Raw genomic sequence first — 121,527 nt, 5'->3', positions numbered from 1 at the left:
ACCGGCCTACGCCAGAGCCACAGCAACTCGGGATCCGAGCCGCGTCTGCAACCTACACCACAGCTCACAGCAACGCCAGATCCTTAACCCACTGAGCAAGGGCAGGGACCGAACCCGCAACCTCATGGTTCCTAGTCGGATTCATTAACCACTGCGCCATGACGGGAACTCCCCAGAAGGATTTTCTAATATCTGATTCCAACCAGTTACTGCCCTGTCTGAAATCTTCCCAAGTCTTCCCAGTCTGGGTGAGGCAGGTGCATAAAATCTGAGTGTGATGTGTGTGTCTCTGGATTTTCCAGTATTTCTACATGAGAATGTCTTCACAATTTTCTTCCTTCCTCCCTTCCTTTCTTCCTCCCTCCTCATTCTTTATTTCCTTTCTTTCTTCTCTTCATCATTTGCTTTATACAGCTGCACCTGCAGCATATGGAGGTTCCCAGGCTATGGGTCAAATCAGAGCTACAGCTGCCAGCCTACACCACAGCCACAGCAATGCCAGATCTGAGCTGCATCTGTTTTGATTCTATACCACAACTCACAGCAACACTGGGTCCCCAACCCACTGAGCGATGCCAGGGATTGAACCCTCATCCTCATGGATACTAGTCAGGTTTGTAACTCACTGAGCCACAATGGGAACTCCTACAGGTTTCCTTTTTTTCTTTTTGTCTTTTTAGGGCCACACCCACAGCATATGGAAGTTCCCAGGCTAGGGGTCCAATGGGAGCTACAGCTTCCATCCTACAGCTACAGCAACATGGGAGCTGAGCTGCATCTTCGACCTATACCACAGCTCACGGCCAATGCTGGATCCTTAACCCATTAAGTGAGGCCAAGGATCAAAACTGTGTCCTTATGGATGCTAGTTGGGTCCATCACCACTGGGCCATGACGAGAATTCCCCTACAGTTTTCTTTTTAGGTAAAGGGAAAAAATTATTCGTTGGCTTCTGGAACTTCCAAGCTGGTACCCTAGCTTACAGTGTAGAACCTGGCCTCTGCTTTTCTGATTCCTTCCTCCTGCCACCCACCAGCCATCTCCTTGTCCTCCCATGCCTCTCATGCTGGCTCCTGTCTGGAGAACCGTGGTCCACACTGGTTCACACAGCAAGCCCCTACTTGATCTTCAATGCTCAGCTCAAATGTCATCTCCATCGAAGCCCTCCTGACCCCCAGGGAGGTCCTCTGCTGTCCTCACCCTGCCTATCCCTAGATTAAAGCTCTCAGCATTTGAACATCATCATAAGTATGTGTGTCTGTTTCCCTCTAGAAGGCCGGCCTCTTAGCAGGGGCCGTACCCTTCCTCATGCCCAACACACAGGTTCAATCCATGTTAGTTAAAAAAAGCCATTTCCCACTGCCATGGTTTGTTCACAAGCAAAGGAAGGATCCAGGCAGGATCTCACAAACACCTCTGACTCTAAAATTCTGACTTGATAACGATGAGCAGGCAGTCATCAAACAGCTGATTTTGAGCTGTGATCACCTGGAGAAGTGGCTACTTCCTGTCAATAGGTTCTTCTCCATGGGGTTCTCACCCTCTCCCAGCCTGGGGAGGGGAACCTGAGCCATGCTCTCCCTCCTTAGCAGATGCCCCATTAAGGGCCCAGGGCAGCCCTCAGCAGCACTGTGCTCACCTGAGTGACAAGAGACCACCTGCAGATCCTGGTGATGAACAGGAGGGCTTACCTACCCAGGGTCATTGTCCAGAGCTGCATTAAGGGTGAGAGGAGAAGGAGCTGAGCCCCTTCCTGCAATGTTCATCTTTGAAGGGCAATAAAACATGTTTGGAGTAAATCAGAAACCCGAGAAAGCCAGGTTTCCCTACACATGTGTCTCTGCATGCTGTGCAACCACCTAATTCAACCAGTCCTGCTTCCATTAAAGTCAAATGGGCCTTTGAAGGAAAAGAGCTTTGCAGGCTTAGGTATTCTCTGTGGAGCCTTCTCAACAGAGCCAATGCCAAGTTTTCCTCTGCACTTCATATTCTGAAACCAAATTAATACATGGCATAATCTCCTACCAAGAAGGATTTTTTTATCTAAACCAGATCTAAATACTTTATTACACCTTCTAGTAATTTGTCCAGTTTGGAAATTCTTTTTTTTTTTCTTTTACTTTTTAGGGCCACACCCCCAGCACATGGAGGTTCCCAGGCTAGGGGTCGAATCGGAGCTATAGCTGCTAGCCTACGCCATAGCCACAGCAACGCCAGATCCTTAACCTACTGAGCAAGGCCAGGGATGGAACCTGCAACCTCATGGTTCTTAGTTGGATTCGTTTTTGCTGCACCATGACAGGAACTCTGGTCTTTTTGTCTTTTTAGAGCCGCACCTGTGGCTAAGAGGTTCCCAGACTAGGGGTGGAATCTAGAGCTGTAGCCTAGCCACTGGCCTACACCACAGCGACAACCACGGGATCCGAGCCACGACTGCGACCTACACCACAGCTCATGGCTACGCCGGATCCTTAACCCACTGAGCAAGGCCAGGGATTGAACCTGCGTCCTCATGGATACTAGTCAGATTCATCTCCGCTACGCCACAACAGGAACTCCCAGATCTCTGTCTTTAACAGGCTGTTGCTGCCATGAGTCCACACTCTCTACCCAAGGGATGTGGAACCTAGTTGGCATCTTCACCACAAAGTCACACATGTAAGTTTCACCACAGGCAAAATGCACTTCCCACACACAAGGGTCTAGTATGCAAGATACACCCATTCGATCTAAACCCTGGCTGAAATCTTCTCTTCTAGGAGTCCTCAACTCCAGCTGCCTTTCACTCCTGTGCCTCCTGAGTATAGGTCAAATGCAGGCAGCTATGACCAGAAGGTGGTGGTCACACCCAAGACAAGGGCCCCAAAGCCGTCTGTCAGGCCTGTGGCTTTTTTCTCCTTTTTTCTTTCTATGTTAAGCTCCAGGACCAGGGATCAAACCTGTGCCACAGCAGTGACAATCTCCAGGGTCCTTAATCCACTAGGCCACCGGGGAACTCTACCAGCTGTGTCCTGACAAAGGGCAGCAGGCACCTCTTAACCCACTTTGCTGGATGAGGCTGCAGTCCGGGGACTGGAATCTCTCATTAGAATCTCCACATTCATCAGGGGCATCATCATTTGTGGTAATAAAATGGGGACAGAGCATCACAAGCCTGACAGCTGTACCTCTGACAAGTACTTCCTAATGGCAGAGCTGATGGCGATTGAACCACAGACTACACCCAAATGACAAAAGTTACATTTAATTTACAATGTAATAAAGGTTACAGGTAAAAAGCTACACATAAAGCGTGAAAAGGCCTATTACACAAATGTACAAATCTCTGTACAAAGCTCATACCAATGTTTCCTATCTCCGTCTGCTATGGTTGTTAGCCAGGTCTAGTCTGGGAGCTCTGACAATGAGAGCTCTCGGTCCAGGGGGGGAAAGAGCCTCCAAACCAACATCTAAAAACGTCCTCTTAGAGACACCCGTTACTTCAAAGTAAAATATTTTCCTTTGTAATTGGAATTGCTCTAACTGGTCATATCCTTTAGAAATTGCCTTCATAACACACTCGAAAAGGAAAGTAATGCCTTAGAGAGTAGAGAAGAGTACTCTAGAATCAAATGAGAAACTTGGGCAAGAAGAGTACTCAGGTTTAATAAGAAAAACAAGTTCAAACAATATTGTAAGTTTAAAACTATCAACCTGTGTCTATGGCACTGGTCACAAATGAAGGAAAATAAAATGTTCTCATTCCAATGAAAAGGACAAAAGAGAAAAGGCTAACTAGTGGACCTCAAAACCACTGACCCAGGAGAACACTTCTGAGTTTAAATTAGCTTAAGTGAAGAATTCTAACCCTCTTGTTAATCAGCCTGGACTCCGTGGCAACCCTCCTGCTACCTGCGACTTGGAGAAATAGTAAATGTAAGTTAGGCTGCTGGACCCACAAGGCTGGTGATGCTGTTGTCACCTCCACAACTCTGGATTCAACCTGAGGGCCTGGAATCTCTCCCTGGGACATGTGACTTTAAATAAAAATGATCCTAGAAAGAGGGAGAAAAGAAAAAGGAGGTAATGGAAGACCTGGGAAAGAGCCAGGGAAGTCTACTGAAAAGAACGTACAAAAATTTCTCTACGATGAAAGTGTTCTGAAGACAGGTCTTTCTGGGATAGTCCAACCTCCCCCCCCAGTTTTAATATTACTTGGTTAGGAGCCCAGGAGACATTCTGAAAGACGATACTGCACACATGGAAAGTTTTTCTCCCCTAGTTCATTAGCTCCCCCATCACCCTTCCACCCCATTCCCACCCAATCCCACCCTCCTCCATGACCAAAAATATCAAATCAGTAAGGAAGGTGTGGGCTTCTTGCCCGGCCAAGCCTCTTTTGCATATTTCTTCTTCTTGGGTTCGTTGACAGCTTCAGGGTTATAGACGGCAGGGTTTGGAGCAGGGTTCATGTTCACTGCTGACGGCACGACGGGAGTCAAGTCCACGTCAGGAGCGAGGTTTGGATATGGCATAGGCAAGCCACCGATGAGTGCTGTCCCGTGGATGCCGTGTGGCTGGGAGCCGGCTTCACTGTGCGTGGGGGGCAGGCCCCCATAGAGTCCTCCACTGAAAGCAAAGTTTTGCATGCGCCTGCTCCCTGTTTCTTCCAGGCCCAGGGAGCCAGGGCCCTCCACCCGCTTCTTCTGTGGTTTACAAGAAGCAAAGGAGACAAGAAGTGAGGCGTGAGAATGCTCTTACCTCCTCTATTGCAGTATAAGAAGAACTGAGGAAGGCCCCTAAACCTCTAACTTGTTTTGTTTCCCAAACTGCCCAGCTCACTGTCCTGAGTTCTCAGGGTCTGAAGAGACCTTATAGCTGTCATCTAACATGATGGCTCCCAAACACTGCTCCACACACAAGTGTTTACCATCCTATGTCAAATGGAGAAAAATGAGGCCAGTGTGTGAGCTTTCATAAAGTAAAACTTACCCAGTTTAACTGACTATTCTTACTCTAAGGTCATGCTCCTCCCTCTCTTTTTTCTGATGTTAAAATGCCCTTTCAGGAAACAGAGGTGATAACAGGTAGTAGTAGGTACTTCAATTTTTCTTTTTTGAGGGAAAATACAAAGTATCTTCATGTTCGGCACCTAATTTTTAAACATTAATCTGAGAGCAAAACAAATTTGTAATGACTGAAGCAGTTTACTGGTTGCCTGGGACTGGGCGTGGGAGGGAACTGACAGCAAAGGGATATAGGGAAACTTTCTGGGGTGATCTTCTATATCTTGATTATGGTGGTGGTCACCCAGGGGTATGTATATCTGCCAAAATTCACATAAGGAGTCCCCGCTGTGGCACAATGGGATGGTGGTATCTCTGTAATGCCAAGATGCAGGTTCAACCCCTGGCCTGGCACAGTGGGTTACAGGATCCAGTGTAGCTGCAACTGCAGCTTGGATCTGATCCCTGGCCTGGGATCTCTGTATGCCACAGGGCAGCCAAAAAAGAAAAAAAAAATTCAAATTATACTTTAAAGACAACAGGAAATTCCAAAGGAAGAAGAAAAGAGAAAAGAGCTCAAGGGGAAATGTGACATGAATACTATGGAGTTGTACAGAAAAATGTCATCTTGTATTTTTTTCCCACTGGACTGAAGTTCAGCGGAAGATCTTTCCTCATCTCCCTACTCCTTTGGATGAAATAAAGACTAACCAGGAACTTGGCACATCTTATCAATCTAAAGATTTTGTTTTTATTTTTTATTTTTTTTTGCTTTTTAGAGCCGCACCCGTATATGGAGGTTCCCAGGCCAGGGGTCGAACTGGAGCTACAGCTGCTGGCCTACACCACGGCCACAGCAATGCCAGATCCTTAATCCACTGAGCAAACCAGGGATTGAACCCACATCCTTATGAATCCTAGTCAGGTTCATTAACTGCTCAGCCACGAAGGGAACTCCTCTAAAGATTCTTTAAAAAATAAAACTCTCTATACTATCTCTGACCAGCATCTTTGAATCACTTTATTTTTTGGCCATACCCACAGCATGTGGAAGTTCTGGGCCAGGGATCAAACTCAAGCCACAGCAGTGACAAAGCCGGATCCTCAACTGCTAGGCCACCAGGGAACACCTTCAGATCATTTCTTTTCCCCCCTTTCTTTTTTCTTTTTATGGCTGCACTTGGGGCATATGGAAGTTTCAGGTCAAGGACTGAGTCAGAGCCACAGCTGCCAGCCCATGCCATAGCCACAGCAACACTGGATCCTTGACCCACTGAGCCAGGCCAAGGATCCAGCCCAAATTCTCACAGGGACAACATCAGGTCCTCAACCTGCTGAGCCACAATGCCTAATCACTTTTGGAATACCTCTATTACTAGGGATCCACTTCCAGGGGCCATGTGTTCCTTTTGCACAGCCCTGTCAGGTGGTTCTTCCACATGTTGAGCAATTGTAACACTGTATAACTTCCACCACTTGGTTCTTCAACAGAGCTAATCTTAAAATCTAACCTAGATGTGGGCTGGCTTTTCTATCTGTGCCATTCCCATTCACAAAATAAAGGCATGGCAAAAGCCAGAGGTGCCATGCAGAAATGTAACAATGCCTCCTCCTTGCCTCATAGCTTATTTCAAGTCAAGTAGGGAAGGCTAAAGAAAGGTGGATCTTGGCTTTCCTGTCGTGGCTCAGTGGTTAAAGAACTCGACTAGTATCTATGAAGACACGGGTTTGATTCCTGGCCTTGCTCAGTGGGTTAAGAATCTGGCATTGCCGTGAGCTGTGACATAGGTTGCAGACTCGGCTCAGATCTCATGTTGCTGTGGCGTAGGCCAGAGGCTATAGCTCTGATTCAACCCCTAGCGTAGGAACCTCCATATGCCACAGGTGTGGCCCTAAAAAGATGAAAGAAAGAAAGAAAAGAAAGAAAGGGAAGAAAGAAAGGGAAGAAAGAAAGAAAGAAAGAAAGAAAGAAAGAAAGGAAGAAAGAAAGAAAAAGAAAGAAAGAAAGAAAGAAAAGAAAGGGAAGAAAGAAAGGAAGAAAGGGAAGAAAGAAAGAAAGAAAAAAGAAAGAAAGAAAGAAGAAAAAGAAAGAAAGAAAAAGAAAGAAAGAAAGAAAGAAAGAAAGAAAGAAAGAAAGAAAGGGAAGAAAGGAAGGAAGAAAGGGAAGAAAGGAAGGAAGGGAAGGAAGGGAAGGAAGAAAGGTGAGTCTCTCTGCACCCTGATGGAAATAAATTTACAGACTCATACCACACCATAATTTATACGTAGCATCAAGCTGCTGGTTACCTGCAGCCTCTCTATGTACTCCAGGATCGTCAGATATAGATGGGTAAAAGTATTTCCATAGGATGAAAAATAGGAAAGGGACCAAAAATGCGTTTTAAAATTAAGCACACACTGGCGTTCCAGTTGTGGCTCAGCCAGTTTAGAATGTGACTAGTATCCATGAGGATGCTGGTTCAATCGCTGGCCTCACATAGTGGGTTAAGGATCTGGTGTTGCTGCAAGCTGCAGTATAGGTTGCAGATGCAGCTCAAACCCTGTGTTGCTGTGGCTGTGGCACAAGCTGGCAGCTGCAGCTCTGATTAGACCCCTAGCCCAAGAACTTCTACATGCCATAGGTGCAGCCCTGAAAACAAAAAAACAAACAAACAAAAAATTAAGCACACACTTAATTAACACTTACCTACAACTTGAAAGAATGGGTTTTCAAACCAGACTGTAAGACATTTTTTTTTTTTTGTCTTTTTGCCATTTCTTGGGCCGCTCCCCCAGCATATGGAGATTCTCAGGCTAGGTGTCAAATTGGAGCTGTAGCTGCCGACCTACGTCACAGCAACACGGGATCCAAGCTGTGTCTGCAACCTACACCACAGCTCACGGCAACGCAGGATCCTTAACCCACTGAGCAAGGCTAGGGATCGAACCCACAACCTCATGGTTCCTAGTTGGATTCATTAACCACTGTGCCACGATGGGAACTCCATGTAAGACATTTCAAACACTGTCACAATGAGCTTCCTACCTTGACTGGAACCACAGCAGTCTGGACCATGTTTCGGAAGCGACCAACTGAGGGATCCACATCCTCTGCAAACAGACATGAAAGGATGGGTTAGTTCAGTACGCTATTGTAAGGATTAAGGTTGTAGGGCTCACTGTGAACAAAGCAATCACAAATCTTTGTAAAACACAGCTACCACTTCAGGTGTTTACTGAAGTTAAATTCCTCACAACAACCCTATGAGGTGAGTACCACTAAATCAAACATTTAATAGATGAGACAACAATCTCAGGCTTGGAAGGGTAAAGTGACTGGCCCAGTCGCCTTTCTGGAGTGGAGCCAGGACATAAATCTAAGCAGCCAGAAACAGGCCTGTGCTCTGGACCACTGTGCTATGCTACCTTCCCCAAATTCTTCCCCATTTCATATACTTCCCTTTTTATTTTATTTTATTTATTTATTTGTCTTTTCAGGGCTGCACCCGCGGCATAGGGAGGTTCCCAGGCTAGGGGTCGAATCGAGCTGTTGCTTCTGGCCTATGCCACAGACACAGCAATTCGAGATCCGAGCCGCGTCCACGACCTACACCACAGCTCACGGGAATGCCAGATCCTTAACCCACTGAGCAAGGCCAGGGATCAAATCCACCACCTCATGGTTCCTAGTTGGATTTGTTTCCACTGCGCCACAAAGGGAACTCCGTATACTTCCCTTTTTAAGGGGGAGGAAAAAAAAAAGAGGAGACATTACCAATCCCATGCTATTGATAAACAGTGACATACCAAGAGGTCACACATCACATCCCTTGCTAACACACACTCATTAGCAAATAACAGAATTAGAATTCAGACCCAGGGCTTCTAGCTTAACTTTGCCTTTTGACCTGAACAACTATATATAGGTATACCTTGTTTTATTGTGTTTAACTTTATTGTGCTTTGCAGATACTGTGTGTTTTTTTGTTTCTGCTTTTTTTTTTTTTTTTTCAATTAGACTGAAGGTTGTGGCAACCCTGCATTGTCAGATGATGGTTAGCACTTTTTTAGCAACAAAGTATTTTTCCTCCTTTTCTTTCTCTCTCTTTTTTCTGATTCATTGTTCGCTTGTAAAAAATTCTTTTTGGCTGTATCTGTTGCATGCAGAGGTTCCCTGGGCCAGGGATCAAACCTGAGCCACAGCAGTGACCTGAGCCGCTGGAGTTTCAACACTGGATCCTTAACCTGCTGAGCCACATGGGAACTCCAGCAACAAAGCATTTTTTAACTAAAGCACTGTAAAAAAAAAAAACAAAAACAAAAACAAAAAACCCAAGTACTTTGTTTTTTAAGACATAATGCTATTGCACACTTAATAGTCTATAGAAGAAACATAATTTTTACATGCACTGGGGAACCAAACAAATCTGTGTGACTTGCTTGGATCTTCACTTTACTGAAGGGTCTGGAACCAAACCCACATCATCTCCAAGGTATACCTGTATAACTAAGACTCACTAAAGGATCCAAAGCCCCTGTCCAGGCTGGGTGGGAAGTCAGCTCCCTTTTCACAATTTCACACCCACATCATTGTACCCTACAGTAACATGAAGCTTCTAGCTTCATTCATTCACTCTTCAGGGACAAAGCGCTAAGACCAAGGGATGTGTTTGCAGTCAGTCAGTCTCTCAGACTCATTTTCTGGACCTCAGGCATGGACATAAAGAGCAAGACACTAACTATCCTGCCTTTAAGGAGTACACAGTTGTAAAACCAGATAGTCTAAGACACAATGGAGGTGTTTCAAGAGGTGCAAAAACAGTACTCCTTCAGCACAGAGGGGAGATTGGACTGGATTACTTAAATGAATAGGAGCTTTCTCACTGAAGGCGGAGTGGGTAGAAATAGGCAAGTACAGACTTATTACATTCCCTAATAGATATTATACACTTACTTTAAATGCACTGAGGGTGTATTCACTCCCGTGAATCCCACTGGAATACAAAGATCTCTTATTTGAACAATTAGTCCCTGGTTTGTTTAAGTCTGGCATTTCACTTATTAGTATGCTGCTAAAGAATACATCCTAGCAGTACGTTCACAAATAATTGTCATTCAATGGATGAACAAATCAATAGCTTCTACATGGAAGCAGAAACAGGAAAAGATATCCAGGCTCATCAGGAGAACAAGGTCTCTAAAAAAGGGACTCTTATTTTCTCTTTCATCACCATAGGAGTCCTGTTCCTATCATCCCTTCAGAAAAGTTAAATGAAATGGAACAATTGGAGCCCAAGAGGCATGGCTAACAGGGGATATGCCCCACAACAAGCCTGTGGAGGTGGGGAATAAGCCATCCAGGGGGATCTTGTCCTGTGCTGGCTGAATGGTGCTCAAGTCTCTCACCCTCTCCTTGTTGTCTACACATTTGACTCCTAGAGCTGGGATCCGCAGGCAGGGTAGCTCTGTTCCTGGAAGATCTACCTAGAAGTTTTTTGCTTAGTCTACTTCTGGTATAGGAAGTCTACACAGGTTAAGGCAAAAGGGGTGGCAGATGATGGTGGTGATAATGGCTAACATTTATCAAGGGCATTGGTATTTTCAAGTAATCATTTAATCTCCACACCAATCCAGTGAGGTCAGCACTCTGATAAGTCACTTGGCCAGGGTCACAAAGCCACTAAGTGGAGAGAGTGGATTTCATACCTAGGGTCTCTGATTTCAGAACACACGCTCTGAAACACTATGGCACACTCTGCCTGAAGGTACTGCCTTAATAAAGTTCCATAGGAGTTCACATGTGACTTGGTGGGACAAAGATCTGGCATTGTCACTGCAGTGGCTTGGGTTGCTGTCACAGAACAGGTTTGATTCCTGGCCTGGGAACTTCCCGCATGCTACAGGTGTGGCCTAAAACAAAAAATAAAAATAAAGTTCCATGGCGATAATTTTCTCTGTCTCTCTCTCTCTTTTTTTTTTGGTCTTTTCTAGGGCCACACCCGTGGCATATGGAGGTTCCCAAGCTAGGGGTCAAACTAGAGCTGTAGCCACTGGCCTACGCCACAGCCACAGCAGCGCAGGATCCAAGCCACATCTTCGACCTACACCAGAGCTCAGAGCAACGCCAGATCCTTAACCCACTGAGCGAGGCCAGGGATCGAACCTGCAACCTCATCGTTCCTAGTAGGATTCGTTAACCACTAAGCCACAACAGGAACTCCGGGCAATACTTTTCAAGGAGAAAAACAGAACATATCAGACCCTGAGTCCTGAAAGAGACTTAAAAAATTATCCAGTCCAGTGATCCTCGAATTGGTGGCTGTCCATCAGTACAAACAAGAGCTTATTCAAAACTAATTTTTGGAGTTCCCATTGTGGCTCAGCAGGTTAAGAACCCGACACAGTGTCCATGAGGATTCGGGTTCAATCCCTGGCCTCACTCAGTGAGTTAAGGATCCGGGATTGCTGTGGCTGTGGTGTAGACCAGCAGCTGCAGCTCTGATTTGACCCCTAGCCTGGGACCTTCCATAAGCTGCAGGTGCAGCTACATAAAGAAAAAATTTTTAAAATAAAACAAAACAAAAAACCCTACAAATTTCTAGGTCCAATCCCTAGAAACTTTTATCTGGCACCCAGAAATAAACTTCACAGATTAGTCATCCAGCTCCCACCTGAACATTCCCTTGGGCATCCTCTATTTTGAGGGATAAATCATTCTTCTTCACACATCATCAGAAAGTGAACTAAAGTCAGTAGAATGAATGCCCCAAACTCCTTCTGAGGAATTCTTTTAATTCTTCCCTTAAATATAGAGATGTGTTGTTGCTTTTTATGCTGAGCCAAAACTTGCTACTCAGGCTCTGGTTTCGCCCACTCCTTCCTCCCAAAGGTCAGCCTTGCAAACATCCACCATCATGGACTGTGCCTCCTCCAATCTGTTCTCCCTCATGCATTGTTCCCAGCATTCAGGGACCACTTCGGCTTTTTGTTTGTTTTTTTCTGCTTTTTAAGGCTGCACCCAACGGCATATTGGACCCAGGCTAGGGGTCGAATCCGAGCTCCAGCTGCCAGCCTAACCACAGCCCCACAGCAACGCTGGATCCGAGCCATGTCTGTGACCTACACCACAGCTCACAGCAATGCCGGATCCTTAACCTACTGATTGAGGTCAGGGATCGAACCTGCATCCTCATGGATCCTAGCTGGGTTTGTAACTGCGGAGCCGCAACAGCCTCGTGGATCCTAGTTGGGTTTGTTACTGCTGTGCTCCTCAGGGACCACTTTGTAGAGCTGGGAGTCTCCTCCTCCCTCAATACTATATGACACATTTGGTGCTTAAGGCCATGCTTGCATTTTGCATGCTTGCATTGTGTTCTGCTCAGAACACAGCCATAGGGTACTGCCCTCTATGATTCCATTAATGCAATCTTAAACCAAACTTGATTAGTTTCCACATCCCAGATGACTCAGACTGCATTTTCAATTAGATCTTTTTTTCCCACAAGCTGTCACTGGAACAGATTTTCTTTATTTAAATAATAAATTAATATTAAATAATTGATATTTTGAAACTAAACACATAATTTGAAAGTTATTCTTACTGCATTTCAATTTGGAAAATAAAAGCAATTTGTCTGGGATCCTTGTTTCCACCCATTAAGATTTATTTCCAAACAGAATTTTTGGAATCTCAATTCCATCTTCACTGTATAAACTACACCTCCCCAGTCTATGCCATCTACTTCCCAGAGCTCTTGAGATAGAATATGAGCCCAATAAATGAATGTTGAATGATGGAAGAAATGGGTAAACTCATCGGCCTTCCATAAACTGATGCTCTCTTCTTGCTGATGTTTCCACACAAACTACCTGAAAGTTATGGCCTTTAATGTGGTTAAAAGTGGCAGAAAGGAGTTCCTGCCGTGGCGCAGTGGTTAACGAATCCGACTAGGAACCATGAGGTTGCGGGTTCGATCCCTGGCCTTGCTCAGTGGGTTAAGGATCTGGCGTTGCCGTGAGCTGTGGTGTAGGTTGTGGACACGGCTTGGATACCGTGTTGCTGTGGCATAGAATGGTGGCTATAACTCCGATTTGATCCCTGGCCTGGGAACCTCCATACGCCATGGGAGCGGCTCAAGAAAACACAAAAAGACAAAAAAAAAAAAAAAAAAAAAAAAAAAAAAAAAGTGGCAGAAAGCTCTCCAATCTTAGGGTTACAAATCATATTTGGAAGCCCATGAAGACTCCTTTGAGGTAAAGACAGCACAGAGCTATACTTTACTCAACCTCCACTATGACAGACATATTGGATCAGCAAAGGAGAAGTGCAGCCTTGCTCTGTACACTGCATTATATGGACCCTTCCTTTAGGTATTTCTTTCACATCGCAGCTGGATAATGCTTGAGTGATCGGGGTATTCCATCCACGTACAGGCATACCTTGTTTTACTGCACTTCACAGACACTGGGATTTTATAAATTGGAGGTTAGTGGCAACTCTGTGTCAAGCAAGTCTGTAAGTGCCATTTTCCCAACAGCATTCACTCACTTTGTGTCTTTGTGTTACATTTTGGTAGTTCTCACAATATTTCAAACTTTTCCATACTATTATATTTGTTATAGTCATCTGTGATCAGTGATCTTTGTCGTTACTACCGCAAAAAGATTACGACTCCCTGAAGGCGCAAATGATGGCTAGCATTTTTTTAGCAATAAAGCATTTTTTAATGAAGACATATACATTGTCTTTTTAGATAGAATGATATTTTACACTTTGCAATACTCACTTTACTGTGGTGGTCTTAAACCAAACTCATATCTCCAAGGTATGTTTACACTGTACAAAAATATCTCCCCTCAACATAGCACCTGCAATCCTAAACCTTGTTGTGAAACATTACAACTGACCTACAAGTTATGTGCACTGCTGAGATCATAGCTTTCTTTCTTCCTCTTTTTTTGGACATCCCGTGGCATATGGAGTTCCTGGGCCAGGGAGCAGATCTGAGCCACAGCTGTGGTGATGCTGGATCCTTTAACCCACTGTGCTGGGCCAGGGATCAAACATGTGTCCTGGTGCTGCAGAGATACAGCCAATCCCGCTGTGCCATGCGGCAACTCCAAGATCACAGCATTTTTTTTTTTTTTTTTTTAGATCACAGCTTTTGCATCAGAAAAAACTATGAAGATTCCTCACCTGGGTTGATGATCTCATCATCCTCACTGAAGGTCACCCGTGAGTTCTTCCTTTTCCTCTTTGGTCTCTGAATGTCCAGATTCCCCTCCTCAATGGTGAGAGTGGAAATACGCTTGTTGTGGGCAGTATTGAACTCTGTCAGGTTCTGGGCCAGGGTTCACAGGGGAAAAACAGGAATAAGTACAAGGGAATCTGAAGGAGACTGTTACCAAACAAAGAGCGGGAAGGTCTCAGGAGCTAACCTGGACCTTTCCATGCAGTTGAAATTCTCTTCAGCACTCAGAAAAGACTCATCCCTGTCCCTAGACTCTGATACCAACAAGCCTCACTTGACAGAATGTGGAACATCTGCAATGACTAGTGGGATAGTGATATTCAAAAGGAGGTGAAGGGCCTTGAGCTAAAAATAGGACATCTGTGCAAAAACCCTGGAACTGAAGTTTTGGGTTTTTTTGAAGAAAGGTTATCATATCTTCATGCTGAGAATTAAAGGAATGCAACTGAGAAGAAATCCCTGAATTGTTTTTAAGTGAAAAAACAGAGATGAGAAGGGACAACTGATAGCTTCTTTCCCAGTAGTTCTCTCCTTTAAAACTTGTAAGGACATTGCCAGGGCACTGAATATTTGGCATTAATATCTTGTCACTTCCCATCACTGCATCTGGCCCCATTTCTATTCATAACTATCCATCCATCTCAATGATTAACTTGGCCTCAGCACTGCTGCCTGCCTCTTCCCAATCCCCTGGACTTAATCCAATCTGCACTGCAGTTTGAGATTTTCCAAATGTCTTGAGAACAAGGACCCAGAGATGACCTAATATACTGAACTAAAAGAGGAGAAAGAACAAGAGTGATTGCTAACAAGGTCCCTGGCTATGAGGCAACTCCCTTAGAACAAAATAACTTTTAAGTTGTAAGATTTCTATTGTGCTTTTCTCCCAAAGGGCTGTGAAACTGCCTCGGTGTACAAGGATAGTAAATGCATATGGGCAGTTAAAGAAAGGCTGACATTTGATCTACCTGGATACAACCAGTCACATCAATACAGTGACAGATATGTGAAGACAACAGCTACATCACCAACTCCTAGGATCTGCCCTAGAAGAGGAAAACCTTAGCACATTAAATTTAAATCTTGTAAAATTCATGGCCTTCATGGCAGCCAGGCCCAGAGCAAAAGTAGTCTAGTTTTATTCAGGAGATTCTTGGGCTGACAATTTAAAAAAGAGCTACATAAATGAATGAAAGTTTCAATCTCTGTAAGCGAGTGCTGTCCAATCAAATTTTCTGGATGATGGAAAGGTTTTACTGTTAGTGCTATTCAATATGGTTAGTCACTAGCTACAAGTGACTACTGAGTACTTAAAATGTGGTTAATGGCTACTGCACTGGCCAGTGCAATTCTGTAAAGACGTAACTCCCAGCCTTGGCTTCTAACATCCGATAGACAACCATGAGGGTCTACTGGCAGGAAATCCAGTCTCCTAGTTAGCCCTGGTAATGCACAGCCAAACCCACACAATGCAGCTCTCCAAGAGCCACACCACACTGCCAAAGTGGCAAAGGCCTGTTACTGGGCTCAAGAAAATCTCCAGCTGCTAACTCACTGGCATTTCAAGCTACACACCACAGCTAAAAACTGCAAAAATCAGAGTCCCAAAAGACATGACAATGACATAGAAAGAGAATTACATCAAGCTCTGTTTCCTCCTCTGGAAGCCCCAGTAAGCCCTTGAGTTCATCATCCTCTCCACCCATCTTCTCATCTCCTTTCACAGCCGATGGCAATGTCTGAGGCTTCTCTCGTAGAGTGTATGCCCTTGTGGATGCACCAAATGAGACCGTGGAATCGATGGGAATTTGCTGAGGCTTGTGAGGTTCCAACCGAATGTGACCCAAGAAAGTGCCGTGTGCTGGGAATAACCAAATCAGAAATGTAAGAGAGGGAAAAAATAAAAAACTAACCTGAGTTGTAGAAGAGAGAGCAGCTCCTCCCAGCACATCAGTTTTGCTTTTTAAAATGGAAATGGCACTGGGTCCACTTTGCATCCCTTGTCATGGGTCACAATGAAAAGGAAACTCCTTCACTGAATCTTGAATCTCTTCAGCAGATTTCTTACACATCTTCACACCTGCTGTTACCCCACATAACAAATACCACTGCTTGCGCTCTGCTGCCAGACAGGCTTGGATCCATTCTGGGTCCAGAAGGAATGGCTCCAACCCAGCAAGAGCCATGCCCCCAAGGCAGGAGAGAGGAATTGCTATGGTCTGACCTCTCTAGCCCAAAGTCTAAGGAACATAGGAACTGCTGGCCTGGCGGCCATTATGTTTGGGTTTTCCCCAGGATAAGAAAGCAAGCTGGCAGAAACAGGTGCAATGTCAATGGCAAGGGAAGCCAAAATCCCACCGGAGAGTCTGAATATTTGTCCATGTCTGCATTCTGCATATTATGAAATGGAGAGAAAAGATGAGATAAATTTGCAAGTAAGTACTTCTGAGACAAGGCTCTCGAAAACCATTATTATAAGCAGACTGGGGTGATGTGTAATGTGTGTATGTGTGTGTGTTGGAGATGGGAGGAAGAAGTAAAATATGATCAACCCAGGAAGCAGATCCTTTATATTTTATGCTATAATTATATGCAGGCAAAATGAACACACTTCAAGGCCCCATGCAGTAAGTCTCAGTTGCATTTTTGGGACTACCTTTGACAAACCTGAAAATCTTATTAGTTGGTGTTCACAGAAAAATTTTTTTAAATATATTTATTTATTTATTTGTCTTTTTAGGGCCACACCCGCAGCATATGGAGGTTCCCAGGCTAGGGGTCCAACTGGAGCTACAGCTGCCAGCCTACACTACAGCCATAGCAACACAGGATCTGAGCCGCACCTGCGACCTACACCTCAGCTCATGGCAACGCCGGGTCCTTAACCCACTGAACGAGGCCAGGGATAGAACCCGCAACCTCAGGGTTCCTAGTCGGGTTCGTTAACCACTGAGCCACGACGGGAACTCCAGAAAATTTATGTTATTAGTAGTCAAAGCAAAATGTAGCTGGGGTAAAGAACCCATTATAAAAAATTAACCTTTGCTCAAAACAAGCATTTTTTTTTTTTTTTCCTTTTTGGCTGCACTCGTGGCATATGGAGTTCCCGGGCCAGAGATCAGATTCGAGCCACTGCTGCAACCTAAGCCACAGCTGAAGCAATGCTAGATCCTTAACCCACTGTGCTAGGTCAGGGAGTAACCCTGCATCCCAGTGCTCCTAAGATGCTGCCAATCGGGTTGTGCCACAGCAAGAACTCCCAAAACAAGTATTTTTTTAATGTCCTGTATCACAACTCGACTACATTAATAGAGCTACTCACAGCTTCTACTTAAATTGGACCACAGTCTATGATGGGCCCATAAACACTTGAACACCCACAGTTCCTGATTCCTGGGTGCTTTTTTTGGTTCTCTCTAAATACAGTGCTTCCTCCAGGAAAGTGCTCTCCCAAAACCTCTTCTCTCTCCAATCAATTATTTTAGGAAAATAGGAGATTTCACAGGAATGGAGGTTGATTTAAAAACCAAACATCAAACTTCCTCAGTGAGCAATAAAACACGACTTTAAAACTTAAGAACCCAAAAGAGCATTTTCACATTGCCCAAAAGGGAATGTGTGAAATCGGATGGTATATAAGTTACTTACTACTGTTGAGATCTATTAGGAAAACTCTCTTCAGATGCTTGTGGTAGACCAAGGCAGCGTGGACCCGAGAGCAAGACTGGTGGTCAATGGTAAAGTCACACAAATCAGGGTTTCTCCCAAATAAGTAATACTTCTTCTCATCAATAATCAGTTTCTAAATAAATATTAAATTAAATATTACTTAAAGCTTGTTTCAACAAGGTTTAGCAAAAATTCTTCCAATCAAGTAGAGCATCTTGAGAAGACAAAATTCCTTGTGAAGGTTAAAAAAAAAAAAAAAAAAGTATGTGTGTGTGTATATTTCCTATCATTCTTCAAAATAAAGAGCTCAGAATAATTTACTAACACTTTTAGGAAATGGATGGCAACTAATCTCCACAAAATAATGATTAAATGTCTAGTGTTGATATGAAAAGAACTTTTTCTAATTCTTTTTTTGCTTTTTAGGGCTGCAGGTGCGGCATACGCAAGCTCCCAGGCTAGGGGTCGAATTGAAGCTACAGCTGCCAGCCTATGCCAGAGCCACAGCAATGCGAGATGTGAGCTACATCTTCAGCCTACACCACAGCTCACAGCAACGCCAGATCCTTAACCCACTGAGCAAGGCCAGGGATTGAACCTGCATCCTCAGGTTTGTTACCACTGAGCCACGAAGGCAACTCCGAACTTTTCTTAATTCTGTTAGATGTAAATGGCCTGCAAGAGTTGTTATCTTCTGTCCATTGGAAATTTAAGATTTCACTGACTCTTAATTCTAGGTCAAGCAGGAAACAAAAACACAAAGCATGCCTATAAAACAGTAACATTATGAAGTAATATTTTCTGCTTTTCAGAAAACATACGTTTGAATGCAAATTATCAATTGATTAGGAAAGAAAGAGGGTATAAATGCCTATCTATATTCTAATCATGCTTCCAGAGCCCCAAAGTACTCTGGAACCCCTTTTAGGAAGTGGAATTACATTAGACATCATTATATGAGCCTCTAAATCTAACTTCACTGTCCCATTTCATTTGGCCACAGAAAAAGCATTACTCAAAGTTAACTCTAAATGAGTATTTGTTGTGTCTAAATGTGGAAAAAACTTCACAGGGCAAAGATTGTTCAGGCTTGGGGGAAGGGATATAGGGATTCACATTTGTTGAAGGACTATTATTGCTAGTCATTTTAAATATTATCTCATCTAGGAGTTCCTGTCGTGGCTCCATGGTTAATGAATCTGACTAGGAACCATGAGGTTGAGGGTTCGATCCCTGGCCTCGACCAGTGAGTTAAGGATCTGGCGTTGCCGTGAGCTGTGGTGTAGGTCACAAACTTGGCTCGGATGCTGCTGTGGCTCTGGTGTAGGCTGGTGCCTACCGCTCTGATTAGACCCCTAGCCTGGGAACCTCCATATGCCTTGGGAGCGGCCCTAGAAAAGGAAAAAAAAACAAAAAACAAAAAAAAACCTATCTCATCTAATCCTCGAAACAATTCTGTGAACTAAGTATCACCTTTATTTTTAAAGTTAAGGCAAAAGATTCAGAGTCATTCATCCAAGGCAGTCCAGCTGGTTGAGTGGCAGAGCTGGGATTTACCTTAGGTGTGAATGACCTGCGATGATAATATTCTAAAGAGTGCCATGGGTCTCAAACAATTCTAAGAGCTCCAAAATGTTTCTAGTTGCTACTTTGCACTGGAAAAAAATAAAACTATATAATACCCCAATATAATAGCAGAAAAGGGAATTTCACAGACCAGCAAACTGTTATTTTAAAAATCGTGGGGAATTCTCTTGTGGCACAACAGGCTAAGGATTCACTGTTGTCACTGCAGCTTGGGTCACTGCTGTGGCGCAGCTTCAGTCCCTAGCCCAGGAACTTTTACATGCTGTGGGTGTGGCTCCCCCAAAATATTCTAGTAATTAATTTAATTAATTAATTGTGGGAGTTCCCTGGTGGCCCGGTAGTTGAGGATCCAGCATTGTCACTGCTGTAGCACAGGTTTAATCCCCGGCCCAGGAAATTCTGCCCGGCACAGGCGAGGCCAAATATAAATAAAATTTTTTAATAAATTAAAAATTGTGGGAAAAAATTGTGGGGACTAAAACAGCCCCCACATTTACCAAATGAGAACTTTTCCCCCCCTTTTTATGGGGACACCTGTGGCATATGGAAGTTCCCAGACCAGGGGTCAAATCGGAACTGCAACTATGCCCTACACCACAGCAACACCCAATCCAAGCCACATCTGCCACCTACACTGCAGCTTCCAGCAACATTGGATCCTTGAACAACTGAGCCAGGCCATGGACCGAACCTCACGTCCTTAACCTACTGAGCAACAACAAGAATTCCTGAAAACATTTTTTCCTCCCTTTTTGGCTGTCCCAGGGCATATGGACTGCCTGGGCCAGGGATCAAATCTGCGCTGAAGCTTTGACCTACGGTGGGGCTATGGCAACATGGGATCCTTAACCCACTATACCAGGCCAGGAATGGAACCTGCATCCCTTCCACTGCAGATACCATCCATCCAGCTGTGCCATGGTGGGAACACCTGACAACTTTTTTTTAAATTGTCACCAATTGGTATCATCATAATCATTTTATAAAAGAAAGGTCATTTTAACCACAAATAAGTATAAGGATAAAGGATCACTCTTTAAGCTGAACTTGGCTTTATGAAAAACTCAGTAGGCTATCTTTATTTTTCTTTCAATCCTAGATCCGTAAAGTCTTTTGCCACAGATTGGTTGTAGACTAGGCTGTGACAGGTGAAGGACTCTAGATTTAAAAAAAATTTTTTTTAGGTCTTTTTAGGGCCGCTCCTGTGGCCTATGGAAGTTCCCAGGCTAGGGGTCAAATCAGAGCTGTAGCTGCTGGCACAGGCCATAGCCACAGAGACGCCAGATCCAAGCCACATCTGCAAGCTATACCACAGCTCACGGCAACACGGGACCCTTAACTCACTGAGTGAGGCCAAGGATCAAATCTGCATCCTCATGGATACTAGTCAGGTTTGTTACTGCTGAGCCACAAAGGGAACTCCTAGATAAATTTTTGCTAACACTTCTTTCAGTTCCTTAAGCCTACAATATGAGCACTTTGAAGAATAACCTTCATTCATATATATTATGTTCTTTCTTTAAACACAAGGTCTCGGAGTTCCCGTCGTGGCTCAGTGGTTAACGAATCCAACTAGGAACCATGAGGTTGCGGGTTCGGTCCCTGGCCTCGCTCAGTGGGTTTAAGGGATCAGGCGTTGCCATGAGCTGTGGTGTGGGTCGCAGACATGGCTCAGAACCCGCATTGCTGTGGCGTAGGCCCTCAGCTGCAGCTCCGATTAAACCCCTAGCCTGGGAACATCCATATGCCACAGGTACGGCTCTAGAAAAGACAAAATAAAAAAAAATAAAAAAAAATAAAAAAAATTAAATAAACACAAGGTCTCATTAAGCTCGGTTCATGTTTCACACTATGCTCCTTCTATAATCCCTAAGCAAAGACAGCACGAAGCTGAGTAGAGAAGTACAGTCAAGTTAAGATGGTACCAAGCTAGAAATCAAGAGGCTTATATTTTGTTCCTGGTTATGTCACTGAACTCACAGTGGGTTACTATTCTCCCCCATGCTTTAGTGTTCTCCTTACAAAGCCAGAAATATATTTCACATACTGATAACAGTTAACAACTGCTGAGCACTTAACGTGCCACATATTGTGCTATGACTCTTATGCTGTGTCACTTCATTCTCACAATCACTCTATAAGGTAAGTAGGTACTGTTATTCCTATTTTTATAGATAAGAAAAGTGAGGCATAAGGAAATTAATATATGCAAATTCACACAGCTAGATATTTATAAACTGGATTAGAAATTTAGGTCTTTCTGACTTCAAAGTCTAAGCTTTTTTAACCACTACACTATGTATTTCTTCATTCTTCCTACATCAAAAAATGCACCATATGGCACAAAACATTTTAAGGAGTGAACATGTCACACTTTAATTATGGGTGACACTCTTGATTTTTTTCTAAATAATCACTTAACCACTTTTTTTCCAGCTTATCCTATAAAGCTTAAAATAGGTATGTGGGTCACCTCTGGGAAACCCTGTCCAGCAGTCCTACTTGCTGCTCACAGAGCTTGTCCCAGGCCACTAGTACTAGGGAGGACTAAGATTTAGCAACAGCTTGACAGCTCAAGCACACAATGACCCCCATGTCTGCACAGATTTAAGTATTAATACTTGGGTTAAAAATAAGCCATTGCTGGGAGTTCCCATCGTGGCTCAGTGGTTAACGAATCAGACTAGGAGCCATGAGGTTGCGGGTTCGGTCCCTGCCCTTGCTCAGTGGGTTAAGGATCCGGCGTTGCCGTGAGCTGTGGTGTAGGTTGCAGACTCGGCTCGGATGCTGCTGTGGCTCTGGTGTAGGCCGGTGCCTACTGCTCCGATTAGACCCCTAGCCTGGGAACCTCCATATGCAGCAGGAGCGGCCCAAGAAATGACAAAAAGACAAAAATAAATAAATAAATAAATAAGCAAGCCATTGCTTTGGAATTGAAAGAGCCCTGAAATTTCAACATCTTATTCTCTCTAGGTAATATCCCAGGTTGAGTATCATTGCATTTTCCATTCATATTTATATGCACAGAAATCATAAACTTAAACTTACTAACCACAGTGCAAACAGTATATAAGACCACCAGCTCTTGGGTTCTAATATAAAACTGACATTTCTATGATTCTAAAGTGCCAAAGACATACCAGAGATTTAGATGTTTAGAGCGGGGAAGAAAAACAGAAAGGGCCGCCATATTAAATATATACATTCACTATTAAAGGCACCTCAATTACAGACATATAAAAATGTAGGGAGAAAATAACATGTCTCAGAAAGAAGAAAATGTATGAATTCTTGAACAATATGCTTCCTCTGTCCAAGTGAATGAAATAATGCATTAGTTTTCAAATAATCACTAAAGCCACAATCTCTTAACTAGTTATGGCTAGGACCATTATCCAGTTGTGCCTTTGAGTTATAACTCAGAGTGTACCTTTACACAATGGGCTTAACCGACTCATGGCTTTTGTTTTAATATTGCACTTCTTAAACCCAGCTACCACAACACATCACAAGCCTCTGACACAAGGCTAGGACAGATAGCTCGGTTAGTATCAAGTGCTGCCTAAATCCTTAAAAAATAAGCATATTTCAGGTCTATCCCTCTCAGAAACAATACAGTAATGTCTAAGGATTTTAACATGACAATTTTATGACAACTCAGCACACCTAATAGTACTGAAAGAGGTTATCAGTTAATAGAAACCAGTAACAGAGGGATGTTTGACATATTAGAGTGCTTTGAAATATAAATTATTTCCCAAAGGAATATCGTCATTAAAGCTAGGCCTCCCTGCCTGTCTCTTCCTGTTGCACACTAAAGATTTACTGAACTGGTTAAAAAAAAACAAAACACGGATTCTTGGAGTGCCCATCGTGGCTCAGTGGAAACGAATCTGACTAGTATATATGAGGAGGCAGGTTCGATCCCTAGCCTTGCTCAGTGGGTCAAGGCTCTGGCATTGCCGTGAGCTGTGGTGCAGGTCGCAGGTGTGGCTCATATCTGGCGATTTTGTGGCTGTGGCATAGGCCAGTGGCTACAGCTCAGATTCGACCCATAGCCTGGAAATTTCCATATGCCACGGGTGAGGCCCTAAAAAGACAAACAAACAAACAAACAAACAAAACACACACACAAAACATACAGATTCCTATATATCTTCTTTTTTTTTTTAATTTCTTTTTTTAAGAGCCACACCTGCAGCGTATGAAAGTTCCCAGGTTAGGAGTCAAAATAAAGCCACACAACATGGGATCTGAGCCACATCTGCGACCTACACCACAGTTCATAGCAACCCTGGATTCCCCGATCCACTGGGCAAGGCCAGGGATCAAATCTGAATCCTCATGGATACTAGCCAGATTTGTTTCTGCTGTGCCACATGGGAACATCCCCTATATGTCTATTTAGCAATGATATTTTATATGTGTGGAACAGTCCTTAGGAAAAAACAGACATTTTAGCTAAATCATTCCCTTGAATAATTCCGATGTTTTGTAATCTTTATGATAGAAGAACCATAGCAAAGGGTCTCTAAGTGACTAGCTAAGAGCTTGATGAATTAATAACAGAATTCATCACAACTCATGCCTTAATACTTTGTAAAATACATGGGTATCTCTACAACATCCTAAAAATGAAAACAATGTATTTACAAAACATCCTTCAGGAGATCTCCCAGACAGTTTTCATTATGGAGTGCAATGTTTTTACTATATGCATCAGAGGAAAATAACTGCACTCACTATCAGGGCCCTGAACTTAAATGGGTCAAAAACATGGAGACTCACAACTCTACAGTCACAGTGAGCTTAATTTCCATTTCTTGGAAATAACATAAAGATTTAAAAAAAAGTTATACAACATAATAGCTAATCAAAATTGATATTCTCTTAAAGTTCTATATTGTTTTCATTCTAGAGACTTGTAGAAAAACTGGAATTCTGCTAAACTTGTCCCTTAGAGTATTTATTTCAATTATAGTCATGTAATTTTTTGTGTGATTTTGTCTTTCCCACCAGATGATTTCTTTGAGGACAGGGCCATGCTTGTCATGTTCACTGCTGAAGTCCCTATATCCAGCGCAATGACTGGCACCTAGAACGCATTCAGTAAATTTCTGAATGAATAAAAGAATTTCATCACCATTCCATTCTCCTTTTTGAGCAAAAAATCTTAGTTTACTATCTTCTTTGAAGGACTTGGGTTTGAATCTCATAAAAGCAACTTAAAAGTTAAATTCAATCTATATCAATCAAGTTTCTTCTTCAGTTACTGCAGATCTTGCATCTTCTACATAACTCCATATACTCAGAGAGAAGGAATTCACCAAGTTATAGGGCATCCAGTTTGACAGAGGCCTATAGGCCTAGGATCTATTAAAGCCCCTCATTTGGAAGGTGAGAGAAGTCACAAAAAACTGAGTGTCTATGGGAGATACAAAGTTTGAATGTGTTATATCACCATGTGCTTTTAATAGAAAAAAAAATCAGGATGAACGAAAACAGCACTGCTGGAAAACAAAGCACAGGAGAGGGGGTGGAAAAGTGAGTCACTAGCAAAAATCTTCAGTGTGGTGGGACAAAAGGGAAGACATGTATTTCCATACCTCAATTAGCTTGTCTCCTTTGACTACATCCAGATGTAAACCAGGAGGGGGTTTACCTGCCCTGGAAAATAAGAATGAAAAAAGCATTTTCAGGATGAGTTTGTAAATACTATTTACAGTTATTATCCCATTCAATACTGTGGCTCTCCTACCAGTCTATAATTAGTTCATGTTCAAGCAGAAATGTCATCTACTTCACTGTTATTACAGCTCCTTCCTACATTCGACACTTACTTCCCCAGTGATTCAACTGCTCTAGAACAAGATTTTAGTGGATCTGTATTTAGAGCAGCACCAAAGAAACCTATATTTTAACACTGGATTATCTACCTTGGAGAGAAAGCAGCACAGAGAGTGCAAGTACTAGAGCTGGGGCTGTGTGGTCACTTGGAGTCTGAATCTAAGATTTGCTACTATCACTAATACCATATAAAGGTAGAATAAATCAGTTGATGTTTGGGGCTGATCAAGATTTGTCTCATCACAGAATAAGCAGAGGATATTGTTCTGATCTCTGAGACCAAATCAGAATCACATAATTAAGGGAGGCAGGGCAATTCAAAACTATGCCTATGAAACCAGGTACCAATAAATACATGAGGCAGTTGTTACTCTTGAATAGGTCTTTCTACAATGGCATGTTTAAGGGAACTTTTCTCTATACTCCTATAACCACACCATTCAAGGGAGATACATATGTGTTAAAGCACCTAACATGGTGCCTGGTGTATATACCACAGGCTGAGGAAATGGTACGTCATCTCATACAGTCTAACTATAAGTTTACTGTTCTAGTCCAATTTCTAAAATCAATGCAGCAAGGAACCAAAATGGACCGAGAATTTGCAGACTGACGCCAACTGGATGGTACAAAAGTGCAAAGGGACCCAGACATTGCCACCTATGCACTTGCTTCCTGTGTTTGCTCCTTTGAAGTCTGAACAATCTTGCCAGAGGCCCTATTTGCACACACAAAAATGCACCCATCCATCCAAATGAAGATGCAACACAGGCATCTCACAATCCTGACCCAAACTCCTCTATGGAGGTTGCTGGAAGGACAGTGCATCGGACAAATGCCCATTTTGTCTGAAATACGGGGAGAGCCAAGTTACATCCAAAACATGCTTTCTGAAATCCTACTACATGCCTGGCTCAGGCCTAAGAGCTGGGAACATAACGATGTATCAGACGGCCCTTGCCCTTGAAAAATCTCAATACAACAGGAGCCAGGGAGTAACAAACAAACAATACACTGTGATGAGCTAGTGCAAAAATAGCTCTAACTCGGATGAGTCTTCCTGAAAGGCAATTTAAATGTATTCATCTTGTATCCTCCTCAAAAACTAAATTAAAATTTTTCCTTAGTCCCAAGAACCTATGGAGGGAGGAAAAGGGTTCATCCTAACAATCACTGATGCCCTCTGGTGCCCGGCTTCGCGCTGGTCGCTCAGAGAAGTAGGTCTGAGCCGTTCCTGCCCTCAGGGAGCTCCCAGTCTGCGAGAGACCGGCAAGTACCGCACCCAGGCTGCAGCAACAACCGCGGGACGCGGGACTCTAAGGGGGTGGGGGTGGGGGCGGGAAGCTAGCTCGTGCGCGCTCGGGACAGAGGGCTGGGGGGCAGGAATGGTGCTCCACCAGAGCCCCAGGCACACGGTGAGGAGTTGGGTAAGTTTGGGGCCAAGGCCCCAAAGCGCACGGGCAACCGGGGGATCGTCGAGGGGTTGCCTAAGCGAGCGCCTCAGAGTCTCCAACTCTAGGTTTCCTCAGTTCCTGGGCCCGGGCTCCGGATTCCTGGTTCCTCCACACGCCGCCCGGCCCGACGGGCAGTTCTCCCTCAGTCAATCCCAGAGCGTCTGGGCCGTTCGGCTCGCTGCGAGAAATGAGCCGGCCGGCCAGCCCAGGCCAGCGCAGACCAGGCCACTCCAACGCTGGTCGCCCCGCCACTCACCAGGTCGGGCAGTCGAACAGCGGGAGGCTGGAGCCGGAGTTCGCGGCTGCCGCCATCTTGCGTCTCCCCCTCCCATTTGGCGGGCCCGAAGCACGCCGGGAAACTGGAAGACCCAGAGTGGCGAGGCAGCTTCCCAGCAGCCTGTGCGTATGCGCGTGCGCGCGCACACTCACTCACGGGCGCACAGACGTAGTGGGCGCATCTGGCAGCGATGGAGACTGGTATCGGGTTTTGAGTGCCTTTACAGTATTTTAGAGCGTTGGCCTTCTCCGAAGGGCAGGGCTTTTCTTGGCCAGGAGTTGTCTGAGGAAAAGGGGCTTGTGTGGGAGGGTTCGGTTTCCCTCTGTGTCCTGTGGACGCATTCCCAGGCGCTAAAATGTTGCCACCCCATCCTTGTTCCGGGCTTGCACCGTCAGCCTTTCGACCCCAGCCTGAAGAGAGGCTGGAGGGTAGATCTCAGAGATTGCAGTGATCTCTCATTTTGTTTCTGCTTTTCCCGCCCTTCTGCATACAGCTACCCGCATCTGGACTCACTTCCCCATCCTAATCCAAATCTGGCCTTGAAGGCTTCTGTAGAGATCTGAGAAGATACCTTTGGGCGTCATCCAAACTCTGGACATACTGGAGCCAGGGATGGATCCAACCAGATGGCAGGCTTCCACATCTTCACTGTGCATGAATGAAGTGGTTAATCAAGTTGAGGCCCCTTTGAATTTTAAAATTTTGACCATAGTTACTAGATTGTGTAAGGAGGCATTAGGATTCAGGCGTGCCTTAGGCCTACAGCTGGCTGAAAGACCATCAGCAGGGCCTCTGGTTGTAATGGCTTTGTCTATTGAGTGCTTAATTATCTGGGCAAGTATTGTATGGATCGTCTCATTTAATTCTCACAACTCTCTTGAAATACTGTGATCTCCGAGGGGAGGCTCAGAGAGATTGAGTTGCCCAGCTTCACCCTAGAACAAGTAGTAAGTGGGATTCAAACCTAAATCAGTAATGCCAAAAGCCACGGTCTTTAGTCACCACTGTCTCTCACACTTTGATATTAGTACGATCATATTTATCATATTTCGCATGCAAATGAAACCCAAAACTTTTTTTTTTTTTTTTAACGGCTGTACTTGCAGCATATAAAAATTTCCCAGGCTAGGAGTCAAATTGGAGCTGCAGGTACAGGCCTACACCACAGCCACACATTGTCAGATCTGAGCCACATCTGCAACCTACAACACATCTTGCCGCAATGCCAGATCCTTAACCCACTGAGCGAGGCCAGGGAGCCAACCCTAATCCTCACAGATACTATGTTGGGTTCTTAACACACTGAGCCATAGTAGGAATTCCCCAACAGCTTTTCAGTTTTGTAGAAAATATGGGAGGATTATCTGACCTGTTTTTTTTTTTTTTTTCTCTTTTAAAAGAAGTCAAATGCAAATTTATTGTTCACCCAGAAAGAGGCACTGAACAGCAACTTATCCCTTTCTATGATGGAGTTATTTTTGTTCTTGATTCCATACTACTGGTCCTGTTTTTCTTTCTTTGTTGTTTTGGCTGTGCCTGTGGCATGGGAAAGCTCCCAGGCCAAGGATTAAATCTGCACCACAGCAGCCACCCAAGCTGCTGCAGTAACAATACCAGATCCTTAACCCGCTGCACCACAAGAGAACTCCATTTTTTTTAATTTTAATTTTTTTGGTCCTCTAGATTTTATTTGTTTATTTTTGGCTTTTTGCCATTTCTTGGGCCGCTCCCGCGGATATGGAGGTTCCCAGGCTAGGGGTTGAATCGGAGCTGTAGCCACCGGCCTACGCCAGAACCACAGCAACGCGGGATCTGAGCCGCGTCTGCAACATACACCACAGCTCACGTCAACGCCGGATCGTTAACCCACTGAGCAAGGGCAGGGAGCTAACCCGCAACCTCATGGTTCCTAGTCAGATTCGTTAACCACTGCGCCACGACGGGAACTCCTTTTTTTTTTTTTTTTTTGAAGATACTTTTTTTGTTTGTTTTGCTTTTTAGGGCTGCACCTGCAGCATATGGAGGTTCCCAGGCTAGGGATCTAATCGGAGTTACAGCTCCTGGCCACAGCCACAGCCACATCAGATCCAAGCCAAGTCTGCAGCCTACACCAAAGCTCATGGTAAGGACGGATCCTTAACCCACTGAGTGAGGCCAGGGATTGAACCTGCAGCCTCATGGTTCCTAGTCGCATTCGTTTCCACTGTGCCACAACAGAACGCCCAAGTAAGATACTTTTATCTGCAGAGATTGTGTGGGTCTTTGAGGCTCTATTATTCCCTTTTCAGTCATGAGGTAGTGTTGAAGCCATTTCTAGCTGTTAGTGAACAAATAACATGTAGGCTTTGCTATTCAGTCTCTCAGCTTCTGTGGGTGGTCCATTATTTAATCCCTTATAATGCTGAGTATACATCCAAGAAACCTAAAGCTGTACTCTTACCCTTGTAATTCTTTACTCCTTGGTCATGTTCCCTGTTGCCAGCACAGCTGATATTCACACTGGCCTCTGATGTAATGGCACCTTACCCTTAGCCAGGCCTTATAAAGCAAAATGCTCTTTGTTTGGGCACCAATGATGTCAGTGTAGATCAGCAAACTGGAGGACAGCAGTCTGGGACATGAACCTTTTGAAATGTAAAGACTGATGGGCTAGCTGACTTTGGACTTTGAGGCTTCCTCAGGATAGCATGTGAAGACATCAGGAGCATATTGATATAGAAAAACTTCCTTACAACATCATAGATATATGATCAAGTGGAAAGAGTGAAAAAATTGTGTTTATATATAGATGGTACAAATCAGGAGACTTCACTTAGCAGGGTGGTGAATGAAAAATTTACAAGGTGCTAACAAAAGAAAAGATGTTCATGAAAACTGAATAGAAATTGCCACTACTCCAGACTTTTAAGGAATGCTTCACGAAAGAGGTGGTGGGCAGGATAGTTTATATCAGTGATGAACGGAGACAGGGTATAATGTCCAAAGGTGTGGTTTTGAAGTCAGAGTGTTCTTGAGGTCATATCCTGGCTCCATTGCTCCTAAACTGTGATCAAATCACTTACCTACTATGCCTCAGTTTCCTAATCCATAAAAAGAGGACAAGAAAAATACATCTCCTTGATGGTTTTGTTGGTAGAATAAATGTGAAAAGTAAAAGTTAGCATAGTAAATTGCTTGCAAAGGGGTCAACTATTACCCCACAAATAACCATTCACATGCAGAGCACTTCCTCAAGCCTTGAAATACTTTTTTTTTTTTTTTTGCTTTTTAGGGCCACACCTGCGGCATATGGAGGTCCCAGCTAGGGAAATTGGACCTGTAGCTGCTGGCCTATGACCTACACCACAGCTCATGGCAATGCCGGATCCTTAACCCACTGAGCAAGGCCAGGGATTGAACCTGCGTCCTCATGGATGCTAGTCAGGTTAATTAACTGCTGAGCCACGACAGGAACTCTGAGCCTTGAAATTCTTATAGTAGATTACCATTCCTTCTTCAGTTTTAAAGTGATGGGGCTAGTCTAGATGAATGGTCCAGATATTAGAGATATTATAGACCGGGGGAATAAAAGCAATATAGAGTGTCAACTTTTATGTTGCCAACTAAAGAGATTTTTTTTTTTTTTTTTGCCACGCCTGCAGCACATGGAAGTTCCTGGGCCAGGGATCAAACCCATGCCACCCCAGTGACCTGAGCTGCTGCAGTGACAACAGATCCTTAACCCACTGTACCACAAGGGAACACTTGTGTTGATTTTTTAAATGAAGATTGTCATTTAACATCACCACTTTTTCATTTTTATCCTCTTAAAAAGTGAGAAGGCCATTAGCTCAGATTCAAAGATGGTACTTTAAAAAGCCCACTACATTATTTTTTCATTTCTTCATGGACTATAAAAATTTGGTCCTTGGAGTTCCCATCATGGCTCAGTGGAAACGAACCTCATTAGCATCCATGAGGACAAAAGTTCAATCCCCGGCCTCGATCAGTGGGTTAAGGATCTGGCGTTGCCATGAGCTGTGGTGTAGGTCACAAAGTGGCTCGGATCTGGTGTTGCTGTGGCTGTGGCGTAGGCCGGTGGCGGTGGCTACAGCTCTGATTCAACCTCTAGCTGGGAACCTTCATATGCCGTGGGCACAGCCCTAAAAAAGACAAAAACAAAAACAACGTGGTCCTTAATCAGAGTCTGACATTAAAAATTCTATTATTTCAAATTTATCTTTCAAAAATTAAGTACTGGAGTTCCCTGGTGGGCTAGCAGTTAAGGATCTGGTATTGCATTGTTATTCCTGTGGCTTGGGTCCCTGAATCGGTAGAGGTTTCATCCCTGGCTTGGAACATCTGCATGCTAAGGATACAGCCAAAAAATTAAAATTAAGTACTAAATTGTCAAATTCCATTTTGGGTAAATATTAAAGTGAACTACTCAGTTGGCCTAAAAGCAGGGTCAAGGGTTGGAATCAAAACTGATTCAAGCTAATTTCCTGGCTAAATGGAAGTTCTAAAGTAGCTGTATTTCATACCACTGGAAATACAAAACCTAGGAATATGGTAAACACGCCTAAAAAAGCTGGGAGGAAGCAGGTGATTTCTAGCTGTAAGAAACAGTTTAGAATGAAAGCTGGAGTTCCCGTTGTGGCACAGTGGAAACGAATCTGACTAGGAACCATGAGGTTGCAGGTTTGATTCCTGGCCTCGCTCAGAAGATTAAGGATCTGGCATTGCCATGAGCTGTGGTGTAGGTCACAGACATGGCTCGGATCTACTGTTGCTGTGGTTGTGGTGTAGGCTGCCAGCTGTAGCTCCAATTCGACCCCTAGCCTGGGAACCTCCATATGCCGCAGGAGCGGCCCAAGAAATGCCAAAAAAATAAAATAAAATAAATAATAATAATTAAGAAAACTGAATGGAGGAGGCTCAGGGTGTTTTTTTACTTTCCACTAAAATGTAATTTCACTTTGATATTTTTGCCCAATGGTACAAGGCAGTGTTTTACCACCAACCCTTAGCAAAACCAAACCAAAACAAAACCTGCCCAAGAAACATCAGTATAGCAGCTAGCGAGTTCTTGTTCTAGGACATTCACAGAGGAAGTGGCCAGCATAACATTTCTACTTTACCCTATATGATAGTACTACTATTTTAATTCACTTGACGAGAGAACGCTCCATAAAGGAAGGAGAAAGGGAGAAAGAGAAAAGGAAAGGAATTCAGAGACAAGCATGGAACTTGTATGTTCAGACCAAACCCCTGTTTTATGGCTATACCAGAGCTACCAAGGAAACTCAGGGCCTATGGGTTAAATAACTTGTTTAAATACCTACAGCACGTTAATGACCAAGCTAAGATTCTCTAGGCCTTCTGTACCCCAGTCTCATTTTTGACCTCCAAACCAATGGTTTTCAACTATGGTTACACATTAGAATTATCTGGAGTTGGAGTTCCCATCGTGGTGTAGCAGAAACGAATCTGACTAGAAACCATGAGGTTGCAGGTTCAATCGCTGGCCTCACTCAGTGGGTTAAGGATCCGGCATTGCCATGAGCTGTGATGTAGGTCGCAGATGCAGCTTGGATCTGGCGTTGTTGTGGCTGTGGCATAGATTAGACTACTAGCCTGGGAACCTCCGTATGCTGCGGGTGCGGCCCTGGAAAACAAACAAACAAACAAAGAATTATCTGGAGCTTTTAAAGTCCCTATACCAGACTACAACCCAAAGTAACTAAATTAGAATATTGTGGCAGGGGTACCTAGGTATCAGTATTTTTGTATTTCTAAGATGAAGCCATGGTAAGAACCACTACCCTAAACCATGGTGCCCCCAAAGGTGAACAAAGCACAGATAAGGAGGATTCTTTTTTTTTTTTTTTTGTCCTTTTGCCTTTTCTAGGGCTGTTCCCTCGGCATATGGAGGTTCCCAGGATAGGGGTCGAATCGGAGCTGTAGCCACCGGCCTACACCACAGCCACAGCAATGCAGGATCCAAGCCACGTCTGCAACCAACACCACAGCTCACGGCAATGCCAGATCCTTAACTCACTGAGCAAGGCCAGGGATCAACCCGCAACCTCATGGTTCCTAGTCGGATTCGTTAACCACTGCACCACGACGGAACTCCAAGGAGGATTCTTGAACAAGTTTATTAGGACCAATTAGCAGAATCTCTTGGTAACTACTACAAATTCCAGCCCATTCAAATTCTAGGTCAAGGTCATACTTGCTACTACTATCACCACCACCACTGGATTACATAGTATTATAGAACAGAACTATGGTGGCTTCATTTTACCCAGGCTGAAAGTTTTTTCACAATCAAGACTTTTCTTCCTGGAATTACAGATGATGTATTCAAGTCCAGCTATAATCTAGACTGAAGGGGCAGTGACTACAGAACCAAGGAATTAGCTCTGAAGCTGCTGCTTGGGCCACTGTGACACCCCAATAGCTCTATCCTGTTCTTCAAGGAAAGGACTCCTGAGCACCTATCCCACCCCAAGCCAGTCCTCACCTGCCCTCCAGTCTTCTTGCAGGTCTCAGTTTTTCTCCAGATAGCACATTACCCAATAGCTACTGCATCAGGATGTTAACTCATAAAAACTTACTACAAAAGCTTTTGAAATGTTTATTTGTATTTGTGGTGGGATGGTGCAGGAGTGCAAAGAAACTTACGTATTTAGCCCTTGTTTCCCTGCTGTTCACATTAGTAAATATTAAGTAACATTACTGGAAGTGGAAGAAATAAATACAAATATATCCAGGGTAGCAAATCCTCTAATTCACTAATGGAGGAACTGAAATTGTTAACCCGATTCACATTTTTTTGAGAGCCTAAAGAAATTACATTCCCTTTAATGTACCTAGACCTGAGAAAAATGGGAGAGGACAACATCTATATTACAAGACAGCAATATTTTATTGAAACGTTTTTTTGTCTAAAACTATGCAGGGAGAGATTAATCTCTTAGTCATAAATTAGGATAAGTCTAACATCACTATTCTAAACCAATATTATTTACAAAAAAGAACCTTTTCTTTGCTTTATCGCCAGATTCACAGGACTAAATTTTAAACCAACTTCAGTCTAGCTTTTAAAATCTTCCTGCCATCAAATGCCCAGCAACCATTATGAGGGCATGGGCAGCCTTTTGATGGCAACCTTCATCATTCACCAGGAATGTATAACCACAACTTAGCAATGAAACAAAAAGACTAAATCATTCCAAACAATTCCTATTTGCTTTCCAAAGCATGCTTTGTCAAATACTCCCCTTCTATACAGACAGGTGGGAGAGGGATCCCACAGAGTATAGTAACGTTAATTAAATTAACCTCTTCAAAAAGTGAACAAGATGGTTTAGTGTATATATGGATGAACTGCAATAGATGACACTAGCAGATAAGAAACTTAAAACCCAGATTAACATGTTTCCCAACAACTGGCCAGCTCAAATAGTTACTTTCTCATGTAATCTGGATCACATGTGCAATTGTTCGTTTTCTAGTTAAATGCATTGCCAAAATCTTTCAAAGCAAATAGGGAACAGGCTTCTTAGTAATTCAAATTAAAATGTTAAATTATAAAAATTGCTGGCTTATTATACAGTTTCTGATGAACTCTAGTAGGTTTGGTGCCAGAAAGTAATTCTATCTCAGTTGCTAGTCAAAATGTAAATCTTCTATACACATAAAAAGACAATATTACAAGACTGTAGTGTCACCTGCCAAAACAAGAATATCTAGAATGGAATTTTCGATAAACACTTGGGATGAAGGGCAATCAGAATACAAGAGAAAACAAAATCCACATAAATTAATTCTTAATTTGAGAAATGAATAGAATGCATACATAAGTTGATAAATACTGTCTCCATAGGTCACTAATTCCAAGGACTAGTTAGTAGTTAGTTTCTAACTAAATTATTACAGGACGTTCTGGTGTATTCTCTCTTCTTGTGATCAGTTTGTTCTGGCAAGATTCCAACAAGCACTTGCCCTTGAAAACAGTCAGCGGAAGAAGGCTTGGAGGCAATCACTTCATTTATTACCTAGAATTATCCACAAAATAATTCCCAAGACTACAATAATCACTGACAGGACAAGGATCAGGATACAGATCTTCTTGCGAGATTTTTTCTGAGGAGAGAAATATGTAAAGAAGATACTCATGAGACAGGTGAAAAATATTTATATCTAAGACTCCAAGAGTGCTTCATCAATCTGCCTCCTGGTAATTCAAAATTAACTCTATCTGTGCATGATTATGCATAGACCTTCTCAAAAATCTCAAGTTACCAGTGCTAGACAGCAGTGATAATTCCAGGCTCACTAATACAGTTTTGCAAAGGAGCCATTTATACCTATGTTGCTAGGCATTATTTGCAATAAAATAAGGTATTTGTACATGTGAATTTTAATAAAGGTCTTATGCCTATTATAAAATTTTATATTCATTGTAAAAAATACAGACAAGCAGAAGAGAAAATAGTCACCCACAGATAAAACACTTGGAGTTCCCATTGTGGCTCAGCAGTTAATGAATCTGACTAGCATCCCTGAGGACACAGGTTCGATCCCTGGCCTGGCTCAGTGGGTTAAGGATCCAGAGTTGCCATAAGCTATGGTTCAGGTTGAAGACATGGGTCGGATCCTGCGTTTCTGTGGCTGTGGTGTAGGCCAGTGGCTACAGCTCTACTCGACCCCTAGCCTGGAAACCTCCATATGCTGCAGGTGTAGCCCTAAAAAGACAAAAAACAAAAAAAAAAAAAAACAAAAAAACCCATGGATAAAACAGTTGATTTTTTTTTTTTTTTTTTGGCTTTGCTCACAGCATGCAGAAGTTCCCAGGCCAGAAATCAAACCCAAGCCACAAGGGTGACCTGAGCCACAGCAGTGACAATGGTGGATCAACCCACTGAGCCACACAGGAACTCCAACAGTTGACATTTTGATTGTATTTCCTTCTGATATTTTACCCAAGCATATGGTTATCTGACATAATTGGGACCATATTGTATGATGTTTGATGTTTTTCTCATAACATTTTAGCATTAAAAATTTTGATATTACAAATTCTTTATAAACATCTGTTTTAATTCCCACATAACAACATTGAGTGGATATATATAATTTACTTAATTGTTTCTTTACTGTTGGATATTAAAGTCATCACTCAGTTTTTAAAAAGAAACACTAATATTAAATACAAATTTCTTTAAGAACAGTCCCAGGTGAAATACAGCTATCTTAAGAACATGGTAAATGAGTGAAAGCTATTTATTTCTAAAAAGCCAAGCAACACCAAACTGAGATGGAATGAGAAGAACCTCATTTACAATATTTGTACACTGAGGTAAAGACCCAGATAAAAAGTCTTAAAACTAGAGTTTCAACCAATATATAGAAGAATATCATTTTATCAAAAGTAGAATGATTCATCCCTATTTATAACAATATAACCACAAAAATGATAAGTTCCTATTATTTCATAGGTAAATAAGCAATCAGAGTTGATTCTATGTCCATCCTTTGTAGCAAAATTCAACAGAAAATATCTGCAAAGTTCTACTTTGTACATTTATTATCCTAATGGAAACAAATGTCAGCTGTTTAGGTTATAAAATCAGCCTTACACCAGATTAGTATCATGCTAGTTGACAGGGTTAGCTTTTTTTTTTTTTTTTTTTTTTGCTTTTAAGGGCCACACCTGCAGAATATGGACGTTCTCAGGGTAGGGGTCGAATTGGAGCTACAGCTGCCAGCCTATACCACAGCCACAGCCACGCCAGATCTGAGCCGCATCTGTGACCTCCATCACAGCTCACAGCAACGCTGGATCCTTAACTCACTGCTCGAGGCCAGGGACTGAACCCACAACCTCATGGTTCCTAGTTGGATTCGTTTCCGCTGTGCCGTGCTGGGAACTCCTAGAGGGTTGGCTTTGTAGCTAAGAGGCTTCTATACCAGTTTATTCAAAGTTTGATGCCTTTTTGTAGATCACTCTGCAAGGGAAAATACTAAAAATGGAACTGGGACTGCAATCATGACTACTTGCCTCCAGCTGAAGCCTAAGCAAAAGGTTGGAGCTGTTCTCAGTGTGTCCCTGTACTCCGATGGCCCTCAACGTCTACAGCACAAAATGACTTTCCTTGGTACCTGCTTTTACCTGATAGTAAGCAGCTCGCTGTAACTGATCAGTAGCTCTTTCTACATGCACCTCTGAGCTTTCCACATTGGCTTCTATGCTGTCTGCAAAAAAGAAGGGCAGTAGATATTTTAACACACTCAGATGTTTCAAGACTGCAAACTGAACAAAATTCTGATGCCTGGTTTCAGCACCCTCACTCCAACTATCCAGCCATGAAATCAAAAGTTACTAACTCCCTAAGAGAATAGCCCTATTCTTTGGAAACAAACACTTTAGTATTTATGAGTAGAGGGTTATGAAGTATGAAACTCACCCACAAATGGCTCAGACAACATCAGGTATATACACAGAGAGAGAGAGAGTGAGCGCAAATAAAAAGCAAATGGGGTAAAATGGTAACAAGAGGTATATCTAGGGAAAGGTTATAAAGGAGTTCTGAGTTATTTTAATTTTGGCAACTTTTTATAAATTTAAAATTATTTCCAAAGAAAAAGTTTGTTTTTTCTTTTTATGGCTGCACCTGTGTGCAGGAAGTTCCCAGGCCAGGGGTCAAATCAGAGCTGCAGCTGGGGCCTACACCACAGCCATGGCAACATTGGATCTGAGCCACATCTGTGACCTACACTGCAGCTTATGGCAATGCTGGATCCTTGAGCACTGAGCAAGGCCAGGGATGGAACCCACATCCTTACAGAGAAAATGTCAGGTCCTTAACCCACTGAGCCACAATAGGAACTCCTCCAAATAAAAAGTTTTTCTTTTTTTGCTTTTTAGGGCCACACCCGAGGCATATGGAGGTTCCCAGGCTAGGGGTCAAGTCAGAGCTGTAGCTGCCAGCCTACACCACAGCCACAGCCATGCAGGATTTGAGCCACGTCTGTGACCTACACCACAGCTCACAGCAACACCAGATCCTTAACCCACTGAGCAAGGCCAGGGATTAAACCTGTGTCCTCATGGATGCTAGTCAGATTCATTAACCACTGAGCCATGATGGGAACTCCCTAAAAAAAAAAATCTATATATATATATATCTATAGATATATATATATATATATATATATATAGGTCTCTATTTTTTAGGGCCGCACTTGCAGCATACAGAGGTTACCAGGCTAGGGGTCAAATTGGAGCTGTAGCCACTGGCCTACACCACAGCTCATGGCAACACCAGATCCTTGACCCGCTGAGCGAGGCCAGAGATCAAACCCGCAACCTCATGGTTCCCAGTTGGATTTGTTTCCATGATGGGAACTCCCTTAAAAAGTTTTTAAAAAGGGTTTCTAAACCCACAATTGTGCAAGTTTCTGAAGATAAAAACTGGGTAACTGACAGCTATTTCCCTAAATAGCCAAAGACTTAGCAAGAGGCTATGGCAAGCAAATGGAGCCAACTATTCATGGAAGCCTCATTTTAACATCACATTTGACAACATAAGGAAATTGCTTAGAAAATGAACTTAATAATTTTTAAATGGTATTCCGAAATTCCTAAGACACATCTTCCTGACCTCTCTGTACATAAATACCATCAACTCGCCTTTATATTAAAGGTATCAATAATACATACCAATTAGATCACCCTGGTCATGGATCATCATGGCCAAATCTTTAAATATCTGATTGACATCCAAAATGTCAGCCTAAGAAACACAAAATAAAAATCAACTAACATCAAGCGACATGTTAGAAAATTCGTTTCTCTACTTACCTAAAGTTTTGGCTATTAATGTTAACACATTTGTTTTTATTTTATTTTATTTTTAGCTTTTTAGGGCCGTACCAGCAGCATATGAAGTTCCCACAGGCTAGGGGTTGAATCAGAGCTACAGCTGTTAGCCTACACCACAGCCATAGCAATGCAGGATCTGAGCCTCAACTGTGACCTACACTACACCACAGCTCACGGCAATGCTGGATCCTTAAACCGCTGAGCAAGTCCAGAGATTGAACCCATGTTCTCATGGATACTAGTCAGGTTCATTACTCCTGAGCCACGACAGTAACTCCCACATGTGTTTTTAAAGTTTATAAATCATGCTTTCTCCATAAAGAGCAAATGAAAGTTAATCATTAACATTTACTAAGTGACAACTATTTGCCAAGTACCATATACCAGGAAGGTAATTCCAAGCACAGACTTTAGCTTCAGAGGATTGTTGATCCTCCACAGTCTTGTTGTACAACTTTAAATTAAGAATTTCTCTGTACCTCTTCTCTAAAATGTGGACAATGACAGTACCTATCTCACAGGCTTTTCAGGAATACTCAATAAAGTTCTTAGAACTGTGCAATAAGCACTTCATAAGTGTTAGCTCTTAATAACTATCACCTAACTGGTCCTCATGACAACCCAATGAGACATGTATTATTCCCATTCTACAGAAGAGAAAATCAAGACTCAAAGAGGTTAAACGACTTATCCCAAAGTAGCTCAGCTAACAAGTGGCAAAACTGAGAATTAAAAAGTTCATAATGTTTTGTTACTATGCCTCCTCAATACTTGAATTAACCATTCAGTTACTCTATGAAGTAAGTATCTTTGAGGATAATGAGGTTCAGGGAGGTTATGTAACTTGTCTAGTCACATAGCCGATCAGTGAGGAAACTAAGCATTGCAGCCAGGATTATATCCCTGAGGTCCATGGTCTTTCAATTGCAATGCACTACCTCTCAGAATGTACAGTACGAAATGATGCTTTCAAAGCAATGACTTCCTAATCATAACTCAGCAAGAATAGTTCTTGCCAGCATCTCAGTAACTTGCGAAGAGTCTGCTATAGTTAGGACAGACTGCTAGTTGCTGTGAATATAAAAGGGCTTAATGGAGTGGAGTAATCAGTACACAGTAAGATAAATAAGAATAAAGAGTATTACATGGGAAATGACTCATGAATGGTATAGAAAGTCAAAAAAGGAGGGACTATGGCAAAAGAGATAGGAATTAAGTTGTGACAGAGCAAAAGAAGTCATATTAGCTAGATTAAAGAGCAAACAGCCCAATTTGGCTATAATATAGATGTGATATTATGATTCATAGTAAGAAATATATATTTGGTTTTATCCCATTGTCAGCCCAGAGCTCATAAAACCCTTAAAATTTTCTAAGTGATAAATGAGATAAAGATGTCTGTTGTTATTCATGACAGCCTCTTTCAACCATTCCTGAGTTTGTTATTAGCTTGACTTTTGGAAAACCCCTAAGGATGGGGGCTGGTTGCCAGGGAACCAACCAGGTGATTAGATGGTTGGAACTTTCTGCCCCAATCTTGACCTCTGGGGAGAGAAGGGAGGGCTTGAAGTTAAATCAATTACCAAGTGCCAATTATTTATTTATTTATTTATTTTTGTCTTTTTTCCTTTTCTAGGGCCGCTCCCACGGCATGTGGAGGTTCCCAGGCTAGGGGTCTAATCGGAGCTGTAGCCACCGGCCTACACCAAAGCCACAGCAACGCAGGATCCGAGCTGCATCTGCGACCTACACCACAGCTCACAGCAATGCCAGATTGTTAACCCACTGAGCAAGACCAGGGATCAAACCGGCAACCACATGGTTCTTAGTCGGATTCGTTAACCACTTAGCCATGACAGGAACTCCCAGTTATTTAATCAATCATGCCCAAGGGACAGGGTTCTGAGAGCTTCTTGGTTGGTGAACACCTGGAGAGGGCACAGAAGTTCTGTGCCCCTTCCTACAAACTCTGCCCTGTGCCTCTCTGCCATCTGGCTGTTCCTGAGATGTATCCTTTTATAATAAACTGGTAATCTAGGGAGTAAGCTGTTTTCTTGAGTTGTGTGAACTGCTCTAGCAAATTAATCAAACTAAAGGAAGGTGATCACAAGAACCTCCATGTCAGTCAGAACCACAGGGGACAATCTGGACTTGTGACTGGTATCTGAAGTTGTGTGTCTGTGTGTATGTGTGTGCGTGTCCTGTGGGACTGAAACCTCAACCTGTGTGATCCGATGTAACTAACTCCAGGTAGAAAGCGTCAGCATTGAGTTAAATTAGGACATCCCTGTGGTGTGGCAGAATTGCTTGATGGGGAAAAAACCCACACATTTGGGGGCCAGAAGTGTCAAGGTATAGTCTGAGAACAGAAGAGACACACAGGAGTGTGTTACTCCACCATTAGAATAGGGTTTGTATGTTAAATGCAGGAAATGACTGGATATGAAAATCCAGCCCTAAGGAATCTGGCCTTAATTCTGTTGAATGTGCAGTGCCCACTACACTCCTGACATACACTGCAGTCCACTCCTTAACCCTAACTCTACCCCTGCTATAACAGTATTTCTAATGTTAAAGAATCAAGCTGATGATTAGGAGCAATAGGTGAAAAAGAGAAAAAGAGTTCCTGCTGTGGCACAGTGAGTTAAGAATCCAACTGCAGCGGTTTGTGTCGCAGCAGAGGCACAAGTTCCATCCCCGAGCTGGTGCAGTAGGTTAAAGGATCTGGTGTTCTGCACCTGTGGCTCGAATTCAATCCCTGGCCCAGGAACTTCCCAATACCTCTGGTGCGGCCATTAAAAAGGGGGTGGGGGGGAAGGAAAGATATGACATCTTTGAAGGCAATAAAAATTGTTTAAATCTCCAAATAATTCTAAAATGCAGTCAGGGTTCAGAACCACTGCCACAGATGAAGGTCAGTGAAGAGCTCCAAGTTTCTCTCTACAACCCTCCTCTCCCCACTGCCCCAGGGATGGCAGTCTTCTATCTCCATGAGAAAAGTTCTTGGGTTTAAGGATATTTTACTGGTCATTGTGCAAAATTAAAGTTGGGGAACTCAGCTAAGAAAGGCCTCAATACCTCTCCCTCAACACCTACCTCAGAAACTGTTCCTATTTCTCTGACCCACTGAGGTGATATCCACAACTTGAGAGTGAACTTTGGGATGCACAAAAACGGAGCAAACATTTTGGCCTGCCTTTATTTGGGGCTATTCGGTCTAAGCTCTCTGCAGAGCTCTACCAAACCCAGAGGTTGGCACTGAGGTTCAGAGATAGCGTCTTTTTTTTCTTCTTTTTGCCATTTCTTGGGCCGCTCCCTGGCATATGGAGGTTCCCAGGCTAGGGGTCGAATAAGAGCTGAAGCCGCCAGCCTACACCAGAGCCACAATAACGCAGGATCCGAGCCACGTCTGCGACTTACACCACAGCTCACGGCAACGCCAGTTCCTTAACCCACTGAGTGAGGCTGGGGATCAAACCCGCACCTCATGGTTCCTAGTCGGATTCGTTTCCGCTGTGCCAAGATGGGAACTCTGGAGACAGCGTCTTAATGAGCAATAAAATATCTGTTTGCCTTGCTCTATTCCCTATACATACTCTCATGCAGACCATATAAGATATGATGACTGAGAAAAGAATTGGGGTATTCTCAGACATGATAGCCAATACTGTCGTAAGAGTAGTTCAAGCTCACCATGATTACCTTGAGACATAATATGCAAACTACACAACAACTCATTTCGTCTTTTTTCATAATCACCAAGAGAAAAAGCAAGGTGGATTAGAGATTACAGATACGAGTCAGACAAAAAACATGACCTGGTTCTCACCTCTAGCTGCCGAATCGCTGTTTCCCTCTCTTTAATGAGTTCCAGATCCTGTTCGGTGATGGCCACCTCATCCTCCTGGCTCTGCATCTGGTTCCACTCCTCATGGCTGCAGGGCGACAAGCACATTAGCTGATTCCTCCTCTCTAAGGTGCCAGCAAAGCCCCCCCAAAGACAGTACCAGGGTTCCAACTCCTCTGGCATCAGTACAAGGCCCTGAAGGCCACATTCTTCATCACCAGAAGCAAAGAGCTGGTAACACCAAGAAAATAAAGTCTTAGCTTTCATGGGTAAAACTAAGAGGAAGTAGAATTGTGACAGATGAGACCTGTTGCTGTTTCCATTCAGGGGTACACTCTGCAATCTTGCTGGGGCTTGCTAGACAAGCAGTGGGCAGAGATTTGAAGTCAACAAAGTAAACTAGCCTATTCTCTCCCAGGTCACTCTCAAAGTGCAAGCTGTGTTGGTCTCTCAGGTCCTACATGAGATCCTTAGAGGAGAGCAGGCTAAGCGACCTGTTGGTGCTTCACCAACTAGTCCAACAGAATCACATCTCCTGGTTTTCAGGAATCTCCTTGAGGTTACGCTTTAGGTTAAATGACTGTAAAATCAAAGTAAATCTAAGTAAAAAGCTAGTGAAATACAACTCTTCTTTTCAGGTACCATATTTAGAAGAAAGGCATATGACACATTATACTAGACCCAGAACACTTTGCAAATCCAGTGTTAAGTATTTTTCCAACAGTACGCATAAATCACACATTATCTCAACAATATTTAAAGAATTTCCTCCATGTGCTGGAGATAAAAAAACTGACTTAGAGGCTTTTGAGGTACTCATAGTATAGTGGGGGGAAGATAATATCTCTGATAAAACATTTTACATTTTGAACTAATACCATCAGTACATTTCTGTGCAATTAGTTAATTCAGTGTGGAGAAGTTAAGAAAGGAGATAGCTTTCAGATACAAACTGTTTTTCCTTTCCCAGCCACACTCAAGGCATATGGAAGTTCCCAGGCCAAGGACTGAATCCAAGCTGCAGCTGTGACTTACACAACAACTGTGGCAAGGCTAGATCCTTATCCAGCTGTGCCAGAGCAGGAACTCCTGCTTTTTCTTTTAATACTCTTTGAAGAATGTGTTGCCTCCATTTCAGAGAAAAGTAAACAGAGACCCAAGAACTTTGAAGAACTTAATTCTGAACTAGAGGTAAAATTATTTAGACCTCCTAATCTGTAGATTTGTGGGTTCATATCTACTCCTAGTGAGCTAAACACTTTTCCCAACACAGAGATATCAGAGATTTCTTAGAAGTTTTTTATTCACTTGAAATTATTCCTTCCATAACTTAAAGATCTTAGAAAAGCCCACAATTTTGATGTTTTTATTTGGGGGATTATAAATTACCCACCATAGGGCTCCCTTTATTCTTCCTTCTTTTTTCTCATTGTTTTTTTTTGTTTGTTTGTTTTTTCGCTTTTTAGGGCCAAATTCACGGCATATGGAGGTTCCCAGGCTGGGGTCCAATTGAAGCTATAGCCGCTGGCCTACACCACAGCTCACGGCAACACCAGATCCTTAATCCAATGAGCGAGGCCAGGGATCAAACCCGCAACCTCATGGTTCCTAGTCGGATTCGTTAACCACTGCACCACGATGGGAACTCTGGTCTTTTTATCTTTTTAGGGCCACACCCACAGCATATGGAGGTTCCCAGGCTAGGGAGCTGTAGCTGCCAGCCTCCACCACAGCCATAGCAACGCCATATCCGAGCCGCGTCTGCGACCTACACCACAGCTAATGGCAACGCCAGATCCTTAACCCACTGAGCAAGGCCAGAGATCAAACCTGCAACCTCATGGTTTCTAATGGGATTCGTTTCCACTGCGCCACAACAGGAACTCCTTCCCGATGATTTTTAAAATTAAAAGTAAGTGTAAAGTATAAAATCCCATCTCGACCATCCACCTTAGAATAATTCCTTTACCTGTCAAACGAGACGAGCTGTTCCTCTCTTTGCCTCTCCTCCGCCTAGAAAGCAGATGGCATCATTGCTGCTGTTATCCAGAAACATGTCACAGACACACACATACACACACACACACAAACAATGGCTTCCTTTAGCTTAGCTACAGTAAGAAGCAACATCCCTTGGCTCCAACAGGATCTGTAAGATGACTCAGGGCTCTGGCAATCTGTCTTGACTAGGAAATGGGTGTGGAGTAGTTGAAAGCAAATCTGCATCCAGTTTGGGTTCAGAACAGAAACCATACTAAATAAGATGGAGAGAACATGTAGGAGAAAGAAATAAAAATTAATAATAACCTTTTAAAATTTGGAGGGAGGTGGATTAAGAGAAAAGCATTGAAAACGTGCAAGGAAACAAATTTTCAGAACCTCTGAAGATTTTTAAAATGGACACTTAAAGCACATTAAGTACTAGAGTGGCAAACTGACTTCAAAAGTCAGTCTAATTACCTGTGTAAGAAAAAATGGTAAAAGCAATCTTTTCTTATTTTTAAAAAGCCTTTCCTTTTTATGTTAGCGATAGTTAAAAGGATAAGCAAAATAAAGAAAATTTCAAAATTCTACCCACCCAGAGGAACACTGTGGGTTTTTTTTTTTAAATTTTTATTTCCCTAGATCAAGAAACACTGCTAGTGTCCTAAAGCCTACCTATGTGCCCTTCTCCGATTACAACCTCCTCCCTCTCCTTTAAAGTAACCATTATCCTGACTTCGTGAGAATCATTTTCTTGTATATTTAAGAGTGACATGTATCCTTATTTAACATCATTTTACCTGATTTTTTTTTTTTTTGTCTTTTTTCTATTTATTGGGCTGCTCCCGTGGCATATGGAGGTTCCCAGGTTAGGGGTCTAATCGGAGCTGTAGCCACTGGCTTACGCCAGGGCCACAGCAACGCCAGATACGAACCGCGTCTGCAACCTACACCACAGCTCATGGCAATGCCAGATCAATAACCCACTGAGCAAGGGCAGGGACAGAACCCGCAACCTCATGCTTCCTAGTCGGATTCGTTAACCGCTGTGCCACGACGGGAACTCCATTTTACCTGATTTTTGAACTTGATGTGAATGGAATTTTACTGTTTGTATTCTTTCATGCTTAGATTGGATCACACTGGATTACACCAGATCCATCCCTGATGCTAAATGTAATAACAGTGGTTCCTTTTCTTTGTTGTAAGATATTATACAATCACAACATATTTATCTATTCTACTGTTAACTGACATTTGGATGTTTCTAATTTTTGACTACTACAAATAATGCTGCCATGAACATTCTGGTACCTATATCCTGGTATAAACATATAATGTTCTCTAGGATAAAACTGCTGGTTCATAAGGTATTCATGTGTTCTGAAATTATAGCCAAAATATTTTCCAGTGGTTGTTCTAATTCATGCTACCACTGGGAAGTTTCTGTTATTTCATATCCATGGCAATAACCCTCAGTGTGCACAGAATTTTAAAAAGTTGAGTACTTCTCCATTTGTTTGACCATTCCTCAAAATAATACTAAGACATTATTTGCCTTTTTCACTGTGTTGACAAAAACAAGGTGGACAAAACTACTCCTGGCACTTTAACACAAATCAAGGCAGTGGCACCCAATTGTGCTAGGATTCTTTTATTCTTTATCACCACACATGGGGGGAGGATGTTTGTCCTTAATAAAGCCATTGAAATAATTAATCAAATCTCAATACCTGTCTTTTTAATACTCTGATGATGAAATGAGAAATATACATAAAGCATGTCTGCTATAGACCAAAAAACGCTATTTGTGTCTAGGAAAAGCACGTGTGTGAATGAGTTGCTGAGTGAACTAGCTACTTTTTTTGGGGGAACAGCATTTTTACTTATTCAATATGGTTTATACTTAGATACGAAATTTTTATAAACTTGTTAAAATACTAAACTTTTAATAAAATTTGCTTAAATATATATGCAAACTTTTATATATATGATATACATAAAAGAACATAACAACAATCTATGGTTTCTCAGATGGGTATTTGAAAGACAAGTTCTTGAAAATAAACAAGGTAACCCTATCACCTCAAGGAAAATAATGGACAGTGTTTGTTGCCACAGATAAAAATATAGCTTTCAAATTAAAAAAAAAAAAATTTTGGAAATTTTGTATTTGCTGCTTGTAAACCTGAGAGTTGCCCAAAAAAGATTTTTCTGATCAAGCTGAAGATAATACATGATTTTCTGACATTGTGAAATAAAATACATCAACATTTAGAACATATGCATAACTTAGGGAACCCACATTTTCCAAACAATAAGTACCTGATGTTATAAATTGTGCATGAATAAAAGAGCCAATCAAAGTGTATGACATACCAACAAATTTCAATGTATCGGAATATGAAAAAGTCATTAATATGGTTTTAGATTCCACAATGCAACTAACTTTGTCAAATTCTGATGTAGTATCAAAGAAGAATATCAACAATGATCTGAAGAGGTTAGTTAAAATACTCCTTCCCTTTCTAGTTACATATCTATGTGAGGCTGGATTTTCTTCAGATAACTCAACCAAAACAACATACTGCAATAGACTGAGTATAGAAATAACTATGAAAATGTAGCTTTCCTCTAGCAAGCCAGATAATAAAAATACATGTAAAAACAAAAACAATGCCACTCTTCTCAGCAACTTGTTTTTCAAAAAATAGTTTTAAATATAAACTATGTTTACTATATAAAATATAAAATAGGTTATATTGGGTTTATTATTTATAAACATTTTTAAAATGTCTCAGTTTTAATTCTATTACAATAAATATCAATAGATATAATTTATACAAACAAAATCTTTTTGGAACCCTTAATACTTTTTAAGAGTGTAATGGGGTCCTGAGATCAAAAAGTTTGAGAAACTATTGTTTTATTGGGTTGTCTTTTTCATATTGATTCCTGAGAATTCTTTATATATTCTGTTTTGTTTTTATTATTTCTTGGGCCACTCCTGCAGCATATGGAGGTTCCCAGGCTAGGGGTCTAATTGGAGCTGTAGCTGCCAGCCTATGCCAGAGCCACAGCAATGCGGGATCTGAGCTGCACCTGCAACCTACACCACAGCTCGCGGCAACACCAATCCTTAACCCACTGAGCAAGGGCAGGGATCGAACCCTCAACCTCATGGTTCCTAGTTGATTTTCGTTAACTGCTGAGCCACGACGGGAACTTCTATATCTTCTGGATATTAGCCTTTTATCAGTTGTACATACAGCAGTATCTCCTTGTTTGTGATTCGTCTGTAATATTTACCATTTTCTTTGTTTTTCAGACTCACTATCTGGGATCGCCTTCCTGCTTGAAGTACATCTTTCAGAATGTTCTTACGTAAGGTGCGCTGATAGCAAACTCTCTTTTGACTGAAAATGTCTTTCATTCTGAGAATGCCCTCATTCTGAGTAGCTATTTTCTCTAGGTTTAGAATCCTAGATAGACAATCATTGTCCTCCGTAACATTAAAGACAACACTCTGCTTGCTTCAGCTGTCACTGTTGACAAGTCAGCTGTCACTCTACCTGTGGCATCTTTAAAGGTATTCTGTTGTTTTCCTGGCCCCTATTTTTTTTTTTAATGATTTTCTCTTTGTCTTTGGTGTTCTGAAGTTTCTCTTTGATATACCTAAATGAGAATTTTAAAATTTACCCTTCTTGGGATTTGTCAGGCTTCTTGAAACTGTAGATTAGGGAGTTCCCGCCGTGGCGCAGCGGTTAACGAATCAGACTAGGAACCATGAGGTTGTGGGTTTGGTCCCTGCCCTTGCTCAGTGGGTTAAGGATCCCGCGTTGCTGTGGCTCTGGCGTAGGTTGGCGGCTACAGTTCTGATTAGACCCCTAGCCTGGGAACCTCCATATGCCACGGGAGCGGCCCAAGAAATAGCAAAAAAGAAAAAAAAAAAAAAAAGAAACTGTAGATTACTGTCTTTCATCAGTTCTGAAATATTACCAGTCATCTCTTCAAATATCACTGCTGATCTATGTCTGCTCTATTCTCATTTTGTAACTCTACTTAAATCCAGTTTAGATCTTTTCACTTCATTCCCTATTTCTCATAACCTTTTTCCCGATTTAACTTCTTAACCCCTTGTCCTACATGCTGGATAATACCTTCTAATCTATTTTCTAGTTAAACCCACAGCCTTTAAGCTTTTAATTTCTACATTATATTTTTCAATTCTAGAAAATCTTTTGACTCTTTCCAAAGTTTTTTGAGAAGTTTCCTGCTTCCTGTAGATGTGTTTAAGATTCTCTTCTATTTCTTTAAACATAATAAGTACAGTTGTCTTATAATTCTAATGTATGAAGTCTTTGAAGGTCTATTTCACCTCACTGTTGTTTCTAGTAGTTCTTGTTCAGGGTTTTTGTTTATTTGTGCACCTTGGGCTGCTCACTACACTTGGAAAATTATTCGAAGGTACTCTTTTAGGGTTAGGACAAAGTCTAAATAGAGAGGATTGTATTTGCTTCTGCTTGGTACACAGGTACTCTACCAGTCCAGGACTACTTGAAACTTGAGGCTTTGGGACCATTCAGGTAGTATGAATTTGAGCAGTAAATTTATCTGAAGATTACTTTATGGTACACCTTATTATCTGGATTTCCTCTCCATCTTGCCATTCTCAATGCCAATGCAATCTTTTTTTGCAGATTGCTAGGGGAAAGGGGGGCTTATTTTTCATTTTTTAGGGCCCAGTTTAAATTGAGCCGCACCTTTTTTTTTATTTTTTATTATAGTTGATTTATAATGTTCTGTCAATTTCTGCTGTACAGCAAAGTGACCCAGTCATTCATACATACATATATATATATATATATATATACATTCTTTTTCTCACATTATACTTAATCATGTTCCATCACAAGTAACTAGTGCTCTGCAGCAGGAGGAGCACCTTATTTTAGATTATTCACCTTGTGTGGACCCTTGGCTTTGACTTTTGCCTCCCGCCCCATGACAGGAGGACCAGCAACACTAAATTCAAGTTTGCCCTCAGTAAAAAGTACTCTGCGCAAAAGCAGCTTCAGTGCTCTGCTTACCTTTATGGATTTACAGCTTCTCTTAGACTCTGACCTTAATATTTTCATGGCTCTTTGATACTTTTGAAGAGTTATGCTGTTAAAATCTAGTCTTTGTTAAGTCTTTTCAAAGAGAAGGCTAATCCAAATAACCTAGCCTGGTATATTCTAGGAAATGGATTTATTACACTTTGAAGTTTTTAACATAATATCAACATAACAATAAAAAGAAAAAAAATTACAAGTAATTTTACCTGTCACTTTCGTAAATCGTTGTACATATTTCTTTCTAGTCTTTGACCACACGCACACTTTTTTTTTTAAAACAAAGCTTATACCAATCTGACATTGTCACAGCAGTTAATGTCTATGTTTATTATTTGGAGGATAGTAAACAAACACAAATGATAAAAAATTTAAAAAACAACAACAACAACAAAAAACCTTAGGAAAGAACATCCTGACATTTGCAAAGGTCTTCTTTCGGGAATAAACTTACAGAAAGACGAGATCCAGCTCTTGCTCTGGCAATACTCTCCTTTTCCTTTTCAGACACCCTTCTCTGCACAGCCTGGAAACTGTTTAAGGCTGCAGAGAAGTCATTCATGAGACGTTCCTTCTGAAGTTTCTGCTGGCGCTGAGGAAATTAAACAAGAACTTGAAATTTCATATTAACCTAGAATCATTTGGGGGTTTTTTTGGACATCATTTTTTTAAATTGAAGTAGAACTGACATACAATATTAGAATTATTTGGTTTTAATTCCAATTAAAAGCAAAACTATGCCCCCTAAAGATTTCCAACTAGGAAAATTACTATGAAATAGGCTCTTCCCTAAATTAATAAATTTGTTCTTTGCTAACTCAGAGTTTTCCTTCATTCATTCTGACAAATCTGGGACTTGTGTGTCATTTACCTTGTAAGGGAATCTCAGAGGGAACTGCAATTCAGAATTTTGGTTCCCTGGAGAATCTAAAAGCAGAAAAACACCTATGGACTCAGATTGGACCCAAACAAAGATGGTGTTCTTGCTAAAATGTTAAAACTGTATTAATCTATACTGAGTTCTCAGCTTACCTGAAACCCATACAATCATTTTCCTTCACACTGTATTGAGGTTCAAAATCTCTGAGAAAACTACTTTGTACGGTTACAGGCTACCTTTTCTAAGCTTACTGAAACTATGTCTCAAAAAACACATATTGGGAGTTCCCATTGTGGCGCAGTGGTTAACGAATCCGACTAGGAACCATGAGGTTGCAGGTTCGGTCCCTGCCCTTGCTCAGTGGGTTAACGATCCGGCGTTGCCATGAGCTGTGGTGTAGGTTGCAGATGCGGCTCGGATCCCGCGTTGCTGTGGCTCTGGTGTAGGCCGGTGGCTACAGCTCCGATTCGACCCCTAGCCTGGGAACCTTCATATGCCGCGGGAGCGGCCCAAGAAATAGCAAAAAGCCAAACAAAACAAAACAAAACAAAACAAAACAAACAAACAAACAAAAAAACACATATTGAGAGCATTTGCTGTGTGCTGAGAACACAGAAGTAAAAACTCACTCCTGACTTCAAATAGCTTACCATCTATATGTAGATAAAGAATTTACATACACAAGCAAAAAATCAGTAATTTGCTATATTCAACAGTACTATAGGCGTTCAGAGGCAAGTATAATCGGTAAGACTCCAAGTGGCCAAAAAGGCCTCAAGAAGAGGTGGACATTAAAGGAAGCGTGAATAGCAGAGAGAAGGGGTAAGGTAAATTCAGGCAAGAGAACAGTACGAGCAAAGGTACGGTGGTAGAAATTTACAGAGGATCAAAGACGGTTTGGCTGGAACCAAAGGCTTTTTCATGAAAATAGCTAAAAGATAAAACCTGAAAAGCAAGGAAGGGGCTGGCCACTGAAGGTTTTAAATGTCAAGCTAGTGAGGCTGGGATTTAACCTCTAAAGAACAAAGAACAATGAAGATTTCTGTGAAGGGAACATAATAGGTACAAAATGGTAACTTAGAAGAACCAGTCTGTGATGCTGTACACAATGGAATGGGAAAAAGAAACAAGTCAAAAAGATGACAGTGATAATCTATGTTTAAGGTGCGGAAAACAAGGTATCAGTAATGAGAACCCAAGAAATGAATCTAGGAGTTCCCGTCGTGGCTCAGTGGTTAACAAATCCGACTAGGAGCCATGACGCTACATGTTCAATCCCTGGCGTTGCTCAGTGGGTTAACAATCCGGCGTTGCCTTGAGCTGTGGTGTAGGTCATAGACTCAGCACAGGTCCTGTGTTGCTGTGGCTCTGGCGTAGGCCTGGCAGCTACAGCTCTGATTGGACCTCTAGCCTGGGAACCTCCATATGCCGCGGGTGTGGCCCTAGAAAAGGCAAAAAGACAAAAAAAAAAAAAAAAAAAAAAAGGAAAGAAAGAAATGAATCTAAGAAACATTACATAACTGGCTGTGGGGAAAAGGAGATAAAGTCAAGAAATGACTCAAATTTCACACCTGTGGGGAAAAGGAGATAAAGTCAAGAAATGACTCAAATTTCACACCTGAGAGTGTGATAGTACTAGAGAAAGCAAATTTAATTTTTTTTTATTTAAAAATTTTTTTTGTCTTTTTAGGGCCACAGCTGAGGCATATGGAGCCTACACCACAGCCAGAGGAACTCCGGATTCTTAACCCACTGTGCAAGGCTAGGGATGGAACCTGCGTCCTCATGGATACTAGTCAGATTCTTTTCCACTGAGCCATGATGGGAACTCCCCAGGAAAGCGGATTTAGGTAAGGAATTTGGGGGGGGGGGCATTGGTTTTTTCTTTCTTTTTTTTTTTTTTTTTTTTTTAGGGCTGTACCTGAGGTATATGGTGGTTCCCAGGCTAGGGGTCCAATTGGAGCTGTAGCTGTACCCCTATGCAATAGCCACAGCAACTCCAAATCTGAGCACATCTGCAATCTACACCATAGCTCACGGCAACGCTGGATCCTTAACCCACTGAGAAAGGCCAGGGATCGAACCTGCGTCCTCCTGCATACCAGTCAGATTCGTTTCTGCTAAGCCATGACGGGAACTCCAAGGTGAGGAACTTTTTATCCTTTTTCTGGGATTTTAACTTTTACATAAACATTTTAACAATAAGGGGGAATTTCCCAATCTCACTATCCAAAAATACTATCTTTTAAGTATATCATTAAAATTTTCCATGCTACATCTTTATAATTATGGTCTTTGTTACATAATATTCCATTAAGCTGATTTAATAAATTTTATGTAAACATTTCTTCTAGGCTGTTCCATTTTTGGGGGTGAGGGGCTGCACCTGTGGTGTATGGAAGTTCCCGTCCAGGGACTGAACCCAAGCTGCAGTTGGGGCAACACCAGATCCCTAACTTGCTGCACCATGAGGGAACTTCCTAGGTTGTTCTTTTTTTTTCTTTTTTCAACTGCACCTGTGGCATATGAAATTCCCAAGCCAGGAGTCTTATTGGAGCTGCAGCTGCCAGCCTACACCACAGCCACAGCAACACCATATCTAAGCCGCATCTGCGACCTACAACAGTTTTCGGCAACACCAGATTCTTAACCCACTGATCAAGGCCAGGGATCAAACCTGCATCCTCACTGACACTATGTCAGATTCTTAACCTGCTAAGCCACAATGGGAACTCCAGTTGTTTCATTTTTAACTATTCTAAATAAAGCTAAAGTGAGACCCATTGCAACGACTAATATTTATACAGTGCTTATCATGTACCAGTACTGTCATAAGTACTTATTTTATAATAACTCATTTAATCCATACATCAACCTACAAATTACTATTAAGTACTATTAGTAATTTGTATTACTTACTATTACAGCCCCAATTTTACAGGTCAGAAAAACAAGGCACAGAGAGGTTAAGCAATTTTCCTAGGATCACACAGTAAGTAGTAGGGAGAGAATTTAAATCCAGGAAATTTGGCTCCAGAGTATATAGCTGCTTTCTCTCTTAGAACATTCTTCCCCTCAGGACAAATCTGTATGAGTGGGAATATTAGGTCAAAAGGCACAAACTTTTTTATGACTGTAAGCATTGTCAATCAGCTAAGTGAAGGAGTTTGGGTGAAACAGGAGGAATTCAGTATAAGCAACACATTAAATTTTAGATGAGGTTAGTATACTTGAGAGGAGATGTCACAACAGGAATTGGCAATAAGAGCCAATTACTTAGAGGCTTAGGGACTAGGACTGGAAAAAGATCTGGGGGTCATATTCATGAAGGTGACATGGAGCTCATGAAAGTAGAAAAAATTCCTGTGGCAGAAAGCATAGAATAATAAAATTAAGAGGATCAATGGAAGAGCCTTGGGGCACACTCACTTCTAGGAAGATACAGATTCAGAGGAGGCTGGCACAGGAGAAAATAGGCCAGAAAGGGATCACCAGAGCAGTGGGACAGAAGGAAAGGAGATCGTGGAAAGAGGAGAGAAATTTCAGTGAAGACAGGATGGGCAAGAGGATCAAATGAAACAAAGAAAATAAAACAAAAAATAATAAAATAATAATAATAAAAACAAAAAAGGCCACTAGAGGAGTTCCCATTGTGGCACAGTGGGATCATGGCATCTCTGCAGTGCCAGTACACAGGTTCCATCCCTGGCTGGGCACAGTGGGTTAAAGGATCTGGTATGCCATAGCCATGGTACAGGTCACAACTGCAGCTCTATCTGATCCCTGACCCAGGAACTCCACATGCTGCAGGGCGGCCCTTTAATGCCACTGCATTTGGCAGTTGGAAGAGCACTGTACTGATGTACTGATGATAGTACACAAGTATGACAAAAATGTTACAAGTAGGATGTATGGTTTGATGTATCGTCCAGTAGCAAAAAAAATGGGTGACAGGGCTAATTAGATAAAGAAATGAAAGGGAAAGGAACACTCAGCACAATAGGAGGAGGGGAATCAAGAATTTCTTCTTTTTTTTTTTTTTTTTTTTTTTTTTTGTCTTTTTAGGGCCGCACCTGCGGCATATGGAGGTTCCCAGGCTAGGGGTCTAATCGGAGCTGTAGCCACCAGCCTACTCCACAGCCACAGCAATGCAGGATCCAAGCCACGTCTGCAACCTACACCATAGCCCACGGCAATGCCAGATCCTTAACCCACTGAGCGAGGCCAGAGATCGAACCTGTGTCATCATGATGCTAGTCAGATTCATTTCTGCTGAGCCACGACGGGAACTCCTAGACTCCCTTTTTACTACTACTAAAACCATCTATCAGTGTGTATTCCCTAAGTGCACAGATGGGAGGAGGAAAAGGGTGATTTAGGAACAATTTTGAGATATTGGATGGCAAAGGGGAAGTGGGCCATGACTGAAATATCAGCATGAGTAACAACTAAAATAACAGCACATACATGGATAGCCAGAGTGTTTACGTTAAGGTTACTACTTTGTAACAGGATGACAAAACACCTAGTTTTGGTTCCTTTCTTTTGTGCAAGGAGGCACCAAAACTTCAAAGGCTGAACATGTAGTTCATTACCCAGCTTTCCAGGTATGGGTTAAACTGATGATTTTCAAACTTTTTTGACAGAAACACAGTAAGAATGTGACATCTTGACCTAGTACCATATATATACAAATCTATAAAACAAAAGTTTCATGTAACAATATGTATCCGCGTTACATGGTTACACATGTAGTATTTCTACTCTGTTTCAATTGTTTTAAATGCTGATCACAACACACTAAAATTATTTGAAAAAAAAAAAAAAAAAGGAGTTCCCTTTCTGGGGCAGTGGGTGAAGAATCTGACTACAATGGCTTGGGTCACTGCAGAGGTGCACATTTGATCCTGGTCCAGCACAGTGGGTTAAAAGATCTGGCATTGCCAGAGCTGTGGCATGGCAGCTGGAGCTTAGATTCAGTCCCTAGTTGGTAATTTCCATATGCCACAGCTGCAGCCATAAAAAGTAAATAAATTAAATTATTTTATGTTTCAACAGCCACAACTCACAGGCAACTTGAGTCAGAGAGAGGCTTCTCTTTAGAGCTATCAGAGCTATCAGAGATAGGATATCAACATACAAGAAGTTCAATAATAAAAAGCAATATAAGTTATGTGCTCCCATGAATGGTAAAGAAGCTCAAAGCAAAATGGAATCACAATAGGCTAAGATAGATGGAGAAGGTTTTTGTCCTGGAACAGAGAGGTTTTGAGGCAGACCATGAATAATAGGTAAAAAAGTCAAGCCACAATGTAGGGGGCACATCTGAGTTCAGGAACGTGTCAAGAAGAGGCATGGCATATCACAGGAACAATGAATTCCAGTAAAGAGTGTGTGTTTTTAAAGGATTTAAATAGACACTGAAGGTCCTTTTGGCTCTCTGAGCAGCACCAAAGCCGTTGACAAAAATGAGTGCCTTAAGGTAGCAAAAAGGGAGCCAAGAAGAAAGTGGCTGACCCATTTTCTAAGAAAGATTGCTATAATGTGAAAGCACCAGCTATGTTCAATATGAGAAATACTGGGGAAAAAACTAGTCACGAGCACTCAAGGAAGCAAAAATGCATCTGATGGGGTCATGTGTTTGAAGTATAAACCTTGCTGATCCGCAGAATGATGAAGCCGCATTTAGAAAATTCTAGCTAGGAGTTCTTGTTGTGGTGCATCAAAAACGAATATGAGTAGTATCCATGAGGATTTGGGTTCGATCCCTGGCATCACTCAGTGGGTCAAGGATCTGGTGTTGCTGTGAGCTGTGGTGTAGGTCACAGATGCGGCTCAGGTCCTGCGTTGCTGTGGCTGTGGCGTAGGCCAGCAGCTGTAGTTCCAACTTGACCCCTAGCCTGGGAACTTCCATATGCTGTGGGTGCGGCGCTGAAAAGCAAAAAAAAAAAAAAAAAAAAGGAAAATTCAAGTACTGAGGATGTGCAGGGCAAAAACCACCTAACCAACTTTCATGTCATGGATTTTATCTGTGATAAATAATATGTGCTCCATGGTCAAAAAATGGCAGACTATGATTGAAGCTCATGTTGATGTCAAGACTACCAATGGTTATTTGCTTCATCTATTTCTGTGTGGGTTTTACTGGGAAAAAAAAAAAATGCAACAGATTCAGAAAACCTCTTAGGACCAGCACCAACAGGTCTGCCAAATCTGGAAGAAGATGATGGAAATCATGACCCAAGAGGCGCAAACAAACGACTTGAAAGAGGTGGTCAACAAACTGATTCCAGGAGTTCCCGTTGTGGCTCAGTGGTAACAAACCCGACTAGAATCCATGATGACGTGGGTTTGATCCCTGGCCTTGCTCAGTGGGTTAAGGATCTGGCGTTGCTGTGGCTGTGGGGTAGGCTTATAGCCACAGCTCCGACTTGACCCCTAGCCTGGGAACCTCCACATGAAGCCATGGATTCGGCCTTAAAAAGACAAAAAAAGAAAAAGAAAATGACCTGAAAAGAGAAATCTTTTTTCCTGAGTATTTCTAAATGACTCATGATGTAACATGAAAGTGACTGCAAACTATAAAGAACGTTTGCTTGAAATTTATAGATACTGGATATAAAACAAACTAGGATCAAGGCTGAAAGCATAAAGCTGCTAGTCAAACCCCAACAAAACGCAAACATTGAGATTCTTCAGTTAAACCCATTTGACTAATATACTAATACATTATTGCTAATAACAGCAGCAGCTCCCACATACTGAGTACCTACTACATGTCAGGCACCTCACAAGATCTGGTGCATATGTATGTTCTTTCTCTTGTCACAACAGACACTTGGCCATTTTATGGATAAGGAAATTAAGGTTCACAGAAGGTCTATCTAGAACCAAAGGCCAAGTTTCTTTTGTCTCACACACTGCCTTTCCATTAAAATAAAGTTCTTGCTTATCAAATAAATAAACCCAATACCCAGAAAATACCAACCTGTTCTGAAGTAGATAAAGGAAGGGGCAAGGACCCTAATTCCTTCAGTAATTCATTTGTTTCCTTGGCAAGCTGATTTGTAGAGTGTTGTAACTGTTGCCTAAAAGAGAAAAGATATGTTTCAGGAGACCTGTTATAGTTATAGTATCAGTTTGTTCCCAGAACCTCTCACTAGGCAGAATGAAAAGGCATCTGAAGAAATGGGTTCCTTGATGCCCAGGTTCACAACAAAATTCAGGAAACAGTACCTGGTTACACTCCCTTCCAGCTGTCTTCGTATTACTGAGTAGAAAGAACCTGCCTCAAAGAAACCTGCTGATTAGGTATTTTAATTCTTTGGGGAGAAAAGAAAAGCATTTTCAGCAGTTCTGATAGAGATATAAGAGCAACCACTCCCACACCTCAATCTAATAGTTTTAACACACTGAATCACTCCCATAACTCTCACACTGAATCACCCAGGAGTTCTGGACAGTCACTGCCTGTAACAGCCCACTGACTAGCAACAGAATCCAGGCACTGGGTTGGGCGAAAGGTGCATTAGAAGCACAGCTTCTACCCTGGGTAACAACCTCTAAAGATCTACTCCCACATTCTGTCTTAAAGCTGCTGCTTTTTCAACTTTAACCTTGGCTCCCTACCTGGCCTTTGTGCTTGATTTTCTGGCTCTTCCCTCCAAAACAAATAAGCCCTATACTGCGTAAAAAAAAAAAAAAAAAAAGTAAGGAGCAGAGGGGGAAAGAAATTAAAGAGGAAAGAGTATGTGCTATATTAAGTGGAAATGCAGGGTAGCGGAAATAACAAAAAGATCTTCCTTCAGTCATTGTCTCCTCTACTATCTGGTCATTTCTACAGAGGTTTTAAGGGAGGACAGAGAAACCACACAAATTATTAGTGTTTTTTCACTGCAAAGGGGTCCCTGAGATTTAAGGAAACAAAAACAAAACAAAAAACCAAAATAAGAGAGTCAAAACCAAGAGGGAGTCAAAATAAACAATCAAACAAACAAACAAAAAAAAAACCCAAAGAGGGAGTCAATCAGTAGCCTGAACATCCCAGACAGCACGGACATCTGCAGAGCTCACATCTCCCTGGGAAAAGCTCAAGGCAGTAAGTTACTTTCCACTTCACAACGTCTAGGACAGGAAACAAAGAATATGATGCAGTAGATTCTAAAGATGAAAATGAGAACTTCTAAAAGCAGAGATGGAGTCAAGAAGAACATGGTAAAAAGAATCTACTCTACTATTCTCTTGCTCAGACTCTCCTCAGGTCTTTCTGAATACATTTTCCTATTATTACATATAGTTGGAAATCCAGCTAAATTGGACAAGCTCTGTAGATCATCAGGAGTCCTCTGCCAACACGGATGCTCATTAAAGCAGAATGTAGTTTTAAGAGTGGTAGGGATTCTCTCTCTACTTCCCTAAATTGTTCTGCTAAACTGCCCAAGGCAAGAAAGAAGCAGAGTTCAAGGACTTTGAGACACAGAAGAGATCACAACCCATTAATATATTTTGTTGCAACTTCTATAGATCCCGCTATGACCTCATGTCCCACCACCTCTTGTTCTGACTCCATGGGCCTGAAACCTCAGCTGCCCATGCAGCAAGGACATTTAGTGTGTCCTCAAAGGGCCCTCACAAATCCCAACCTTGTTAGCAGGTTACTCACAGGTTTTCCTGTAACTTGCTGGAATCCTGCTTAGTTCCCAGTTGGCTCATCAAATTCTTTATCTGAGCAGCTGGGGAGAAGGGGAAAGAAGGTTTATTAAAAAGAAAAATACAGTCATCAGGAGCACCTACTTCTCAGATCACTGGACGTTCCACATCCTGAATAAGTACAAACAACTAATAGAAAGCATGCTATGATCAAGACCTTGACATATACATTCTTTTCGAAAACTACTTATGCGGTCTGTCTTTCTCCTACTAGAGTAACTATGCCACCAAGCAGAGGATGGTGGTTTTGTTCGTCACTTCATTTTGCTAGATCTCTATGGCACTGGTTAAAATGTCACTTTTATTAGAATGGCCTTGATACCAGGTATCAATTCACAACAATAAAAACTTAAATCCAGAGTTCCCGTCATGGCTCAGTGGTTAACGAATCCAACTAGGAACCACAAGGTTTCGGGTTCAATCCCTGGCCTCACTCCATGGGTTAAGGATCCAGCATTGCCGTGAGCTGTGGTGTAGGTCGCAGACGCGGCTCGGATCTGGCGTTGCTGTGGCTCTGGCGTAGGCCAGCGGCTATAGCTGCGATTGGATCCCTAGCCTGGGAACCTCCATATGCCATGGGTGTGGCCCTAGAAAAGACAAAGACAAAAAAAAAAAAAAAAAAAAAAACCAAAAACCTTAAATACACTAGTACACAATAATTTTACATAGTAAATATTTCTGGAAAGACAATGTACATTTATTATTAATAATAAGTTACCACTAATTGAGCACTTCTTTGTGCCAAGTACTATCTTAGGAGCTTTGTACGTATTATCTTACTCGTTTTCATAGTGACAGTCTGAAATAGATGTATCTTCATTTTTCAGATTAGGAAACACATTCAGAGAAGTTAAGTATCTTCTATAAGGGTACACAGTAAGTAGCAGGGCAAAAAATTCCATCCTAGGTACTTCAGACTCCAATGCCTATGTTCTTTCAGCTATGCTGTCTGTAGTCAGTGGATCATTTTGTTCGGATTTCTCTACCTTTTCCTAGGTATTTTGCTAAGAGTAGAAATAATCATGTTTTAATGCTAATGTTTAGGCCCCTGGCCCTGGACTAGGAAAGCAGAGGTCCAGAGGAACTGATTTCCTATCCATAAGGAAAAACACTCTTGGAGTTCCCATTGTGGCTCAGCAGAAGCGAATCTGACTAGTATCCATGAGGACGCAGATCGGATCCCTGGCCTTGTTCAGTGGATTGAGGATCCGTTGTTGTCATGAGCTGTGGTACAGGTCGCAGACCCAGCTTGGATCTGGCATTGCTGTGGCTGTGGGCTATGCCACAGGCCAGCAGCTACAGCTCTGATTCAACCCCTACCCTGGGAATTTCCATATGCCACGGGTGTGGCCCTAAAAAGACCCAAAAAAAAAAAAAAAAAAAAAAAGGAAAAACATTCTTAACACCAGCCGGCCTGGGAATCTGAACACCCTTGTCCCTCAATGATTTCTGTGATAGGAATAGAGCCCTTGATTTCTTGTGCTCTGCTTTCTATTTTATTTTTTTGGTTGGAGGGGAGGATGAGGGAGATTCATTCATTCATTCATAGAGGTTGGAATTTTATTGTACGACTTTTTTGTTTGCTTGCATACTTGCATTTAAGAGCATTCACTGTCCTCTGCTGTAAGCAGCTGGAACTCAGAACACAATAATAGAGTACTCTTTGCCAAGGGAAACAATCATCTTCAAGTTTCACTGGAACTTCAAGAGAGAATAGAACACAATAGGTATATGGCTCCTCCAGTCAAAAGACAGTCTCCTTTGTGAGGGCCTTTCCTATCCTCTCAGGATTAATGTGAAGTTGCACTTGTGAAACACCAGATTGCTAAATGACTGGTTTAGTGTACATACTGGTCCTATGATATACACAAATTAACAATGTATATATTTAATTGTGTATATCACAGGAACAGTATATATATACAAGGCTTCCATACCCAATGAGAAAGAACCTTCATTTATTAGACTTCTGAATTTTAAAAACTGTTTCTCACAGTACAGTATTCCTTAGGTAACCAAATTTGGGTATCATAGTCATAAATTTATCCCTAATTTGGTCACCAAGAGTAGTAAAAAGGCAAGCTGAAGTTTATTAAGCACCAGTTACCTTAAAAAAACAGAGATATGTGGGAGTTCCCGTTTGTGGCGCAGCGGAAATAAATCTGACTAGTATCCATGAGGAAATGTTTTAATCCCTGGCCTTGATCAGTGGGTTGGGAATCCTGCATTGCCATGAGCTGCAGTGTAGGTCGCATATTCCATGTTGCTGTGGTGTGCTGTGGGCCAGCAGCTGTAGCTCCAATTTGACCCCTGGCCTGGAAACTTTCATATGCTGCAGGTGCAGCCGTAAAAACCAAAAATAACAAAAACAAAAAAACCCCTCCAAAAAACAAAAAACCCACAGATATGCTAATAGCCTCTAACTCTGCTAAGAAATAGGGATTGAGCAAAATCTTCTAGGTGATCGCTGGGTAACTACCCATAACCTAATCCTTAGCAGAGTGTACAAATTATTTCTCCTATAAAAATGAATAATCAGGAGTTCCCGTCATGGCGCAGTGGTTAACGAATCCGACTAGGAACCATGAGGTTGCAGGTTCGGTCCCTGCCCTTGCTCAGTGGGTTAACGATCCGGCGTTGCCGTGAGCTGTGGTATAGGTCGCAGACGCGGCTTGGATCCCGAGTTGCTGTGGCTCTGGCGTAGGCCAGTGGCTACAGCTCCGATTCGACCCCTAGCCTGGGAACCTCCATATGCCACGGGAGCGGCCCAAAGAAAGAGCAAAAAGACAAAAAATAAATAAATAAATAAAAGAATTACTTCTACCTTGATGTGAAAATAAATTAACAAAAAAAAATTAATAATCAGAAACCTCAATTAGAAGTTCCCATTGGGGCTCAGCAGAAACAATCTGACTAGCATCCATGACAATGCAGGTTTGATCCCAGGCCTCACTCAGTGAGTTGAGGATCGGTGTTGCCATGAGCTGTGGTGTAGGCTGCAGATGCGGCTCAGATCTGGTGTTACTGTGGCTGTGGTGTAGGCCGGTGGCTACAGCTCCTGATTCAACCCCTAGCCTGGGAGCCTCCATATGTCATGAGTGCGGCCCTAAAAAAAGAGAAAGAAAAAAAAAACCTCAATTAAACAGAGCTGGGAGAACAGAAGGGGGAGCTCTTACATCCTGACACAAGAGCAAAGCCCAACAGGAAGCCCTGTTAGTCACGGAAAAGCCTTGGACCCTTTGTTTACTATAGCCTGCCCAACTTCCTTTTCCCTCTACAAGAGTGTCCTCCTTCCCTAGCCATGAGGGGACTTGCGCTTGGCTTGCCATGACTACTGCCCCAAATGGCATTTCTCTGCTGATCCTGAATACACCTGTCTTTGCTGGAGAAATATCTGGCAGTTTTTTGTTTTAGGTCAACACTCCCCACCCCAAATCACTATGTCATCATGGGTATTATAAAGCAAGTTTTCGAAGTCGAGAATATATAAGTTTGTAACACTTCAAATTATGATTTTATCTTATTTTGAGACCATTTTTAAAGCAAAGATACAACTCCAATTTTATCACAGAAATAAAGGATTCACTTGATAGAAGATTTGTCTTTTGACAAACTTTCCAAAAATATAACTATTCTATTAAACAAGGGTTTTTAGCTTAATGGTTCCATAAGAAAATGTAAGCACTATAAAATACTGCATTCTGAAGTTTCTGCTGTGGTGCAGCTGGTTAAGGATCTGGCACTGTCACAGTTGTGGTGTATGTAGGTTGCAGATGCAGCTCAGATTCAATCTCTGGCCCAAGAATTTCCATATGCCATGGGTTTGGCCAAAGACAAAACAAAACAAAACAAAAACACCCTGCATTCTGCTACAAAAGCATTACATAAGATATAAATAACCATTTTTCATCACTAAGATACAGAGTGTCCTTCTTATCTAAGTCAAATGGGAATCGGAATGTCACTAAAGCCATCAGCTAGATGGTCAAAAAAAGAATTTAAGAAAAAGGACAGACATTAGTATTTACTGAGCATTCACCCTGTGTCAGACATAGAGCTAGGTACTTGATGTGGTATAGTAAAAAAAATATTTGGTTTTTGTCTCCAGTTCTTGGCACAAAACTCCTAAAATCTTGTAATTTCCTGAGTGATAGGAGTGTCTTTTGTTATTCATAAAGAGCTCCTTTTGAGCATACCAAGTTAACCTACTGAGGTGACTTAGGGTAGGGCCCCTGACAGCCTTAGGTTAAGTAGGGCTAGTCACCAGAAAGACTAAATGATTAGCAGATTGGAACTTTTAGCCTTACCCACCAACCGCTGGAAAGGGGAATGGTGTGGAGTTGGGGGCAGGGGGGGACACGCACAGATTAAACTCTACAAATTCTTGACCTAGATTTGATGAGCTTCTGGACCGGAGAACACATGGTGATATGGGGAGGGTATCAGTGCCCAGAGAGAGCTTGGAAGTTCTGAGCCTCTTCCTACGTACCTTCCCCCAGGTATCTCTTCCATCCAGCTATTCCTGAATTACATCCTTTTATAATCAACCAGTAATCTAGTAAATAAATGTTATCCTGAGTTATGTGAGCTGTGCTAGCAAACTAACTGAACCCAAAGAGGGAGTCATGGGAACTTCCAATATAGCCTACTAGTCAGAAGCACAGACCAACAACTTGGACTTAAAACTGGCAACCAAAGGCTCAGGCGGCGGGGGTGGGGTGGGGGGGTGGAGTCTTGTGGGACTAAGGCCTTAACTTGTGGAATCTGATCTAACTCCAGGTAAATAGTGTCAGAATCAAGTTAAACTACAGGATACCTAATTGATGCTCAGAGAATCTGAGAACGGCTTGGTGTGTGGTAAACTCAAACATCTGGTGTCAGAAGTACTGAGGATGAAAGAAACACAAGAGAAGTGTTTTTCCTTTACACTGTGTGTGTGTGTGTGTGTGTGTGTGTGTGTGTGTGTGTGTGTGTGTGTGTGTGCGTGCGTCTTTTTGCCTTTTCTAGGGCCGCTCCTGCAGCATATGGAGGTTCCCAGGCTAGGGGTCTAATCAGAGCTGTAGCTGCTGGCCTACACCACAGCCACAGCAATGCTGGATCTGAGCCACCTCTGCGACCTACACCACAGCTCACGGCAACGCGGGATCCTTAACCCACTGAGTAAGGCCAGGGATCGAACCCACAACCTCATGGTTCCTAGTCGGATTCGTTCACCACTGAGCCACGATGGGAACTCCTCCTTTACACTTGATAAGCATTATCTTACTAGAGTCCAGCAGCATTATTACAGATGGACATACTGAGTCTCATAAGCATTACAAAACTCATTCGTTCATTTATTCAGAGTACCTACTCTACATTGTTCTATGTTCTAGAAGATAACTGCTCTCAATAAGCTTATATTTTAAGGAAAAGAGATATCAGGTGGTGATAAGTGCTATGAAGAAAAATAAATTTGGGTAAGGGCTGGACAAACAAGGCAGGGAGAGGGTACTAGTTTACACAGTGTGGTCAGAGAAGACCTCTCTGATAAGGTGACATAGGGCAGAGACCTAAAGGAAGTGAAAGAGCAGCTACGGGAAATATCTGGGGGAGAAGCTTTCTAGCAGAGTATTAAGCACAAAGTCCCCAGGGCAAGAGCACTTGTGATGGAGGCACAGGAAGAGGCCAGGGTGGCTAGAGTGAGCAAGAGAGAGGTAAGATGGAGCGGGGAGCTAGATTCCATAGGGCCTTGCAAACTAGGTGAGCATGTCGAATTGGGGGGAGGGGCACGCCCATGCATGTGTAAGTTCCCAGTCCAGGGATCAAAGCTGCATCACAGCAGTGACCCAAGCTGCAACAGTGACAACGCCAGATCCTTAACCCACTAGAACTTCAAATTTTAGTGAAATTGGAAGCCACTGATGGTTTTGAGCAGTGTCATAATAACCAGAATTCAAACCCAGGGCTAATTCCAATAGCTATGTTCATTACGGCACATTATGTTCTCTCAAAAGGCTGGTGCCTAAAGGAAATAAACAGAATGTAGCGACATAGGGCAGCTTCCATTCCAATGTCTCACTTAGCCCCACCCTGCTTATCTGGTAGCTCCCTAACTTAACAGCTCTCTGCTCCAGATAGCTGATGCCCTTGCTCTGACCTGCTCCCTTCCCCAACTCCCTCCCACCTTTGAGAATGTTCCTGTGTATTCAACAGAGTCCAGCAGAGTGCTGAACACCCAGTGGGTACAAAGTAACTGCTGATTAATTGAGTTAGCCTTTGTTTTATGTCTTGACACTTTAAGGCAGAAGATATGAATGAATGTGAGTTAGGAATAAACTCTAAGCCAGACTCAACCACTAACTAGATGTGTGGCACCAAGCAAGTCATTTCATGTTGCTGGGTCTCTTTTCACCAATCGTATACGATATTAGGGTTTAACTAACATATATCTGCCACAGTACTTACTATTTGTGTGAGTGGGGCTTTTTTCCTTATTAAATTATTACAGTTATATAAGGGCTGAATATTCTCTAAGTACTCCCATCACTGCTTAATGCTAAAATTCAACGATAATGAAGAAGCTCTACTCCCAGAATGATGCTTGCAAATGGTGCTTTGGCAAGCCAGGGTTTGGCTTAGAGACTCCGCCTATGTACAAATGGGACTGGACTAACAACATGCCTCTGGATCACATTCTACTCATTTTTTTATTTGCATAACCACACATATGTACACACCCTTCCAGAAAATAATCACTTGAATAAAGTGCGACATAAAGGTAAATGTTACCAGTATCCTAGTTCAAGGAAACAGAGCTCATCCAACTGACTGTCTCTATACAGGGCACTCTTCTTATACTAGAGATATGTCAAAGTTTCAACTTATTAATTATTTCTCAAAACTTACATGGAGGGAGTTCCATTGTGGCACAACGGAAATGAATCCGACTAGTAACCATGAGGACACAGGTTCACTCAGTGGGCCAGAGATCTGGTGTTGCTGTGAGCTGTGGTGTAGGTCACATACATGGCTCAGATCCTGTTTTGTTGTGCTGTGGTGTAGGCCAGTGGCTACAGCTCCAGTTGGACTCCTAACCTGGGAACCTCCATATGCTGTGAGAGCTACCCAAAAAAGCAAAAAAAAAAAAACCCCAAAAAAACAAAAAAAAAAACCCACAAAACTTACATGGAGTTCCTTCTGTGGAGCAGCAGAAATAAACCCAACTAGTATCCATGAGGATGCAGGTTTGATCCCTGGCCTCACTCAGTGGGTTGGGGATCCGTCATTGCCGTGAGCTGTGGTGTAGGTCAAAGTCATGGCTCAGATCCCACATTGCTGTGGCTGTGGCGTAGGCCAGGAGCTGCAGCTCTGATTTGACCCTTAACCTGGGAACTTCCATATGCCATGACTACAGCCCTAAAAATGCAAGAAAAAAAAAAAAGAAAAGAAAATCCACAAAACTTATTAAATACCCTAAACAGTAATTGGGATTTTATAGACTATGGGGAAAAATCAATTAAAATCAGCTGTTCTTTATATATTTGCAGCTGAGAACTTTTTTTTTTACCTAGACTTTTCTGACTTAAGGCCTTTATAGCTAAGCACCAGAATTAACCCAAGCCTCCATCAATTCTATCTAAATTCCTGAATATTGATATTTTCCTAAAAGTTTCCAACAAGACTCAGCTATCAGATGCCCCCAAACTCAAATTATAAGGATAGCAGTGTCTTCATTCACTGGAACCCAAAGACATAGAATTTTTTTGTATACTGCCCTCCATAATCAACAACACCAGGGCTTTATTCAAAAATCCTGTCTCAGTGACTGATCTGTTTTACAATTAAGAACTGTATCCCTTAAACCTAATGCACAAAAAGAAACAGAATGTTTGCATATACACTTATTTTCAGGTGAATGTACTTAAAATGTTGAAAAGTAAAGAGATACTTTTTGGAACAATTTTTATCAAAATGGATTGAATCTAAAAAAGGTTTTCTGGTCAGCTTGGTTAGAATCCTTTTCAAGCATTGTAGTAAGTAAGTTTTACTTTAGATTGATTTCTTAAAACATTTGTATGAAAATAATTGGTCCCTATCCTCTAGGAAATGCTATATAATCCTGGAAACCAGATGACTAGGCCAAATATAAAGAAAAGTCCTTCAGTTCTGTGTAAGCAATTTTGTTATTTTTAAAACTAGGTCTCAATTTCTCTTACCACTGACCTCTCATTTTTAAAAGCATGTCCTGACTAAAACTTTTAAAAGACTATGAAGCAAATCAATTTATTGCATATTACAGCTAACATCCACACTAAGAACTACTCTAAACGAAGTCTTTATGTGCTTTTTGCGGTTATCAGCTTTAAGCAGAATCTCAATCTCCATATGAACCTTAATCTAAATCAAAGTCTAGTGATATCAAAAGCAACTACCATACAGGTAAAAATGTATTGCTTTTGCACAGCTATAATGAAAACGATCTGACTTTTTAAAAGTAGCCACTCTTATCAGTGGGTTAAGGATATGGCATTGTCACTGCTGTGGCTCTGGTTATAGCTGTGGCACGGGTTCCACGTGGCCGCTAAAATGAAGCCACTCTATTGCAACAGTAAAGCTCTAAACTACACTGAATATGAATACTAAATATCAAAGGTATAATCTTATATTTACCATACCAGTGAAAGAACACATAGCAGTTAAGGGCATAGACTCTGAACTAAGACTGCCTTTGTGGTATTCCTGGTTCCACCATTTCCTAGCTTTGTGACCTGGAGCAAAGGGCTCATTCCTCCATGCCTCAGTTTCCTTGCCTAAAAAATGGGAAAAACAGAGTTCCCGTCGTGGCGCAGTGGTTAACGAATCCAACTAGGAACCACGAGGTTGTGGGTTCGATCCCTGGCCTTGCTCATTGGGTTAAGGATCTGGCGTTGCCGTGAGCTGTGGTGTAGGTCACAGAGGCGGCTCGGATCCAGCGTTGCTGTGGCTGTGGCCTAGGCCAGTGGCTACAGCTTCGATTAGACCCCTAGCCTGGGAACCTCCACATGCCACAAGAGTGGCCCAAGAAATGGCAAAAAGACAGAAAAAAAAAAAAAAAAAAAGGGGGAAAATCCTCATATGATTGTTGTAAGGATGACATAAGATAATATGAAGCTAAATGTAGAACAAAGCCTGGCACTTAAAAGAACACAATTAAGGATAGCTATTATTATCAAACTTGAGACCAAGAAAATGTACTTAGCAACGATAAAATCAATTAAGTACATATTGAATGCCAACTACGTATCTGCTGCTGTGCCAGGCACTGTAGCTAAAGAGAACTGTACAATGCACGGTCGGCATCCCCACAAAACTAATAGTGATCTTTCAGCTGGAATGACAAGGTCAAAAAGCATGAATTAATTAAAGACTACAGAATAAAATGCTAAATTATTAAAGGGAACTGCTTGCAAATTCAAAGTAAAAACAAAAAAAATAATGGTGAACATTTCTTAAACACCATGTTGAAGGCACTGTTTCTGAGCACTTTACATAAATTACCTCATTTAATTCTCGCAATTCTATGAAGCAGAGATTATTATTAACTCCATTTTAACAATAAGGAAATTGAAAAATAGAGAGGTCCAGCCATATGCCCACATAGCTATTAAGAAGCAGATCCAGGACTCAAACCCAGGCAGTCTGACTTCTGAGCCTGCTCACTTAACTACAAAACTATATTGGGGCAAGAGACTCCACCAATAATGTCACCATTTACTGAATGTCTACTAGGTGCCAGGCACCATACTAGGCACCTTCAGACATCCCATTTAACAATACCCTTCATTTCACAGATGGGGTAACAGACAAAACGGGCACTAGCCTGCCCAGAGATAACAGTACAACACAAAGGAGTAAGGACTCAGTCACTGATCTGCTGAGCCTAAAGCCCAGGCCCTTTCAGACTTCTGTCTCTTTCAAAAGCAAAGGAAGGCTTAGTTACAAGGGGCAGGATTTAAGCACAACTCATAGGATCTGCATAATTTAGGAAGGTAGTGAGGTAGGGAAAGACTATAGAAAGGAGGAACAGAATGAGCAAAATCACGGAACAAAAACCAGTTTAGGGATATTAAGGAAAAGAGCCTGCCTGTCTCAAAGGGTGAAGAGGAGTAGAAAATACAACCAATTTGGGTTAAGACGACAGAGAGAGTGAAAGCAAGGTAGAATGTTGAGAGCTGATGAAGTAGGCAACAGAGAGCCTCTGCTGGCTCTTGAGGAGGTGAGTGAAATACAATAAAAACAGAATTTTAGACATAGTGCTAATAGCATTATCAGGATGAACCAGAATAGGAACAGAGACTGAGCGTATGCTGCTGGATTAGAGGTGCTGAGATCATGAAGACTTGAAGAGGACGGCAATGAAATAAAGAGCAAAGGGGCCAAGGAGTTCTCGCTGTGGCACAGTGGGTTAAGAATCTGATTACAGCGGCTCAAGTGGCTGTGGGGGCGTAGGTTTGATTCCCAGCCTGGCACAGTGGGTTAAAGGATCCGGAGTAGGTTGCAGCTTCAGCTGAGATTCAATCCCTGGCCTGGGAACTTCCATATGCCGTGAGAGCAGCCATAAAAAAAAATTAATAATTTTTTTTCCTTTGGGCTGAACCCTTGGTATATGGAGGTTTCCAGGCTAGGGGTTGAATCGGAGCTGCAGCTGCCAGCCTACACCAGAGCTACAGCAACGCCAGATCTGAGCTGCATCTGCAAACTACACCACAGCTCATGGCAACACTGGATCCTTAACCCACTGAGCGAGGCCAGGGATCGAACCCTCAATCTCATGGTTCCTAGCCCAATTCGTTTCCACTGAGCCATGACAGGAACTCCAAAAATAAATAAATTTCTAAAAAGTAAGTTAAAAAAAGAGCAAGGGGCCACTATGAAAATAACTTTGAAAGAACCCACCCCCAAACACAGGATTTCACATTAATCAGTTTTAAAAGTTCAACTGTCTTTTATTTTTTAGTAAACAAAATTGTATCAAAAAATTAGCAACATTAAAGAACAGAAATGCTGTTCTTTAATCTTCTCAGAGATAACTTGGAGTCTGTTAGAATACTTCCTATATCTGCCTCAGCAATACTTGCCCAGACCCTTTGTTCCACAACAGGCAGAGTCAAGCAGGTTTCTTCTGTAGCCCCCACACACTGATAACAACCCTTTGTACCAGGCAGTCAACCTTAGCTGTACCTATAACAACCCACACAGTGGCCTGCTGTATTTCAGGCTGAACTGCTCAGCAATTTCAAACCTACATCTGTGGCTGAACAACTGAGAAAAAAGAACAGGGATACTTTTAAATTGTCGCTGGGCACAGGTCCTTGCAGGACTATACGGATGGGGGTATATGTCTGGGAGCTCACTTTCAGACTGTATACTTACAGTATGCTGGCCATGTTTGAGGGTTGGGCACAAGCCTGATAACTGGGTAGAAGCAATCCACCCTACCAATTTCAGACTCCCATTGCCTCACCAGACAATCCCAAGGGAAGAAAAATTTCAACTCACATTGCCTAGGGTAATAGGATATGGTACCCATGAGGCAAGAAGGGTTCCAAGACTATAGAGAAAATCTCATTCACTCAAATCTACTAAATACAATTTGGTAAGCATCAAGACCGTAAATGAGGAGTTCCTGTCGTGGCTCAGCAGTTAATGACTCTGACTAGGAACCATGAGGTTGCAGGTTTGATCCCTGGCCTTACTCAGTGGGTTGAGGATCTGGCGTTACTGTGGCTCAGGCGTAGGTTGAAAGCTACAGCTCTGATTAGACCCCTAGCCTGGGAACCTCCATATGCTGCGGGTGCGGCCCTAGAAAAGACAAAAAAAAAAAAAAAAGACCCTAAATTACATGATCCCTCGCTACCTCCCTGGCCTCTTTTCCTGCTACGTTTCAGTCTCTAACTGCAGTCCAGTCACACTAGCCTCCTCGCTATTCTCTGAACACAGCGAGATCTTTGCTCTTACCATTCCCTCTGCCAGGAATGGCCTCCCCCAGCTACTCATGTTGCCCCCTTACTCACTTCATTTGGGTGTCTACTCAAGCGACCTCCTCAGAAAGGCCTCCCTTGACCAGCTGATCTAAAATACAGAATAGCACACCCACCCTCTTTGTGTCTTCACTCTCTAGCCCCTCACCCTACTTTACTGTTTCTTCAAAGCACTTATGATTACTCACTATTATTTATACATGTGTATATATGCATATGGGTGTGCGTATATATACATAACACAAACATACACACATATACACACACTATCGGGGCAGGGATTTTGTCTGTCTTATTCACCACTCCATCCCCAGTGCACAGCAGACACTCAAAGAATATTTGTTGAACAGTGAATGAATGAATGAATCTATCATATGCTTAGGTCTGAGATAAGTACAAGAAATATAAAGACGAATGAGTCATGTCCCATTCTTCAAAGGAACTAACAATCTAGCAGAAGTATACACACCACAAGAAGAAAAAGTTCCACAGGCTCATGTATTCCCCAGAGTTTCCTATGAAGAGGAAAGAAAGAGAAAGAAAGAAAGACAGACAGACTGACGGACGGAAAGAGAAGGGAAGGGAGGAGGGAGGGAGGGAAGAAGGAAAAGAAAAAGTCACCTGTAACCTGTTGAAGCGTTAACTGCTACAAAACTGTAATATTAATTAAAAACTATAAAAAGGCTAAATGCTGGTCATAAGACACAGATCTGGTTTCAAATTTATGTTTTGCCATTTGCCAGCTGGGTAATTATTTAACTTTTCTCAGCTTGTTTCCTAACCCCTTAAAAAGAAGTAATATTGGTAATTGTTTCACGGGGTTGTTACAAAATTAGGTAAAATAATGCATGTAAAGCACTTTTTTTTTTTTCTTTTTATGGCCACACCTGCAGCATATGGAAGTTCCTGGGCCAGGGGTTGAACTAAGGCTGCAGCTGCAACCTATACCACAACCACGGCAACACTGGATCTGAGCTGCACGTAGGACCTAGACCACAGTTTGCAACAACACCAGATCGTTAGCCCACTGAGCCAGGCCAGGGATTGAACCTGAATCCTCACAGTGATGATATCAGGTCCTTAACCTGCTGAGCCACAGCAGAAACTCCTATAAAGCTTATATTACCTGGCATACAGTATGTACTCAAATGTCAGTTATTAATGTTATTAATAGTTGAATTCAATTATCCACTTGAGCCTGATGCCCACTTTTCTTGAGGCCCGCACCTGCAGCATATGGAAGATCCTGGGCTAAGGGCTGAACTGGAGCTACAGCTGCAGGCCTACACAACAGCCATAACACTACCAGATCCAAGCTACGTCTGTGACCTACACCAGAGTTCATGGCAACACCAGATCATTAACCCACTGAGCAAGGCCAGGGATCAAACGCACATCATCATGGATACTAGTTCGTTAACCACAGAGCCACAATGGGAACTCCCCTCATGCCTGCTTAATCAACAGATAAACTTTATCAATTCTATCACCAAAGATACCTCTCCTATCCTTTCCTTCCTTCTTTGCATTTTCAGTTCCTACCTGGTGTCCATGATTCCAGTCGCTCCCTTCCAACTCAATGTACATGTTTCTAAAGAATTAAATCCAAGCCCCCTTAGTTTAGCACTTACAGTCCTCCATGTTTGGGCCTCGACTTACCTTTCCAATCCTATTTTCCACTACTTTCTGGAATTCACCATTCTAGCCAAATTAAATCACTCTACTTTTCTATACACACCACACGCTTTCCCACTACTGCACCTTGTTCATTTTATTCTCTTCTTTAACTGCCAAAAGTTCAAATCCTTCCCACCATCTTTCCAAACCTAGCTCAAATGCCCAAACACCTCCCCCGGCCCCTCCCAAATGAAAAAGGTGTCTCTCTCCTGAATATCTATAATTTTATTACACTTCTTCTATAGTACTGATCTCTTTCAACTTTTTATTTTGGTTGTTATGTATGCCACGGATTCCCTGTTAAAAGAACCCATGCCAGTTCCTATACATACTACATGCCTGATACTCAAACAGAAGTAGAATGAACATTTCACAGATAGACATTAAAATGAGATTTGGCCTCAACAAGAAACTTTCAGCCCTGAACGAGAATTTTCTGATCTAATCTGGGCTACGGCTCCCTCACAAAAGGAAATTGGAACACAAAGTACTATACTTTCTAACCAGTGGTCATATTAATTTTTGTTTGAAATTTCTGCAGTTAATAGACCACATATTCTTCTTTCCACTTTCCAAGCATCCAGGCTCAAACGCTTTCCATCAGAAACTTTCCCTAGCTCAAAATTCTACATTATACATTTAAATTTAAAGCAAAGTGATAGATAGAACATAACTGTAATTCAGGGCCAGCTAGTTCTACTTATTAACAGAGGACAACCAAGCTCACAAAAACACAATAAAAAACAAGGATGATGATGATACCATTCTTTCCAAATAGTCGCTGCTGACCTCTTGTTTACAAGGTTCTGAGCTGATTTTCAGGCACAAGAAATAGCTTGTATTTGACTCATTCAACTGCAGTCTCATTCAGACCCTAATGTTGGATGGTGTGTAGTTTTAAGACAAGCAATGACATTCTGAAATCCACCACCAACTCTGCCATGTCTTACTTGCTAGCTGATGGAGACTAAGTCCCTTTGCCTGTCTCATGTTAGTTCAAAAGAGTAACTAAATGGGGAAGGAAAACAAAACCCTCATTGGCTTGAAATCCAAAAATATATGCATATCTTTTGCTACAAAGACAACGTAAGTTGAAATGTTTTCGGTGAAATCTCTTTATTAAAGCAGAATCTCACCCCTTAAAGTCATTGTGTCTGATTTCAAAATCCATTACAGAAAGAACTGGGTTAAAATCACCAAAACATATGCACTCTCCACTTCCCTTAATTGAAAGCTGCTGACGTCCAAGAAGCCAGAAGCTGAGCAGAAAGTAAAGTCTAAACCAGTAAACAACTCCAGACCCAGACCAAAGAGGAAAGAGAGGTGGGTGGAGGGAGGCAGATGACAGGAAAAACTCGGCTGACCACTGCACCACGTCGACTCACTTAGTACTCTGGAGAGGACACATATACACCCTCCCACCCCGGAGTTGTCAGGACTGTAGTCCTGGCCCCAACACCTTTAGGGCAAAACTCTTGAGAAGAAACTCGAGCTTCAGCTGGGGCTAGGGACTCTCAGGGAGCCTGGGCCTGGCAGACTCGAGGATGGCAGCCCGCCGCACCCAGAGCGGAGGGCCCGAGACGGCCTCGGCTGTGGCCTTGGCCGGGCTCCGCGTCCCGGTAGTCTCACCCAGGCCTGTCCCCAGGATGGTCCCCGCCCCCCAGCCCGGTACCCCGGCTCACTGGCTTGGCTGATCCGCTGGATGTTGCCACTGCACGTCTGGATGATGCTGTTGAAGTCCCGGAGCGGGGGCCCCGAGGCCCCCGGGTTCCGGTACATGTCTAGGGGACCGTAGGACATGACGAGGAGCCGAGACCGACTTGCCCTGCACCGCGCTCCTACCGGAAGCAGCCGCCAGACCCGACCCGCAGGCTGACAGGGAAACCGGGAAGAGAAAGGGCTGGGAAGGGGATGAAGCTGCGTGCGCACTAGCCCCGCCCCCTCGCGGCGCGCACGCGTCCGTCCCCGACCCGACCGGCCCCACAATGCGCAGGCGCTGTTGGAACTGGTGCCGAGATGGGTAGCTTGGAGACCTGACGCTCTGGGGCTTGGGGATGCAGGGCGGAGCGATGACATCATACCTTTGGGGCTCGGATTGGAGGATCTGGGGTGGCGGTGTTGTTTATCGCCAGGGCACGGTGACAAGAAGGCAAGAATTTTTCGATTAGCATAAAATTGTACCAGATGATCTCAGCCCTAACGTCCTATTCTGTTCTATTCTGAGACTTCAGGCCCAAATATGGGAGAATTTGATAACCTTGAAGCTCAGATGCGTAACCAAACTCCTGAAATCCCTCACTCTGCTTCCAGCCTCAAAGGCTTTGGTAGGATTTGTGGAGAACTTTTATGGTTTACAAATCGCTCTCATTCTACCACCCCTCTTGTAGTCTCGTAGTCTAAACAATAAAACGATAATAATAATGGTAAGATTTATTGAGCACATATTATGTGTGACCCCTCACTGCAATTCAGTTGTTCTCTCTCTCTTTTTTTTTTTTTTTTTTTTTGCCTTTTTTGCATTTTGAGTGAATGACCTCAATGTTCCCATAAAAGACTGCATTTTGTAAGCGTATGATAAATGGAAATACAGGGGTAGGATTTTGCTTTGGGAGGAGATCAAGATAGACGTGAAGGCGAACTGGCAGTGTTTGTTTCCTGTGTTCTCCACCGCACCTCACACCAAGTCTGCTTTACTATCTCTGGGAAATAGCCAAGGCAGGAAGCTGCTTGCCTGAGTTGGGGGGGACACCCCAAATGGGTGAATGAGCCTGCATTCAGCCTTAGAACTTTTGTAAGCAAGGCTATCTCTATTTTCTGTTAGAGCATTTGTAACAGAGGTTTTTTGTTTTGTTTTGTTTTGTTTTTTTCTTTTTAGAAAAGGACAGATGACATTTGACATTTAGGGGCTCTCATTCTGGTTATTAAAACCCTACCATTTCTTAGAATCCATAGTTTTATGTCATATAGCAAATCATGTAAATTTTACTTTTTTACCTATAAAATCTTCTTGAGAATGTTTTCATTAACATTTGACTCTATTTAAAGTGAAGTTTGGAGTTTCCGTGTGGCTCAGTGGTTAACGAATCCGACTAGGAACCATGAGGTTGCAGGTTCGATCCCTGGCCCCACTCAGTGGGTTAAGGATCTGGTGCTGCCGTGAGCTGTGGCGTAGGTCACAGGGTCTGCTCAGATCCTGCGTTGCTGTGGCTATGGCCGGCAGCTACAGCTCCAATTAGACCCCTAGGCTGGAAACCTCCAAATGCCACTGGTGTGGCCTTAGAAATGACCAAAAAAAAAAAAAAGATTTAAAAAAAGTGAAGTTCAGTAAATGTATTTTTCTCCGAGGATTGAAGACATGGTGGTGGTTGTTATTGTTGGTTTCTTTCTCCATCTCAAATAAAAGTGGTTTTCCATCTGTGTCTTGGCTATCTTGTGCTATCTCTCATAGCAATACGTTTGTGCCTTGCGTATAAATACTGGCTGTCAAATGAACATTTTTTGCATTTACATGCCAGTGATCAAAAATAACTTAAATGCCCACTCAGGCAACTGAACATATTTTACAAAGCCATTGGTAATCCTCAAGATAAAGCGCATCTGATAAAGACCACCTATGGTCTAACTAAGTCAGGTTTATTAACTTAATGCTGCAACAGAGGTTACACACCAGAGGAATCACATGGCATCTCACCAAGCACAGAAAGAGAGAGAATTATTCTAGGATTTGGAAAGAGGGAGTGTAGGTAAAATTTAAAAGAAGCAGTGTATTCAGTAGTTTCAGAGCACACTAGGCTATGTGTAAAGGGATTATCATCAGGCCTGAGCTAACAAGTGAACTCAGGATCCTGTTTCCTTGGAAACTACAACGTGAGGATAAATGTGGAATGCTGTATCTGGAAACCCCTTATCTGAAGCTCTGCACCTGGGTTGGAAATTGAGGCTGTTTCTCCATGTCAAAGTAACTCAGATCCTCCAGGCAAGAGTGGAATATTCCGTTCTCACTGATATTTCAAATAGCAAATATTCTGAAAAAAGCTGTGCTTTTAGAAAATGAGGTCTCTCGCATTATGTCTTTTTGCTAATTGACAAAAACAGTTTTCATGGCTCGAACCCATCAAGGTGAGATTAGCTCCTTGGTAACAGATAAGGAAACTGTGTTCTCTAGAGGTTCTGGGTACTTGCCTGGTGTCATGCAGCTGTTAAATTGCAGAACCAAAGAGAAAGACAAATACCATATATATCACTTATATGTAGAATCTAATATACAGCACAAATGAACCTTTCCACAAAAAAGAGACTCATGGCCTTGGAGAACAGACTTGTGGTTGCCAAGGCGGAGGGAGAGGAGGAGGAAGTGGGTTGGAATGGGAGCCTGGGGTTAATAGATGAGAACTATAGCATGTGGAGTGGATAAACAATGAGATCCTGCTGTATAGCACAGGGAACTATATCCAGTCACTTGTGATGGAACATGATGGAGGATAATGTGAGAAAAAGAATATATATACACATATACTTATATATACAAATAACTGGAACACTTTTGCTGTACAGTAGAAATCGACAGAACACTGTAAATCAACTATAATTTAAAAAATAAAAATCATAAATTAAAAAAATAAATTGCAGAAGTTCCCATCGTGGCGCAGTAGTTAACGAATCCGACTAGGAACCATGAGGTTGCGGGTTCCATCCCTGCCCTTGCTCAGTGGGTTATGGATCCGGGGTTGCCGTGAGCTGTGGTGTAGGTCGCAGACGCGGCTCAGATCCCGCATTGCTGTGGCCCTGGTGTAGGCCTGCGGCTACAGCTCCAATTCGACCCTTAGCCTGGGAACCTCCATATGCCTCGGGAGCGGCCCAAGAAACGGCAAAAAAAAAAAAAAAAAAAAAAAGACAAATAAATAAATAAATAAATAAATTGCAGTACCATGATTCATACATATTCTATGAGCCAGCAATTCTTCTCCTAACCATACACTCAACAGATGTGCGCCCATATGTGTTCCAAAAACCAAGCAAAGTTCACAATAGCATTTTTTAGGACTAATCAGCATTTTTTCTGTATTAATTGCATTATAATTGACATACAATAATGCACAGATATTAAGTGTTCATTTCAATGAATTTCTTTCTTTTTTTTTTTTTTTTTTTGTCTTTTTGCCTTTTCTAGGGCCACCCGAGGCATATGGAGGTTCCCAGGCCAGGGGTCGAATCAGAGCTGTAGCTGCCAAGCCTACGCCAGAGCCACAGCAACACGGGACCTGAGCCACGTCTGTGACCTACATCACAGCTCAGGGCAACGCCAGATCCTTAACCCACTGAGCGAGGCCAGGGATCCAACCTGCAACCTCATGGTTCCTAGTTGGACTTGTTAATGGCTGAGCCACGACAGGAACTCCATTTCAATTAATTTTGACATTTCCATGTACCCATGTAACCAACACCCAGAGATACAGAACATTTTCATCATCACCCTAAAAACTTTCCTCAAATTGTGCTCCTTTCTAATCAATTCCCCTCATCCCCAGAAATCACTTTTGGATTTTTATCATTATAGATTAGTTTCGCCTCTTCTCGGATTTCATCGAGGTGGGATCATACTTTGTGTTCTTTAGTTTTTGGCTTGTTTCAGTTAAGTTTTTTGAGATTTATCCATAATATTGCATATGTTAGTGGTTTGTTTTTTTACTGCTGAATAGTATTTTATCATATGATTTTACTACAGTTTGATTATCCATTCTCTTATTGATGGGCACTTGAATTTTTTCCAATTTGAGGCTATTATGAAGAAGGCCAGAGCAGCATTTATTTTTACAAATTCCAACCGGAAACAACCCAAATGTCCATCAACAGTAGGATGAATAAGAAGTTCCTGTCATGGCACAGTGGAAATGAATCCAACTAGGAACCATGAAGATTTGGGTTCAATCCCTGGCCTTGCTCAGTGGGTTAAGGATCTGGCGTTGCGGTGAGCTGTGGCATAGGTTGCAGATGCGGCTTGGATCCTGAGTTGCTGTGGCTGTGGTGTAGGCCAGCAGCTGTAGCTCTGATTTAACCCCTAGCCTGGGAACTTCCATATGCTGCAGGTATGGCCCTGAGAAACAATAAGTAAATAAATAAATTCTAGTACCACGGAGCATGAACATAAATGGCCTACTGCTACACAAATAATGCGGGTGGTCTTGTCCAGACACAACATCCAGCAAAAGAAGCCAGACAAAAATGAGTATATCCTGTATTAGCTCCTATTTATGAGATTCAAAACCAGTGAAATTAATCAATATTATTAAAAGTCAGAATAGTACGCAGTTAGTTTTGAGAAAGAGAGGGAGTAACTAGGACTGGGCACATGAGGTGGGCTAGGGTGCTGGTAACAGATTTTGTTGGTCTGGTGGTGATTATAAAGGTGTATTTACTTTGTAAAAATTCATCAAGTCATCTCTCTGTGTGTCCTCATCTGTATATATGCTAAACTTCAGTAAATAGGTGTCCTATTTTTTTTCCTTTTTTGCTTTTTAGGGTCGCACCCGTGGCATATGGAGGTTTCCAGGCTAGGGGTCCAATCAGAGCTACGGCTGCTGGCCTACACCACAGCCACAGCAGTGCAGGATCTGAGCTGCATCTGCAACATACACCTCAGCTCACGGCAACGCCAGATCCTTAACCCACCGAGCGAAGCCAGGGATCAAACCTGCAACCTCATGGTTCCTAGTCAGATTCATTTCCGCTGTGCCACGACAGAAACTCCAAGTCTCCTATTTTAACAGTATCAGAAATTCCCGGGTGGCACAGCAGATTAAGGGTCTGGCATTGCAGTAGCTGAGGTGCAGGTTTGATCCCTGGCCAGGGAACTTCCACAAGTTGTGGTTGTGGCCAAAAAAAAAGTTAAGTATCATTATCACCAATATGACAAGCTTTCTGGGAAATATAGGGAAGGGTCAATGGAGACATTCAAAGAAGTTTGCCAAGAAGACTGCATTAAAATTAATACTCATTATACATTGCTAGAGGGAATGCAAAATTGTACAGCCACTTTGGAAAACAGTTTGTCAGTTTCTTAGAAAATTAAACGTAAATTTATCATGCTATCCAGCAATCCTATTCCTAGGTATTTACCCAAGAGAAATGAAAACACATGTTCATATAAAGACCTATATGCAAATATGTAAGTCAGCTTTATTTGTGATAAACCAAAACTAGAAATAACTCAAATATCCATCAGCTGCTGGATAGATAAATTGTAGTACAGCTATACAATGGAAAACTATTCAGCTATAAAAAGGAACAAACTACTATTCCATGTTTCATGGAATAAATTACTGACATGCAACAACATGGGTAAATCTCAAAAGCATATGCTAAATGAAAGAAGTCAGACCCAAAAGGCTACATACTGGGGTTTTTTTGTTCGTTTGTTTGTTTTGTCTTTTTAGGGCCGTACCCACAGCACACGCAAGTTCCCAGGCTAGGGATCAAATTGGAGCTCTAGCCGCTGGCCTAAACCACAGCCACAGCAATGACTGATCTGAGCCACTTCTGCGACCTACACCACAGCTCAGGGTAACACAGGATCCTTAACCTACAGATACTAGTCAGATTTGTTTCTGATGAGCCACAGCAGGAACTCCTAAAGGCTACATACTGTTGGTCCCATTTATATGATATTCTGGAGGAGGCAAAGCTACAGGGATAGAAATCAGATTAATGGTTGCCAGGGGCTGAAGTTGGGGAAGGACATTGACTGCCAAGGAGCATAAGGGAAGATTTTGGGATGATGGAAATATTCCATATCCTTTGTCTTTCTTTTCTTTCTTTTTTTTTTCTCCCTTACTGCAGCATGCAGTGGCTTGATGTAGGATCTCAGTTTCCAGACCAGTGACTGAACTTGAGTCACAGTGGTTAAAGTGCAGAGTCCTAACCACTAGATCACCAGGGAACTCCTTACGTTCCATGTAATTGTGGTGATTACACAACTGCCTACATCCATCAAAATCCTTTGATCTATACATTAAGAAGGACAAATTTTACTAAATGGAAAATATGTCTTACTAAACTTTTTTTTTAAAAAATGGTACTATAAGGATGTGTGCCATAAAGTGGCATGCCCGAGGTGGGCAATGTGGAGTTGACAAAAAGGTGTAAAAGTTGTAGGTTGCATGAATGTTCTGGTGGCCTAAGAGTGATCTGAGGATAAAGTTAACTTTGGAAGCAAAAAAAAAACAAATGAACATGTGTATTCATTCTGGTTTTTCACTATTATTTTCCATCTTAGGAAACAGAAATTGTAGATTCTATGAAGTCATGAATAATAATAGCTTACAAAATTGAGTGCATACTCTGTAATCTAGAGACTTCTGCATACTTTATTTAATCCTCACAAGAGCCCTAAGGTAAGTAAATAGAACCCAAATAGAACAGGCAGTATGACTTCAGGGTTAACCACAGCATGACACAATCTCCCTTTTCAAGTAGAGTTGATAATCTGTTTCAACGACAGCCTGGCAAGTACTGGCAAGCAAAGTAGTTACTGATTCCAGTGATAACTAAGAAATATGAACTCCTTTCCTCCAAATGGCAACTTTCATTCCTGCCTTCACAATCCAGAAATTCACATAGTTTTTCCTCAATCATTTGTTTGTTTGGCTGCACCCTCAGCGTGAAGAATTTTCTGGGGCCAGGAATGGAACCCATGCCACCGTAGCAACCCAGTAGTGACATCACCAGATCCTTAACTCACTAGGCCACCAGGGAACTCTGTTGTTCTTCAGTCTTATAGGTCAAAAGTCAGTGTGGTTGCCAGCCTCCAAAATGGACCCCAATGATTCTGCCTCCTGATATGAATGCACCTTGGTAGTCCCATTCCACATTAAATTGTTTTGGTAATTTATCTCTGTAACCAATAGGGTATTGCAGAAATGATGCAGTGTGATGTCCAAAGGTAGGGCATGAAAGACATTGCAGCTTCTGCCTTGCTCTATTGATTTTGGGTTTGGTTCCAAAATCCATTCCCTATGGAGCAGATTATGTTTTTAAAAATAGGCGGAGTTCTCCTGTGGCATAGTGGGTTAAGGATCTGGCATTGTCACTGCAGTGGCTGGGGACACTGATGTGGCTCCAGTTCGATCAAGAGGCTAGCATTCTAGTGAGAGCTCTCTTCCAGATTAAGAGCCAGCAACTTCTGGCTGTGTTCTCATATGGTAGAAGGAGCAAGGGGTTTCTTTGGAGCCTCTTTTATGAGGACGCTAGGCCCAGCACCTTCTAACATTATCATCTCTGGGGTTAGGATCTCAACATATGAATTGGGCAAGACACAAACACTGAAATCATAGCACTTATAAAACTATCATTATTTAGGAGTTCCCGTCGTGGCTCAGTGGTTAACGAATCCAACTAGGAACCATGAAGTTGCGGGTTCGATCTCTGGCCTTGCTCAGTGGGTTAAGGCTCCGGCATTGCCATGGGCTGTGGTGTAGGTCCCAGACACAGCTCAGATCCCACGTTGCTGTGGCTCTGAAGTAGGCTGGGCGGCTACTGCTCCAATTCGACGCCAACCTGGGAACCTTCATATGCCGAGGGAGTGGCCTAAGAAATGGCAAAAAAAAAACAAACAAAACAAAACAAAACAAAAAACCTATCATTATTTAGAGAAAATAAGTTGTCAGTGAGCCTATAGAACAGACTAGGGTGTGACAGTGATAATGTCTGAAATGCTCCTGTTACTTGGAAACTTACTGACAGAGTCTCTCGTGGTGCAGCAGGTTAAAGATTGGCATTGTCCCCATGGCAGCTTGGGTCACTGCTGTGGCATGAATTCAATACATGGCCTGGGAACTTCCACATGCCATGGGCACCGCCAAAAGAAAAAACAGTAAATCATACTAACACCAAGGTTTCAAACCAATACATCCCTCTCCTTGAGATGGCTTCTCAAAAAACTTTCACTTAGAACTTAGGAAGATTCATCATGAATTACATTTCAAAAAATGGTAAATATAAAATCAATGGTGGACCGCACCTGGCATATGGAGGGAGATTCCCAGGCTAGGGATCCAATCAGAGCTACAGCTTCCAGCCTATGCCACAGCCACAGCAATGCCAGATCTGAGCTGTGTCTGTGACCTACACCACAGCTCACGACGATGCCGGATCCTTGACCCACTGAGCGAGGCCAGGGATCGAACCCACGTCCTCATGGATACTAGTCAAGTTGGTTACCATTGAGCCACAGTGGGAACTCGTTAGAGTTGGCTTTTAATTTTTTCAAGTCTACAAGCAAGAGAACCTGACTCTTTTCTAGGCTGAAAAGGATTATGGGATATGTCGTATTGGTGAACCAGCAAGAAAAAGTGGGAAAAAAAGCCCAACAATTATATTTGAGTCAATATCAATTTTTATTAACACACAATTGTCAAAGTCTGTACAAACCAAAACATTCCTGTGTTTTAAAATGTCCATTATTACAAACATACAAATAAACAAAAGGTGTTACCAAAAGTTAGCTACTCAATTTCATGGTAAAACAGTGTCATGATTTTTAAAAACCAAAATTTCCTTCCCTTTTTGGAACTTGTGGAAAGTTAGAAAATGTGTGGATTTGCTTTTATATTAAATGCCAAGACCTTAAAAAAAGACTTAGTATAAAACTAAATATGTTTTTATATTGTCACCTCATGTAACAGAATTTCTCAAGTCTTTAAAATTAAAAGCAAAACAAAAGAAAACCATGACTGCAACTTTTTTCACAATCTTTTCCCCAGAGTCAATGTAAATGCATCTGAAAAATATTATCTGACAGTTTATCTTTACCTAAAAGTTTCTCATTCAAAAAATTACAAAACTATTTAGCACTGCTATTTCCCTTGCTTGGAAGGGAAAATGACATCCCCTACTAGAGTGATATATAAGCAACATGGTCCATTGCTCCTCTTACCAGAAGGAAGCCACCCATTTTCACATCTCTGTCCAATTATGTGCATGGCTCCACTTGTGAGAATGCTCAAAAATTAGAAGCACTTGCTTCTAGGAAATGCTTAGCAAGCTAAACTTACTGCTACACTTTTGGTAGACTGAGGTACAAATGTCACCGGCCCTTATGATTACCTCTAACTCTATACCCACTCCCCCCACATTAACAGTTCCAAGGTAGGTGGTTTTACTGTTTCATGGCACACTACACAGCTCTAATTTCTTTCACAAACATCATACAGAGGACCTGAGAGTATGGCTAGAAATACAAATCTATCCTCTCTCCTGGAAAAGTAAATCCGCATGCCTATTGGGTCAAGAAGGGAAAAAAGGACACAATTCTGGCTGGGGCCAAGCTGCTTTTGAGAAGCACCTGTTTTCAACACATTTCCATTAAAAGCAGGAAGTGTACAGGCTGGAGTGAATGAAGAGGAGTGGGGAGGTTTTCTCCCAGACTCACAGTCCATACTTGAGCCACTCAGACCAACGCCTCCAAGTGCTCTGCAGTTCAATTATCTCATTTTGAATCATGTAAAAAAAAAAAAAAAAGTTTTCTGACAATGGCCCAGTATGACGGCTGATATAAGAAAGGGGTATTTTTTTAAAAAAGAGGTGGCAGTGTGAGAATTTAAAATCAGTCACATACAACAATCAGGAAAGGGTTGGGGAGGGAAGTGTCCAGTACAACCTGGACAATCTTTCTGCCCTTACTTAGGAAGGCAGGTTGTCCAAATCCTTGCTACCTCCCTTAAGTATCTTCTTACATGCTCTTCCAAAAAAATCCTCTAAAAGGCACTTAACTCCACACTTACATATCTAATTGTTTTACCTTAGCAATCAGTTTTTAAGACTCCAAGGTAACAAGAAAGAAAAGATCTGGTTCTTTCACTAAAAGCTAGAGAGTAGGACTCTTTTTTAAGAGGCGTCACTTTTACAAGAAGAACAAGCTAGGCTACCATTATTCCTTTATCAAGAAAAGGTTTCCTTTTTTAAAAAATAAATAAAACTCTGGCTATACATAGTACAAAGTTCATACATAATATACCTGGAAAAAAACCCAAGAGTATACCCTGAAGCAAAAGGTTTATTGGAGAGAGAAAGTCTCTTCCATTGTACCCAGTCTTAAGGTGGCAGTTTTTGAAGTTCAGAGGGTGGCAGTGATACATAACTAATGCCAAACTATTTGCTCATAGGTATGGCAGGATGCAATGATGGACACACAAAAAAATTATTCTGCACATAACACTGAGCAGTGACCACCACAAAAAAAAAAAAAAAAAAAAAAAAAAAGTACCAAAAGAGAGAGACAGACAGACAGAGAGACAGTAGTACTAAGAGAAGGGTTCAGAGAGAGGAAAGGGAGTGAGAGTGTGAGAGAGTAAGAGAGAGAGAGCTTGAAACCCCAAACATTCAAGCATGCAGTCCTAACACAGCACAAACCAGGTGTTTCCATTCAGCCCACTGCAATCGCACAAAGGAGGATAACTGTAATAAAACAGAGATTTCTTAAGAAAGCTTGCAATTCCCAAAGAATAGCCAGATTGCCACCCTAACCCAGGAATCCACGTGCTGCTGCCGGGAGCCTCCTTGTGGTCTCTCATGGAGAGGTTATAGCTCCTGACTTCTCTGACTTCTTGCTCTTCGACAAGGCAGCTGCCTGCTTCAGGAGCTCTCGGTTTTTGGCCTAAAAATAAATAAATAAATAAATAAAACAAACAAAAAAAATCAGTGCAGGAAGGATGTTTTAGCAGGATAGGATATGTTTTTCATGTAGATGCTAATGCAATAGAGAGGTCAGGAAGAGTGAACAAATTCTAGAGGTAGAAAACATCAGAAAGCTCTAGGGCTTGGTTCAGGGGGAAGAAAGTATTTGTTGGAGGTTAATCAGTCTACTTCAACCTCTCGGGATCCACTGTTACAGAAGGATGCTTTATGCAACACAAACCAACCATGGAGTGCCTTAATGTGGTGGGTAATCAGACTTTACAATTCTGACATCTGGAGTCACATCTGGCTTATCCAAAAATCAAAGAACACATTTATTAATTTCACTGTTTTGGAGGGGAAGAGATCAGAGCACATCCAAGAGTAAAACAGTAAAAGACATCTACAAGGTAGATTATTGTGATCTGTCAATTCTTTGAGAAAAAGAAATCTAAGAGATGATCACTTAAAGTATCATCAGCTAAATACACCAGAGTTGCTACATTAAATAAGCAGTCACCTGCAATTGTTCTGTGACTTCTTTGTGGGTTTTCTCCATCTGGTTCATTTTTGCTCTCATCTGAGATTCTTGGTATTGAAAATCAGCCTTCAACTCTGTGATCTGAAGAGAAAAAAGGCAGAGTGACGACAAGAAATTTCTGTGCAATGAAGAGTGTTTTGTTACCAGAGAGCTAAATGGTCTCTCAAATTAATGAAATCCAGGGCTTTCCAAAAGATCCATACCTAAATCAAAGTCAGGAAACTCTGTATCCTATTTTTTCTAATGATTTCTTGAAAATTACACAAAACCCTAAAACAGCATATTTGATACTGAACCACTCACTAGCAAGTTTTAGAGATTTCATGTATTTAATATATGCAATAATCTTTCAAATACTCACCCTCAAATAAATCAGATATTATAACAAATAAAACTGATGGTTTGAGAGAAGCTATGAAAATAACAGCTTTTGCCATTTACTGAATTTTTACCCAGCTCCAGGCAAACTGTTTGATTATATAACTTCATTCAAGCCTATGATAACCCTGCGGAGGAGGGCTTAAATATTATTCTTCCCATTTTATAGATGGGAACATCAAAGCGTAGAAAGGGTTAAGTGATGTGGCCAAGATCATACATGTTAGCATGTAGCAGAGCTGGAATTCAAACTCCAGGCCTTCTTCTACTGATTGTTATTCAAAGAGCACAGAGAAGACAGATATAAATCAGAGAAGTGATATGTGAGCTGAGTTTTGAGATACAAGCAGCAACTGGCACACGAGGTAAAGAAAAGGCCATCCAAGCAAAAGGAACAGTATGGACACAGGCAGAGTGTGAGATAATTGAGAGCTTGTTCAAATGACTGATGAGGGTGGCAGGAGATGAGGCCACAGATAGGCAGGCATGTTGAGGAAGTGTCTGTGTTCCAAGCCAAGGAGTGTGACCTGGATCCTGAAGGTTGTGGGAAATGATCTATTATTTGTTTATGTTCCCTTTTAAACTCTAACTTTGCAAAGCACTAGAAACAAGTGTTCATTTTGTCTCTACTTTGCAAAAATCCTTTTATGTGCCGTTCTGATCTAGTTCATGAAGAAAATACACTTGGATCTGCTTTCATCTGACAGTCATGTAGTAAACTGGAAAGAACACTGATCTCTTCCCTGGAATCTCCACCTTACTGGCAGAGCAGAAACACAGCACAGCAGAAAGAACAGCAGAATCAGAAAGACTTGGGTTCCTTCCTTTGTTCTGCCATTTACCAGCTGTGTGATTTGGACATGTCATTTAATTTCTTTGGGTTCATTTCCTTACCTGTAAAATGAGATAGAAATCAGATGGAAAGAATGCATGTAAAGATTTTTCACATTACAAATGTCTTTGTAAACCATTCAGAATGAATCACTGCATTCCAAACACAGTACAAAACACACACAGCCTCAGGGAGAAAACAGAGTGAGAGGAAGCGATTGGAACCCTAAGAGGAAAAATACTGAAGGCACTCTTCATCTATGAAATGATAATAATAGTAATTCCCACCGCAACGTGTTGTTATGAGGATAAATGAGTTAACACACATAAAGTACTCAGAATAGGGCTAGGCACACAGCATAAAAAAAAAAGCTGTTATCACTGTCATTAAAATATTAAGGTAAAAATAAGACTCTCTATGGAAAATAAGAAATAATAGACATGAACCAGAACAAGGACATAGAAAATTCCCCTAAAGAGGGAGGAATCTCCTTAGACCAGAATAAGACTTCACTGAAGATATTACCGAAATTAAAGAGTAGGTCGCTCAGGAAGGGAGTTGTCAGCAATGGATGTGAAGTGATGTAGTCACAGAGGAAGGCCTACCTGGACATTATCCAGGGAGGAGAGAGACCTGGCCCACATATTTTGAGTTCTATGGACACAGCCATTCCAATAATAGAGATGGAGGTATCAGATTCCCTGAAGCATTAAAAATTCCAATTACATAACTACCTCATCCTGTCCCAACTCCAGCTCATTCAGCACCCTCTGATTACAATCTTCCTAGATAGCTTGGGCTGAGAAGAGCAGTGCTCTGCTGTGCCCCACTGGGAAGAGAGAGACACTATAGTTCTATACATCATCTCTGTATGCTTGGTCAACATGGGTCCTCCCTTAGAAGTGGCCACTCCCTCCAAATGAATGAAAGAAAAATAAACTTTCTAAACCCACTTGATTGAAGTGGGTTCATGGCAGTAATACCACGCCAGGATTCATCCTGGCAGACAGGAGGCTTCTCCCCAGGACATCCCAACGTTGCCACTGGATCTCTATTGGAGCATCAATGGTGGAGTTTCCATCGTGGCTCAGTGGTAATGAATCTGACTAGTACCCATGAGGATGTCGGTTCAATCCCTGGCCTTGCTCAGTGGGTTAAAGGATCCGGTGTTGCCACCAGCTGCTGTGTAGGTTGCAGCCTTGGCTTGGAATTGGTGTTGCTATGGCTGTGGTGTAGGCCGGCAGCTGTAGCTCCGATTTGACCTGGGAAATAGCCTGGGAACTTCCATATGCCGTGAGCGGATGTGGCCCTATTTTAGCCAAAATAAGCAGCAGCAGCAGCATCAATGGTAAGTACCAGACAAGCATCTGTTAGACAGAGTCAGCATCATGCCCTATACCATGTACCCTACCTGCCTGCATCATTCTGACCTGAGAAGCACCGACTAACAGTACCTTCTTCTCTTTCTCTAAAATCATTTGATCCTTTTGATGCAGCATCTTCTTCAGAGTGGCTACTTCTTCTTTCAGTTGGGCAATGATGACAAAGTGGTCAGTACCTGGTGAGTCCAGGGCCAGGTCTGGGGAAAAGCTGAGTGGAAAAAATAGAGGGGAAAAACAGTTGGATGGATAAATTTTTTTCTTCCTGAGGATATATCACGGGCCACTTGACTACAAATGCAAGAACTAGAGCAAGTATTTGGATTCCCAGCATCAAGCACAGTTCCTGGGCAAGGTGGCCATCAAATTATACCAACCAAAGCCACAACCCACAGTGTTCCTGTACCATCCTTGCTCACATTCAGGATTAAAATAAATGCTGTCTCACAAGAGCCAAGGATATTCTGCTTCAGGCTCATTGAAAGATTCCCAGTTATTTATGGGTAAGAGTAATATTTTTTTTGTGATTAGACAATTTCCCTAGAATCTGGATAAATTATCAATTGTAACCTCATGCACTTTTCTTTACAGATTCCCACAGAGTTTTTGGCTCTTTTTTTTTTTTTCTTCTCCAAAGCCTGTGATACGGTGCAGCTGCTGCACTCCAACCCTTTTCAAAAATAATAAAAAGATAAAATTAATAGTAAGGAAGCCAACTTCCCCATGCTACAATTGGCCTATTGTCACTTTCTGTGCTTTTTTTTTTTTTAGGGCTGCACCTGAAGCATATGGTGGTTCCCAGGCTAGAGGTCGAATCAGAGCTACAGCTGCTGGCTTACACAAGAGCCACAGCAACGTCAGATCTGAGCCGCATTTCCGACCTATACCACAGCTCACGGCAACACCAGATCCTTAACCCACTGAGTGAGGCCAGGGATCGAACCAGCAACCTCATGGTTCATAGTCGGATTTGTTTCTGCTGCGCCACAATGGGAACTCTTGACTGTCACTTTCAATATTAAGAATTCTGTGACACTGGAGTTCCCATGTGGCTCAGCGGAAACAAATCGAAGTAGTATCCATGAGGACATGGGTTCGATCCTGGCCTCACTCATCAGGTTAAGGATTCAGTGTTGCCGCCAGCTGCTGCATAGGTTGCAGTTGTGCCTTGGATATGGTGTTGCTGTGGCTGTGGTGTAGGCCAGTGGCTGTAGCTCTGATTCCACCCCAGCCTGGCAACTTCCATATGCCGCACCTACAGCCCTGAAAAGAAAAAAAAAAATTCTGTGACATTTAGTTAGGAAAGGAACAAAGGTGGCAAACTATAGTCACACCACAACCTAGGTTTTCAATTGATTCCTCCCAGTCACAATCTCTGAGCACTTCATTTTGTCAAAGTGCCAAGTGAACTCTGTTTTTTTTTTTCTTAACCAGGAATCTGTAAAGTCTTGAAATTGTATGTACAATTCTGTGTATATATACAATGAGTGGTTTCTAGAGTGAGGATCTACAGCTTTCTCAGGCTGGTCAGAGGAGTCTTAGACTCAAAGAATTTAAATCACTGCCAAGAGTCAAATTTTGCCCTTCTCTAGAGACTTCCCAAAGGAAGCTCTTTACTTTCCCAGGGCAGCTTTTTTTTTTTTTTTTGTCTTTTTAGGGCTGCACCTGCAGCATATGGAAGTTTCCAAACTAGGGGCTGAATCAGAGGTGCAGTTGCCAGCCTGAACCGCAGCCATAGCAACTCAGGATCTGAGTCACGTCTGCAACCTACACCACAGCTCACAGCAATGCTGGATTCTTATCCCACTGAGCAGGGCTAGGGATCGAACCCATGTCTTCATGGATCCTAGTCAGGTTCTTTACCACTAAGCCACAACAGGAACTCCCCAGGGCAACCTTTGAAGTAAAACACAAAGCTGTTTTTCCTAAGCAGATTCTGGAATACTGATCCCAACTCCCTATTACCAATACAGCAACTATTCTAGGTTCCCCCTTGCTATTGGTTCTTTCCTACATCTTAAACATCTAATAACCAGCAATTCTCTATACAGGTAACTCCAAATAGCAAAGCAAACCACTGATCAAACTTGCTCATAGTTACCAAGTCAAACATCTCTAGGGCTAGAATGGGAAGACACTGCCCAATGATAAGAATATTCCCCTTCAGTCTAAGTGAAGCACATGAGAAGAATGTCCGAGGAAAAGTGGATCACTGATTTCTTTTTTTGTTTTTGTTTTTGTCTTTTTAGGGCTGCACCGAGGCATATGGAAGTTCCCAGGCTAGGAGTCGAATCAGAGCTACAGCTGCTGGCCTACACCACAGCCACAGCAATGTGGGATCCGAGCTGAGTCTGTGACCTGCTCCACAGCTCACAGCAACGCCGGATCCTTAACCCACTGAGCAAGGCCAGAGTTTGAACCTGCCATCTCATGGTTACTAGTCGGATTCGTTTCCACTGTGCCACAATGGGAACTCTGGATCACTGCTTTTCTAACTGATAAATATGCAGAACTACTGGGTAACAAAAAGTAAATGTAAATAATAAAACAAGGCACGTAGGAGAAAATATTGAAAGGACCCATCAGAGTCACCACCATTCCCATACTCCCCAAGGGACTGTCTTCCCTCAACCCAACAGAATCTATTTAGACCCCTAACCAGAGTGACAAATGAAAGGGAGTAATGGGCTAGTATAAATAACTTATTGTTGTCCCTAAAGCTCCTAGTACTCTGCTCTACCTGCTGCTTTTTTCTAAATTGAAATATAGTTGACATACAATATTATGTTAGTTTCAGGTATATTACATAATAATTTGACATTTGCATATCTTCTGATTACCCTGAGTGTAATAAACATCTGCCCCCAGTTATTATAAAATTATTGACCATATTCTTTATAATGTATATTACATCCCCATGACTTATTGATTATATAACTGAAGGTCTGTATCTCTCAATTCCCTTCACCTGTTTCACCCATCCCCCCACCCTTCTAGCAACTACCCATTTCCTCTCCATGTCTATGAGCCTGTTTTCATTTTGTTTTGTTTTTTCATTTTTGCCCCCTCCACAGCACATGGAATACCTCGGCCAGGAATCAGATCCAAGCTGCAGTTGTGGCAACACTGGATCCCCAACCCACTGTGTTGGGCTGGGTATCAAAACTGCGTCCCAGCGCTCCCAAGATGCTGCCAATTCTGTTGTCCACAGTGGGAACTCCCGTTTTGTTTTTTTAAAGTGAGATCATATGGTATTTGTCTTTCTCTGACTTATTTCACTTAGCATAAAACCCTCTAGATCCAACCATTTTGTTGCAAACACTAAGATAGATTTTATTTATTTATTCATTCATTTATTCATTCATTCATTCTGTTTTGGCTGCTCAGTGGCATATGGCATTCTGGGGCCAGGTATCAGATCTGAGTTGCAGCTCTGGCAACGCCGGATCCTTTGACTGACTGTGCTGGCCGGGGATGGAACTTGTGTTCTGGTGTGCAGAGACGCCACGGATTCTGTTGAGCCACAGCAGGAACTCCAAGATTTCATTTTTTATGGTAATATTCCACTCTGTATGGGAGTATATATGTATATCATATCTTCTTCATCCATTTGTCTATTGATGGACACTTAGGTTGCTTTCCTTTCTTAGCTATTATAAACAATGCTACAATGAACATTAGGGTGCATCTACCTCTTTAAATTAGTATTTGGTTCTCTTTGGATAAATACCTACAATACTGCTGGACCATACTGCAGTTCTATTTTTAATTTTTTGAGGAACATCCACACTGTTGTACACAGTAGCTGTACCAACTTACAATCCCACCAGTAGTGCACATGGTTCTATTTCCTTCACATTCTCATCAACGCTTGTTGGTTGTTGTCTTTCTGATAGCCATTCTGACAGGTGTGAGATGGTATCCCATTGTGGTTTGGATTTGCATTTCCCTGATGATAAGTGATGTTAAGCATCTTTTCATGTGTCTGTAGGCCATCTGTATGTCTTCTTTGGAAAAACGTCTATTCAGGTCCTCTGCCCATTTTTTAATAGACCTGCTTCCCCCCACCCCTCCACCGCTGCCAGGGCCACACCCACAGCATAAGGAAGTTCCCAGGCTAGGGGTCGAATCGGAGCCACAGCTTCCGGCCACAGCCACAGCCACAGCAGATCTGAGACATGTCTGTGACCTACTCCACAGCTCACAGCAACGCCGGATCCCGGACCCACTGAGCGAGGCCAGGGATCGAATCTGCATCCTCATGGATAGAGGATACCGGTTGGATTTGTTTCGGCTGCGCCACAACAGGAACTCCTGTTTGGGTTTTTTTTTTTTTTTTGACGTTGAGATAAATGAGTTTTTTGTGTATTTTGGATATTAACCCCTTATTGGACATATCATTTGCAAATATCTTGTCCCATTCAGTGGGCTGCCTTTCACAGTTTCCTTCATTGTGCAAAAGCTTTCTAGTTTGATGTAGTCCTATTTGCTTACTTTTGCTTTTTTTTTTAATAGCCACACCCACGGCATATGGAAGTTTCCAGGCCAGAGACTGAATGCATCACAGCCGCAAGCTACACCACAGTGCAACCTACACCACAGCTGCAGCAATGCTGGATCCTTTAATCAACTGCATGCTGGGCCAAGGACTGAACCTGAACCTCCACAGCAACCCAAGATGCTACAGTTGGATTTTTTTTTTTTTTTTTTTGCTTTTTATGCAACTATGGCATATGGAAGTTCCCAGGCTACATTTACTGGCCCTATTCCACAGCAATGCCAGATCCAAGCCACATCTGCAATCTACCCCATAGCTCACAGCAACACCAGATCCTTAACCCAATGAGCAATTCAGGAAATGAACCCGCATCTTCATGGTTCCTAGTCAGATTCGTTAACCACTGCTCCACGACAGGAACTCCTGCAGTTGGATTGTTAACTCACTGTGCCACAGTGAAACCCATGTTTACTTTTGCTTTTGTTTCTCTTGCCTGAGGATACATATCCAAAAAACTTTGCTAAGACCAATGTCAAAGAACATACTATATTTTCTTCTAGGAGTTTTATGGTTTCAGGTCTTACATTTAAGTCTTTAATCTATTTTAAGTTTATTTTTGCATGCGGTGTGACAAAGTCCATTTTGATTCTTTTGCATGTAGGTATCTAGTTTTCCCAACACCATTTACTGAAGAGGCTATCTTTTCCTCACTGTGTATTCTCACCTCTTTTCTTATAGATTGTCCATATAAGTATGGTTTATTATTTCTGTTCCACTGGTCTGTGTGTCTGTTTTTGTGATAATACCATACTATTTTGATTACTATAACTCTGAAGTATATAGTTTGAAATCAGAATGTGTGACACCTCCAGCTTTGTTCTTCATTCTCAGGATTGCTTGACTCTACCTGCTGCTGCTGCTGCTTCTTTTTTTTTGCTTGTTAGGGGCTGCACCAGCAGTATATGGAGGTTCCCAAGCTAGGGGTCCAATCAGAGCTGTAGCTGCCTGCCTACACCACAGCCACAGCAACACAGGATCTCAGCTGCATCTGCGACCTACACCACAGCTCACAACAACGCTGGATCTTTAACCCACTGAGTGGGTAGGTGTGAGGCCAGGGATCCTAGTTGGGTTCGTTAACTGCTGAGCCATAAAGGGAACTCTGCTGCTTAAGGGAGGACTCTTCCCATACCAATAAATTGTTGACAAAACCAGTGTGTGTATTCTGGTTAGGGTCTGACCTCTCTAACTCTGTAACTCCTGATTAATAAGAACTGCTGGGAATCAAAATGAAAAAAAAGATGGATGGGTTACCAAGTCAGAAAATCAGATCCATTCTTTCTAAATACTTCCAATGACAGGGAACTCACTACTTCTCCAAGAAGCTTCTTATCTTTTCCAAAATCTTAAAAGAACATCTTTCATCAGGTTGAGCCAAAACCTGCCTCCCTCTCAGTCCCATCCATTGGTCCTGAGTCTGTTCTCAAAGGCCACACAGAGTAAGTCTAATCTTTTAGGCATATTTCAGAGGGAAAATAAAACTACAAAGAATAACCTTTAGAAACAATAAACCATGAGGTGTGCCTGGAGATCATCCACTGCTTTTTTACTGTCCATAGAAAAATGAACAAATATGATCTAAAAAATGCATTTCTCAGGGAAGGAAAGCTAGAAATGAACTCAGATTTTCTTCAAATTGAAAAGTTTTGCTATAATTTCAACAAAATAGAAAATACTGAGATGGAGGTTGTGAATTTTATAGGATACTAAAAAAGAAAAGGTATTTTTATAAGTATAAGCACTTTACAAGTATAAAACCATAAGAAAAATGGTCTTATACTAAAAAAAACCCTAAAGTAATGAGTTCTCTGTATGATACAGAAGCCTAATGAATAAAGAAAAAGAAAAAAATAATCAAATATACCTTAATATTTTTAAAATAAGTAAGAGAGAAGAATATGGCAGTATAGAAAGGTCAACAGAAAACTGTTGGAGAGAAACCTGCAGAAAACATGAGGGGATAAAAATGAAAGAATAAAAACATAAATTCAAAAGCATATGGATATTTTTAAGAGTGGGACCAGGAAAGTGGATTGTGATTAATTTTAAAAACTGGGGGAGTTCCTGTCGTGGCGCAGTGGTTAACGAATCCGACTAGGAACCATGAGGTTGCGGGTTCCATCCCTGCCCTTGCTCAGTGGGTTAACGATCCGGCGTTGCCGTGAGCTGTGGTGTAGGTTGCAGACGCGGCTCGGATCTGGCGTTGCTGTGGCTCTGGCGTAGGCCGGTGGCTACAGCTCCGATTTGACCCCTAGCCTGGGAACCTCCATATGCCGCGGGAGCGGCCCAAGAAATAGCAACAACAACAACAACAACAAAAAGACAAAAGACCAAAAAAAAAAAACAAAAAAAAACTGGGAGGCAGTTACAATAGATAGTTCAGAAACAAAACTGAACTAACATTTACTACAGAACTGAATTCAAAACAGACATTTGGGAGTTTCTGTTGTGGCTCAGCAGAAACGAATCTGACCAGCATTTCATGAGGATGCAGGTTCGATCCCTGGACTCGCTCAGTGGGTTAAGGATCATCCGGCGTTGCCATGAGCTATGGTGAAGGTTCCAGATGTGGCTTGGATCCTGCATTGCTGTGGCTGTGGTATAGGCCAGCAGCTACAGCTCTGATTCGACTCTTAGCCTGGGAATCTCCACAGGCTGCAGGTGTGGCACTAAAAAGAAAGAAAGAAAGAAAGAAAGAAAAACACAAAATAGATATTCAGCAGAAAAAAATTTTTTGGTCTGCATGACATTAAAAAAGGACTGTAGGAGTTCTTGCTGTGGTTCAGTGGGTTAATGATCCAGCATCTCTGTGGCAGCATGAGTTCAATCCATCGTCTGGCACAGTGTGTTAAGGATCCAGTGTTCCTGAAGCTGTAGCACAGGCCGAAGCAGCAGCTCAGATTCAGCCCCTGGCCTGGGAATTTCCATATGTCAAGGGTACAGCCTGGGTGGGGGAGGAGGGCTATAAAAATTTTTTTTTAATTTTTAAAAAAATTTAAATAAAGGAGAAAAAAAGGAGTTCCCATTGTGGCTCAGTGGGTAAAGAACCCGACTAGTATACATGAGGATGAAGGTTCAATCCCTGATCTTGCTCAGTGGGCTAAGGATCCAGTTTTGCCACAAGCTGCAGCATAGTTCACAGATACAGCTCAGATCCCACATTACTGTGGCTGTGGTGTAGGCCAGCAGCTGCAGCTCCGATTCAACCCCAAGCCTGGGAACTTCCATATGCTATGGATGCAGACCCCAAAAACAGAAGACAAAAGAAAAGAAAAGAAAACGTATTGTCAGAATGTTTTCAAAGTAAAGGAAAAGCAAGAAAAAAAAAACATAAAAAGTAAAAAGAAAAGGAAAAATGTAATTTACCTTGTTGTATACAAACTTTAAAAAGACAGAAATGGAGTTCCCGTCGTGGCGCAGTGGTTAACGAATCCGACTAGGAACCATGAGGTTGCGGGTTCCATCCCTGCCCTTGCTCAGTGGGTTAACGATCCAGCGTTGCCGTGAGCTGTGGTGTAGGTTGTAGACGCGGCTCAGATCCCGAGTTGCTGTGGCTCTGGCGTAGGCCGGTGGCTACAGCTCTGATTCAACCTCTAGCCTGGGAACCTCCATATGCCACGGGAGTGGCCCAAGAAATAGCAACAACAACAAAAAAAGACAAAAGACCAAAAAAAAAAAAAAAAAAAAAAAAAAAAAAACAAGACAAATGCAAATAAGTAGAATAGATTAAGATTGCTAGACTGCTAATGCAGGAACAGTTGAATGGAACTTACATATGTATAAAAGTAAGCTCTGTGGCAGAAAAAAATTTTCCAAATTTTCAAGTTATTAGGGGAAGTTATTTTATTAAGTTACTGTGTACATTTCAAGGAAAAATTATTTTTAAAAATCTTTTCCAGAGGATGTTGTGAAAAACCATGCACCTAAGTTAAGCATCAGCATCTTACTTGAGGAAAACAATCACTGCTAGTAACCAAATGCAATAAAACACTCAGAATGGAGGGAAGTTTTTTTTTTCTTTTTAGGGCCGCACTCGTGGCATATGGAGGTTCCCAGGCTAGGGGTCCAATCGGAGCTACAGCTGCTGGCCTATGCTGCAGCCACAGCAATGCAGGATCTGAGCAGCACTTTCGACCTACACCACAGCTCATGGCAACGCCAGATCCTTAACCCATTGGCCAGGGGTGGAACCCGAAACCTCTGGTTAGTCGGATTCGTTTCCGCTGCGCCACAATGGGAACTCCAGAATGGAAAGTTTAAGTCTTTGGCTTGATGTCTCCATGGCAATGGACAGCAAGAATATTGGCAGTATCTCAAGAACAAAATAAACAAGTAGAAGGCAAACTTTAAGGAGTGTTGGTTAAAATAAAGGATATGAATGAGCTTTTTCCAGGTCAAACACAGCCTGCATCATAAACAGCACAAAACAGAAATGATGAATCTAAAGTCTGTGGTTCCTGGCTTGGGCCTTTATAAAGCAGGGCATATAGAATGTCTCACTCCTTGAAGCAGTTTTTACAGGATCATGCATCCCGGAAGAGGTGATCGAACATCTGATGCCACATCTACTTTCTTCAGAATGGTCAAACTAGCTGTTCAGAGAACAGTAAGGCTAACCAGGAAGATGGTCTGTATGGTTCCTTCCCCTATGTAATCAATATCTAAATTAAGCATATCTAGAAGGATCAATTCAAGAAGTTTAAAGTCAGTGACACTAACATTAAAACCATATCTTGAAGAGTCTCACATCAAGCTAATGAAAAAGGTAACAGGAAAAGAGCCAACCTCATAGCCACTGTGTACTCCCCTAAATAAATAAAATTCAGCCCTGGAAACCCCATATGCTGGTCAGCTCCCCTACCCACCACTGCCTGGGAGAAAGAACCAAGAATGGGAGTTTTCAGAATGGAGATGATTCCAAGGATTTTAGGGAAGAGTCTGCCAGGTGGTCTCACTTCTGGTCACCCAGGCCTGGAGGAAGAGGAAACTAGTTGGCCCCGGAACTACTGGGAAGCAGTCTACTGCACCAACATGGATGGGGCACTCTGGATATTAGGAGAAAGTAGCTCATAAGTGGAAGCATCACTAAGGAGAAGGGAAAGGGAGGAATAGAAAAATACATTTAGAAAGGCTTACAGTGAAACAAAAATATTTACTTATTCACTTATTTATTTGGCTGCAGCAGCTTGATGTGGATCTCAGTCCCCAGATCAAGGATCACAGCCAGGCCGCAGTGCTGAAAGTGCCGAGTCCTAATCACTAGACTACCAGAAAACTCCTCAAAACAAAGATATCTACAAGCATCTTTTCTCTTGAGCAGGCACCTGCATTGGGCTGTCTCTCTTAATGCTAAGGAAACATGAATTATCCCTCACAGACTGAGCAATACTACCTTCACTCCAACTTGTCTCTGCTTTTGCCTCTGGAAACCAACTCCTGCTCTACCTGGAGGAGGCTACAGGCACAGATCACAATAAAAACCATCTAGCTGTTGACGTCCTAGAATTCGTGTGAGAAAGTTATTTGTGGACTGCAAAATTCAATTTCTGTTAAATCCAGTTATATGTTCTAGCCTTTTAATGACAAAATAGATTTATAAATAAATGTCAGTATTTTTTATTTATAAGATACCAAGTGGCTAGTGTAGTGACCCCAAGAAGTTCACTGACAATCACAGACTGACTCCATGCACACTCCAAAATGTATTCCTGTTTCAGGAACTGTGCATGTGTTTCAAGCAGAAGCATGCACACAACTTGAATTGGCTTACCTGTCTCCATTGGTTGTTATTGACTCAAACTTGGATTTTTTCTTTGGGATTTCATTTTGAATTGAAGACGTAGAAAGTGTTTTCTGACTTTTAATGGCAAAAAAAAAGATACACACACGTTAGAAATCAAAGACTAACAAAACATGACAATGAAAGCATTGTCAATTGGACCAAAGCAGCTCTTCCATGCAAGAACTACTTACTCTTGTTCATTAAAATCCACCAAAGTAATGATTTCATATGTCTTAGATGCCTGGGTAGCTTGTTTCCATCATCTTCCCTCAAATTCTTGGTTTTGATTAAATACCACCTGCTCTACTGATAACTATGAGAACAGAGTTAGTAAAATCTAAATAAGAAGTATAATCTATTTTATAATTTTAAAGTACTTTCCCATTCATTGTTTCATATGCATCATATAATTCTGTGAGGTATATACAAGGGATTATTTCTACTTCACAGAAATTGAGGCTCATCAAGTTTAACTGACCTACTCAAGATACACATACAGCTAGTCAGTAGTGAAGCAGGGACAAGACACCAGGTTGACATATTTGAACTCCAAGTTTAGTTATTCTTTTTTTTTTTTTTTTTTTTGGCTTTTTGCTATTTCTTGGGCCGCTCCCCCGGCATATGGAGGTTCCCAGGCTAGGGGTCGAATTGGAGCTGTAGCCACCGGCCTACGCCAGAGCCACAGCAACGCCAGATCCGAGCCGCGTCTGCGACCTACACCACAGCTCACGGCAACGCCGGATCCTTAACCCACTGAGCAAGGCAGGGATCGAACCCGCAACCTCATGGTTCCTAGTCGGATTCGTTAACCACTGCGCCACAATGGGAACTCCCAAGTTTAGTTATTCTTTACTCTAGTTCTGTGAATCTACTGGTATTTGAGTCCCACAACAACACTAAAAATCAGTTTTAATCCCAACAAGTTTACTCCCTAAAAATGGTGTGCAACCCTTTTACCTTAATGAATGTCCAACTGCCAAGCCCCAAAGATGCCTCAGACTTTTTACTACTCGGCCTCTTTTCAATATTTAACACCCTTGACCATGCCATCCTTTCCCCCCACCCTCTACTGAGGGATAACTGATACAATTGAATACACTCAAAGTGACAATTTGGTACACATGTACATTATGGAATGATTACCAAGATCAAAATAATACACCCATTACACCTAACATACTTAATTCTTTTTTCTTACAAGAATGCTTAAGATCTACTCTCAGCAACTTTAAGCATATAATATTCAATTATTAACCACAGTCATGAAGCTGTATATTAGATCCTCATAAATACTAGTTCTTATAAAGTTTGTACCCTTTGACCTACACCTCCCTTTTCCATCTCCCCCCAGCCCCTGGCAACCACATTCTATTATCTACTTCCATGAAATCGGATTTTTTTTCCTTCTTTTTATGTTTTTTTTTTTCTGGGGGGGGAGGCCTTTTGCCTTTTCTGGGGCCGCTCCTGCAGCATATGGAGGTTCCCAAGCTAGGGGTCTAATCGGAGCTGCAGCTGTAGCACGCGGGATCCGAGCCACATCTGTGACCTACACCACAGCTCATGGTATCGCCAGATCCTTAACCCACTGAGCAAGGTCAGGCATCAAACCTGTAACCTTATGGTTCCCAGTCGGATTCATTAACCACTGCGCCACGACAGGAACTCCTTTTCCTTCTTTTTATGACAGCACCTGCGGCACATGGAAGTTCGCAGGCTAGGGGTCGAATCGGAGCTGCAGCCGCCAGCCTACTCCACAGTCACAGCAATGCCAGATCTGAACCTTGTCTGTGACCTACACCACAGCTCATGGCAATTCAGGATCCTTAACCCACTGAGCGAGGCCAGGGATTGAATCTGCATCTTCATGGATACTAGTTGGGTTCTTAACCCCCTGAGCCACAACAGGAACTCCTATCACATAGTATTTGTCTTTCTCTTTTAGACTTACCTCACTTAGTACAATAATCTCTAGTTCCATCCATATTGCTGCAAATGGCATTATTTCATTCTTTTTTATGACTAATATTCTATTGTATATATGTACTACATCTTTATCTATTCATCTGTCAATAGATATTTGTTTCCATGTCTTGGCTAGTATGCAGAGAGGTGCTATGAACACAGAGGTGCATATATCTTCTTGAATTATATAGTTTTGTCTGGATATATGCCCAGGAGAGGACTGCTGGATCAGATGGTAATTCTATTTTTAGTTTTTTGAGGAACCAATTTACATCCCCACCAACAGTGTAGGAGGGTTCCCTTTTCTCCACACCCTCTCCAGAATTTGTTATTTGTATACTTTTTAATGATGCCCATTCTGACTGGTGTGGGGTGGTACCTCACCGCAGTTGTTTACTTACATTTCTCTAATAATTAGCAATATTGAGCATTTTCGATGTGCCTATTGGCCATCTATAATTTCTTTTTTTTTTTTTTTTTACTGAACTCATGGCACTCGGAAGTTCCCGGGGCCAGGGATCAAACCCACGCCACAGCAGCAACCAGAGCCTCTGCAGTGACAATGCTAGATCCTGGCCCACTGTGCCACAAGAGAACTCCCAAGAACATCTCATTTTGACTGAACTGAGATTTAAGAGGTCATAGTTCTCAGAGAGGACAGCCTCTTTCTCTTGGAAATCTGTTCCTGGAATCTTTCTTTTTTTGCTTTTAGGGTCGCACCCGTGGCATATGGAGGTTCCCAGGCTAGGGGTCCAATTGGAGCTGTAGCCACCAGCCTACGCCACAGCCACAGCAATGCCAGATCCGAGCTGAGTCTGTGACTCACACCACAGCTCACGGCAATGCAAGATCCTTAACCCACTGAGTGAAGCCAGGGATTGAACCTGCGTCCTAGTTGGGTTTGTTAACCACTGAGCCATGACAGGAACTCCTCCACAAACTTTTAAGACACAACAAAAACCAGTCTGAAAATCCTTACAGATGTCTCTCTGGCCCTTGAATGATACATGAACATAAACACAACAAAGGAGAGTCCCTCTATAGTATCTAGAGAGAAAATAGGAAAATTTAGCTGAAATGGTATTCCATGGCTAACTCTGCATTACATTCTGTATGACATCTGACCTCCTAGCACCTCTAAGTCTTATGCATCTTGGGGTTACCTGTTATAATGGCCACCACTCAGTCGACTGTACTGCTCCTTCTCCTGGTGGCTTGTACGGGAAGAGCTGCTCAGGTGCTTCCTCTGCTCTTTGGTCTTCTGAAGGACCCGTTTATATGAAAGTGTACACAGCCAGCACAGCAATTTCCCATCTACCTGAAAGACGAGGAGACCAAGATAAAGAAGGAATATGCTAGTGTAGTGGCTGAAAACACAGGTACTGGAGCTAGAACCTCTCGTTAAGTCCTAGATCTGACACTTAGAAGCTCTGTGACCTGATACAAAGTAGCTTGGGCTCTTCTGGGGTCAATGTCTTCATCTATAAAGTGAAGGATAATACTACCTGGAATTCCCGTTGTGGCGCAACAGAAACGAATCCAACTAGTAACCGTGAGATGGCAGGTTCAATCCCTGGCTTCATTCATTGGGTTAAGGATCTGGCATTGCCGTGAGCTGTGGTGCAGATCACAGACATGGTTTGGATCCCGAGTTGCTGTAGCTCTGGCGTAGGCTGGCAACTGTAGCTCCGACTGGACCCTTAGCCTGGGAACCTCCATTTGCTGCGGGTGCGGCCCGAAAAAGCAAAAAAAAAAAAAAAAAAAAAAACAAAAGATAACAGTACCTACTTCAGAGGGCTGGTGCAAGTGACATAAGTAAAGCATGGTGCCAGGCACATTAAAAACTGCTCAATAACAACCCAAATGTCCATCGACAGATGACTGGATTCGGAAGATGTGGTATATATACACAATGGAATACTACTCAGCCATAAAAAAGAATGACATAATGCCATTTGCAGCAACATAGATGGAACTAGAGAATCTCATACTGAGTGAAATGAGCCAGAAAGACAAAGACAAATACCATATGATATCACTTATAACTGGAATCTAATATCCAACACAAATGAACATCTCCTCAGAAAAGAAAATCATGGACTTGGAGAAGAGACTTGTGGCTGCCTGATGGGAGGGGGAGGGAATGGGAGGGATCGGGAGCTTGGGCTTATCAGACACAACTTAGAATAGATTTACAAGGAGATCCTGCTGAATAGCATTGAGAACTATGTCTAGATACTCATGTTGCAACAGAAGAAAGGGTGGGGGAAAAACTGTAATTGTAATGTATACATGTAAGGATAACCTGACCCCCTTGCTGTACAGTGGGAAAAAAAAAAACTGCTCAATAAAATATGAGCTAATTTTATATGTATCTTTTAATTTTGGTTTTCTTCAACTTAACATAGACCAAAACAAAGTTCCCATGAGAATTTCAAAAGACACAAGTATCTCCATGGTGCTCATTAAGGAAAATTCAGCAGGGAGAAGAGAAGACAGAAGATGAAACATAAATTTATACTTGTTTTACTACCTTATAAATGGCTAATAAAATGGTCTGCTAGATATCTTTTCTGCCGGAAAGAATGTCCCCAGAAAAAGACTGATGGGTGAGTGGCTTCCAGGGCCCCAGCTCCTGGTGGTGGCCTACCCAGGCACTTTGTTTGAATTAGAAAAGTTGATCCCTTTGGGCAGAAGCAGCTCTGCACCAGGGCACAGGGCTAGGAAAGCAGAATGGGGTTTCCATAATCCTCTGAAAGTGGGGAGCCTCTGAATAGCACTCAGACTGCAAAACTGTTGATGGGGTGGCCTGGTGCAGGTGGGGAGGGCAGAAGAGCTGGGTGGAATTACTCAGGTTGGGGAGGGAGTGTCCTGACATTTTATGGAATTTTAGTTTTAGTTTTCATGTCTTATCTCTAAATTAGATCTTCTGCCCCATCTTGAACCAGATAAATGATAGGCCACACCATCATTTATCTAAAGTATTTTTTATCTTGTTAGCAAAAACCTCTTTGCAACCTACTCTCCCAACCTATTATCAAGTCCATCACACTAAATCTATCCACTTCTTTCCAACTTCACTGCTTCCTGCCAAGTAAAGCTATTATCTTTTTTTTCTTTTTATGGTCACCCTGTGGCATATGGAAGTTCCCAGGAAAAGGGTTTGAATTAGTGCTGCAGCTGCAGGCCTACAACATAGCCATAGCAACATCAGATCTGAGCCGCATCGTGACCTATGCCTCAGCTTGCAGCAATGCAGGACCCTTAACCCACTGAGCAAGGCCAAGGATTGAACTCAAATCTTCACGTACTTATGTCAGGTTCTTAATCTGATGAGCCACAATAGGAACTCGAAGTAAAACCAATCTTATCTCTCACAACTGCAAGACCCACCCAAATGATCTCTCTACTTCTCTTGGGCCCATATAAACCCAAGCTATTTCCAAATAGCTGCTAAAGAGGGCTTCTTCTTTTTTTTTTAGGGCCAAATTCCTGGTATAGGGAGGTTTCTAGGCTAGAGGTCCAACAATCAGAGCTACAGCTGCTGGCCTATGCCACAGCCACAGCAACTTGGGATCCAAACCTCGTCTGTGACCTGCACCACAGCTCAACGCAACACCGGATCCTGATCCTTAACCCACCGATAAAGGCCAGGAACCAAACCTTTGTCCTCATGGATGGGAACGCCTAAAGAGGGTTTCTTAAATGTAAATCTCATTATACCTCTCTTCTCCTTAAAACCTAATGGTTTCTCATTGTTTTCTAATGTAAAATCTAAACTTTTTTTTTTTTTTTTTTGCCATGCCCACAGCATACAAAAGTTCCCAGGCCAGGGATTGAACAAGCACCACAGCAGCATCCCGAACCACTCAGAAATGCCAGATTCTTAGCCTTCTAAGCCACCATGGAATGCCCATAAAGTCTAAACTTTTTACCATGACCTATGTTGACTTAAAGGTAGCCCCTACCTGCCTGTCTCTACCCCCTTTTCACTCTGCCTTCTTTCTGTTCTTCCCATCTGCCAAGCTCATTCTTGCCTCAGGGTCTTTTCGTAGCTGATCTTTCTTACCCTGGAGGGCAATGGATCTCTGGCCTCCAGAGCTTCCTGCGGTCTGCTTTCTTATCATTCTAGTTTCAGCTCAGATGTTATCTCCTTGAAGGTCCTCCTGACTGCCCAATCTAAACTGTCCCCCCCAGTCCCTCTCTATGGTATACTCTATTTCCTTATACCACTTACATCTAAAATCTGTGGTTCATTTATTTCCTTGTTTGTTCTCATCCATCTCTCACACACACAAACAAAAGTTCTGAGAGAATAAGGTCTTTCCTGTTTAGTTCATTAATGTATTTCCAATACCCAGAACACTGTCTGATACATGATAAGCATCTAATTATTTATTAATTTATTACTAATTGTTAATTAATAATTGAATGTATAAATGAATTTTGAAATTCAACTTCAATTTGGTGCATTTCATGGTTATGGGATACAGCCTGAGGCTTGACTTTAAAATACTCTAGGAGGAGTTCCCATCATGCAGTGGTTAACGAATCCGACTAGGAACCATGAGGTTGTGGGTTCGATCCCTGGACTTCCTCAGTGGGTTAAGGATCCGGCATTGCCATGAGCTGTGGTGTAGGTCGCAGACACGGCTTGGCTCCTGCATTGCTATGACTGTGGCTGTGGCCGGCAGCTGTAGCTCTGATTCATCCCCTATCCTGGGAACCTCCATATACTGTAGGAGCAGCCCTAGAAAAAGCAAAAAATAAATAAATAAATAAATAATAAAAATAAAATACTCTAGGAGACCTTACCTGGGAAAGAGCTTTCACTGAGGAAGGATTTGAAGTCACACAACAAACAAATGACAGAACAACAGATTTCAACCCAGGTCCTGAGTCTAAATCATCCTCTCTCAATCCCTAAACTGAGTCTTCCTAAAGTCTATAAATATGTGATTGAGAATATCTAAAAATATGTACACTCTTATGATAAGATTGTAACTAGAAAGGAGAAACTTAATTCTGGTGTAATGCTACTAGTAATAATATAGGTACCATTTATTGAGGTATAGCATTGCTGGGCTCAAACTTAAGTGTTTTATATATCTATCTCAATGAAATCTCCCTATGTCCTTGAGAAGCAGCTACTGTTATTCCCACTGGAAAGATGACAAAATTGATGGATAACATGAGTAAGTTATGGATCAGGATAATCACATTCGGCTAAACCAGGAGTGGGATGGGACCCAGGTCTGTGGGACTGAAACACTCATGCTACAACTATTACATGGGGCCTTCGGATTACTAATTCACCTTCTCCAATATCTTGATTCAGGGAAGGGGTGCCCTGGTTGGCAGGTAGGATATTTTGGTCACTGGAAAGTTATTTCCTCTCATTGCAAATTAATGAATTCAGTTAGCAAGAGTCTGGGTTTTTTTTTTTGCTTTCTAGGGCTGCATTCGAGGCATATGGAGGTTCCCAGGCTAGGGGTCAAATTGGAGCTACAGGTGCCGGCCCATAGGACAGCCAGAGCAATGCCATATCCTTAACCCACCAAGCAAGGCCAGGGATCGAACTGTAACCTCATGGTTCCTAGTAAGATTCACTTCCACTGCGCCACAACAGAACTCTAGCAAGAGTCACCTTTTGAGAGCCTAAGCATCTCTGAAAAGCACCTCTGGATAGAGTATAGGTACTACACCCTTTCAACAAAAAAATATTTATTGAGCAGCTACATGTGCCAGGCTGCTGGTAATACAGCATGAAAACAGGATGGATAAAGAGCTCATATTCTAGTGGAGGTGGACAAAACATGTAAAAAGATAAATAAAATAATTTCTCATAATGTTACATTTTCTAAAGACAATAAACTGGGTAATATGATAGATATGATAGTAAAGAGGCCTTTGTGAGGAGGTGGCATTTGAGGTGAGACCTGAAATGAGCATCCAGTTATGACACTCTGAAGAAAGCTGTGTATCAGGCAAATCCAGTCAGCACAAAGATGGAAATGAGACTGGCATGTCTGAAGGGGACTGAAAGGTGGTCAGTGTGGCTGACCAAGGGGAAAAGTGAGGTGTGATGGAAGATGAGACTGAGAGTCAGGTATAGGCCTTGCAGGCTATGGAAGGATTTGGGGTTTTTGTCTGTTTTTGGTTTTTTTTTTTTTTTTGCTTTTTAGGGCCACAACTGCAGCATATGGAGGTTCCCAGGCAGGGGTCAAATCGGAGCTGTAGCTCCCAGCCTACACCACAGCCACAACAACACAGGATCCAAACTGCATCTGTGACCTACACCACAGCTCACAGCAATGCCAGATCCTTAAACCACTGAGCAAGGCCAAGGATCGAACCTGCAACCTCATGGTTACTAGTTGGATTCATTTCCACTGCACCACAATGGGAACTCCTGAGGTTTTACTATAAGTGCAAGTTTAAGCCACTAGAGCGTTTGCTTTTTGTTTCTGTCTTTTTAGGGCCATACCTGTGGCATATGGAGGCTCCTAGTCTAGGGGTCAAATCGGAGCTGTGGCTGCTGGCAACAGTAATACAGGATCCAAGCCGTATCTGTGACCTACATCACAGCTCATGACAATGCCAAATCTTTAACCCATTGAGCAAGGCCAAGGATCAAACCCGAGTCCTCATAGATAACAGTCGGATTCGTTGACCACTGAGTCACAACGGGAACTCCTGTTTTTTCTTTTTATTGCTGCCTCTGTGGCATATAGAAGTTCCCAGGCTAGGGGTCAAATAGGAGCTGCAGCTGAGGCCTAGGCCACAGCACAGCAACGTGGGATCCAAGCTATGTCTGTGACCTATACTGTAGCTCATGGCAATGTCAGATTCTTAACCCACTGGGTGAGACCAGGGATCGAACCCACATTCTCATGGACACTAGCTGGGTTCATTACCACTGAGCCACAATAGGAACTCCCATCTTTTTAACGAAATTGGCCCACTTTAATTTCCCTAAAAGGAAAAACATATCAAGAAAAACAGAGAGATTTACCTTCTTTCTATCATCTTTCCTGTCAAATGCACACTGCTGTTTGCACTGTTCACAAGAATATGGTGGTCCATACTTCTTCTCTGAATTTGTGCAACGCTGGCATTTGTTGCCAATAAATGCTGCAATTATGTTGCAATACTGACAAGGTTTGGGCTTAAAGAGAAAAAAAAAAAGTGTCAAGTAAGTATACCACAAAACACTAGTGCATTTTTAAAAGCAATGATTTCTATTATACATAGTTCATTAGTCATGGAAAAAATGCATTCATAAATTTCCCTTTACAATGATAAAACATAGCCCAATTCCTAACATCATGTAAAGTGTTTTTCTGCACAGGACTATTGATTTTTAAGTAAATAAATGAACAACAAAAAGCATTAGCATATATGCTATCACTTCTATAACAAATTCAACAAAATTTGCTCTTTGGAAAAACCAGCAAGTGCTTCCAAGTCTCTGAAAAAGCCTCTTTGTCATTATAAGTATATAAACATAATGGAAGAATGCCTAAGGACAGAGTATACTGAACACTAATACTGAAAAAAAAATCATCAAAATGAATAGTTAATTGTTACTAAAGAGGCCAAGTCAAAGAATTCATCTTTCCTCTTCTATTTTTTCATTTTTTATTTTTTGGGCGCACCCTCAGCACACAGAAGTTCTGGGCTAGGGACTGAACACGTACCACAGCAGGGACCCAAGCCATTGCAATGACAATGCTGGATCCTTAACCCACTGTGCCAAAAGAGAACTCTTCCCCTTCTCTTTACATACTGGTTACTGAAGCTTCTCAAGGAAAATTATGATCGCAATCCTGCTGTATAACTCTGTGTAAACAAAGAACTCCGTACTACTAGGTATTTGCTAAGTTTGAAAACTAAAACACTAAATTTTTCTGGTAACATTTTCACACATAACTAAGTCTTCTAATAAAAATATTGTAATTATATGAATAATCCACAGAATGTAAGATCCCAAGAGACCTGAGTACTCACTGTTAGGTACGGAGAAGCCAAACTTACCGTTCCATACAACTGCACATTCTGAGCACATTTCTTGCATATAGTATTGGTTTTACTGTTAGGGAAAAACGAGACACAAGGCTTTATAAGAAAAGAGTCGTTTTACTTAGAACATCTGAAAACTGATTCTTCCTTAAGTCCAAGGAATTTGTTCATTAGTAAGTGCCAAGGTGAAATACGGTCTGGATATTTGATTAACTGAAAGTGAGTACCTGTTCAGTAACTCTGTTAATTATTTTGCAGTTATGAGTTTTATTATTAGTTCAAATAAAACAAGGCTTTAATTAAAATGGAGAGTGAGTTATTTCTGATTATGACACCTCTAAGTATCACTCAGTAAAATTATCAGATATGGAGAAGACCCTCAAAAGAAAATTATGTTAGACCAAAATGGACTATCAGGAGAGAAATTAATTCTCAATTCAGACACCTAGCTGAGAAATTTGAGATGAAGAATAAAGTATTTGTGTTTGGAATATGAGCTCTGAGGTTCTATCCATGTCTACGTTCCCCTCTCTAAGTAAATGTATATGAAAATCCCAGATGTAGGGAAACATGCTTACACCAAATATTTTGTCAATATTTCCAGGATCTCTAAGAGTGAAGCACTGACAAAATAAAAATACCCTTTCCCTTACGAGGAATCAATTTACGAGATTACTTGACTAATGCCTAAACTGATAAACTGCCTTGAGGGAAAAGTCATCTTCAAATTAAGCCTAACTTTTCACAAAGGGAGGTACAAATAAATGCCTGATGTTTAAGAACAGTTTAAACAACATTTTGGGGCTAAAATACAATCTCGTGAAAATACTTTGTGATTATTTTCCCATACAATTCCTATCAAAGTGACTATAAAGTTAAAAGACAAAAGAAAAACCTCAAAGTAGAAAAGATTAGGAGTTCCTGCTGTGGAACAGTGGAAACAAATTTGACTAGTATCCATGAGGATGCAGGTTCCATCCTTGGCCTTGCTAAGTCAGTCGGGGATCTGGCGTTGCCATGAGCTGTGGTGTAGGTTGCAGACTCGGCCTGGATCCTGAGTTGCTGTGCATAGGCTGGCAGCTGTAGCTCCGACTGACTCCTAGCCTGGGAACTTTCATATGCTGCAGGTGGGGCCCTAAAAAGCAGACAAAAAAAAAAAAAAAAGTAGAAAACATTAGATTAAAAAAGGCAGTTCAGGAAGCACATTGAAAGAGAATTACCATCAGTGATTCTGTGGTATTGAACGTCTGTGTTTATCCTAGATTTATTACTTAATAAGTGAAACATATGTATCAATACATACAAATGTTCCTGACATTTTAGAAAAAAAAATGCAAAAAAACCCATATTTCTATAATACATCTTGAATTAATTTTTATGTATGGTGTTAACGGTTAAACGTCATATCTCACCCTACACACAAAAACTAATTTGAGATGGATCATAGGCCTAAATGTAAAAGCTAAAATATCAAGCATCTAGAGGATATTCCATATATTTCCATTTATATGAAGTTCCAGAATAGGTAAAACTAATCTACTGTGGAAGAGAAAATCAAAACAGTAGTTACTTGGAAAAAGCATGGAAGGTAGGAATTAACTGGGATGGGGTGTGAAAAGACTCTCTGGGGTGATAATAATGTTTTATATTTTGATGGTGTTTGGGGTTACACAGATGTATACTGTTTGTAAAACTCACTGAATGATGCAATTAAGATTTGAGCACTTCACTGTGCACAAATTTTAACTCTAAAAAAATTTAAGAGTTATCATTGTGGCTCAGTGAAAACGAATCTACTAACATCCTTGAGGACTCAGGTTCAATCCCTGGCCTCGCTCAGTGGGTTAAGGATCCGGCATTGCGTTGCCATGAGCTGTGGTGTAGGTCGCAGACATGGCTTGGATCCCGAGTTACTGTGGCTGTGGCATAGGCTGGTGGCTACGGCTCCAATTAGACCCCTAGCCTGGGAACCTCCATATGCCGTGGGTGTGACCCTAAAAAAAAGAGTAATAAAATAAAATAATTTAAAAGCCATAAGCAAATATTGGACTCTAGTTAATGATATGCATGCTTAAGTGTTTAGGATCAAGTACATTGATGTCCACAACTTTCAAATGCATCACAAAGAAGACAGATTAATATACTGACAGAGAGGGATAGATGCAAATAATAGTAAATGTAAATTATAGAATCTAAATAGTGGGTAGATGGGTGTTTTTGTCTAGTTTTTTCAACCTTGTTTTGTGAAAAAAAAAAAAAAAAAAAAAAAAAAAAAAAAAAAAAAAAAAAAAAAAAAAAAAAAAAAAAAAAATTTGTTTTGTTTGAAAATACTCATAACAAAATGGGGAAAATATTCCTAGAATTGAAATGAGGCTGATTAAAATTAGGCTTCTAGGTCTATGTGTGAGCTCGAAAACTGACTCCACCCTGCTGAAGACAGTATCACCCACAGTTGCAGTTCCACAAAAGTGGAACTACTATACCAATAAGCCACTTTGTTATTAAAAAGTCCCCCAAAGATGTGTGTTCATTCACACCTAAGTGTTTTTCACACTTTTCAAAATGAGATTCACACAAGCAAGTGTAAAGGCAAATAAGTTTCAAATGTGACCAGGGCTAACAAACCATTTGTCAGGATTATCACATTTCTAAAAGTTCTTCCTTTGGCTTATAAATTCTTCAAGCTTCGTATGAAAACATACTAGAACATGAGGCTTACGTTGTTATGGGATTGGTTTCTTACTATCAAAAAGATCAAAGCCACAATATAAAACTATCAAAAATCTGAAAAATAATAATTTAAGCAATCAATGGATAACTAGGGAACCAACATGTGTATTTTACCTCCATTGACTGTCTTATAAACAGTAAATTATCAGAATCTGTGTGTAATGCAATTGATTACAGATCTGTATGTTATAATGCAAATGATTACAGATCTGGATATTGAAATGCAATAAATTACAGATTTTAAGAAGAAAAGTCTGCTAACATATTTCATGGTTAAGGAAAACTGTACCTCTCCTGCTGGTACTCAGTCCTACAGTAGGTGCACTTCACAACAGGGTGTGCAATCCGACATTCCTGAAATGAAATGAGGATATAATTTTAAAAGGCAGTCAGAAATGGAAACAGCCTTCAGTAGGAGGCAGAGACCTGGGTACTATTCCAAGCATATCCACTGTGCTTGAGTTAGTCACTTAAACTTTCTAGGACTAATTTCTTTCTTCTGTGATTCTGGCATCACCACCCTGCATTGATGTGGGAGTTAAGTAAGAATTTATATGGAACTAGTCATAAATTGTGAAACAAAAGTATGAATAAGTCACAGACTAGGAATCAGAAGCCCTGGATTCTAGTCCGGTTCTCCCTCTGCCACTGTGTGATTCTTTTCAGCAGGTTCACTTTTGAAATCAAAGTGCTGAATTAAATTCATTATTGCTCACAAACATAAAACTGCCCTAAAAAACATACATATGTATGTATATATACACACACACAAACACATGATTAAATATACATGTATATATATATATATGTCCAAAAAAGGCACTCAAACATTTGAGTTTTTGAGTTCTCTCATAAATAGTAAACAAAAAGTGAAGAAGTCCTGGCTATTTGAGGCAATAATGACATACAATTATGAGTTATCCATACCAGAGACACAAACTCTGGATTATTTGGGGATATCTCAACATCACTCTCCAGTTGGCTTAGTGACTTTTACTGTATCCTCACAACACCTCTACTCATTTAAATAGGCAAAACAAGATGAAGCAACTTAAAACGAAAAAAGAGAACTTGGACCTTCGGGGTAAAAACTGATCAGCGGCTGGTTAGGGCGAGGACCGAAGGTCACTAACTAGATGCTGAAAAATCATCCTTTTGCCTCGTGAGCTTGACAGTGGGGCTTTATTATAAAGCCTCACTATGTCCCACTCCGAAACTGGCTGAGAGGTGCCCGTGAGACGCCCGAGTTCGAGACGATCCTCCCAGGCAGCACCCAACTCTGGAGTTCAGTCCCAGGCGAGGCACGGGGTCCCTAAGCCTGAAACCAGGCAGACCCCGGCAGCGGGGAAGCCAGCCCAAGAGCGACCTAGGGCGCGGCTTGTCAGGGGCGTGAGGGGGACCCGCTGTCCCCTCCCCCGACCTCGGAGGGTCAGAGAACAATCCCTCGCGGTTGCTAAGCGCCCGGACACGCCCGCCGCGGGGGCCCGGATAGGGCCTGGATCTCCCCTACATGCCTCGCCGACCCCCAATGGGGCGGGTACGGTTTCTCAGTTCTGTGAGCCAGCCACGCCCTGCCCGAGGGACCCCGCCGGGCGTCCCCGCAGAACCGGGAGCTCCGGGCCGCGCCTCCAGCGTCCCAGTTCCCGGCCGCCGCCCCAGCCCGCGCACCTTGCACAGCTGCTGCCCCTGAGACAGCGCCTCGAAGGGGAAGCGCTGGTGGCACTTGGTGCAGGCGTAGAGCGCCGCCATGTCCGGCCCGGGCCGTGCTCACCGCCCCGCCGGCCCGGCCCGCCGCTTTATCTGACAGTCTGAGGTACAACCTGGCGGCAGGCTGCGGGCTGCGGCAGGCGGGCGGGCCCTCGGGTGCGGGCGGACCAGGGCGGGCGCGGCGGCGCTGAACGCCCGTTCACTGGTTCATTTAGACGTCTATCAAGCACGAAGGGGCGGGACACGGAGCTTCTTACGACTCTGATTCGGTCTGGACTCGAGTACGCCACTTATGACGCGCGCGGCCTCGATTATGTAAAGCGCAGTCACGCGGGGGCGCCGCTGGGAGGGACGGTCTCCCGCCGGGAACCTCGGAAGCGCCTAAGACTCCTCCCACTTCGCTCTCGGTTCCCGCCTTCGCTCCTCCTCTCCCCGGCCGCTGGCGCAACCGCGCTTCTCGCGATACCTCCACGGAGTTGTGAGGTTTCAGTTTCCATGGAGTTGCCCCCTGGCAGCGGGTTGGGTGGAGTGTGTTGCATGGTTGAACCAGACCTCTGTCGCCACCCGGTGCGTGAAGATGAGCTTGTGAGAAGAAGCCTCCATCATCCGGGCAGGAGGGGCCCTCACGGCCCTCCCACTGGAGGGCCAGGAGGGAACCCTGAGAGGCAACTTAGAGGAGTGCCCTCTGAGACCCCTAAAAACGGAAAACTCTAGGGTCGCTGACCTGCAGAGAGAAATAGAGTGGCCCCAGAGAGAGCACCCCTGTGTTGTTTCTACACAGGGCCTTCTGGCTGCTAGAGTGATGACAGCTCCTCTAGGAGGGAGAAGACGGATACTAAGGAGAAGCCTTCCACCTCTGAGAGCCCTCGCGCCCCAGAGGCCCCGTCAGAGTGGGATGCAACTGGTCTGAGGCCTGCTTCCTACTGTGTCTAATCCAGACGCACCCTCAGCTTCTTTCTTGAACTGCCAGGCATTTCCTGGTTAGGCCCGGCCGGAAGGCGAGCTACGCCCTCCTATCCTAGCTACGTGTCCTAACTGCTCCCTGCCTGGGGCATCTAGGGGTAGTCCAAGGAATTGCAAACTTGTGGTTTTTTGTTTGTTTTGTTGCTTGTTTGTTTTTGTCCTATTATGGCCACACCCAGGGCCTATTGAAGTTCCCAGGCTAGGGGTCAAGAATCCGAGTCGCGCGACCACAGTAATGCCAGATCTGAGCTGCGTTTGGGAACGACACCGCAGCTCGAGGCAACATGGGATCCTTTAACCCACTGGGCAAGGCCAGGGATGGAAGCTGCAACCTCATGGATACTAGTGGGTTTCCTTACCACTGAACCACAAGAGGAACTCCCATACTTTTGGTTCTTGAGGCTTTGGCAAAGCTTCCTGCAGTGCTGACCTTTCCAAGTCTCTGCCTATAGCTGCTCTTAGGCTGAGATTAGGTTTAGCTCTGCCAACCGCTTGAACAGTACTAACTGCAATTTTACCTCAACGTGCTTTTTTTTTTTTCCACAGCAACTGAGGGCGCATTTGTGGCTTATAAATCCCTGCCTCCCCAAAATTACTCTCCCTGATATCCAAATCCAGCCCCCCCTCCCCCCCCATTGTGAGTTTGCCCAAAGATGTGTATAATCAAATATTTAGGCGCTGGAGTCAGAAAACTGAAGTTCAAAGTCACTGCTCCATATTTACTAGCTATGTAAACTTGAACTTCTGAACTTCTCACTTTGGCTGAGTTTCTCAGAGCCTCACTTTCCTCCGTGGTACAATTGGGTGATTGTGGGGGGTCAAAAATAGTACATGGGAGTTCCCGTCGTGGCGCAGTGGTTAACGAGTCCGACTGGGAACCATGAGGTTGCGGGTTCGGTCCCTGCCCTTACTCAGTGGGTTAAGGATCCGGCGTTGCCGTGAGCTGTGGTGTAGGTCGCAGACGCGTCTTGGATCCCGCGTTGCTGTGGCTCTGGCGTAGGCTGGTGGCTACAGCTCCGATTCTACCCCTAGCCTGGGAACCTCCATATGCCGCGGGAGTGGCCCAAGAAATAGCAAAAAGACCAAAAAAAAAAAAAAAAAAAAAAAAAATAGTACATGGAGGGTAATGGAGGAAAAGTGTTTTAACAGGTAAGGGGTTTTACTTTGGAATGATGAAAATGTCTTGGAACTAGTTAGAGGTGGTGGTTGCACGGCACTGTGAATGTACTAACTGCCACTGAATTGTTCTCTTTAAAATGATTAATTTTGTATTGTGTGAATTTCACCTCTATTTATTTATTTATTTATTTATTTATTTATTTTTGGTCTTTCTGTTTTTTTTGGTCCACACCCGTGGCATATGGAGGTTCCCAGGCTAGGGGTCAAATCAGAGCTACAGCTGCCAGCCTACAGCACAGCCACCGCAACACCAGATCTGAAGTTCATCTGTGACCTACACCACATCTCACATTCTTAACCCACTGAACAAGGCCAGGGATCAAACCCATAACCTCATGGTTCCTAGTTGGATTCATTTCTGCTGGGCCACAACGGGAACTCCTCAAAATTGTTTTGTTTTGTTTTGTTTTGTTTTAAGGATGCAGGCTTGGAAGAGGGACTGCCTGGCTTTGAATCCCAGCTATAACACTTAGAAGCTGTATGATTTTGGGCATATTAAAAACAAACAAACAGGAGTTCCCATCTTGGCGCAGCAGAAACGAATCCGACTAGTATCCATGAGGGTGCGGGTTTGATCCCTGGTCTCGCTCAATAGGTTAAGGATCCAGCATTGCCATGAGCTGTGGTATAGGTCACAGACGTGGCTCGGAACCTGGGTTGCTATGGCTGTGGTGTAGGCTGGCAGCTGTAGTTCCAATTCGACCCCTAGCCTGGAAACCTCCATATGCCACAGGTGTGGCCCTAAAAAAAAAAAAAAAAAAAAAAAAAAAAAAAAAAAAAAAAGCGCCGGTACACGGAACTTGGTACAGTAGATAATTTGTTTTCCATTTTTGGCCGCCCCAAGGCATATGGAGTTCCCAGGCCAGAGATCAGAGCTGAGCCACAGTCAAGACCTAAGCCATAGCTGTGGCAATGCTGGATCCTTAACCCACTGTTCAGGGCCGGGGATTGACTCTTTGACCCATCGCTCCCAAGACGCTGCCACTCCCTCTGCACCACTGTGGGAACTCCTAGATAAGTGTTATTAAAAGAAGAAACTGAATTTCTTCTAGGGAGACACTGGTGCCATGGAGCATGTAAATACAGCCTCCTGTCTACTCACACACACACTCCACCCCAGAGGATGGGTCTCTGTTTCTACTGCCTCCACTTTTGGTCTCCACCATACCATTTACCAGTTTTTCAATTACCTATTTACTTGTCTTTCATCCATTAGACTATGGCATTACGGAACAGAAAGACTGTATCTGGGTCCTCTATCCTTTTCCCCCCAGGGGCAGGGCTAATTAATCCATTCTCTCAACAAATCTTTGAGTATTTACTATGTGCCAGTCTCTGGCTTAGGCACCAAGGAGAGATACACTGGTGTGTAGAACAGATGAGACCCCCGTCCTTGCAAAATGAAGAGACTAATGGCAAAGACAGCTAAAATTGCCAGAACTCTGAATGAAAAAAAAAACATGCTGTAGGGGTAAGGAACAAAATTGGGATACAGAGAAGGTAGGGGGAATCACTTGGCTAGAGAGAAGGTCAGGAAATTTTTCTTTTTTTTTTTTTTTGTCTTTTTGCTATTTCTTGGGCCGCTCCCGCGGCATATGGAGGTTCCCAGGCTAGGGGTAGAATCGGAGCTGTAGCCACCGGCCTACGCCAGAGCCACAACAACGCGGGATCCAAGCTGCGTCTGCAACCTACACCACAGTTCACGGCAACGCCGGATCCTTAACCCACTGAGCAAGGGCAGGGACCAAACTCTCAACCTCATGGTTCCTAGTCGGATTCGTTAACCACTGCGCCACCACGGGAACTCCAGGAAATTTTTCTGAGAAGGTCTTAGACATATGACTTAGACAAGAATGTTCTGGGCAGAGGGGAAGGTGATGACCTTGAGGTAGAATATTGTTTGGCATTTTCAAGAAATGTGGCGTTCCAGTCGTGGCTCAGAGGAAACGAATCTGACGAGTCCATGAAGATGCAGGTTCAATCCATGGCCTCACTCAGTGTAAGGATCCATCGTTGCCATGAGCTATGGTGTCGCTCACAGGCGCAGCTTGGATCTGGCTGTAGCATAGGCCAGCGGCTATAACTCCGATTCAATCCCTAGCCTGGGAACTTCCATATGCTACAGGTGCAGCTCTAAAAACACCAAAAAAAGAAAAGAAAAAAAGAAGAGAAATAACAAAAAGAAATGGAGGAGAGGCCAGCATAGCTGGGGCTTAGTTTGACGGAGGATAAGTAGAGAAGTCAGCAGGAGTCAGCAGGGCCAGATGTGTAAAGCCTGTAGGCCCTGATATGGATATGATTTCTTTTTCAAAGTGCAATGGGAAAGAAGTCATAGGCAGGTTTTTTGTTGCTGCTGTTGTGATGGTTTTGTCTTTTGTCTTTTTAGGGCTGCACCCATGGTACATGGAGGTTCCTAGGCTAGGGGTGGAATCAGAGCTTTAGTTGCCAGCCTATGCCACAGCCATAGCAACTCAGGATCCGAGCCACCTCTGTGACCTACACCATAGCTCACAGCAATGCCAGATCCTTAGCCCCTGAGCAAGGCCAGGGATCAAACCCATGTTCTCATGAGTAATAGTCAGATTTGTTAACCACTGAGCCACAACAGGAACTCCCATAGGCAGTTTTTAAGTAGACAAGTGACAGATTTTTTTTTTTTTTTTGGCCGCCTAGCGGCCTATGGAGTTCTGCGCCAGGGATCAGATTCGAGCCACAGTTGTGACCTACCCTGCAGCTGTGGCAATGCCAGATCCTTAATACACTGTGCCAGGCCAGGGATTGACCTGAGTCTCAGTGCCCCAGAGATGCCACCAACTCCGACAGACTTTTTTTTTAAGGGCACACTCGCAGAATATGGAATTTCCAAGGCTAGGAGTTGAATCACAGCTGCAGCTGCTGGCCTACACCACAGCCACAGCAATGCTCAATCCTTAACCTACTGAGCGGAGCAGGGATTGAACCTGTGTCCTTATGGATACTAGTTGGGTTCATTAATGCTAAGCCGCAACGTGAACTCCCTGACAGATTTGTGTATACATATAAAATTTTTCTTTTTAAGGCTGCACCAGAGGCATATGGAAGTTCCTGGGCTAGGGGTTGACTCAGAGCCGCAGCTGCTGGCCTATGCCACAGCAACGCCAGATTCCAGCCACATCTGTGACCTACATCACAGCTTGTGGCAATGCCAGGTTCTTAACCCACTGAGTGAGGCCAGGGATGGAACCCGCATCCTCTTGGACAGTCAAATTCTTAACCCACTAAGCCACAGTGGGAACTTCAGATTTATATTTTTAAAAGATTCATCTAGCTGCCTTGAGAATAGACTGTAGGGCGCCAGTGTTTAAGTGCATAGAGATCACTGAGGAGTCTGTTACAATCAACCAGGTGAGAGGCGATGATGACAAGTTTGCAGCAGAGAGAAGTGGAAGGAGTCAAGGTATATTTTGAAGGTAGGGTCAATGGGACTTAGCAATGAATGGGATTTAGGAGGTGGTGAGGGAAAGGAAGAATTATGGTCTATGTGCTCAACGGGCCAAGAAATGGCAAAAAGACAAAAAAAAAAAAAATTCCGCTGATGCTGATACTCAGTCACCATGGGAACTCCGTTTACCCAGTTTTAAATTTCATTGTTTGTTTCTTGTTGAGTTGTAGGAGTTCTTTACATGTTCTGGATATTAATCCCTTATTAGATGTGTGATTTGCAAATATTTTCTCCCATTCCGTGATTTGTGTTTTCACTCTCTGGATAATGTCTTTAGATGCATGAACGTTTTTAAGTTTCGGGAGTTCCTGCCATGGCTCAGTGGTTAATGAACCCGACTAGTGTCCATGAGGATGTGGGTTTGATCCCTGGTTTCGCTTAATGAGTTAAAGATCCAGTGTTTTCCCTGAGCTGTGGTGTAGGTCACAGATGTGGCTCGGATCCTGTGTTGCTGTGGCTGTGGTGTAGGCCGGCAGCTACAGCTTGGATTCGACCCCTAGCCTGGGACCCTCCATGTGCCAAAAAAAAAAAAAAAAAAAAAAGTTTTAATTTTGGAGAGGTCCAATTTATCAATTTTTTTTCCTTTTGTTGCCCATGCTTTGTTGTGATACTTAAGAAACTATTGAAGTTCCTGTCATGGCTCAGCAGTTAATGAATCCAACTAGGAAGCATGAGGTTGCAGGTTCGATCCCTGGCCTTGCTCAGTGAGGATCCAGCATTGCCGTGAGCTGTGGTGTAGGTTGCAGAAGTGGCTCGGATCCCGCGTTGCTGTGGCTCTAGCATAGGCCGGCAGCTACACCTCCGATTCAATCCCTAGCCTGGGAACTTCCATATGCCATGGGAACAGCCCTAGAAAAAGGCAAAAAGACAAAAAGAAAAGAAAAGAAAGAAACTATTGCCAAATGCAAGATCATGAAGGTGGGATAAGTTTTGAGACTGGAACTTAATCAGCCAACCAAAGGATTGGACACTGGTGTGAGCAATAACGAGAAATGAAGGATGTTCTGTGTTATTGGCTTGAGCAACTGGGTGAACAGCGATGGCATTTACTGAGATGGGAGTAGGAGTGGACATGCAAATTCGGAAGCAAAAAGCAAAACTTCCATTTCAGCCATGATAATTTTAAGATGATTGTGAGATGAATGGGCAGAGGTACAAACCTGGGGCGTAGAGTACCAGTGAGGGCCATAAGTGTAATTTGGAAGGCACGAACATGTAGATGGTTCCAAAAGCTACGCGATCACCTGGGGAGAGTAAAGAAAGAAATCCAAAGACAGGCCTGGAGTTCCACATATTAGGAGGTTGGGAACTGAGGATAGGGTGGAGCAAAGAGGGAGTAGTAATAAGCAAATGAGACTGCAAAGGTATAGCTGATGAGGTGGGAAGAAAACCAGGAGAGTTTTGAGTCTCAAAAGCCAAGTGAAGAAAGGGCTTCAGGGAAGAAGGGATCACTGGCCCTAAAGGATGGGGATGTTTAGTGATGTGACATGACTGGTTTCTTGGGTTGGCCAGAGAAAAAGCCCACTTGAGATGGCTTAAAGACAGAACGGGGAGAAAAGGAGAAAGAGAATGGGAGGTGAGGCCGTGGAGTCAGGGAGTATAGCAAGGCATTTAGACAAGAGGAAAACAAAAATAGAATAATAGCTGAAGGGGGTGTGGGGGTCAAGGGAAGTTTTGCCTTTCTTATTACAGTAAAAAGGAAATTGATGATACAGGAGAAAGAGGAAAATTTTGTAGAAACAAAGTCTTTGAGTAGATGAGTGGGGATGAGTTCCAGTATACAAGTTAAAAGGTGACCATGGGCAGAGCAGGAGGAAGAATTTTAGAGTTTTCCCCTGTATCTAAGTGCTAAGATACACAGGTGGAATGGAGCAGGGTAAGGTATATCCGGTCTTCATCATCTGTCCTTACTGACATCTTCCTTTTCTTCTGGTGTCATCTGTCCGTGTGGCTTGTGTCATCTGTCCATGTGGCTTGCTGCTGTGTCCTCATCTAGACCACAAAGCCTCTTCATGTCTGACAGCAATATGTACCATACTCTGCTCAAGGACACTGGAGAAAATGTTCCACTGATGCCTGTGCCACCCTCTAGCATGAGGAGTCCCATCCTTCAACCATTCCTTCTCTACTGCTCCCCGATTAGGTTGGGCGGGGGGACCTCCTCAGGGCTTGCCACCTAGGGCAAGGCTAAGCTGCTGTAACAAGGAG

At 42.4% G+C, this 121,527-nt stretch overlaps 3 protein-coding genes across 6 annotated transcripts; all 3 read right to left on the bottom strand.

Moving 5' to 3' along the window:
* Positions 3,229-27,147, bottom strand: PPP1R8 (protein phosphatase 1 regulatory subunit 8). Of its 2 annotated transcripts, NM_001243414.1 has the most exon segments (7): positions 3,229-4,685; positions 8,011-8,075; positions 14,161-14,305; positions 15,856-16,076; positions 17,864-18,017; positions 25,078-25,138; positions 27,029-27,147. In NM_001243414.1, coding segments are annotated over 7 exon segments (1,056 nt in total). In that variant the 5' UTR covers positions 27,085-27,147; the 3' UTR covers positions 3,229-4,331.
* On the bottom strand, positions 33,658-75,066 carry STX12 (syntaxin 12). Its single transcript, NM_001243442.1, has 9 exons — positions 74,819-75,066; positions 59,411-59,480; positions 57,737-57,836; positions 50,323-50,460; positions 44,741-44,784; positions 42,754-42,859; positions 38,763-38,835; positions 37,212-37,294; positions 33,658-35,182 (listed from the first exon to the last, which is right to left on the bottom strand). The coding sequence occupies exons 1-9, from the start codon at positions 74,934-74,936 to the stop codon at positions 35,084-35,086; spliced, it is 831 nt and encodes a 276-aa protein (NP_001230371.1). The 5' UTR covers positions 74,937-75,066; the 3' UTR covers positions 33,658-35,083.
* Positions 83,509-113,853, bottom strand: FAM76A (family with sequence similarity 76 member A). Of its 3 annotated transcripts, XM_005653375.3 has the most exons (9): positions 113,658-113,853; positions 112,279-112,343; positions 109,275-109,329; positions 108,253-108,405; positions 102,401-102,555; positions 99,264-99,350; positions 89,011-89,146; positions 86,326-86,427; positions 83,509-85,785 (listed from the first exon to the last, which is right to left on the bottom strand). In XM_005653375.3, the coding sequence occupies exons 1-9, from the start codon at positions 113,736-113,738 to the stop codon at positions 85,699-85,701; spliced, it is 921 nt and encodes a 306-aa protein (XP_005653432.1). In that variant the 5' UTR covers positions 113,739-113,853; the 3' UTR covers positions 83,509-85,698.

This window comes from Sus scrofa, chromosome 6, assembly GCF_000003025.6.
Source record: "Sus scrofa isolate TJ Tabasco breed Duroc chromosome 6, Sscrofa11.1, whole genome shotgun sequence".
In the NCBI taxonomy this organism is placed as follows: Eukaryota; Metazoa; Chordata; class Mammalia; order Artiodactyla; family Suidae; genus Sus; species Sus scrofa.
This window is presented reverse-complemented; position numbering and strand designations above follow the sequence as displayed.

Bases quoted from the DNA above. Each gene is read 5' to 3' on its own strand.
- FAM76A (XM_005653375.3), bottom strand. From the start codon at position 113,738: ATGGCGGCGCTCTACGCCTGCACCAAGTGCCACCAGCGCTTCCCCTTC. The intron at 102,556-108,252 runs GTAAATCTCTCT...CTCGTCTTTCAG, and splicing joins GGAAAGATGATAGAAAGAAG to GTAGATGGGAAATTGCTGTG. The intron at 89,147-99,263 runs GTAAGCCAATTC...TTTTCCACTCAG, and splicing joins ATAACAACCAATGGAGACAG to CTTTTCCCCAGACCTGGCCC.
- STX12 (NM_001243442.1), bottom strand. From the start codon at position 74,936: ATGTCCTACGGTCCCCTAGACATGTACCGGAACCCGGGGGCCTCGGGG. The intron at 37,295-38,762 runs GTATGTATTATT...TCTTTTTTGCAG, and splicing joins TGACCAGGGTGATCTAATTG to ACAGCATAGAAGCCAATGTG. The intron at 35,183-37,211 runs GTAAAAGCAGGT...TTCTCTCCTCAG, and splicing joins AGCGAGCTGCTTACTATCAG to AAAAAATCTCGCAAGAAGAT.
- PPP1R8 (XM_021093434.1), bottom strand. From the start codon at position 15,921: ATGGGTGGAGAGGATGATGAACTCAAGGGCTTACTGGGGCTTCCAGAG. The intron at 8,076-14,160 runs GTGAGGAATCTT...GTCTGTTTGCAG, and splicing joins TGATGAGATCATCAACCCAG to AGGATGTGGATCCCTCAGTT. The intron at 4,686-8,010 runs GTAGGAAGCTCA...TGTAAACCACAG, and splicing joins CTGCTGTGGTTCCAGTCAAG to AAGAAGCGGGTGGAGGGCCC.